General features: G+C 36.1%; 3 protein-coding genes across 7 annotated transcripts; all 3 read right to left on the reverse strand.

The window, feature by feature from the left end:
- Positions 1–880: 880 nt before the first annotated feature.
- Positions 881–42,180, reverse strand: MMP24 (matrix metallopeptidase 24). 3 transcript variants are annotated; one of them, XM_039319228.1, is made up of 10 exons: positions 41,947–42,180; positions 28,975–29,123; positions 26,342–26,458; positions 17,073–17,377; positions 9,940–10,101; positions 7,374–7,588; positions 5,452–5,590; positions 3,279–3,545; positions 1,895–2,064; positions 881–1,241 (listed from the first exon to the last, which is right to left on the reverse strand). In XM_039319228.1, the coding sequence occupies exons 1-10, from the start codon at positions 42,100–42,102 to the stop codon at positions 1,125–1,127; spliced, it is 1,797 nt and encodes a 598-aa protein (XP_039175162.1). In that variant the 5' UTR covers positions 42,103–42,180; the 3' UTR covers positions 881–1,124. The 3 variants fall into 3 exon arrangements, with proteins under 3 accessions (XP_039175162.1, XP_039175160.1, XP_039175159.1); XM_039319226.1 differs by having other exon boundaries at positions 881–2,064; positions 41,980–42,180; XM_039319225.1 differs by having other exon boundaries at positions 881–2,064.
- Positions 42,181–47,722: 5,542 nt separating this feature from the next.
- On the reverse strand, positions 47,723–72,124 carry LZTR1 (leucine zipper like transcription regulator 1). 2 transcript variants are annotated; one of them, XM_039319078.1, is made up of 20 exons: positions 71,777–72,124; positions 71,578–71,640; positions 69,722–69,778; positions 68,566–68,645; positions 68,094–68,202; positions 67,105–67,188; positions 66,148–66,205; positions 65,488–65,627; positions 64,340–64,541; positions 63,499–63,609; positions 62,448–62,540; positions 60,485–60,580; positions 59,509–59,692; positions 56,664–56,833; positions 55,649–55,805; positions 54,109–54,235; positions 53,443–53,592; positions 52,227–52,332; positions 50,789–50,942; positions 47,723–49,150 (listed from the first exon to the last, which is right to left on the reverse strand). In XM_039319078.1, exons 1-19 carry the CDS (start codon positions 71,941–71,943, stop codon positions 50,790–50,792), a joined length of 2,307 nt encoding a protein of 768 aa, XP_039175012.1. In that variant the 5' UTR covers positions 71,944–72,124; the 3' UTR covers positions 47,723–49,150; position 50,789. The 2 variants fall into 2 exon arrangements, with proteins under 2 accessions (XP_039175012.1, XP_039175011.1); XM_039319077.1 differs by having other exon boundaries at positions 50,862–50,942; positions 71,777–71,943.
- A 2,514-nt stretch (positions 72,125–74,638) lies between these two features.
- On the reverse strand, positions 74,639–112,087 carry IPO9 (importin 9). 2 transcript variants are annotated; one of them, XM_039319075.1, is made up of 24 exons: positions 111,743–112,087; positions 108,700–108,761; positions 106,320–106,406; positions 105,881–106,082; positions 104,377–104,465; positions 102,770–102,856; positions 100,949–101,068; positions 96,620–96,720; positions 95,571–95,629; positions 95,047–95,198; positions 89,998–90,096; positions 89,162–89,268; positions 86,914–87,053; positions 86,112–86,271; positions 85,704–85,930; positions 84,981–85,129; positions 84,077–84,205; positions 82,968–83,243; positions 82,599–82,765; positions 81,811–81,944; positions 80,574–80,693; positions 79,507–79,611; positions 78,403–78,479; positions 74,639–75,635 (listed from the first exon to the last, which is right to left on the reverse strand). In XM_039319075.1, the coding sequence occupies exons 1-24, from the start codon at positions 111,891–111,893 to the stop codon at positions 75,525–75,527; spliced, it is 3,111 nt and encodes a 1,036-aa protein (XP_039175009.1). In that variant the 5' UTR covers positions 111,894–112,087; the 3' UTR covers positions 74,639–75,524. The 2 variants fall into 2 exon arrangements, with proteins under 2 accessions (XP_039175009.1, XP_039175010.1); XM_039319076.1 differs by having other exon boundaries at positions 83,139–83,243; positions 111,743–111,893.
- Between the last annotated feature and the right edge of the window lie 4,844 nt (positions 112,088–116,931).

Consider the following 116,931-nt stretch of genomic DNA (forward strand, 5'->3'; position numbering starts at 1 on the left):
GTTCCATGGAGAGAAGTTTTTCCGCAGACCGAGGGGGGGGGGCGTGGTTTTGTGTGTTGCCTGCATCCCACAGATGGGGCTTTGCTTGTTTGTGTGGACCGGTTGCTGGCATTCCACAGCCTGGTACCGGTCCAGGGCCCAGGGATTGGGGACCTCTGCTCTAGGCAAATGCTGTATAAAACCAAAACAAACATCTTAAATTTAAAAATTCAATCAAATCCATCTATCCATTGATTTCAGCACTTTCCTTTTCTTACTTCCCTCAAGCTGTATTTCAATCTCTGGACTTGCCACAGCCAACTTGGTGTGGAAAAACTCGGCATGGCCAACTTGCTGTGGGACAAGAGTTATATTAATATCGAAGAAATGGTGGAACAGAATCATTAAAGAAAGAATGTAAAAGCAGGGACAAAATGAAATGTGAATGACAAAAATTAAAATATTTTTTTATTATTTTAAATAATTAAATTGAATGGTTGCATTGTCCTGCAGCGAGTTGGCCTGTGGCAAGTTAACCCATTCCAGGCAGCAACACCTAAGAGGAGGTAGGGAAGACAGGCTTCAGATGAAGCCAAGGACACTGCCAGGCAGGGCTCTATCTAGCCCTAGTCTTTTGAAGGCCTTTACCTCCCCCTTAGTTATGTTTTGCACCCCCTATTTTCCTTCTATTTAAATATACTAATGTCAATAAACAGTGACTTAATTACACTGCCAAATTTTAAACTTACAAGCTTTAAAATACATTTCTTGATTTATGTCACTCCTTTCGTCATTGCAAACCAAACCCCCATTGCAAACTTGCCCACAAATTTTACTACTCTAATGAATATGTGATTTATTTTCTCTTATATAAATGGGTGAAAATATCATGGAACATACATTTCATCTTATAATGGTAACAATTTATTGTTGCCAACTTAAAATTGTGGTAATATGACATTTAAATATTTATTACATGACACGTTATTAAAAACAAGATCATTAAGATCTGCATTCACATCATTAGTGTTTGTCAATTCAATTTTTTAGTCTTGCAGACTAGTTGAATTCAGAAATTTCATTTCTGTTAGTTTTGGTGATCTGAAATGACATTAGAGCTGTTTAAAGTTGTGGTCTACACAAAATTACCTCTTAAGAGCTCTTTGTGTTTGTTGCTGAAGAGTGGAAACATTACCATGAATGTACAAAACATCTGACCAGCAGGTATTGGAAAAAATGGTATTCAGGTAATTGCCTGGATCCTGTAATAAATTAAAATCTTTCAGAATGACTAAGCCTCAGAATGTCCTCTTTAGAAGGTACTGAAATGTTCCTTTTGTGACCCACAGAACTGTCTCTTTTTATGAGGCAAGTGTAGAAAAAAAGACTCAATAGGTGGTTGGCTACACTGGCAAATGCTGGGTTTAAAAGAGGGCACTGAAGAAGATTGCTCAAGTGAATTGAAAAAAGGTTGAAGCAAACTTCTCTTGAGGTCTCCCAACACTCACTGAGTGGGTTGGTCAAATATGTCATACCGAGACACACGGCACTGAGGCAGTCAGAAGGAAAGCGGCTCTATAGTGCAAGGCCACCTGGGTTTAGTTGATTTTTGTTTTTGTTTTCAGTCCCAGAATTCTCTGACTCATGTCTCTTGAAGAAGTTGTTTGGCAGGCTACCCATCAAACCGCCTTCTAATGTCTGCAGCCCATCATCCTCATCTCATGAACCAAATGAGCCACTGAGCTTGTCATACCCATTCCTGGACAGGTCTTCTGTAGTATGTCACACTTTGCTGGACCTCTTTATTTTTGAACTGGAAGATTGTGTATACCAAGACAAGGATACACAGAGATAATATGCAGGGGATCACAACTGCAATTGCGTTAACGGTGCTAGGCACATCGTTTATAGTTACCATAATATCAACATCATCATGAGAGAGGCGTCGGTCTTTGCTTCGTTCAACTTCCTTCTGGTTGCAACCCATCCAGTCTTTGAGAATTGACCTAGGATACCCCGGCTCCACAGTCAGCCTCTGGTTATCAAACTTCCAGTATTCCTTACCTTTATAAAAGTAAGTATAAACTGAAAAAGAAAGCAGAAATTACTCCATTCATGCACTACTAGAATCACAGGAATCAGTCATTTAGGCCATTGTGTATAGGAATCCAAATTAAGTCTTCCCAGACAAATTGCTGTCCAGAATTGGGCACAATTTTGAAGTGGAGCCTAATTAAAAGAATAGAGTGGAATGATTACTTATGATTTGGTAATTGCATTTTTTGATGCAGCCTAAAATTGAATTTGGCATCTTTGTAAGCCAATATATTTTTGGCTCAAATTCAGTCTGAAATCAACAATAATTCCAAGATCTTTTTTGCAACTATTTTTAACAAGGCAGGTATCCCTCATCATACACATCTGCATTTGATTTTTGTTTCATAAGTGAAGAACTTTTTATTTGTCTTTTTAAGATTTGTTTTTACTTTTAGCCATTTCTCAAATCTATCAGCATAATCTTAAATTTTCCTTCTCTCCTCTAGACTATTAACTACTGCAGTCAATACTGTATCATTTGCAAATCTGATGTATTACTTCATCTCCTCAATCAAATCATAAATTTCTGAAAAATAGAGGACCCCAAACTGATTGACATTCCACTCAACATAGTTGAATGAGAAATTATTCCTGAGCAGTCTGAATGAAACCTTGAACGCAGTTCGGAATACAGTAAGTTTTCAAATCAATAATTCAATAATACAGGACAATAATTCAATAATTGTCCTGTAATCCAACCTACACTTAACTAGCTTGTTACATTAATCAGCATGTCATGGAGTATTTTATCAAATGCTTTACTGCAATCAGGATATAGAAAATCTGCATAGTAAGGGTGGAGATAAAGTAGAGAATTTTGTATATGGCAAAACTAGCCATACTTTAGAAGACAGTAAAAAGAAACAATTATTTAGATTTTCCTATACAGAGAAAATTATATTTCCTTCATTTGCATTAGAAAGAAAAATGAGAATAGGAATAAGCATCCATTTATTGTTTAAGGTCAACAAAGCTCACTGATGAAATCAATCCAGCTTAGTTGAAATACAGACTTCAGCAAATCAGATACCTAGCCAAAATTTCCAGGAACAAAATATGTATTGCCTTGTCAGCAATCTGCTTATAAGCATGCATATTTGCATTATTATGATTGCTTGGTCATAGCAATCCAAATGCTGTGCTTAGGGGAAAAAAAAAGACATTAAGTGCTATTGAACCAAATACAACATGTTTATACTCACAGCCTTCTTTGCTGACAAAAGCCCCTTGTGGAGCTTGTGGAATCCCTTTCCACACAGTGATTGGTTTGGGGTAGCCTGGATCTGTTGCTCTCTTGTCTTCATTATATCTCCAGTATTTATCTCCTTTGAAGAAGTATGTTTTGCCTACAGGTTCCCACCGTAAAGCTGTGTCAATCCCTTCCCGGGGAAGACAGCTTCCCAACTCCACTAGGCTGTGCGGATACCCTGGTTCTGCTGTCACTTCCTTAAAAACCCAGTACTTATCTCCTAGATTTGAGGAGAAAAGAACATACATAATATATAATTACTAAGAGCTAATTAAATTATTAACTATTTTTTTTATCCTAGAAGTTCAGAAAATAACATGCAACAATTTTTCACTGTTTTCACTGATTCAAAAGGGTTTTCTGATAGCTGAATCAGCCAGAGAGCCTAATCTATTGGGCAGTAGCAAATCGCAGTTGATAAACTGCCTTCCATAAAGTTGACCGTGTGGTTGCAACGTGTTGGAAATTTTTAAAGTTTTCTGGAAAATAATCCACAATTCAGAAACCTGATGCAAATATGGACTATGCTAAAGACTGTGTCCCTCAGAATGATTATCTGAAGAATAGAATTTTTTTAAAAAAAGTTACTTAGCAATAAGAACGTTTTGCCTAGGTTTTTACTTTGTATAAAAACATCTAAATATCATCAAGTTTTTTTAAATAATAAAAATATCTTGATGGGGTTTGTGTGCTCTGAAGAAAATAAGAACTATGCCAAGGTTCAATCATACTGGACAGTTTTCATCTGAGGAGATGGACAACTGTCTCTCCCATTAACAGTATGGTAAGATGTAATTTAAAGAAACCCATACTGAATCAGTCACCACCCGGTCAACAAGGACTGCCCTTCCTTCCTTCCTTCCTTCCTTCCTTCCTTCCTTCCTTCCTTCCTTCCTTCCTTCCTTTATTTATTTTTATTTTTAACCAACAAGACAAAACAAAGTAAAACATAACACACATACACACACAATATATACTCCTCCTTTTTTTTTTACAGCAATTGCATAACGGTAATCTATTATTTACATTTCCCCCCTTATTCTTCTTTAGAATATTTGTCCTTATAGCCCCATTATTTCTTATTTACATTTTTCTTCCTTCATGTTCTACTTCTTATTAAGAATAATTCATATTATTATTATACATTATTATACACATATTTTCACTTTTGACCTTTCCATATTTATTCTCCTCTATTATTTCTAGTCTCCAACCAGACATACAACTTGTTCCATGTTATATAATACTCTGTGTCTTCCTTTTCTTTTATCTCTTTTGTTAATTTGTCCATCTCAGCACAGTCCAGGATTTTTCTTATTACTTCTTCCTCTGATGTCTTTACTTCCATTAATCTATTTCTCTCTATCCCGAGAGCCCTGCTCAATTTCCACTCCAAACTAGACAACTTTCTACATATACCCATTTTACTGCAGAGCATTTTGGGAATTCAATTCCTTAATTCATGATCCATGCTTTTCTCAACACAGCAACTTGTTCTTCCAAATTTTGCAAGGCAACACACTATTTATTTTTCTATTACATTACTGTTTTTGCTTATCATACTATACAATCAATATTTTAAGAAGATGGCAGATTGACACCAAACTGACAGCAGTTTATGGAAAACTGAAGGTTCTCTGAGACATAGCTTAATAATAAAAAAACAAAGAAAACTAGTTTAATCTGAAAAAGCAAGATAAATATAAACAAAGTCCTTTGAGACTATCTTCCTTGGCAAATTGTTATCTATGAAGTCCTTACTCCAGCAACAATGGAGGAGGAAGTTGCAGTTGAAAAGACTTGAAAAGATTATATTTTCACAGATGTTTACCAAGTATTGCCTGGTTTTGAAATTTTGAAGGTAAAAGAAAATATACATATAAATGCATGCATTTCTACAATTACAAATTATATTTCACATACATGTTTTCTTATATATATATTTTAAAATTATGTTTTAGAATGACTAACCTTCTTTAATCTCTTGATTATTCAAAAATCAACAAAGATGAAAAAGTGAACAAAAATGTATTAAGGCCAAGTTTTCAATGTGTGCTAGCATCTGTTTTAATAATATTCATATTATTGTAGAACTGTTTGTATTTACATGATAAAAATATTAATACCTTTAAAGAAAACAAATTTTCCATCAGATCTTTCATAGGCAGCATCAATTTTTGCTGGGAGCCCTTTCCAGAACTGCTCAATTTGCATGGGATAACCCTCTTGTACTCGACTGTTACGAAGACGCCAAAACCAGCGGTCCTAACAAAAGAAAACAACCTCCTAGGATTATACTTCAGATTCCAGTAAGAGGAAACAAAACAGTGAAAGAGGTTTTATACTGATTTCTTTAAAAAAGCAGTGCAAGACGTTTCGTTACCTGAGGCACAGCAGCAGGATGAGATGCACAGGACTCAAAGCCAATCCAGTTATTTTGGCACGAGTGGAATTTTACTTCCAGAAAAGCAGAGTGGTACTTATGTTATGGGGTACCTGTATTATTTCTATCATCAATGCCTCTCTCCTTCCTTGGAAGTAAAAGCTTAAGACAGGCTATCTCACTCTGTCTAATAATAGAACTAGCTCTTGACTCCAGTCTTTCCCACCCCCACCCCCAAGATTACTTGATAACATTGATTTCCAGAAGAAAACCATCTCAAATCCATGTCCTTTCTTTTTCTACATTCTATGTTCATCTTTATATTCAAATCAAGTATCAAATGATGCACTAATTTGCTCTCCTTCCACTCCCATTCTTTTTACTTAAAGACATGCAGAAATTCAGAACAGAATACAAAGCAATAAAAATTTACAATATTAAGCAATATAAAAACCCATATTTAAAACAATATTTAAAAATACAAAGAAACAGCAACACATACATAAAACATTGATGTGTTCTTAAAAGATTTTTAAAAGAATGTCATAGAAACATTAAACTTGCAGCAATCCTAAATATTAGCATCTTAGGCTATCATCTCATTCAGTATAATGAATCCCTATTGGTCTAGATCTGTAATCTTTATCTAAGGATAAAGTGTGTTTCTTTCTTATGATACACAGCCAACTACTCGGCTCAACAGAACATTTTAAAGAAGCAACAATCACTTTCCTTTTCTGCAATTAAACCGATGCAGGAAAATCCATTTAGACTTTACAGCTTGCTCAGCTTAATGATACATCCTGCTTTGCTCAGCAGATTTACACATTATGATATAATTCTAGATCTAGTGTATCACTACTGTAAAATGTTTGCACTTTGGGATAGGATATAATGGTACTTGTAAAATTTTGCTTTTCCCAAATCACAGAGAAAAATGTGCAAACTTGTTTCTATTTGTGCAAGCAATTCGATGTAAGACAATTTGATATATCAATGATACTAAACTCAGCATATTATGGTCCTTTGTTTGTTAGGGTTTAACATTCTGCTTTAAAAAAAAATTTGATACAAAATTTTTCAATTAGAAATGACCAAAAAAGTGAGGAATTAATTAGAAAATAGAGTTTTTTCTGATAGATAAGAGGATTATTCTGGTTCAAATACCTTCTAACCATTTCAGAAAATTTAATATAAAGCATAGCATTATTATTTTTCACATTTGCAGAGCAAAATGTCAGCATATGCTTGCCACCTCATGCCCCAGACATATCTAAGCCCCATTTATGAAACAACTCTTCACAGTGACTACAGTTCTGGCAGGCAAAAAATTGCTACATCAAAACAAATGCCAAAAACAGAACACAGCATATTCTTGGAAGCAATGTGAAAACAATCTTTATTTTAGATTAAAAATGTTTAGATTTACCGGTAGGTCATCTAAATATTTGAGAAGGAAAGACATTGTGTCACCGGCTATATCAAAGTATCCTAGTAATTCCTCAGACAAAGAATGCAGGCAAATTCATTGCAAGTCAGTCATTATTGAATTAGATTAGTGATATCAAAATACCAAATGACTTGGTTGACAGGCAATCAATGATACACTCCTTTGTAATATATAGAGATTAATAAAAACCACACTTCTAGAACAGTTCTTCCTACCTTGAAAACAAACATTTCTCCTCGGAACAGAGCCACAGTATTGAAATTTCCGTCACATATGTTGGGTTTGCTGCCAGGAGCAGAAGGCCTGTCCCCTAGAGGAGGCCTGGGAGGCCGTGAGTGTCTGTCATGTTTTCTTTCTGAAGTTGAATGGATTCTGCGGACAGGAAGGGTTGGTAAAGGTCTGGTGGGTTCCAGCGGCTCAGCAGGTGGACCTAAGCAAAAAAGAAGGGGGAAAAACTGAAAAGCAGTTGGGAGTGTTTTCCCCACTACGTTAAACGTTGTCAGACAGCTTGAGCATGTTTTTCTAAAGATTTTATCAAAATATTTCCTTTGTCTACAACTGCAATATAATTTTCAGTGTCCTGCAGCAAATTACTTTTGGATAATATAATTACCAACAATATTGAATTTTTCTACATAAAGTGCTTTAGCTATTAGTCTATCGATGGATGTAACCCTTTTATGGTTGCCGTGGAACGTATTGCACATCACATGTGGGTAAGGCTTAGAAAAAAATAAAAAGTACCCAGGACACGTATATTCGCCTTCATTCGTGAAAAATTAAAGCCTTTTATTATTATTTTTTTTTGCAAGTGTGGAGAAGATATTTATTGGGTTATGAGTCACTCCAGTGCTCAGGGGACATGTTTATATTTCATTGCTACAACCTGGCAGTGCATTTGCACACTAGTGCAAGCTCGAAGTGCCATGGTACTGCAAGCTGTCATTCAATTATAATTTTGGAATGGACTGAGGGTACTGAGATGTGGAGATATGGCAGAGAGATGCAGGAAAGAGTGCTTTGCTTACAGCAGACAAGGGCCAATTTGTGATATATCCAGAGCATTATAGTTATTTTGTATTTTTCTTTTTTAATTGATTTCACAGGTTTGGTATTATTATGATGTAGTCATGTCTTGTAATTTATCTTCTTCCATGAAATGCTTGTAGTTTTATATATTTAAAAGTTAGAAAGCTTTAAAAAAAGCTTAAGCAGAAGGATAGCAAATGGAGGAACAGATCTGTCTCTCAACACATTGGGCTTCTAAATTGGATGCGGGATGGGTGAAGCTCTCTGGAAAATAAGCAATAGTAGCAGAAGCTATCAGACCATGACTCCAGAGCATGATCAGGGCTTCTGAAAGGTAATGTTGGGAATTCCAGCCTTTCACCCTGTACACTTCAACAATTGGCTACACAAAGGTTGTTGGATACAAAGCATGGTGATAACATGATGAAAGCTGTAGCTCTTAATCTTTTTAAAGCTTTTCTTTTTTGTTGCTCTTTTCTTTATTGCTTCAAAAGAGAAAATTGTTTTAATACTACAGAAGGGAACTCTTAGTGATTACATGAAAATAGGGAGGAGAGAAAAAAATCAAGAAACGGAAATGCAGTCTTGTGAAAGAAACCCTGTGGGGAATGGCACTAAAAGTCCATTCCTTGGCATGAGTGTTGTTGACATATGCAGCCTAAACATTTTTTTGTGATAAAGTTGGCACAGCTATGAGATAAGGACAAAGGGTGCCAAGCTTGCCACATGTAATGTTACATGTGCTAGTCAATAAATGTTTGTGACATTTCAGTAGCTGCATTTTACTTATGGTTTATACTCAATAGTTGTCCTTGCTATAGTGGTGAAAGAGCATGCTACCAACAACAGCTTGTTTTGACTTGAGAAAATGTAATTTCCTTACAACTGATGCATTCATAGAGGCAGCCTTCATTTGCAGCCAGCTCAATAGTTGAGTAATTGTTGCATATTTCTTATTGAAATAACCTCTGCTTATATCAAAATAGAATACACTTAAAGACACCATTTGAAATTCAACAATGAACGTGAAGTCTGAAATGCCTGAGCAGTTTTCTGAAGACATGTCTTTATTTCAGTGGTGGGATATTTCAGGGGTACATGATATCTTAGCAGGCAAGCAAGAAAACTACATTTTCTTCTGAAGGGGCTAAAATCAATTTAAGAAGTAAAATGGATGTCTTAGGCCTTAGCCCATCAAATATTGGTAATAAAAAATGAAGCTATTTTAAATAATAATTTTCCCACAGTAAACTTCATGAAACAAATTTGAGAAATGCTCCAACTCTTCAGAATCACAATTCTGGTTTATAATTTAATTTGTCAAGGTTCTGACTGATGATCCCAACGAGGTAAGCACAGCTGAGACATTCCAATCTCTAACATACAACTTTATTGAGCACACCATATCGGCACTGATGCATAGAAAACCACTCTGGCTAAATTGGCACCAGAACCATAAATTAAAAGTATAGAAACTCCCATTTCCCCTGACAGTGCAAGTCACATTCCCCAATTAAATATCAGACAATTGTTATGAGAGAAATCTTTCATTACTTCATAAATAATCTGAATGACCTTGATTCTCAGACTTCACAGCTCACCTGCAAATGCACATTCCATTCATTCCCCCTCCCCCCTGGATCTGTAGGCAAGCCAAGAAACAGAAATGGCTGAAGTATCATGAGGTTTCTTTAAAGCTTGACATAATTATTAAAACCCATTTGAAATTATGGGATATTAAATTTTTCTTACCATAGATCTTCTGAATTCCTTGAAGGTCATCTTGGGGTAACTTAAAGTTGTGTGTCTCCATGTACTGATAAAAAGGAGCCATAATAGCACTAGGGTCATTGGAATGCTCAAGGCCTAATGCATGACCCAATTCATGTACTGCAACCAGAAAAAGATCATTTCCTATAGAAGCAAAGTATGTAGCTATTAGCTTCTGTATTAATAGGACAAGAGTTCCAATCACAAGCTTCACAAATTTTTATTATCTCAGCATTATAGTGGTATAGCTGTTATGGCTTTACAAAGAAACTCAGACTACATCTGAATATAATTGCAATATCTATTGTGTCTTTTGTATACTGTTTCTGCTTGTATAATAGAATTAACAATTTTTGTGTATTTAATTGACTCAATATCATCTCAATAGTCCTGGCAACAATATCAAAAACAGTATCAGCTACACAAATCAGTTCAGGTTCATAGACAATTTTCTAATATTGTACTCAGTACATGTTTTGAGATTATGACTTCAATCATTCTTAGCAAGCATACCACAAAGCAATGTTATTCATTAAAGATAATTTGATTCTTGTTAACAAGATTTTGCAAAGGCTGCTGATTGTATGTGACCAAGCTATCACAGACACTACTTGTATCACACTGCAAAATCTACAGTAAATCTGAGGGAAAAGAATTTCAGAGGTCAAAGTAGCCTCTGTTTATCATTTATCAAGACACAGAGCATAAATAGGCAGTTTTAGGCAATGTACGGTCCAAAAAGACAAAATATGAAATCTAAGTTTACAATATTATGCCCCAAATCAAGACAGAATTTGGAAAAATATACTTAGTATCACTTAAAATAAAGAGGACATCCTACAATACTGGAAGAGAGCCCCAAGTCATTTTTTTATTTTAATTTTAGGCATTCTTATTTTGTATCTCAAGTCATTACATTCTATAGAGCTAGAGGTCTTCAAGATGCTCATATATCTACATTATATCCAGTGTAAAAAACATACTCTATTGCAAATGAACTCTAGCAGATTAACTGTATCTTTACAGTTTGCAGAAGGATTTTCTTAAATGGAAGAACTTATCTAGATATTTTAGAAAATAATTTTCATTAACAAATTTAAGAATAATAAAATACGAATTTTTAAAAATTAAGTGAGCACTAAACACACAAAAACACCAACAACCTCTATATACTCTATTACATTATTATTCTTAATTTTATTATGTGTTCCAAAATAAAAACAGTGGAACGTAGCACTTTTTTGTTTCTTGTCATCTTTAAAAAAAAATGAGAATCATGTTTCAATTAATATATCAATATAATTGTCCTTCAGATGTTTTTTGCATACAAGTATTTCTGTGTAAAAGTATATGTGCCATTGTTACCAAACGTCTTATGTAATTTGTGTATCACCGTTCCATTGCTGTATTATTAATTTTACCTCTTGAAATGTAAGAAATTATCTTGAGAACCTAAATGGCAAGGCTGCACATATTTATTTACTTATTTTTATTCATTAGATTTATGTGCTGTCCATCTCATCTACAGGCTACTATTGTCCAGTATTGATGTTGCAACTGGAGAAATGTTAAAATATGAATATTATTTATGGAATGCCTGTGTAATTTATTTATAATTTGTATAATGATTGGATCTATGGCTGCCATTTGGAAAATTTCTGCCATGGTTCCTTAAGATGCACACAACCTAAGGAAGAAGAATATCTTTTTACTAACTTTGGTGGCACTGCTGCCTGCACCACAGCCTCCTGTCCATTCTTCTCAGGTGCTGCTTCTCCTCAACTCTATCCAGCTAACTGCAGGGACAGCTAGGGCGTTAGGTTTTATAGTGACAGGCAGACAAAACACAACAGGAAATACCATTTGACAAAAAAGGGGGGGGGGAATTCTGCATATATTTTGCTAATTCAAAACTTGTATCTGGGAATGTTTTAGCATATGATAAATCAATAGGTGAGATCAAACTGTTAAAATTTAAAAATGAAGAAAAAAAAATAACAGGCTATACAATCAATCCCCTGGTATGAATAGGAATAATACCAAAACTATAATGATATAAAATCAATATAAACCATTCTAATCTGCCTATAACCTTTTTTTGTTATTTAGCTATATTAACTTTTGCTATCATAATAAATATATAGTTAGCTATAAATTCTTCGTATAATGTATTTCAGGTGTATATGTTAAAAACAGGAGTTAGATGATCGTAGTCTAGGTGCAGCATATTGAAATACCACAAATATGAAGGAAACATGAGACGGGATTTATTTAGAATAAATGATAAACAACTACTTACTTAATAGGATAATAAACATTTACCTGTATAACACATGCATGTTTTTAACGTGCACATGCAATTAACTTATGCACTAGAAAAGGAAAATATTAAGTGTAAATAAAAAAGCTAAAAGATAAATGCTCAAATGGGGTGTTCAAAAGAAGCAATGCTAATATACCTGTTTTTATTTCAAAGCAACCTATAAATCTACACTTGCTTAGATTTAGGAATGCAGAACCACTGAAGTATATATAAGCATAAACTCCTAGTTCAATATAGTTCAGGAAAAGGGGCATCTAGCCACCCCTGGCAGTCATTTACAATGTTGGCAGTCCCTGACAGCCATTTAATTTACTGAATTTTTAATAGGCTTCTTCACATCATTAACTCAACGCATAGGAAATGTAATGGACCAAACGGATCCATTTTTCTGTGTCCCTAGACCTAACAAAATAGTCCTTTGCCTCTATAGCAGGGCTTTCAAATGTAACTTTCCAAATGCTATCCATCAGAAAATTCTGCCTAGCTCCTGCTCAATGAAATAATGTTTTGGATAGATCCACAAAGATTCCACAAACAATAAAAATATTCATCTGGATAGAAACACGTAAAAGCATCTGATTTTGTAAGAGTCTTTCTGCGGTCTCAATTGTCTAATGAACTAATGAATTGTATAATCTCCCAGTATGATTGCAGGGCATTTTGAAATCCAATATTACATATCAATGAAGAAATCTAAAGCATCTTGACTGATCTATTCTTTTCCCTTGCAAAATGTCTACACCAAATAAGAGTCTGTATATTAAAGATCAAAGCAGAGATCAAAGCACCTGTATATCAATGATCAAAGCACACAACAAAATTTTCAAAGAAAAGGGCACCCACCCGTTTACATTATTAATTTAAAAAAAAGAACTCTGAAAGGACTTGCTCTGCAAAGTTATTTAGGGCAGAAAGTTGTTTGTGTACTTGACATATAGATTCAGGCAGCACTTTACATGTAGTCCAGAGTTAATGACAGTAATTGGGATCAAAATTTCCACTGTATGCAATGCAGTTATAAAATGTGGCACGACCATATTACTTAGCAACAGCAATTCCAGCACCTCCCTTTGCCAGTGTTAAGTGAGGATCATGGGTGATTAAGCAAACTCCAGGCAGTTTGCAAGCAGGATGGCAGGCAGGTAAGGAGTGACAGCTGGCTCAAGTGCAGCAGGGCCAGGGGTGGCTATTGCCAGGTGGGGGAGGGTGCAGAAGTGGCCAGCTAGGAGCAGCATCAGTGTGGTGGGGGCGGGGGTGAGTGTTTCCAGCAAGGGAGAGTGCAAGCAACTAACTGGAGTGATTTATGGCCTTTCCTGCCAACCTCCCTATTGACAATCATGTGACTGCAGGATGCTGGAACTAGGGTAACAGTCAATTGCCAAGCACCAGATCAGGTGACTGGGGAGGGGATTCTGTGATGGTCTTTTTCAACGCTGTCATAATTTCAAATGGTTGCTGAATGAATGCAAATCTTTGTATTTTGTTATCTTCTCCAGTTCTTTCTCTTCTGGTCTGCTGTCTCTAGGTATTGCCGCATCCACTATCCCGACTTTTTTTGTCTTTCTTATTGACAGTTGTTAAGTCTGGGGTATTATGTGGCAGGTGCCTGTCTATTTGAATTCTCGTTTTCTATTACTTTGTCTCTTTTGTGGTCTCACCAGTTCTTGCTTGCAGGCAAATGGTATTTCTTGCAGATCTCCCAATATATCATCGTTGCTACTTTGTCCTGCTGTTGTTTGTAGCCAATCTGCATGATCTTCTTGTAGCAGCTAACCAGGCGGTCTACTGTTTCTTCAGCTTCTTTGCAGAGGTGGCAATTGCTGTCGGTTTCTGTCTTTTTGATTCTGGCTTTGTGTCTTTCTTAAGTCTTGGTCTTGTGCAGCCAACATTGGCTCATCTGTTTCTTTCTTCAACTTTTCTGCCCTTAGCCATTGCTACGTCTTATTATCTGCTTTGCCTGCTATTTTTTTAATGTGCTGACCATGTCAAACCTTGTCTTGCCATGTCTGTTTTCTGTTCTTCATTTGATCTTTCTTGTGAGCCAGTTTGTTCTTTCCAGTACTCAGTAAGCTTCAGTGCATCTTCTTCACTGTCCTTCAGTTATTATTTCAATATCTTTTTTCTTCATCATCCATCTAATGTACTTGCAACATTCCATGCCCACCCATTATTATTATTCTATACTTTCTTCATCTATAAAAGAGCAAGACAACCTCAATATACAAAATAAAAGTTAACACGCAAAAAGGAAAATATGTAAAATGAAACCAGAAATACAAATATGGTTCTTAGAAATTAAGAAACTAAGAGACTTATTAAAATAATTTTTAAATCCCAGAAACAATCAAGAATCTATTTTGCTCTAGCACTCTCAGCACAGCTGAACATTGTAAGTCCAATTATTTTTCACCAATGCTATGTAACAGTCTCAGAGGGTGGCTGACTTCATACTGTGGTATTATAGAAATGAATCTTATACTAGGGATATAAAGGATCTGTATTTCCAAAATAATCAGCGCAATTAGAGAACACTTTACACAAAAGCATTGTTAAAAAAATTAGCTATATTTATAGCCCAGCATTTCTGGAAAGGCAGAACTATAGGTACTGCTTCTCCAAATTAGATTTGGTGGAGGAGGTTGATATCGAACTTTCAGATCCAAATGGACACTATTTTCCTTGTTGATCATACCATGCATAATGGACATGTGGGATTAGCTTTCTTGGAACATCTACCACTAAGTATTTTTTTTTCCTTAGTGACTTCTGAATCATGAACATTTGTAGAGATTGCATATGCTTACTCTCCAAGGGATGGGGAAGACTCTAATACTACTTCCCAGAGAAAATCCCAATAAAATGACAAGCAAGTAAGGTATGTATTCCTGTACAGAATAACCAGTGGATCACATAGCAGACATACAGATCATTATAAGTACCTTGGTATCCACAGGAAACACAATGAGGAGGCAAGGAAGTCAGCAACATCCAATTACCACCAAAGGATAAGACAGAACAGCCAGCTCAATTGGAAGAACAAGATCCATGCCATCAACATGTATGCTCTGCCATTCATCAGCTAATCTGCTGGTATAGTGAGCTGGCCAAAAAAGGACATGAAAGCTGCTGATGTGAAAACCTGGAAACTCCTCACAATGTACGGAGATTTCCACCCAAGTCCAAAACCCAGAGACTGTACACTGGGCAGAAGGAGGACAGCTGGGGTCTGGTGAGTGTCAAAGCCACTGTCATGAATGAACCCCAGGGTATCCATCAATAAGATGGCACCCAAAGATGAGCTGCTGAGAGAATGTCTGAGGAAGCAGCAGATGTGGGGAAAAGGTTAAGCAGAGGAAGTGCCTTGGCAAGACAAGATCCTGCTAGGAATGTACCACTGACACATAGCCGAAGTGGCAGACATTGGGAAATTCTACTAGTGGTTGGAAAGGGCTAGACTAAAAGACAGCACTGGGGCACTGATCATAGCAGCACAAGAACAGGCACTAAGCAGCAGATCCATAGAAGAGGGATCTACCACACAAGATAGAACCCACAGTCAAACTATGCAAAGAGGCCTCAGAGACAGTCCAACAAATAGTGGCAGGGTGAAAGATACAGGCAGGAACACTATACACCGAACAGCACAACAATCAAATAGATGGCATTGTGTACAAGAACATTTGTACAGAATGTGGGCTACACCCTCCTAAGTCTAACTTGGAGATCCTACAGGAGGTTGAGGAAAATAAGAGGGCTAAGATCCAGTGCAATTTCCAGATCTAGACAAGCAGACAAGTACTGGCCAATCAACCAGATATTGTGTTAGTTGACAAAGACCAGAAGACAGCAGTGGTGATAGATATAGCTGTGCCAAATGACAGCAACATCGGGAAGAAGGAGCATGAGAAGTACAAGGGCCTGGAGGAGAAATGGAGAGGATGTGGAAAGGAAAAGCCAAAGTGGTCCCAGTAATGGTAGGAACACTCAGTATTGTGACTCCTAAGCTGGGAGAGTGGCTCAAGAATAGCTAAAGATCCTGCACAGAACCTTCACGCTCCCGGGCCTCGGGAAGAGGACCCGAGATTAAGGAAGACACAGACCACCCATATTGATGGGAAGGATTTTTTATAATTGAATTTGAAACATATAATATTCTTTTTAAAAAATAAGAGGACCCACTCATTAGTCTATTGAATTAAAATTGCAGTTCTTGACTCCACTGACTAAATAATAAACATGTTTTCAGTAATGAATTTAGTATCACATAGTTTTGCCTCTGAAATTTAAAAAACAATTAAAGCATCTTACGTGGTTAAGTGTTTAATGATTACAAGTAATATATTTCAATGGACAATTATTTTACCAATTCTCCTAAATAAATAATTGTTCTGAATGATCATGAACAGACAGAGAGTGGTCATTTAGTATCATCACAACCTACGTTTGTCAGTTTATGTCAGTTGGAGTTACATGTTCACTTTGCTCTTGTTTCTAGAGGATAAAACCATGCTTTTGTACATTTTTAGCAATCTATGAATATAGCACTTTGCCTGAAAGACTGAATGCTATATAATTATTTGTTATATTTCTTTCCAACTGCAATCGAATAAGACTCTTTCTGGTTTTATTCATCAGCATTCCCAACATTTGGATTGTGTTCATCGGAAATCCCATTATAATAAGAGTGAGGGTATTTCTTTCCTTGTGAAAGTCTGAAACCTCATCAAGAATATCTTCTAAAATTCATCTTCTACTGTATAGCATTATACTGTTAATATACACAGCCTCTTACCATCATGATTAGAACTTCCCAGTGTCCAGGGCTCATCCGAGTCAAAATGAGTATCACCTCCTATTCCTGGTCCAGGAAAATAAGCATGAGCTAGAAATCCACCCTCCCCATCAAAAGGAGAGCTATCACCATGGAAACCAGAAGCAAAAAATATCATGATATCTGCCTCTTTTCTGTCACTTTTTATTTCATGGTAAGGAACTTCTTCAAAGGTAAGTGGAGTCACTCTCTGCCAAACATCAAATGCTTGTCGGATGGCTTTCCTTGTATCAAGTTCTCCAACCTTGGGGGTGTAGTTGTGTACACTGTATGAAGGAGAAGAAGAACGTATTTAAAACTTATAAAAGGATTGCTTTTTTACATGAGAAATTTTCATTCAAGTTTTGGATTAGTACAATTGCAACAATAAATTAGTACAATTGCAACAATAAATTAATATTGTTTGAAAGTATTTCAGTTATGAAGTTATGAATTAACAGTTTTTATATTGTTTCTTACCAAATATTTTTATTTAAAAACAATATGAAATATGGTACTGAATTTCTATTCAGTAACTTTAAGATATGTGGACTTCAAATCCCTTGCTGGCTGGGGAATTCTGGGAGTTAACCTCCATACATCTTAAAGTTGCTAGGTTTGAAAAACACTGGATTAAACCAGTACGGTTGAAGGGTGCCTAAGGATTCAAGTCTAAAATTTTGGAACATACAAGGCTGCTCAACAAAATTACTACAACACTCAATCTTCCACATATTTACTATAGAATCTGGAAGTAATATTAGATTCCTTGTATGGATAAACATAACTGATTCAGGCCCTTAACTAGTCCATTCTTATCAGGCGGGGGGAGAGAATAAATGGCACTTATACAAGGAGTCACAGAAAAGTAGAAATGTGTAAAAGGTTTTAATTCAAACCATTTCAAATTCATAAATGTGATATTGAAGACAAAATATTATATTATAAACATATATTACAGAACTGTTTTGTCAACTTTTATCTAGTAATTATTCGGCTGTGATCTATCCATACTTAATTGTATCAAAAAGATACATCTGAAATTCTGAGAATAATATGGAAATGGAGAAGGCTATTATATTATTTGTTATCATTAGATAATCATATTCATACTGGAGTATCTATAACATCTTCTACATCAGGGCTTTTCAACCTTTTCACCCATTGTACCACTTTTAGGATAGGGCAATATCCAAGTAACACCAGTTGCCTAGCAAGGTGTCAAAAACTTGATGACCAAAAAAAAAAAAAAAAAAGGGAAAAATTGATAAAGTACAGGTAGTCCTCGACTTACAATAGTTCGCTTAATGACTGTTCGAAGTTACAATAGCACTGAAAAAAGTGCCCCCAAGCCACAATCGAGCAAGACACCTGCCTGCCCGCCCGGCGGTGCTCTTCCTCCTGTCTGAAGTTTTCATTGTTGTGAGCATTTCTGTTGAGGACTGGAGCGGAGGTGGGGTGGGGGGGGGTGTTTGGTTTTTATTCCTCCTGTCTGCTGGGTGGTTGCACCAGGTTTTGGTCACTTCACATGACCCTGGGACACTGTGACTGTCATAAATATGAATCAGTTGCCAAGCATCTGAATGTAAATCACAAGACCCTGGAGACGCTGCAAAATTCCAGCTGATCGGCGCTTCTTCTGGACTCAGCAGAAGCGCCAGGATCATTGCCGAGCTCCAGCTGGAGCCTGGCACTGATCCTGGTGCTTCCACTGAGCCCTGACAGCTCCGAAGAAGCACTGATCCTGGTGCTTCCGCAGAGGCCTGACAGCCTTGCAGCTCCAGCCATCTCTCACTCAGGTTTGTGCAGTGCTGCCACCAGTTCAGTTCATTCCCCTCCCCCACTACCACTTTTTTAGGATGGTCGGGTACCACCTGCCAGGTGCCAATGTACCACAGGTGGTATCCATACCACTGGTTGAAAAGCCCTGTTCTAGATAACCAAGTACAAGGCATAGATATTTTAGAATCCCAGTACTTTAATTGTAAATTTAAGTTATTCAGCAACTGGCCAACAAATCTTTCTTATAGATCTAAATATTCACAACACACCAGAGATATTGGGGTTAAAGGGAAATAAAATTATGCATATTGATTACATGCAAGGACATTCCAGGGAGGAATTGGCAACTCTGTATGGAGTTACCATACAGAGGTCTTCAAAGGGTTTTAACATCATTAAGAACAGTTCTGCTTGATCAGAAACCTATACAGCAGACTAACATTCAGTTTCCATATGGCTAACTACAGTTCTTAACAACAATACCTCCTCATTCATGTTTCCAAGTAATAGTGAGTATGCATTGAGAAGTATGCTGCTTTTGACATACTTGCATACTGTACATACATACATACCCTTACTACTATACTTCCTTTTGGAGTGTTATGTAGAAAACATAAAAAAAAAAGAAATACAATAGTAAACCAAAGAAATCAAACTAACCTGATCCATCCCTTCACTGTCTTACTAAAGCCTTTAACTGTCTTTGAAATTAGAATTCCAAAATAGCTATTGTCCTACATTTTTCAACATGGATTGTTATCAGCGGTGGAACCAATGACTGAAAAGAAGGAGGCTCTGGTAGGGGGAGTTAAGAGATATTCCAGCCTGGACTCCATAAAGGGAGGGAGCATATGCAATCAAATACTTAGGACTATCTCAGGCTTTCCCAAGGGAAGGCAGACAGTCTGATGAGATTCTTGTAAATAATAAAGAAATCTCTTGACCTAAACCTCGGAGCTATCCTGGTTGCTTGTGTCTGGCATTTATCTTATAATGCTGAAGGAGATGCACATCCCAATGAATATACTATGAGTTTTATCACTGGAATGTGTATTCCCAGGAGGGTCAGAGTAAAAACAATTTTTTGAATAAGAAAATGACAAATATCCTCCAGTATTCTTTCCAAAAAACTAAACAGACATTTACGACCAGGACAATGACAATATGATACTGGAAGGGGAATCTTCCAGCTGTCTGTTGATTCACTGAAAATAACTGAATAAAGGCAAAAAGCAAAGGCAACACAGAGAGAAGAAAATTTGCCCAACTAAATATTATATTCAAGAGAAGAGCAAATAGCTGTATCTAAATATTGTAAGCATTGCAAGGAAATTGAGGATAACAATGGAATGGAAAGACCAAGAGATTTAGTTTATGCACCGGAGACAAATTCCTTGTATGTCCAATCAGACTTGGCCAATAAAGAATTCTATTTCCTATTTACTAAGAAAATTACAGAAAAACCTTTATGCAACAATAGGCACAATATAAGATAAATAGGGCTAAAAGAAAGAAGAGATAGTGTAAATATAAAGAATAATTGTATTAAAAAAATCCCTAAATCAAAAAAAAGTATGACCATTGAGCTAGAGCAGGGGTGTCAAACTGCCGGCCCGCAGGTCAGTTTCATCATACTGAAGCCGCATCCACCCCATTGCCAGCAATGGCAAAACCGGCCCGATACATTGCGTGACATCACATGACATCGCGATTTGACATGTCTGAGCTAGAGAGTGATAGTCAGGAAAATGAAGTTAAATGGGCCCTTAAAAACATCACTAACAACAAAGCTGCAGAAATTGATGTAGCAAAGTAGCAAAGCTGTTTAAAATCTTACAAGATGATACAGTTAAAGTATTTCATGGTTTGTAAGCAAATACTGTACAGAAAATACAGCAGTACCAAAGAACTGAAAGACATCCATTTTTATTCCAATATTTAAAAAAAAAACTGTCAAAGGAAGCTCAAACTGCTTAACTACCATGGTATGGCTCTCTCCCTTGCCTGTAAGGAAAGGATAGAGATTTTGAAACTGATATTTCAACAAGAACTGCCAGATGTATAAGCCTAATTTAAAAGAGGCAGGAGCACCCAAGACCATATTGCTAACATCTGATGAAAAACAGAAAAGGAAAGAAGATCTTAAAAGATGCTAATTTTTGCTTTATTGATTATATGAAGGGGATAATTATAGATAGTCCTAAAACATATGGATGTACCAAGCCATCCCATTGATCTATTGAATAATTTGCATGATAATCAGGAAGCAACAGTTAGAATAGAATATGAGGCAAGTAAATTATTCACAATGGGGAAGGAATGGTACAGTTTTATAGTGTCATCTTGTTTAATTAAGTTATATGCACAACATATGCTGGACTAGAAGTAATGGAATTTAGCATTAATATTGCAAGGAGAAATAACAGCCTCAAATATACTGATGTCACTTTGCTAGTAGACATGAGGAAGGCTTAAGAAATCTCTTGGTGAAGGTGAAAGAAGACAGTGCAAAAGCCTAAATTATGTCACTAATCAATGTCAATTCAATGCAAGTAGAAAAAGGAAGGTGAGGAGGAAAACTATTAGCAGTAGTTAAAACTGTAACAAATTTTATCTTCCTAGGCTCAACATTTTACAGGGATGGTGAAAGAAGCAATACACCTGCTACTTGGGAGAAGGCTACAATAAGCCTAGACAAAATATTCAAATGAAAATAGAACCCAATGACAACCAAAGTATATGTTATCAAACCTATGTTTTTCTTAATTATTAAAATGACAGTGAAAGCTGAATTGTCAGAAAAGTTGATAAATCAAAAGGATGCCTTTGAAATGTACTGCTAGAGAATATCTTGGACCAACAAGATATTGTTGGATCTACAACAAAAGGTTCAGTTACAGCAGATGTAACCACAGATCCTTCAGTGGAAGACCTAACTATGAAGCTATAACTTAAATATTTTGGACACTTAATGTAAAGACTGGAGAAACCCGATATTTTAAAACAATCGGAAAAGAGGCTGACAAAAGACAAAGTGGCTAGGTACTGATAACACTGATACTGATAAAAGGTCCAAAAAAGATCAATTAATAACAAACAAACATGGTGAGATTATGTCCATTGAGTTATGAACTGAACAACAGTACTCTGTACTGTTTTTCTAAACACTTTTAAAACTGCCTAAATTGTCAACTTTAACTATGCAGAAAGAAAAATTTCACCTTGTATTTTCTAAATATCCAACCAGTCCTAAATTTGAACATTAATAGGATGGACAGCTTTCACTCCTGGAATTGAGAGCAAATCACTGGTCTCTCCCCCCCTCTTCCCCTTAGTGGACGCTGCTTGACTACATCTGAATCTTTATTGCAGGCAAGAGTGATGCCACCCTCACAATAACTAATTGTGCACTGCGGTGCAAAGATGTTTGGGATTTCTATATATTTTCTCAAGGGTTTAACTCAATACTTTTCTCCCTCTCTTCTCCTGAATGAACAGCGGTGGTGAGGCCCCTCGAAGGCAAGTGGTTATAATATGTTTATGTAATGGCTCTCTCTTGCCTAGACTGGTGTTTGTCAACCTCAGCAATTTTAAGATGTGTGAAGTTCAAATCCCAGAATTCCCCAGCCAGAATACTGAGGTTGAGGAACATTGATTTAGATCGGGGTGGGCAACTATGGCCTCTTACAACCTGTGGACTTCAACTCCCAGAATTCCTGAGCCAACCATGCTGGTTCAGGAATTCTGGGAGTTGAAGTCCATAGGTCATAAAGCAGTGGTTCTCAACCTTTTTAATGCCGCGATCCCCAACCGGTCGTAAGTCGAGGACTACTCAACCGGTCGTAAGTCGAGGACTACTCAACTGGTGCAGCACCGTTTGCAGAATGGGACTTTTGCTGGGCTCAGCAGGGCAGAGACAGCCTGGACAATTCCTATTGGCTTTTGAAAGCCAATAGAATTAGACTCTGGGAAAAAAATGGCGGACTGCGTTGTTTGGCGACCCCCGTGAAATGGTCGTTCGACCCCAAATGGGGTCCTGACCCACAGGTTGAGAACCACTGTCATAAAGGGACCATAGTTGCTCACCCCTGATTTAGATGACAGTCGTGTAACATTTTGCCTGAAGAAGACTTGGTACTGTAATTAGTTCTATCTTGCAAATCTGGAATAAATTAAGAGAAAATAGCTATCTTTGAGTTATATTTAGAAAGAATAACATGTCAGACTCTAAATCAAAGACAGCAAAATAAAAGATTAAAGAACTTTAAAAAGAAAAGGAAGAGTCACATTGTGACAAAATCAGTTGATCAAACCTGATCTTCAAGCTTTTACTAATTATGACAACAGCACATATGATGATATATTACAAAAGTAATAGATGACTGAATATACATCTAGCTTACTCACTTTTATTTCTAACATCAAACAGCTTTAAAAAAAACCTTATATTAAGTAAGCTATAAAGATCTGTATCATTATTCCCTATATAAGTATATTCTACCTTTTATGCAACTTGCAAAATCTCACAAAACCCATGTTGAAAACCATTGTGAAGAAAATTTATTTTTCTTTGATTTAAAATATTTTCAAGACTACTATTCTCAAAGAGCCGAGGTGGCGCAGCAGTTAGAGTGCAGTACTGCAGGCCACTTTAGCTGACTGTGTTCAGCAGGTCCACGGTTCAAATCTCACCGGCTCAACGTTGACTCAGCCTTCCATCCTTCCGAGGTAGGTAAAATGAGGACCCAGATTGTTGGGGGCTTATATACATTGCTTACTGGTGTACACCGCTTAGAGAGTGCTTGCACTTAAAGCGGTATATAAGTCTCATAAAATAAATAAAAATAAAATAAAATCAACTTAACATAGGAATCACGCAAATTCAATTAAAATGTATAATCAGCTAATTTAAATACAGCAAGCTAGTTAACTAAATGAATAACAACATAGAATCTTTGACCAAAAAAAGCAAAAAGATCAATGCATTCTGTAACAGCTTTTACCTTGTAGATAAAATAAAATGTAGATAAAATAAAACAATTTTGAACCAACAGAACCAGTTAAAAGTTGCTCAGAAGAGAACCCTTAAAATTCTCTTCCCCCCCCCTCACACACACACACACATATTGATCATCAAGATTTTAAAAAAACACAGGGACATATGTCACTACAGTCTTTCAAATACTTAGAACTACATCATGTAGAATTTTAAAGGTCAACAGTTTCTCCTAATCTGTTAAATATAGTATAATGGGTGATCCATCCTCCTCCCAAATAAGTGGTCAAAACATGGTCTGATTCAGGTGTTAAAGAAAAGATTTTTTTCTAATTGTATTTCTGTCTTTTATTCTTTACATCTTCATTTCTAATCCTAATAAGTTTTTAAAATTTAAAATATCTAATCTGACTTTTAACAATTAACCTTAATTCTTTTAAGAGTCAGTTTCATCTAGTGCAGTGTTTCTCAACCTTGACCATTTTAAGGCATGTGGACTTCAACTCCCAGAATTCCACAGCCAGCAATGCTGGCTGTGGAATTCTGGGAGTTGAAGTCCACATGCCTTAAAATGGTCAAGGTTGAGAAACACTGATCTAGTGGTTATAGAATCCATCTAGAAAGAAGGAAACCGAGTTCCTTAGGTATGAAAGTTGACTGGATGACTTTGGGCCAGCAACTCTCTCTTAGTCCAACCCAACTCATAGGATTGTTATTGAGGAAAAAATAGGAGAAAGAAGGAGTATTAGGTATGTTTGCTATCTTGATTATTTAGGAAAATAATAAAGGTGGGAAACAAACAAACAAATTCAAGTATTGAGCCATCCTGGGTTCAAAAATGCCACATTTAAATTTTAGTTTTCTACTGTTTTGAGATAAAACACTATCAATATAGTTGATTTGCATTTGGAATAGTTGTATTGTACTCAATACATACATTTTTAAGCTAAAAAAATGAATACATTTTATTCAACACACTTTGATCAAGATCAGGAAAGAGAAAAAGATGCAATCATTCAGTGGCAACTGGGAAATTAGTTGGGTAGTTGCCTGTCTCAAATTATAATTATATGAGAGAAGGAACAATTATTTGCATTGAATTCACATGGTCTAAATAAACATTCAGGGCATAAATTCAACCATCATAGTATTTAACTGATATTTTCGCTCTCCCTCGTACAGCAAGCAAGCATCTTGACTAATTACTCCAAAAGCCATGAAACAGACATAACAAAATAGGCAAATGAAATGTGATCTACATGAATATACATTATTTTATACTCTTTTTTCTTAATATTTAATTAATATTTAATATATTGATTTTAATTGTAATCCTAAAAAAGATTCCAAGAAACACTACTAACTCCTATGTAGAAGAATATCCAAAACTTGCTTTTAATGAAAGCTAAATATAAAAAGCTAAAGCTTTTTATGGATGGAAACTAATCAAGGAGAGAAGCAACCTAGAACTAAGGAGAAACTTCCTGACAGAACAAATAACCAGTGGAATAACCTGTCTCCAGAAGCGGTGAATGCTCCAACACTGGAAGTTTTTAAGAAGAGACTGGACAGCTATTTGTCTGAAATGGTATAGGGCAGTGGTGGCGAACCTATGGCACGGGTGCCAGAGGCAGCACTCAGAGCGCTCTCTGTGGGTATGCACACTGTTGCCCCAGTCCTAGGCCTTCAGCTGGGTTTTATAAAACCTTTTCGCTTTAGGCCTCTGCCGTTGTGTGCAAAAAAAAAAAAAAAGAGTTCAATCAATCAGTCAATTTCAACATCTCGTGGGGAAAAAAAGATCTTGCAAAGTTGGAATTGATTGATTGAACTTTTTAGTCCCACTTAGTCTGCTGTTACCACCACAGCCATGCCCACCCAATGGGCCACACCCACCCAGCACCCGACGATGCGTAAGTGGGTTTGGGTTGCATATATACCATATATAACACAAATAATACTATAGTTCAGTGGTGGCGAACCTATGGCACAGTCCCACCCAGTCTGCCGTTACCACTGCAGCCACGCCCACCCAATGGGCCACACCCAGCCAGTGGGCCACACCCATCCGGCACCCGACGATGCATAAGTGGGTTTTGGATTGCAGTTTGGGCACTCGGTCTCTAAAAGGTTCGCCATCACTGGTATAGGGTTTCCTGCCTGAGCAGGGGGTTGGACTAGATGACTTCCAACATCATCATCATCATCATCATCATCATTATTATTATTATTTTAAAAATGCACTGAAAAGACTATGTCACTGAACTGAAGTTTTACATCCATAAACAAGTTCACATACTATAAAAAAATTATACTCAAAAATGTTTAAGTTTCCAGATGTATTGGGACTATACCACCTAGAATTCCCTGTTAAGTTTCCTCTTGAGCAAGGAATATGAATCAGTGCCAAGGCTGGTGGCATTGCATAATATTTAAAGTATAAACTCCACTAAATTGTTAACATGTTGGGTTATACCTGTAGGTAATATGCTTCTGCCTCCATTTTTGTCCAGTAAGTGCATATCGCTTAATCCTTCGTCTATGGCTTAGATGGGGATGATCAGGAACACCACAGCGAGGTTTTTTCATCCACCTAGAAAGTAAAAAGATTCCTGATGAGTCAGGAATATATGGTACAAAAATAGGGCTTTGAGCCATTTCAGCCTCTTTTGTTGATGTATCTAGCAGAGTTGAAAATAGATTGCCAATCAATTTGGACAAGCTTGATGGCCTATCTGTTGGTCAAGGTAGACTAAAGTTCTGGCCAGTCTAGTGAAAGTGTACCAAAAGAGATTAAAAAGGCAATTTTGACATAGGTTAGAGAAGTAAGTTTGAACTTTGGAGCTAGTTAGTTTAGAGCAGACTACAAGGTATCAGCTATGTCAAAATTTCTTCCTCCAGAAAGAAGGTGAAAAATTCCATCTCTGGAACTTCAACCATGTATGGGAGTAGAGAGCTCTGTTTCACTGTATATAATTACAGGCAGTTCAGTAAAACCATTCAGTTACAATAGCATTGAAAAAGTGACTTATGACCATTCTTCACACTTATGACTATTGCAGCATCCCCATGGTCAAGTGATCAAAATTTAGATACTTGGCAACTGACTCATATTTGTGACAGATGCTATATCCCAGGGTCACCTTCTGCAACCTTCTGATAAGCAAAGTCAATGGGGAAGCCAGATTCACTGAACAACTGTGTTGCTAACTTAACAACTGCAGTTATTCACCTAACAACTATGGCAAGAAAGGTCATAAAATGGGGCAAAACTAACTTAACAAATTTTTCACTTAGCAACAGAAATTTTGGATTCAATTGCAGTTGTAAGTCAAGGACTATCTGTATTACATTTTATAATGTTAGAATACTTTCAGATGGATTAGTAACCAGTCCATAATGAGTTATTTTGCTCCATAATGGATTTTCAGTGGATGAAACTATGGAGAAAACAGAAAGGCTGCAATAGAAGGTAATGGAATCTGAGTCCCCTAAAAATTTTTAGATTGTGTGACTGCACAGTAAAAGCATTATCTGATATTGTCAAGGATGAAACTTTGGCAGCTATGTGGCTCTGCATTTCAACTTGCCTTTAGAGTAAGGGGGAAGGTGTTGCTTTCAAGTGGGTTAGATGGAGAAACGAAACGTCTACGATTCTGCTGAACACCATGAGGGCCTGAAACCTTTTCAAGGACACCATAACAGGTATGGATTTGAAGCAGACGGTTCCTATAACAAAGTCAACTTGTTTATATGGACTATGTAAGACGTTGGAGGTTTGGCTGGGAAAATTATTAAGTTTATGATTTGATGTTGGAACCTCAGAGTTAAGTTTTGCTTCGACATTACCATGCAGTGTATTCAATAAACAGTAAGACTTTCGGAAACGGAATAAACCTGGAGTTTTATAAGGATTCTTGAGCTGGATGTTGACAGATATATTCATTGTGCTGAGACCATCAATTCATTAAGGAATCACAAAATTACTTCTGTACTATATACTGGAAGCTGGAAATGAAAAAAAGATACTTGTGGGATTTATGCAAACCAGGTTCCACGCAGATAGTACTTCTGTGTACAGAAAATCCTTGCTTAATGACCATTTGTTTCATGACTCCCAGAGTTATGATGGTGCTTTTGACAGTCACAACGTCCCTGCAGTCAGGTGATCTCAATTCAGACATTCAGCAACTGTCATGCATTTACAAGAGTTGCAGCATCCTGCAGTCATATGATCACTATTTGTGACCTTCCCAGCTGGCTTCAGATAAGCAAGTCAATGGAGGAAGCCAGCAGGAGGTTGCATGTTGTATATGACATCTTACTTAACCACCACAACTAGGATTGTCAGAACTGCTGCTGCTAAACTGGGCTGTTGTGTGATGTTTTGCTTAATGACTGCTTCACTTAGTGATGAAGTTGCTGGTCCCAATTAAGATCATTAATCAAGGACTACTTTTATATAGAATGACTATAGTATAAGGCCATAATACCTGCACACATATACAATAACATTTAAAACCTAGCGCCATTACATACAGCAGCGGTTCTCAACCTATGGGTCGCGACCCCATTTGGGGTCAAACGACCATTTTATGGGGGTCGCCGAGCAACGCGATCTGCCATTTTTCCCCCTCAGGGGCGCCATCGCGCATGCGCGCCGCGCATGGGGCGCCGCCACATATGCGCAGCGCGTCCGTGTGACCGGGGGTCGCCATATAAAAAGGTTGAGAACCGCTGACATACAGTGTATATTTCTATCCCCATTTTATCTGAGGACCTATGCAGTATCTGCTAAACCAATTGTAAAATCAACAGAAATCCCTGGATGAATTCTTTGGGATGTGAAGTTAATTACATCTGCCTATGCTGAGAATTCTGGGAATTGAAGCCCACTCATCTTAAAACTGCCAAGATTGAGAATGTTGATCTAAGTGATGGAAGAGATATGGTTGGCAATCTGACTCAGTTTTCAGATCATATTCATTCTTAGAGTATAAGCATATGCCAAGCAAATTTATCAGGCTCACATTTTAAAGTTTCATGAGGCTATAGATAATGGTCTGGGCAAGAACATTAATTTCAAGTATCTGCAAAAATCATTCTTACTCAATAGTGGTCTGATCCAACACTCCTGTTACAGGGATGCCGTAAAACTGCTGCATAGTGGTGACTGCGGACTGCATAACTTTTCCTGAGAGCAGAGCAGACATTCTTGTATCAGATGGAAGCAGATAACCATAGCTTTTTAACCAACTCTGAAAATAAGACAAAGGAAACCCATATTTTAAAAAATAGCACAACATAACAGTACACACACGCACACACACATAATTGGCTTGTGTCATGTTTAGTTGAAACATGAATTCACAATTGTTGATGTATTCACCTTTCTTCCTTTTTTAAATATATGAGGATAACTATAGGACAAGAATAATTGCAAAAGGCGATGTTGTCCTACCAACTTTACAGGCATTGTTAAATTTCTGGTTGTGTATGCAAATTCAGGTATTTTATCTGTACACAATTCTCATTTTAGTTGCTAGAATATTTTATGCATAAAAATATGATTGACTACAGATTTAGTTTGTCCAACATTTTTCCAAATATAAAGTCTCCCAAGAGAGCATTTCACATACTGTGGCTTCTATACTGTGGTTTGGCTGAGAAACATCAGCACTAAGAAGGCATACTAGATCAAACCAAAGGTATGATATGACCAAAGATGTGACAAAAGGGGAAACAATAGATTGAAATATGAATATTTAAGATTGTTTAAGACTATATTCAAGAACCAGTTTGATGTAGTGGAGTGTTTCTCAACCTTGGCAACTTTAAGATGGATGGATTTCAACTCCCAGAATTGCTGACTGAGGAATTCTGGATATTAAAGTTCAGACAACTTACTGTTCTTAAGGCTGAGAAACACTGATATAAGTGATTAATAGTGCTCAGTTGGAAATCTGTTGACTGTGAATTCTAGTCCTGTCTAGAACTTCTGTTTAAGCATGAAAACGAGATGGGTGATTCTCAGCTTAGGAATAAGGCAATGGCAAACTACTTTTGCAAAGGTTGCTAAGGAATGATGTTGTTTTTTTTTTAAAAAAAGAAAGCTTGAAGATGAGTGAGTGGCACTTAATCTTTCCCTGTCCTGTGCCATATCTCCCTACATATGTCTTCCAAATTGCCCTCTCTCTCAGAAAGCCCAGGTCTCAACAAGTGCCTGGAAAAATGAAGGTAGGATAACAATCTATGTAGGGCAGTGTTTCTCAACCTTGACAATTTTAAGGCATGTGGACTTCAACTCCCAGAATTCCACAGCCAGCATTGCTGGCTGTGGAATTCTGGGAGTTGAAGTCCACATGCCTTAAAATTGTCAAGGTTGAGAAACACTGATGTAGGGAGATAAGTGTAATTTTCCCACTAATGCACTTAAATTCTCTTAAATTCTTCCCATGTGTATTTTATAATACCCCTCCTATTTTATAATATGAAGTCACATTCAACACTGGTAATAGTACAGAAGAAATGACAACTATAATCCAGCGTTGCAATGTGAAACATTCTTTTCAAGATTCCAGGGATGGAAGAAGCCCATTCTAATCCTCCCAAATTTCTATTACTTCCTTTGCATCAACCATGCCAATAGCATGCCTTGACCATTGCTCATACCTATTTCTCACTGGGCAGTTTCTGAAACCTTTGCACCAATCCAATTTTTTTCCATTCCCTCCCCCAGCAATACTATTTTATATTTCTGAAAACCTTGGGGATTTCTCAAGCTTTGTAATACCGTCTACTTATACAGCTTTGTAATACCGTCTACTTATACCGTCTACTTTGGCTGCATCAAATCTGGTGTCAGAACTTAGCAATTTTAATGATATCATTACCTAGGTTTTCCATAAAAAGCATCACTAGCATAAAATATACAGTAGTTGCAAATCCTTGTATTGTATTGGTTGCAGATCTATCAAGCATTGGGAAAGACCACAACTTAAATAAATTCAATCTATTTCTCGGTAAAATAGCGTAGAATAAGAGGTTGATAGAACATTAAGGTATTTTATCAATGACCTGCTTATATACTTCCTTACCTCTTAGTAGCAAGCAGATGCACTCGTACTATAGGAAGAGAAAATCTGTCCTGACTAATCACACGTCAAGGTAAGGGATATTGCACTATTTTTATTTAGATTTGAAAATAACATTTTAAGCTACACCATAACTCCATGTGATAATACACTGGTACACACTCCAAATGATCCTTACTAGAATGTATAACAAAAAATGCAAAGTAACCCTCATAGACCTAACCAAATTAGGTGATGCGTAGGTAACTTCAAAAATAAATCTTTGGTATAATGGATACAGATCTGCATGTAAACTCCAAATAGCCACCAGACAACAGCAAAAGAGATGCAAAAACCCCAAACTCTAGTCATTTTTGCAACCCAGAGCTTTCAGCAATACTGAAGGACTGTCTTGCTTCATCTTGTGGCTTCTTTGGCCTCAATTTGGGCCACAAGAATAAAAAACAAGAACTGACTAGGGAGATCACAATAGTCATGGTTTTATCAAGAATATCTGGTATTTGGCTATTGTCTCTAACATCCGTGCTTTGATATATCTGCTAAGAAGAAAATATTTACTTATGATGAAATTACAGAGGTGAAAGCAAAAGAAGTCCTTTCAAACATAAAAAAAATTCTTAGCTGCAGCTGGGGAAAAGATACAAATTCTAACGTCTCTAGCTTTGTCCATCAAATTTGACTGGTCTTCAATAAATAATATGAATTCCCTAAATAACTGACAACAATCAAACAATTGCTCATTAACAAGCACAACTGAAGATTTTATATTCTTAATGGACCTGGAATAAAGACTAAGTAATACAATTTTAAGCAAAGTATTTCAATCATTCCTTAAGTAATAAATTCAAGATTATCTAAGGTTACAAGGGAGAAATGTTGAAGGTACAGTACAGTTTTATGAAAAGGTATCTACTTCCTTTTGGATTTTCTGATTTTTTTTGTCACTGAATATTAACAGAAATTCATGTGTCTTAAAGAATGAATAAATAACATCACACATTGCTGCTTGATTAATTTAGTTCATGAACAAAGGCATCATGGATACCAGTTCCTCCTATACTTTCTGGGATAGTTGCATATCTTCCTATAGAGAAGCTAGAACTCTTTAAACCTAGAACTCTTTAACTCATAAGCACCATTAATCACATATCAAACTGAAATCTTTTGCCAGTATTGTAACAATGCCACTACATTACATTAACAAAATGTATTTCTGCTTAAGCTTGAATGGGGAGATATACCAGTGTGAGGGATCATCTAGCACAGTGTTTCTCAACCTTGACAATTTTAAGGCATGTGGACTTCAACTCCCAGAATTCCACAGCCAGCAATGCTGGCTGTGGAATTCTGGGAGTTGAAGTCCACATGCCTTAAAATTGTCAAGGTTGAGAAACACTGAATTCTAGCAGGAGACCATCCAGAGCCTGAAGAGTTCTGTGAGGGCTAGGAAAATATGCCATTTGCATCTAGTTCTTCCAGGCTGGGTCCAGTTTTTGAGCAGAGAGCAAAGATAAAAAAAGAGGTAGGAAAGTACCCGGTATAGAAACCACAGGAGACCAGTATATTTAACACAAGAATCAGCAAGTTCATTGCCATTGAGAATGGCCTTTTATTCTAATATCTGCAGCAGCAGAGGGAAGAATGGCATAAGTAAAATGGAAACAAATCAGCATTCTGAATCAAAGAACCAGAGGATGTGAGAAACCCATGGTTTTGGCAAAGATGGCCACAGTGATATAGTTTCAAAACAATAACAGCTATCTGTATAAATATTAATAGAGGAACTAGAGGTTAAAAGACAAACTTAAGTCACAGCATGTAAGTCACCAACTTGAGCAGAAACAAAGGGAAGCAAAGAATTTAACACATTCAAAAGGAGTACATACCCATGTATCCATGCCCACATATCCAGTACCCTGTTTCCCAGGGGGAGTGTGGCAAGAAGTATAAAATTAAAAATCAGCACTTGCAGTGGGGTTTTACTGAACATCAGGGTGAGGAAGAAATTCATAAGCAATAAAAAAAAACAATCATGAGTGGAAAAACTTTCAGCAGGAGATCAGTACAGGTAATCCTCGATTTATGACCACAGTTGAGTCCAAAATTTCTATAGCTAAGCAAGACAGTTATTAAGTGAGTTTGCCACAGTTTATGACTTTACTTGCCACAGTTAAGTAAATCACTGCAGTTATTAAATTAATAACACTTAACACTTAACAATTAATTGTTAAGCCAGGTTCACTTAACAATTAATTGTTAAGTGAATCTGGTTTAAAAATTAATTGTTAAGTGAATCTGGCTTCTGACTTTGCTTGTCAGAAGGTCACAAAAGGTGAACACCTGACCCTGAGACAGTGCAACCATCATAAATACATATCAGTTGCCAAATGTCCGAATTTTGATTATATGACCAGTCGTAAGTATGAAAAAAGATTGTAAATAACTTTTTTCAGTGCTGTTATAACTTCGTAGAGCCACTAAATGAATTGTTGTCAGTCGAGGATGTAACTGGAAGGTGGGATTATGGGAGGAAGAATGGGAGAGTTTAGGAATGCTATTTCCAATTTGCTCAGCTGTTTGGGGAGTCAAGGACAAATGGAGGTGATCATGGGGAAGCATATATGATTAGGCAGATCCCATAAGAAGATCAGAGAATTTGTCCATGAAGAGGGTCGCAGCTTGAACAGGACAAAGATGGGGTGGAAAGCCAGCAGCAATTAGATCTAACTTGTAAATATAGTACATCACTGGGTGAAGATAGTCACCATGAGGATGAACAAAGACACCAGAGATTATATCACATGCTTGTGGCTAAGCACAGTAAAGAATAAGGAATAATTGGGGAGTCCAAGGGCAGGGACAGAAGCAATGCCTACTTCAAATGACAAAATACTTGGTCATGTCCTCAATCCAAAGCAAAGAGGCATCTGTTCAAAGAATAGACTGGAAGAGTTGAACTTCAAAAGCAAGGTCTAAAATCCAGGGACATCAAAATCCAACCAAGCCAAGAAAAGAACATATATACTGGGGATAAAAAACAAAAAAGGGAAGGAAAGCCAGGATAGAGATTAGAGCAAGATCTGAATCAGGGTGTTCCTCTGGGACTGTAAATACAAGCCTTTTTGGTGCAAAAAACACCAATGCTCCAGGCTTACAAAGCAAATCCATTCCCAATAAAACAAAGCAAACCCTTTTCCAATAAATTAACAGAGAAATCAGTACCCCAAAAAAACGCTTGTTCCTTAGACAAAGTCTGATTACAATAGTCACAAATAGACATTGCACTTTATGACTGAATTGCTTAACAATGGAAATTCCAGTCCAAATTATTGTCGTTAAGCGAGGACTACCTGTAAAGGAGGCCAACCAATAAAGAAAAATATTTATTCAGCAACAATTGTTGGATCTGTCCTATAGAGACAAAAGCTCGCAACAGGATAGTTATGGATGAGACAAAGTATCCATTTCCCCTTGGTTTAATGTATGCTTTTCCTTATAAGGTTAAAGTTTATATTTTTCATATATACAAAGACATTCTGTCCTCTACAAGGTCCTTTAAACTGCTGACTGGTTACTTCCCCATCATAAACTATCCTCTCATGAATATTACTTTAGTTTCCTTATTTCTCCATTAGAAATAATGGAGAAGGACCTTTATTTGTCCCTACAAAGGATAATAAAAACATATTATTCTAAGATAAGCATTTTAATTTGCTTGTAGTAAATGCAATATCAAGGTCTTATTACAGCCTTTGGAAAAGATTGGAGTAGAGGCAAGGATACTAAGTATCTAAAAGCAATTATTCTAATTTATTAATACTGAACTTTGGTATCAAGTATTAGTCTATTATAATGATCATGTATGTATGTGTGTGTATGTATGTATGTATGTATGTATGTATGTATGTATATGTATGTATTTAAAATACTTCTATGGCTGTCATCTTAAAACCAGAACTCTAGGAGGTACAAAAAAGAGTTTAATTCATTCTATTTAAATGATTACTATAAAGAAAATAAACATTATAGTCCGAGCTTTTTTCCTAAGATGCAGCTATAGAAGAATTGTAAACTTGTATACAAAATAGAGCCAGTTTGGTGTTATTTGTTAAGGTACCAAGCTAGAAACTGGGAGACTGGGAGTTCTAGCCAGTTCTAGGCACAAAGCCCGGTGGGTGACCTTGGTCCAGTCTTTCTCTCGCCCTAGGAAGAAGGCATCAGCAATCCACTTTCAAAAAATCTAGTCAAGGAAATTGCAAGGACTATCCCAGGCAGTCACTAGAGTCAGCAAGACTCTAAAAAATATTCCAATACTTTAAAAAAATATCCCAAAATTGTAAAACTATAGAAAAATGCAAAGAAATCACATCACTGTAATTATTTATAAATATGCTTTCCGTTTTTCATCATTAAAATAGGAACTGCCTTCATTTATTTATTTATTTGAATAAATACTTTAGAATAATTATGAAGTAGAGTGGAAATCAAGTTAAAATCTTGATCAAAGTTAGAAATAAGATAGCAAATCTTATGCATGAACTAAAAATTCATACATAGATCATAATATTTATATTGTTTTATTAGATATTGTAAGAATAACAATAAGTAATATCAGTGCTTTTTTTCTTTAAAAAAAAAAAAAAAGGTGCCAGAACTCACACATGTCATACAACCGCCTTGCCTACCCTACAAGGTTCCATCCAAAAAAGGTGCCGGAATTCCGTTCTGGGCGTTCTATGAGAAAAAAAGCCCTGGGTAATATCTTAGCTTGTGTGCCTAAAGGAGCTCAGCGTTTACTTTTGAACAACAGTAACTCTCCCCAACTCAAGTAGATTGCAAATGGTTTTTGAAACAAAAGCAAATTTGTAAATCTATTTGTGTCATGAGTTTGATATTTAAAGGTCAAAAATTTAAAATCCTCACAAGACTATGAATAGACCTTAAATAGTTCTCTAAAAACTAAGGAGTGACAATTATAGGGTATAAACAGCAATTCTGATGTCTAAAGCAAGGTCCTTCGCATTCATCATTCTAGTCATCTAAAGGTTTTCCATAAACTGTACTACCATAATTACCATTTATACAGCACATGATCAAAAGAATAAAGGTGTTGTATCTAAGAGAGGGGAAATCCAGATGCAGAGATTTCCTACAGTATGTCATAGTCAGGTATGGATTAAAACCAAAATATACAAATTATCATAAGCAATTCCCAAGTTAAAGCTTATCTTTTTCAACCTGTAATATACTGTATAAATACTTTCCCCAACTTCTTTTTCTGCAAGCACTAGTCATCAGCAGAACTGGTCAGCAGATTGAACAGGACATACTCTACTGGTTTGCAACCATTTCAGTTTTATAGCTATTAAAATAATTAAACTATAATGTAAACTCTGGGCACCGTGCATTTCCGACTATATGCCTCAATGACTAAAAAGCCAGTCCTAATACTTGCTGCATCAGCAGACAAGTCTCTTTGGAATATACTGACTGCCGTGCCAGCATAATACCACAAAATAGGATATTCGGCTAGCATTGCAGACAGATATGTCACTGAAAATAATTATCTAATGTACAAAAATATATCCTCACCAAAAATTATATTAGTTCAAATTCCCAGTTGCTGTGTGGGAAGGATTATGATGTTTCTGTTGGACAGAACCAACTATATAGGTGTTTTTGACATCGACGGCTTCATAGATACTGTAGTGAAAAATTAATGCTTTTCAATGTAACAATTGTGTGCAGCATCTAGAAATGTAAAATGCATTGCTCCATTACAATAAATGTTTACAGATCTGTATTATGGCCGAAAGCAAAAATAAAAGTTTTCTACAATAACAAGCTACATGCATATAACATTTGTTTTGTGCCTTTTACATTCTGTCTTTTAAAATATGTATACATATAAAATAAGTTTTAGTCAGATTATCAATAGAAAAATTAGCAGATCTTACTCAAAATAGTAAAAAATAATTGCCCATTTCAACTAGCCAATTACTTCTCTAGGATTACATCTCCTGGTATATTACTTTAGAAGGAAATATTGATTATAATATAAAAATGCTTCTAGGACATTTCAAAGGTTGTCTGCCAATTGGTGAATCTGGTTGCATGCTATTTAATTTTAATGTGGACAAACAATTTCAATGCATATTCTTTGATCTGTTGCTTCAATCTACAAGAAGTACACTACTTAACAAATGAATACAAAAACAGCACCAAAGGACAATTGCTAGGGCTCTACAGTACTTCAGATTCAATCTTCAGAAAGTGTTTTAGAGCTTGAGGGAGTGAAAATGCAGCCCCTGTTTACAACACCTTAAGACCACTATGGAATCCCAGGAAATGACCTGACAACTTTCAAGTGTCACAGTCAAGAATTATGTTTATGTCCCCAATTCCAAAGTACCTTTTGGATACTGAATCTGAAGAATTGCTAAAAGTATTTCATGAAACTATTACTACAGACAAATGTAGTAATATTATCAAACTATAATAAAGATGGAGGCAATCACATCAGCTTAAAGTGCCTTGGTAAATAAAAATGCCTTGATCAAGTGTGAAAAGACTTGCAGAGTTGGTCCTAGTTGAACTTCCTGTGAGAAAGTGTTCCAAAGTCGGCTATCCTCTAGAAAATGTGTTTTGGTGTATTTGAATATAACATTTTCCTGAAGGTACTTATGGAGCTTAGGGAAAGAAAAGATGCCAACTTACAAGGATTCTACCCTGTCCAGTTTAAAGTTGTAGAAAGAATACATTCACGAATGAAGGTGAATGTATGTGTCCCAAGATAATGTTCAGGATCCAATCTGTGTTGGTCACCAGAGGTTTAGACTTCTGAGCTTTTGGACTTGTGCTGGAGCACTTCAGAAGTTCCCTGAGGAGGGCTCCAGTAAGTTGTCCGAAAGCTTGGACAACTAAACCTCTGGTCATGATAATCGACTCAGATTGGATCCTGCAGAATACACTCAAATTAGTGATAGTCTCAGGTTCTTTTTAGTGAAGGCAACTACTTATTGGACCAGGTCACAGGTAGCTAGCTGTTATTACATCAAACTATTATTGACTAATTTAAGGACTTGGTTTACTCCTAATTCTTTGTTTTCAGATTAGCAAGATGTGTGAACTCAACCACATTATGTGAATGGATCAATTATAGCTTGTTCAACAAGCCTTAATTTTAAAAATTCTAGTTTAGCATTATATATGAATTCAACTAAAGTTTCAACTAAATGATTCTTCTAACAATAGTCAACCCCTTCTTTCCATTCACCAATTCTTCTCACAATCCCATTTATAAAGCTCTTCTGAGTAATGTTCCCTAGGCCAGGGGTCCCCAACCCCCGGTCCATGGAGTGGTATTGGGCCGCGGCATGCCAGCAACCAGGCCGCACAAACAAGCAAAGTCTGGGATGCAGGTAGCACACAAAACCACAATCCCTCCGGTCCACAGAAAAAATATCTCTCTACATAACTGGTCCCTGGTGCCCAAAAGGTTGGGGACCTCTGCCCTATCCAATGTATTCACTTCTCATTTCTATTGGTTCTATTGTTGATGCTTTTCTTAAAAGGCTATGACATGGTATCTCTCTAAAACAATAGAGACGAGACTACACCTGAATGTTGAGTAGATTTAGCAGAGTAAATGGCAGAGATGAGTAGTAGAGAAAGGTTCTACAAACTAGGATTCAGTAATCCAGAGCTAATCCATCCAAATATTGCCATCTTTAAATTGTGTTCCAGAGAAAATTTCCACAATATACTATCAAATTAAGTTGGTAAATTACCTAGGTCTTGCATTAAAGGAAGACCAGCTGCAAATGGTCTTCTTTTAATGCAAGACCTAGATAATTTACCAATTTAATTAGCAAATGTTTAAAATGTTTTTCGATGTGTAACAGCATCACTCAAATGTGTGCTGCCAGCTACCTGAAAAGAATTCTTAGACTATAACCACTATAGCTTTCAGTAAAAATATAGCATTTATTTTATGTATTTTTTCGTTCTCTGCATCAAATATCCAGACCATTTAGATTTATTTTTGTATGTATGAGGTTAAATGTGTGAACATAGTTAGCTGTCACTCAAAACTATTACTGGAAAAGCAATATCTGTGCTTGTAGAATCATTTATTTCCATCCAGAAAAATGTATTTATACAAGTCTCCAGATTAAGAACGTTCTGCTTAAAAGAAGACCCATAGTTAGGAATGGAGCTTATTGTAGCAAAATTCAAGCTAAAAACCTAGTGATTCAAGTTAAACGCAAAATAGTTCAAATTCATTTTACAATACTACTTACACGGTATCATACAAAAATACTATTTCTACATACAAATCTGATTTAAACACAAATCTTGGAAACAGAACTCATTCTTAAACTAGGAACTACCTGTACTTAGGTTATTTATGCTTAATATACTCCATTTATATCAAAAAGCCCAAAATATGACTTCTTCAAGATTTAGACTTCAAGAAGCATATTGAAGGCATATCTAAACCATCAATGATAGCATTTACCTCCTCCCCTCACATATATAAAGCATCATTACAAAATCATTTTTGTAATCAGTATATATCAGCACTTTCCCCCCTAAATCAAGTACAGGTAGTCCTTGACTTACAACAATTCACTTACTGACCGTACAAAGTTACAACAGCACTGAAAAAAGTGACTTATGACTGTTTTTCACACTTACGACCGTTGCATCCTCATGGTCACATAATCAAAATTCAGATGCTTGGCAACTGGTTCATAATTATGACGGTTGCTGTGTCCTGGAGTCATGCGATCAGCTTTTGCAACCTTCTGACAAGCAAAGTCAATGGGGAAGCCAGATTCACTTAACAACTGTGTTACTAACTTAACAACTGCAATGATTCACTTAACAGTTGTGGCAAGAAAGGTCGTAAAATGGGTCAAAACTCACTTAACAAATGTCTCACTTAGCAACAAAATTTTGGGCTCAGTTACTGTATAGCTACACTATTTGTTTCTTATTCTAACAGAAGAATGTCTTTTTATTTAATATAAAAGATGTGATCGAAATAATTACTTGGCATTTCTACAAAAAGTTACCTTTTCTGAGCAGCAGATCTTTTCTTCTGCCAAATATTTATTTCAAACTGTTTTAGGAAGTTTCTTTAGTTTCAAAATTGAACATCATATTGCAAGACTTTTTGGGCATAGCATCAGCTTCCATTGGAAGATTCAGTCGTACAAATGCACTTGTGCATTAAGAATTACATATAGGTTAGATGGCCCAGCCACCACTCCTCTGTAACTTGTTATATTTCCTTAGTTTATTAAGAGAGCCAAGGGAAATAGTAGTTAAGGCACCAGGCTAGAAAGCAGGAGACCTTGAGTTCAAGACCCACCTTAGCCATGAAAGCCAGATGGGTGACTTTGAGCCAGTCACTGTCTCTCAGCCCAACCAACCAAGGGTTGTTGTTGTTGTGGGAAAAACAAGAGGAAGAAGGTGTGTTGGATATCTCACCACCTTGAGTTATTTGTAAAAAATAATGGCAGGATACAAATAAAATCAGGAAATGGACTTTATTTTTTCCTATTATTTATGGGATCCATTATAAATGTATACCGTCTTAAAATTAGCATATTCAAGAATGTCGAGAATAGAAATAAAATTGCACCCTTCTTCATACTGTCCAAAATATTAAAAATGTGTGCTATCAATGTATACTTCCAAGTGATACAAATGGTGTTTAGTAACTAACTCTTCCTTTATTTTTTAATAGCCAGGTTGATATTGTGGTAAAGGTGCTGCACTAGAAATCAGAAAACTCTGACTCTAGTCTCATCTTCTGCATAAAAGCCGAATTTTGCTCTCTCTTAGCACAACCCACCTCGGAGGATTATTGTTGAGGAGAAAACAGGAGGGGGAAGGAGCATTATGCATGTTTGCCACCTTGAGTAACTTATAAACTAATAAAGGCAGTCTAACAATCTAATAAATAAGTTACATTACTCCTACTGCATATCTTCAATAGCAGCATTTTCATCATGGTTTTTGTTTGTCTGAGCTGATACCACTGGAAGCAGTCTCGCACAATGCCATCAAAGCTTGCAGAAAACCTCAGAAATATCAGTACACACTAAGATCAGCATATCACCAATAATGATAAAAAAACAATCTATCTGAAGACATAGCTAGATTTCCTTTTTGTGTTTTGTGTTTTTTCTACTGCTAATCACAAAGCAATACTAACTCTTTCAATAATATGTAGATACAGTGATACTGTATATTGGCAGGTCAATCCATAGAAAACTGGAAGCGTACCCTTAAGGCTATATAGGAAATGTTTTCAGTCTAGCAGAACTACTACCCCTCCCCAACTCACCAAGAATGGCCCATTTGTCTGGTTCATATGTCTACGATTCGCTTTTACTTTCCCTGAATCCCTGAGCTTCAATTATCTGAGCTTTCCCTTGACCTGCAATATCATCATCACTTGTTTCCTACTGGGAGAAAGTCATTCAGCCCTCCACTGTTTTGCATCACTGCCTCTGTGTAAAGTCCTCCAACCCATTCAGGACGGTGGTACCCAACCAAATATTCCCTGTCCTTGTTTCTCCCCGCTTTCCCCCTTTCCTCCTTATAACAGAGAGAAATAGGAAGACAGCCCCAGCTATAGCCACCACCACCAAAACACTGGGGCACTACGATCTGCCCCCCCATCCCATTTAGGTAAGGACAGAGCCACGCTGGCAGAGAAAGGGGGAACATCTTCACCAACCCCTCCCTGATAACCAGACAGAAGGCTAATTGGTATGGATGGCTCCATCGCCCATCTCTAGGGATGACTCAACCTGCCTTCTCTTCAGCCCAGCTTGGTGAGCATCTTGCGCGGGGCAGGCTGCGACCACTTGGGGTGGGGAGGCGACGCCCGGCTGCGCTCCCCCCACCGCAATGGAAAGCCTCTCCGGGCGGCCCCCGGCTCCTTTTATTTCTCCCTCACAGCACCCACCATAGCTGGCAGCTCGCTGCTCCCCGTCCCTACCGGACCGACGCTAGTGTCTCCACAAGCGCAGAGCAGGGCGCTGAGAAAGGGCAGCAGGCGACGGTACCCCCAGGCTGGGGCTCCGCAGCATCCTCGCTGCCTCCGCTCCATAGCGGGGCCCATCCCTGCACCTGCTCAGGCAGGGAGAGCAGGGCCTGGCCGACCGCGCATGCGCCTCGGCCAGAGAGGTGGGATAAGGATGCGATGCAACTCAACCCCGCTCAGTTCTTTGAGGTAATAACAAAAAGTCTTTAAGGGGCGGGAGGAGTTGGGTGGCAAAAGAGAGGAAGCTTATGCCAGCTGGAGGTGTAAAAGAAACTACGGAAAAAGGCTGAATGGGCGCTCGTAGATCTGAGCAACAACTGCAAAAAGAACCCGTTGATTTTGAGTAGATGAAAAGTTAGCTTGGATATGCGGATTGCGATGGCCAGGAAACCGTTTAGAAGTTGTTGAAAGTACGGGCGGCAATACGCAGTTTTTGAATTAATGAAATTGAAACAATCTTGTGCTTCAATCTGCAATGAGGCGAGTTCTACAGGCAAACTCAAACATCAGCTCAGTCCTGTGCAGATATCCTCAACACAAGGGTGCTGTATGCTGTTTGGCTTCCTATCAAGCCCACCTGCTTGGGGCTTCATCCTCAAAATTCATGATCAATAGTTTCAGTACTTTGAAATTGTTAAGAAATTTGTCTCCCAAATGGTCCTAATTATGATAATCATTATGATAGTAGAACCATTGAAATAAGTTTAATCATAAAGATTTGCCCTTTCGGTTCTAGGAAATGAGAAGCTAAAATTAAGTCAAAACATTACCTTAGTCCTTTAAAATGCCATGGTATAGCCCATAGCCAATAGTGAAGATGTTTGCTTTTTTATTATGCATACAGTAAGTAGAAGCCCTTAAGCAACCTTGGCTAACTCTGAAAAAGCTTTGTCTTTGTTCTTGGAAGGGAGAACTTCATTTTGTGTTGTTGCCACAACTGTCTTCAACTTTCCCCCTCATAGAGTATCAAAGGGAATACTGTGGCTTGCATAATTCTATCTAGAGATACATTTGAATAATCTTTTCCATTACTACCATAAAGAATGCCGGTTTGTAGCATATTACTTGACTACTGATTCTTTTACTGTTGAGAGGCAATCCTAAAGGCAGAAACTATCAACCACTTTCAATATCTTAACTGTCAATTCCAAGGCGGTTCCAAGGTTTTACTGTCCTGTTGTCATTATGGTAGTTTGGTCTTCTTTATATCTAACATTAATCCCATTTGTTCACTGAGCTCCACTTTCCTTACTAGAACTTTCATTTCCATTTTCAGCTATCAGTAGTTCATCAGCATAGTGCAGGTTACTGATGTTCCTTCCTCCAGGATTAGAAACATGCTATTTTTGTAAATACCTTCCTCAATATATATCCAGCATATTGACTGAATAAATAAGAAGAGAGTATTTAGTCCTGTGTAGATGTGATAGGTATTCATAACTTAGTTATTCAAGAATAAAATGTTGAATTTAAATGCAGATATTCCTAACACAGATATTATGCTTTAACTTAACCTACAAAGGCTGACACCATATTATTGCACCCTAAATACTGTATATATATAACAGTATAAGCTTTTATGGAATAAAATCCACTTCATCTGTTACTTAATAATTGAAAAATAAAAAACAACTAATAATGTATCATATGATTGTTTTTAACAGTTAAAATGTAAGGGAATAATTTTATCACGGATATATCAAATGCCTGTGATAGCACCTTAAATGTTATAATGATTTTTAAGGAGACTCCATAAAGTAAATTCATAAGCATTTTTATAAATAATACAAAATATTTTTTCATAAATTATTACCCCATACACACACACACACACACACATAGGGAGAGGGAGAGGGAGGGAGGGAGGGAGGGAGAGAGAGAGGGAGAGACAGAGAGGGAGAGAGAGAGAGAGAGAGAGAGAGAGAGAGAGAGAGAGAGAGAGAACGACTGCACATAAAAGGACCCCAGTCAATTTTTTAAAAGAATAACATATTGGGAGTATAATTGATGTGCAAAATTATGGGCCAACATTTTTCTATAAGATTTTATTTAATTTTGGACATGAAAAATGTCATAATATCTCTAAACAAATAAAGTAATATTCCAGGAGATGTATTTGAAGCTGCACCAGTTGCTATTTACATACTGTGTTCCCCGAAAATAAGAGCAGGCCTTTTTTTTTTGGACCAAAAGACCCATTAGGTCTTATTTTCAGGGGATGTCTTATTTTGCAGCCACCCGCCCACTGACTCCCACCATCTGCTTGCCCGTGGCCACAATGGCTTACAGGGCTTCCCAGGGCAGATGCACTTTTTGCCCAGACAGATAAATGTTGCAGACTGGAAGCTTCATCTGCTTGCAAATGGGGCCCTTTGAAATGGATTGCTCCGTTTCAAAGTGCCCCATTTGCAAGCAGACGAAGCTTCCAGTCTCCATCATTTCTCCGTCCTGGCGAAAAGTGTTTGAGCACCTATGGGGCACTTGGAAATGGAGCAATTTGCTTCATTCCCAAGCGCCCCATAGGTGCCCAAACACTTTTCACCGAGAGGGAGACTGGAAGTTTCGTCTGCTTGCAAATGGGGTACTTTGAAACGGAGCTAATCACTCCATTTAAAAGCACCCCATTTGCAAGCAGTTGAAGCTTCTAGTTTCCCTCTCGGTGAAAAGTGTGTGGTGGAGCCAGAGGCACGGGGGGGGGGGGCAGGTGATCTGAACATGCTGTATGGCTGCCTGGCTTGTGGGAGGCTTGTGCAAAGGCAGCAGCAGGTGGAGGCAGAGGCACAGGGAGGAGGCAGGCGATCCTGACGTAACGCCCACTCCATCCTGTCTCTCTGCTTGCCCATGGCCGTACCAGGATTGCCTTCCTCCCCGCCATGCCTATGCCTCTACCTGCTGCCGGTGCCACCGCAGAAGCCTCCCATGAGTCTCCTGTGAGCCAGACTGCTATGCAGCATGGCTGGATCACCTGCCTCTCCTCCACCTCTGCCTCTGCGCTCGGACTTACCTGCACTGCGCCCAAGGGCTGGCGGGCTGTGGCTGCTGCCGAACACCATCAGCCTGTGTGCTCACTGCCTCTTGTGCTGGCTATGCCCATCCCCCCAGGCTTCTTTTGGGGGTAGGGCTTATATTAGGGGTGGCTCTTATTTTGGGGAAAACCCGGTAGGTCTTTAGAATGTTTTGCTGAAATTTGTATTTAGAAAAAAGATGAATGTGCTTGCTTGAATGTTGATAGATATTGGGTGTAATTTTAGATTTTTTTTAATACTTAAATTTTATTTTAAAACTACTGTAAAACAACCTGCATGTTTAAGGTAATACTGTTTACTTCTAATACATTTTAATGCCATCTTATCAGGCTGTTACCTTGCAAATATTTCTTCTTAATATGTTACTTCTGAGAGATATTAGTACTTATGTGACTGAGATTGCAACATGTTGTCATGAAGAAAATTATATTTGGTCACAGTCAACGGAGTCCGTGTTAATGCAAATCCTGGGAAAATGAAATTCCAAGAATGCCAGATTTCCAAATAGATAGTATCTGTAGTCTTCAATGGACAAAGCTCCAGCTATCTTCCTTTTTAGAACATTAATTATAGCATGGGAATTCCTATTCTTCCTCAATCAATAAGCCACATATTGTACTAAATTGCTTATAGTCAAAAATGATGATTTCCATATTTTGTAAAGTAAATTTTATGGATTGCCTTACAAAAGCACTTACAATTACTCTTGTAAGAAGAGTACGAAGAAAGGCCATCTCTGCAATTCATCCATGCAGTTCTGTGTGCCCATGAAAAGTAACTTGTGAAGGATTCAGAAATTTGCTGCAGCAGTATGAGAGATGGTACAGAAAGCTGAAGGGATGAACAGCAAAGATTGTGTTTTTGCGTCTCCCTCCACTAGAAAGTTGGCTAGTATTAATCCAACCAGTTTCTAAAATAAAGGCATGTGTTTGTGTTTTGAAAAAAACATAAAATTACAAAACAAATTACAGATGTAATTTTACTTAAGGAAATTACAGTTTGGGTACTTAAGGAAAAAAAACGTATTTTTTTTTCTGACAAACTTAAACAGAAGGAAATTCCATTTAGGTCCAGTAAATTGGAAAGAGTGATTTTTATTTTTAAACTGCATAGATTCCAATTGAAAGCAAGAGACTGGAAAAATGTAAAGATTTGGAGAGAATGCAAATGGAAGCGACAATGACAGATGAGACTGCCACAGCAGATACAAGACATTGAGGAGGATTCCACATTGGGCACTAAGGTATTGACTTTTCTATAATTCTAGCCTATGAATTATAAATTGATTTGTGCCTGGAGAACTGTTTTTGACTTTTATATAAAAATGAAAAAAATGAACTTGTGATTTATGCTTTGATAGACAGGATAAATTATAGAAAAAAACAATATCATGATGTAACTTTAGAGAACGAGGTTAAAATATAATTGTGCTTATAATTGCTGTGAAGAATATCAGAAGTCTCGTTTGTATCTTTTTTCTTTTCTAAATTTCCTTAACCTTTTTCTTGTACTTTTCCCTTTTTCTTTTCTTCCTTATTTTATAAATTAGTTTGCATTAGTTTTTATCTTCTTTTTTAAAAGTTTTAATAAAAATTATATATATAGTGTAACAGTGCTACTTTTGACAATATCCACCCATCCCATCAATTCAAATAAAGTAGGCGTGCTCAAAGTCTCTTAATTGTTACCATCTTGCAAGAAATAGAAAATATGTCTTTTCTGTCACAGCCCCTGCCCTATAGAACACTTTTCCCTTTGAAAGCCTCCCCTTTTAACTTCCCAGAAAGCACTCAAGGGCTGGCTTTTCCTTCAAGCATTGGAATAGGGTGAAGTCAAAGTTAGATATTATCAGGGCTTTTTTTCTCATAGAACGCCCAGAACAGAGTTCCGACAACTTTTTTGGATGGAACCTTGTAGGGTAGGCAAGGCGGGTTATATGATATGTATGAGTTCTGGCACCCCCTCCCCCCCTTTTTTTTTTTTTTTTTTTTAGAAAAAAAGCACTGGATATTATTGTGAGCTGCATTGGGACGTTTGATTGTGGTGCCAATTTCTTCTGTTCTTAGATTTGTGTTTTGTTTCTACTATTTAAATACATTATGCTTTGGTTGCGAGCCACCCAAAGTTTGGTTTTAAGACAGTAGGCATATATTTTAATTAACTAATTAAAAGTACATAATTTTAAACATTAACTAATTTTAAAATAATGTACTTTTAATTAGTTAATTAAAATATATGCCTACCGTTTTAGTTAATGTTTAAAATTAGTTGAAAGTATCACTGAGGCCAACTGAGATTCAGGACAAGTGTAGACATGTGACTGAATAAGCAGAATGCTAGTAGTTAAAATACCAATACTGACATTTCCTAGTTATTAAGATTATGAAGAAACTGTTATTAATTCATATAATTTCTTTTACCTCATCACCCACCATCAGTTGTAAAATCAATATAGGATTTATTTTATTAGTTCTGAGACATTTGTTCTTGGATAAATGTAGATAAATATTATTTTCTTAATGAAGAATGGCAGAAAATATACATGCTCTTTCACACATATATCCATAATTAGATGTATAAAGAACATAATATTTAACAGAACAGAAGAAAATTATAATAGCTGCTGAATAGCCATTAAGAATCATACCAAATAATCAGTCTTAAGACAAACGTAAGTAGAATATCCACATTTTCACAGCAAGTATTTATTTTTGAGAAAGGGTAAAGAAGATAAATTGTTTCAGCTACAGCAACTTACTGAGCTTATATTAAAAAAAAAGTGGACGTCTCTTAGTAGCCCCTGCAGAGCCAGTGATAATGGATGCTGAGAACTGTAGTTCACCAACATCTGGCGTTTTTCATTGGCTATCCAAGTGCTTCTCAAGCACTTTTTCCAAGGCTGTTGCAACTTTGAACCATTCATTAAACAAAGAGACATAAGTCAAGGACTGCCTGTAGTTGTTGAGCTTCTGGTATACTAAAACAAAACAGAAACAGGTTTTTTTTTTCCCCATAAAATATGCCCTTTTAGAAAACTGAAGTTGTTTTATTCAGGAAGGTTTAATAAACAAATCTATAGAAGTAGAATAAACAGATCTATAGAAGTACTTAGAGAAAAAAAAACAACTTGGCAATTCAGATAATTTTTCTGAAAATATTAAGTGCTATGAACATACTGACTAGTTTCCCCTATCAGGTTATATCATAAAATAATTCGTTTGGTGTTGGCATAGTTGCACGAAATGTATTCATTTGACAGTTGATATATGAATCCATCTTTTAAAACACACTCTAGTAAGCTGATAAGGAGTTTTCCACAATAATGATGATGATAATGATTTATTAAACTTGTATGCTATCCAACTCAATGTCTATGTGAATATTTCAAATTACATGTAGAACAAGAAAATTTGAAATGTGTAGTTAATTTTAAAAGACCTTTTTAAGATTCCATGTCTATATTTTCACCCAGTGTAACTTTATAAATTTACTACAATTTATTTATTTTGTTTACCCAACTTCCAAAGGACTCTGGGAAGCTCATAATATAACAACAAATAAAAGTACAATAAACTTTTTAGGAAATACATAAAGAGGCAAGGGCTGCAAAGGGGGTGGCAGTTCAGTGTTCTAAAGAAATTCTTTGATGACATCTTAAAATAATATAGCTTGGATGTAGATTGTCAAAAGAAGTCATTATATGCTAAAGAAAGAGGAATATTTTTGTTGTTTCACTGCATAACTTGTTTTTTGAAAGAACAGTATTCCTTTGCTTTTTATACCTTAAGCATCCCAATATGTCTGCATGTGTAATATTTTTTTGTTCCATTCAGTTGTGTCCAATTTTTAGAGACTGCATTTTCAATTTAGCAAAATTGTTCTGACAAGAATCTAAAGTGTATTATTGATATTAAATATCTTTATAGATAGGAAGAGTGTAATCTCTTAGAAGAAAATATGCAAGATGCAGAATAAACAAAATCTTAAATATCTGCTCCAAGCTCAGCACACTGTTTGTCTGATATGTGATTTGCTAATGATTCTATGATGTCAAGTAGAAGAGGTTGACTGAGAGACCGAAGATTTGGCAGCTTGGATACCTTCAACAGATGAGATAAAGGGGAAATGGTTAGTTATTATCATGAATCCAGTAATATGTTTTGTACAAACTAATATTTTATTTTTTCAACTGAGCATAATGAACCTAATCTTAATACAGAAAACTAATGTAATGGAACATGTTTTTCCTTCCATGAAACAAGCAAGTTTAGCAATAATGAGAAGACACAGTTAATATTTAAGATTTTCTATTGCTTTGTTCTAGCTTTCATTCCGGCAAGATGTAGCTTTTGAAAATTAGTGATGAGATTCTTGAAAAAAATCAATAAAGACGTTTAAATAATGGATTTTAACAGATGAAATCTTAAAATATTAACATGTTTATAGTGCTTAAAAATTTAAATAATTAAAAATATAGCTAAATACAATAAATCCAATCTCCAAAGCCAATTTCTATTTTTAAAAGGGAAATATAGTTTGGATTTAGTAAGAAAATTCTTGATGACTTCCCAAATATCAGTCAATCTGTGTATTATTACAGAATATTTCTACAAGTATAGCCTTGTAGAACTGCATTGTAACCAACCTGAAAAAAAAGTAATAATAAACATGGCTTCCAATTGATCCTATTGTAATTAAATGCTGTATCTTTCTCTAGCCCTAATAGACTTGTGCTATGGATTTTGAATTATTTTCCCTCTGATCATATAACTTGTCTATGCTATATCACAACCATTACATTTCAAGGTCAAATTTTATACAATGCATATCTGGACAAAGATAGGAAGAGCTGCTATTAATGAAACATAGGAGCTCTTTCTATCTTTGTCCAGCTAGGCAAAGTATAAAAATTGACCTTGAAATGTAATGATTATGATATTGCATAGATGAGTTATGCTACTGTAAGAGTTGCTATTATTGAAACATAAAGGGGTGCAGTGGTGCAACGGCTTAAAGACATGAATTTGTAAGCCAGAGATGGTCAGCATTCCAGCGGTTCAAGCCCACAGGACCACCTGGTGGAGTGAGCTCCCATCATTTGCTTCTAGCTTCTGCCAACCTAACAGTTTGAAAGCATGTAAAAATTCAAGAAGATAAAAAGGTACCACTTTGGTGGGAAAAACTAGTGATGTTTCATGCAGAAGCTGGTGCCAGACCTGCCTAGATGCGAGGTGAGATCGGCAGAAGCCAGATGACCTGACATCTCCCCCAAACATTGCAAGCCAGCATGTACTGTGGATAGCACACATGCACAAACAAAATGAACTACGGTAGCAGTCTTAGGCTACCAAAACTACTCTGTGGTTAAAAAGCACTGTAGGCTTCCTTGGCTATGTACACCACACACTAAAAATAAAAAAAGAAACATATAACTAAACTCTTCTGTAGAATTAATTTCACACTTGTAAACAATGTAAATGTAATATATAATTTAATTATAATACGGTCTTAATTGTAGGACACGTATTCGTCTTATAAAGAATTAAATATAAATATTATACACATGCACACGCTTATATGTATCAATATATTACAAGACCAATACTAACAGAAGAACGAAGAACAGGAAACATTTAAAGGGAGACATTGGGTAAGGAACACTGAAGATTAATCAAGGCAGATTAAAAATGCATAGCAAACAATCCAAAGGGAGCAACAAGAATGAAAATGAGGACTACCTTAAGCTGTTTTCAACCATGGCAGTGAAAGAGGACAGCAGATGCCCAGAACCCCAGAAAACATCCAACCAACCTTGGTGAACTGGTGAACAATGATATATAGGCAATGTCTCTTCATGTCCAGTGCCTGGGTCCTGTCAGCTGCCTCTAAAATCTGAAGAAAAAAAAATACAAATTTCTTGCATCAAAATGACTCTATAAGCTAAGGCTTGGGTCTGTGAAGGAAGGAAAACAGAGCTTTACCAGTGTTATTTTTTGCTGAGAAAAAATTAGCCACTTGTGGAATTGTGCCATGTGACCCAGCAACAGAGCAGCCTGTGCTCCTTCCTACTCGACCTTCTGAGCTCTAGAGATCTTCAAAAAGTATGTGAGCGATCAGTGACAGAGTGGGGAGGCATGTGTGGAACCCAATGGGTTGGCAAAGCAGGCCCAGTGCCTGTGGGGACCCAGCAGGGCAGAATGGGGGAGAGAAAAAAGTGGTAGGGTGGCATGCTGCAGCATCTCTGTAGACAGTGGTAAGAGCGAATGAGTGCAGGAGTGACACCGTGGAAATAACTTCGGGACTGAGTCATAAGTATCTTTTAGGTGGTCTGTTGTAACTTTGAACGGTTGCTAACTGACCAGTCATAAATCAAGGACTACCTATATTTCCAACGTGCCATATGCCTATAGATATTCTCCAAACCATATTTTGCTTTCAAACCAAATCTCTTTACAGTCTTACTAAATACACATATAACAAACTCTACAGAAGTTTAGCATCCTTGAGCTTCATAAAATCATAGAACCAGATACATTTTGAATGGCAGGGTCTAGTTTAATGACTTATCAGCTTTACAGTGTTGGGGAAGTATATGATGGCTCTGGTCTCCCAGGGATTCTTCAGAGCATGGGGCCATTCAGATACTAAGATTTGTCCTATATAATCTGAAATCATCTGCTGATTTGCCAATTGGCCATTTTCCATGATTTGAGATGATTCATATGAATGAAAGGGGACTGCACTATTATAACCCACACAATGTATAATTTACCTACCATTCTTGCATAAAACCAGTAAAGAACAAAAGGAATTGGTAATTCACTACAATTAAATATTTAGAAATATTTAATGAATGAACCACATTTTTCCTAATTAGGAAATATGGATATTCTTTATCATCGTTTTAAGATATATTAAATATTTGTATATTACAATTTTTTGTAATATATTTTTTGTAATCAATAATTTCAAAAAAGGAATGCACTGAACTCTATATTGATCATGGAGATAGGTAGACCATAGAGAGAGATAAATCTAGAAACCAATCAGACCATACAGTCCTATCTTGCAAACTCTGCAGTACTTATTTTTGGAACTTTCAACTGATTATTCCCTAGAAAAAATATATTGAGATAATTACAATTAGTTCCAAATTGATTCATTAGTAGAAATTACCTGAAGCACATTTTCCACAGTGACATTCATTTCCAGATTCTGCTTGCAATATGCTTGAAGACGATTATTATAGAACCCATAATAATAAGGGGCAGCAAAGAGGTAGCTAAAAAAACAGTTAAAGAGAATTCGTGTTTCATATTATAAGGATACAAGCACCATAAACCGAAGCAGAATAGCAATAAGGACAAACAAAGATTTGACCTCTGCTTATATTCTCTCTAGTGTGTTATTGTTCTAATTGCAGCTGGATAATTGAAAATTATCTTTGGCTCTGGGCCATGCACACATGCATATTGCTGCCATTTCAGCTATATTATATGTGCAGCAGCTGTTTCCCGATTCTCCATGAAGTCAAGTGTACAGAAAGGAGATGGTGTAAGCAAAATAAAAACCCAGAATTGATGTGTTGGTAGAAGATTATTTCTTATGATGAGCCACCAACAATCTATTTCCTTGCCTGAGGAATTATAATCTGAATAGTGGAAAATTAGTGGACTGGTTCTAGATCTGACTGTGATGCTTCTTCTATTTTCAGTAGGAATCAGAATCTGCTGGAAGTGGATTTTCAGGAGACAAAGAGCTTTCCAACGGGAAGAACAATGAAAATATGGAGGCTCCATTTCCTTCCTGCAACTATTGAGTGTTTTAAAGCAGGGGTCCCTAACCCCTGGTCTGTGGACTGGTACTGGGCTGCGGCATGCCAGCAACCGGTCCACACAAACAAGCGAACCCCATCCGTGGAATGCAGGCAGCACACAAAACCAGTCTGTGGAAAAAAACCTTTTTCCACAGAACCAGTCCCTGGTGCCCAAAAGGCCGATGACTTCTGTTTTAAAGCTGTCAAGTCTTAGTAGACTAGGGACAAGTTGACAGGAAAAAAGATCCTGTTATTAACTTTGGAGTTAACATTCATAAAACAGGATCTCTATAGTAAGTATTTATTTGTACTCTTCTATTCTATCCTACAAGATTCACAGAATCCCTATTCAGGATATTTATTACCAAAGATTATAAATTAACCTGTATATAATGCTGCATCCAGAGTTGTACAAAATGAGCGGTACCTGTAATTACTGTGGGTTTTGTCCTGGCACCACTCATTTTGGTTTGTAGTCCCTGGCATATGGAAAGAGTATGCCCTCAGCTAGAAAACACTGAGAATCTCTGTTGTAATACCTAACATGAGTAGCATATTAAACCAGATAAAGGATACAGGGAATCTTCAGGAGGCATATTCACTTCACCATAATAAATATATCGTAGCATAGATTCAAATGCTTGTTTGCTTGGCACCATCTCACCAATTGAAATATTAACTTGGCCATCTTCTGGCATAAAAGAACGAAACATGGCTTCAAAGTAACTGGGGAAAAAAGGAAGAAACAGATTGTGTCACTGGTTGGTTGTTCAACAAATAAAATAAAGAGAAGAGAATGAAATACTGGAGCATTTTTAAATGTTGCTTTAAAAATTTTGTTTCTCAAATGCAACCAATTTACAGTGTTTTTAAACTTACAAGGGTTTTATACAATATTATTCATACACCCCATGCAGATGGGAAGTTCAGAAACATGAATGAATGAATAGATGGATGAATAAATAATAAATTTAAATAAATAAAATTATTCAACATTTCTTATCAAACATTTCTATTTTTCACTGTATTTTTAATGTATGGTACAGGAGGGCAGCCTGATATATATATATCAATAAAAGTTCTGCATTCAAAATATTGAAGTCTCCTTCTGTTCAGAATAGCTGGGAATCATGCAAGCTTCAGCCTAATTTTTATCTTACAATAAAAAGAAGTCAAAATAAGAAATTATATTTTAACATCTGTATAATTTTATATAATGGATTATTAAAATGTAAAACATACCTAGAGCGAGCTGCAAGAATAGCTTTATGAGCTGGTCTTGGATGACCATCTAATAGTAGAATGATATCACAGAATTCTAGACCAGCACCTTCCAAATAGGCTTTCATATCCTGAATCAATGACGTTCCTGCACAGGAACATAAAAGATTTGCCCAAGACGTTAAAAATTATTGACTTAATTATATCAGAACAGCTAGAAATGACTTGCAATTATGTACGGTATCCACCTTTTCAGTGCAATATAATGCCATAGGAAGATCAATAGGAGTTTTATAATATTTGATAATCTAAGGTACCAAATTCCCCAAGTCAAGTTACTAACTATAGACATGTTCACATAGTTTTCTTGGGAACAATGTAGAACTGATTTGCAATTGCCTTCTACCAGGAAGATTTTTTTTCAATGTCTGTTTCCCTGAATCGTTTTTTTAAAGCCAAAGTAAGCTACAAGCTATTGTACTTTTTCTAAATTCTGAGACAACAAATTGACTAGCTAAGGAAAATAGTTAACAGATACGAATTACTGCACAGTAGAGTTACAAAGCTGATATACCTGGGGGAAGTTTGAAAATTTTTAATTGGCAAAATATTAATTACTTCTCATAGTGATAAGCTTTTTTTCATCCCAAGCAAACTGATCATAATCAGCAGATATACTTGGAAAATATAATTGGAGATATGAAAAACACATTTTCATTTTTTCCTCCTATAGAATGACCGCAGGATTGTCATTATCACCCTGCAAAATGCTGTGGCTTTAAATTGAAAGAGAACACCATATCAGTTTTAGCAATAAGAGGCAGTTAGACAAGCTATGTACCTGTAGGTGCTACTACAGGTATTCCTTAACTTATTACCATTTTAAAGGACAGTTTGAAGTTTCGATGGCACTGAAAAAAGTGAGTTATGTCTTCAAATTTATGGTCCTATAGTCCCATGATTGCAATTCAGGCACTTAGCGAGCAACTCACATTTACAACAGTTGCAGTCATCTTAACCCTTCCCAACCGGCTTCCAGCAAGCAAAGTCAATGGGGGAAGTCAAATTCACTTAACAACTGCATGATTCACTTATCAGCCACATGATTTGCTAAACAACTGCGGTAACGTAAAATCAGGTCTGGTCACATGATGACTCACTTAATGACTGCATCACTTAGAGACCAAAATTGTGATGTCAATTATGGTCATAAGTCAAGGACTACCTATAGTATATAATGAATGTTGTTTAGCTTAGACTTTAGAACAGCTGTACTGTAATTCAGTTCATTTATCTGAGACAATAATGGGAGGTTAAAAATGAAGACATTTTTCTCCAAACATTATCCTTTATTGGTTAGGTCATCATAAGATCTAGAATCATCCATCTTTTTTCCCCACCTATAAAATTATGTAGAATCTTACTTATGATTTCAAATTCATTTTATTTCAAAACTGAACATTTATGGATTTTAATTCTATCTTGTACTCCAGACTTCTATAATTTATACACAGACTGTAGCGTGAAAACAATAGTTCATTTTAGATGGAAGGTACATTACCAATATCAAGAGGCTGATCAGAATGTGTTCGAAATGGAGGTTGCTGTTTTCTTCGTACTATCTCTACTATCAAAGATGAAGAAAGGTGTTCAAATTCTTTCATCATTATTACCTGATTAAAGTGTGATTCTTTTACCACAAAATTCAGACAGTGTTCCTAAAAAAAAAAAAAAGCATACATGTGCATATGAGTACATATACATAGCCCTACATTGTAAGAAAATCATGTTTGGAACATTTTTTCTACAATTTCAAACAATTGTAGAAAAATTCTACAATATAATAGAATAAAAATTCTACAATATAGTAAAGTATAAATGATTGGTTTTGCAAGCATTACAGTTAACGCTGCAATGTTTATAGAAGCTAATTCTGAAAGATTCAAATTCAGAAATTACACATCTCTTTTCCTTTGATTCTTGCCAATGTTCTTTAACAGAGTCTCTCTAAATAGGGAAAATATTGGCTTGCATACCTTCTCCTTTAGTTGCAACACCTACTTTTCTATTTTATTTAACCAATAGGATCAGGTCCATTTACTTTTTATTTTCCAATAGAGCTAAAATCTCCCTTAAATAATTCAAGTTTGCATAGTTTACAGATACATGAACAATGGAAAAAAGCTGAAACACAGGCAAGAATGGGTGGTTTCATTCAAGAAAAGTACTTGAAAATTGATTGCCTGGTACCAAAATTTTCAAGTTAGTTTAAAATGAAACAGTTTTACATATGAAAATTCATTAATTCTACACGCACACGTGCATGTGCATACGCGCGTGCACACACCCACACACCTTGGAAGTGTTTGCCATTGCCTCGCGTGCATGTGCACACGTGCACACACACACACACACCTTGGAAGTGGTTTGCCATTGCCTACTTCCTAACACTAACAGTCAGTGACTGACCCATGGTCATGCTACTGGCTTTGTGCCCAAGGCAGAACTAGAACTCACAACCTCCTGACTTCTAGCCAGTGCTTTCACCACAGGCTGTAATTTTCCAAAAAACCTACCTTCAGCTGATCCAGCTGAAGTTTGTTTGCATTTTCACATACAACAAGTACATTCTGCAGATCTACTGAAGCCTCAATGTATTGGACACAGAGTTGTTCCAGTCGGGATAGTTTGAAGTTAAGTGCCAACTTGTACACATCCATGATGAGCAGAACATCTTGCACATGCCCTATGCAACAATGACAAAAAAATAAATTCATTGCACATATTGCAAAGAATGTGACAGGTGAGAAAGCAGGCAGGAAAGAAAATTATTTGATTCCCAATGTTAATATTGCAATAATGAGGCTCTAAAGCAGACATGTCAAACACAAGGGCCGGGGGCTGGATGTGGCCCGTGAAGTGGTTTCATGTGGCCCACGAAGCCATCCTGGAAACAGTGAGGTAACAGCCCCCGCTGCCTTGGCCCTGGCCCAGGCCGTCCAGGAGCCAATGTACAATTTTGTGGTGGCCATCTATGCTGAAACGCATTCAGTCTTAGCTCCACAAGGCCATCTGGAAACAGCGAGAAACCAGCCCCTGCCGCGTTAGCACCGCCCCCTGGGTGCATGCTGGAATGAAGAAATGGACCATGCCTTGGCACTTGCCCCGGTCCCACCCCCTTCTGCCAGAGACCCTCAGATCTGTCCCACTTGTACCCAGGCCCCCACAGGCACCCTTGACGCGAACGATGTAGAGCTGGCCATGCCCACCCAGTAGGCTGTACCCACCCTGGCCACACCCACCCAGCCCCCCGAGGGCAATTGCAATGCTGATGTGGTCCTCAATGAAATTGAGTTTGACACCCCTGCTCTAAAGGCCTATATTAAAATGCTGTTAAAGCATGCATGTTCCTTTATGTTAAGAAATACAATACAGAGCAACAAAATACAAAAAGATGAAAACATTGCGGTGGAAGACAAGAGATATCTGTATCATCCTGACTGCAGTGGAACCTGCCTATTACAATTCTAAGTTGTGGCAGTCATTAATACTCACCTAATTGCCTCACTTAATGACCACAATTGCTGCATTCCCTGTTGTGGTCATTAAATGACAGTACAGGTCATTAGTATAGCACAGGGTATCTCATCGGATGGTGGAGGCCCTGGGAGGCCAGGGTCTGCACTGCAGCATTTTTTGGTGCTCTCTCTAAACTCTTCTTGGATTTTTGGCTCCCTCTTGTCTCTGGGGGCTGGCTGAAAGATCTGCCTGCCAAAGGATTTCAGCTCCTCTCTGGCATTGGAAAGGATCTCCTTCAGTTCTGCTCCTGCACCCCACCAAAGGAGTTCAGCTTTTCTCGATGGGCAGCTTTTTCAGCCAACCCCCAGAGGGACGTCAGCAGAGAAGATTGCAGATGACAAACACATGGAGTTTGTTTTAAGTCCAAACAGGTTGCCAAGGATCCTGATTGTGATCGTGTCACTGTGGTGATAAGGGTGCAACGTTTTGCAACATCTGGAAATGCTTTGTGGGTCATAAAGCATCCTTTCTGAGGCTGTTGTAATTCTGGACCACCATTAAACAAATGGTCAAACACTATCTTTATTCTGATCAGTAGTAGTTCTCTAGATTCCTGGTCACAATAAAGATCTTGCAAGATGAATCTTTAAGCTGGACAGCTACTAGCTTAATCTAGAAACACTGGCCTATAAAGCACATGTTCTGGTACTGCATATAGCAGTGGTGGCAAACCTATGGCACGCGTGCCAGAGGCGGCACTCAGAGCCCTCTATGTGGGCACATGTGCCGTTGCCCCAGCCTCACCTACCCCCACAACCCCCTCACCAGCAGCCCCCCTGGAGGAGAGTCACCCCTGAGCATGGCCCACACGAAGCATCACAGCCAAGGACATGGCAGCCAGGCAGCGTAGACAAGACTCTGCCCTCATGCCCCATCCCACACAGTTGATGCTACGGGGTGCAGCCAGAGGGCGTGACCATGGCGCTGCTGGGCCGCTTGGGCGATCTGCGGTGGGCCCTGGAGGCAGTGAGTGGCTCTGCGGGCAGGTGGAGTGGGTGATGGGGTGGGGGGCGGAGCAGGGGGTGGAGTGGGGGGTGGAGCAGGGGCAGGGCCACTTTTGGGGCACTCGGTCTCTAAAAGGTCCACCATCACTGGCATATAGGCTTTTAAAAATTATTGCTTAAAAATCTGATCACAAAATTCTGCTCTGTAAGTAGGCTACTTGCTTGGGGAACACAAACAGGGAGGGATAATAAGAAGTGATAAAATAACTACTTTGCTCAAGCCTTTACCTAAATGCTTTTCCTGTTCAAGAGTATAATATAGGAAAGCACTTGGCTTATTATCTCCTGGACAGACATTGTGCTCCCCCTTTCTTTCCTTTTTCTTCTTCTTATTCCTTGGTATTCCATCTCCCTTTAAGCTCAAAGGCACAAATTCTCAACACATCTCAGCTGAGAATTCATAGTCTCAATATTCAGTCTGCTGCTGGAGGTTCTTAAATATTTTTTAAGATTTGCTTTAAGAACTTTGAGAATTTAAGGTTCTTAAATATTTCCTACAAATATTTCTTGTAATGTTAGGAAAAGGCACCTTTCAATCGGCAGCTATTACCCCCGATTGCTGAGGATTTCTAATGCACATTTTGCTCAAAGTTTCACAAATCATGTTGGGAACACGTCAGAAGCACAGCCATATTCTGATCTTTTCTGTGACAGACAGGCATAAGTGTATTAAAATTTGCTGCAGATGGCGATCACATGAAATTTGTATATGGTTTAGATATCCTAAGCCTCTGTCATTAGTCACGTTAGTTTTTTTTCTTTCTTAGAAAGACGAATTCCAGAAAGAGACAGAGAAAATGTGCACTACTTTTCTTAGGAAGCAATTCTACTATTCTACCTTTGCGTGGGTATTTGATTTTGTCTGTGTAAAGGAACTGCATGAGCACTTCAAAGGGCTGAGCTTCCGCTTCCCGGATTGTCACTTCCAGCAGCGGCTGCAGGCGACCCATCTTTACATTGTTGCCTGCCATTTCCTTTTGGGGCATCTCTTGTCCTTCCTCATTAACCTCTTGCTTAGATTTCTAATAAAGAGAAGGAAAAGTTAGGGTTAAGGTTATCTAAAAGTTAGGCTTATCTAAACTTTACAAAAATAAATAAACAAAAGTCAAGCCAAATAATGCTGCAAAATGAAGCAGTTACACGGTTGTTTATATAGTCCTGCATGTAGATAAGTACTAAATAAATTTGCCATTATTTTTGCTTTACCTGGTTATTAAAATTAAGGTATATTCTAATACAAATGGCAAGCTAAATCTAATAACAGTATACTGTATATTTTAAGATTTACCCAAATGTTACATCCTGCTGTAGGTACTGAAAAAAGAAATCACCCATCGCTTCTAGATTACTTTTTAATTGAATGCCATTGGATTAATCATATAACAGGTTCGACTAGTTAACATGAAAGCATCTATTTGTAGCTCTTTCTCTAATGCCTAAATAATATTAGTGACTTGTAACCCTCCTATCCATTTGTTTCAAGTTAAGTATGGATCAAAATATACTGTGAATGGAGTTAATGACAAAACATAATCCTTAAACTTTAGCTAAACCATGACAACTTTCTCTAGTTAATTCCAGTAGTAATATCCTTGGTTGTATGCTTGTTACAGTAATATATTGCTATAAACAAATCACAAACAAATGGCCTGATGGATTTATTCTTGGAGAGGAAAGCCGATTGCTGCAAACAAACATATTTATTCTAACTTATTTTTATGGTTAAATATTCAACAATTTACATGTTGGCCTAATTTACCCCAGAAGATAAATTGGAAAATGGGGATCCAATAAGTATTTGTAATAAATCATACCTGTTTCAGCCTTTCTTTTGCCTGTGTAATTTTCTTCCTGAGCCATTTACAGCGAGCTGTGACAATAGCTGTATGCCCTCGGACCCTCTCTTCTTTCTGTCAGTAATAAGGAGACAGCATGGAAAAAGAATATCAGGATTTTACTGATCAATGAACCCTAAAAAATTCTATATATTGGAAATTTAGCCAGTTTTTGAGTAAAAAAACATTGTTTATTTTTATTGAAAAAGACTAGTTACAATTATTAATTCACTATGAATGATCATTTGGGCAGTCACTCATATAGGTTCTGTATCTGCACAAGATGTATTTTAGGAAGCTTCTACAACTGTGAAAAAAATCTGAAAGAGTATCCTCCCTATTTTCAAGAGGACTAATTCTATTCAGTTCTCATCTAATACAGCAGCAATAAAATTGAAGCAAATTAGAGAAATGATGAATAAAAACCTGCAATGCAGTAGCCTGTGTGAACATAAAACCACTTGAACTCTAAACATATAGAGAAACAATTTGTTTTTCTTTATGTTCTCTGATAATTATGGATAGGGGCTGAAAGAAAAATTCACTTTTCCAGTGGATGAACAGATATTACAAAGCCAAGGAAATGAGTACTATATAGGCTGAGATATAGCAAACCAATAAGACAGTTCATCTATGGTATGTATATACCATATATTCCGGCGTATAAGACGACTTTTGAGAGCGATGAAACAGCCTCTGAACTCGGGGGTCGTCTTATACGCCGAGTCATAACGTTTATTTATTTATTTATTATTTCCGGCGTATAAGATGACGTTCTAGGCATGCGACTCGGTGTCGATCATCTTATCCGCCGGAAATGACGTCATTTCCGGCGTATAAGATGATCGACACCGAGTCGCATGCCTAGAAAGTCATCTTATACGCCGGAAATGACGTCATTTCCGGCGTATAAGATGATTGACGCCGAGTCGCATGCCTAGAAAGTCGTCTTATATGCGACTCGGCGTCGATCGTCTTGCGACCCGGCGTCGAACTCGGGGGTCGTCTTATACGCCGGGTCGCCTAATAAGCCGGCATATACGGTATAAGGAGTAACTATTTCATTGACATTCTTCTGGAATCAAGATTGATAATAACTATATTGGCAATGGAGAAGTATCTGTTCTTAAGGTTCTGAAAACCGCTATCTTTAGCTGTTGTTCATGTCTCAAAAGCAGAGATGACAATAAAACACATTTTTCACTTTCTCAGCTTTCTTTTAAGCATTAGAAGAAATTCCCTAATACAGGGATCCCCAACACCTGGGCCATGCAAACAGCGGGCCAGCACGCATGTGCGCACGCAGCTAAACTTGCACAAGCATCGGGCCAACGTGTGTACACATGCACCTAGCTCAACTTGCGTAAGTTGAGCTGTATGCGCACGCATATGCCACCAGCCTGCCATTCACGCATGTTGAGCTGTGCACACATGTGCACCGGCCTGCTCTTCCTCCCAGCTGGGCTGCCAAGCCACAAAGGTTGGGGATCACAGGAGCTGTGAAGAAATAGAACAGACTGTTTTAGTTGTGAACTCAAGTTCACTACATGCATTTTAGCAGAAGTTAGAAGTCTGTCTGTTTGGTATACCATTGTAACATTTTGCATGATAAATCTTACACTGATCAAGAACTTGCAGGTGATCTCTAAGATTAAATATCAACACTGACTTTATGTTTCTATATCACACTGGAATTTATACCACCAATTCGTTCTTGCTCTCCAATGTTATTACACACTTGCATAGACTAAGTACAGTGCAACTTTTCTTTATCAAAACAATAGGGAAATCAAACACAGCATCTTTTCAAGCCCCTTATCAGCAGTTAATACAACCATATTGACAAATACAGACGAAGTACATAGAATATAGATAATGGATCATGTAGACATATATTTACTGTGGAGAAAACTTTTCAGCCATGTTATTAGAATTCACTTACCTCCCCAAGTACAAATTCTAGATCACTGAACTGCCTGTTTTCCCATAGTCTTCCATAGTCATCATGTAAAGTACATTTTGGATAACAAGAAAACTGAAATCAAGAGTTATTGCTGTGTTACTATTTGAAATGGGAAGTTTTATTGCTACGAACCATAGTATGGCATGAACAGATTACATAAGTGTTATTAACTTTTTATGTCATTGAACCAATATAATGCTTCCTTATTTAGAAGATTTAACTCCATTTGCTCTACAGCATTTTCATAAGAATGAAAAACTTTAACCTAATTAATTTATGCATACAGGAAATGTTATGCAGAATACAGAAAATGGGCAATAAATAGTATAAGAAAGAAACTAATGGTATGAGATAAGATAAAGGAAAGGAAATAGTAGCATAGGTGGTTTCTTGAAACACAACCATAAGGAGACAACTCTACATGAAAAAGTTATATACATGAAATATTAGAAATTTACAGCACAAACTGTTCAGAAGACCCAGGAATAAAATTAGAGAGCTTGCAATGTCAGAAACTACTCAATTTTACACAAAAAGAAAAATGGTCTGAAAAGTGGTGGGAGAACACAAGTTCATATATGAAATCACATCAGCTGGATTCTAAATTTCTGTGAATGAAAATAACTCTGCTAGATCTTGATGCTTCCTTAGTGTAATAACTTTACACTTTAACTTGTTTCTGGGAAAAGTTAACATTGCTCTCAACCTGTGCATCAGATCTCAACTAGCTAAAGACAGAATGAAACATTTCCATTATATTCCATAAAAAAGAATTTGTAATATTTATATATCTCCCTACAACTCAATATAAGATATAGCAGTCTCTTCCTGACCAAAGGGTAATGCTCCAAAACAGAATTCTATGAAGACAATATGAATAGTGCTGACGTTATTTGATTTATTATTATTATTCCTATGAGGCAAATACTAAACACAAAAAAATATTTTAAAAGTTGTTCACTGTCAAAATTCAAAGTAATAAGCCTTATCTTCTTATATTAATTGATGACCAATGCTTTCAATATATTACCTGAAATCTATACATTTCTCCACTTCTGATGTTATTGTCCACTGTCCCGCCAAAGATATACATGGCATCACAGATAACAGCTGCAGCATGGAAGAGTCTTCCAGTTGGTAACTAGAAACAAAGAATGCAAAATATTCCCTTTACAAATATTACAGTGCACAACCTCAAACTCAATTTTCTTCACTGGTGCTCTGTAACCAATGTTTTCTGGCTGTAAAATCAGTTTTCAAGGCCTAAGATTCAACACAACTGTGTGGGAAATACAGCACATATGCTGAGCCACTATCATATATAGATATACTATGTACTGGTCAGTTCATACTTAAAAAGGAATATTATTAATAAGATCCCTTAATATCATACTAGTCATAAGAAAGAATAGATATATCCCCTATAACTTTGTTTACCACTTCACAATGCTCCACCTCTCACCAATAGACTAGCTGTGATTTAAATGCCCTTTTTATCCAGGAAAAGACCCAATAAAACACATACACACATTGCATAGCATCCATTTCCTTAATGGATCTGAGAAGCTTACAAAAGTGCAATAAAACACAAACATTAAAACAAGACATAAAAAACTAAACTAAAAATTTAACATATTCAGCATTAAAACTGTAAAATATTGAAGGGCCTGAGTGAATATTTTTATTCCCTTCCTAAGCTGTAATATAATCTTTTTTCAATTCTAGTGGTAATTTGTTCCATGTTTAATAACAGCATTTATACTATTTTTATTATTTATTTTTCCTTATAATTCTTTCTCTCATATATGAAATCTATTTGTTAAATCAGAGATTTTGCAAAGATAATTAAAGGCAATTAATTATATTCTTACCTCACTATCTGGACTTGGATGGATAACTTCCCATGTCTGAGAGTCAACATCATAACAATGAAGTTCATTAGGCAATGTATTGTCTGCAGCACCACCAAACACATATAGATGACGATCAAAAGCAACCATTGTGTGACCATATCTCCTTTGGGGAGGAGGTGGAGACCCCCGCAGTAAGTGTTCGGTAGGGATTCGTGTCCAACTGACATTTTAAAAAAGAAACAGTATTTATTAATTGAATTTTTAGAGTTTCATTTTCTAAACTAGGAATACACTAAGCTGCATCCAGGCCCAACAACTCCTCCAACAATTGTCATGCTTCACAGAAAGGAAAATTATAATAACGATTTTATAATTATTATAAAATTATAATGATTAAATATTTGAATAATAATAAACTGTATAGCTAAATCCATGTAGGTCTATTGCTTTAATATATATAACAACAGAAATACAGAAGTAATCAGTATTACTTCAAGTAAACTAAATTCTATAGTCTACTCCTGTGACCCAGTTTGATATTGCAGTTAAGCTACTGGACTGGAAACTGGGAGACTGAGTTCTAGTCCCACAGAAGCACAAAGGCAGATGGGCGACCTTGGGCCTGTCGCTCTCTCACATCCTAGGAAGAAAGCAATGGCAAGCTACTTTCAAAAACTCTTGCCAAGAAAAGTGCAGGGGATTGTCCAGGCAGTCATCAGGAGTCAAAAACAGAATTGAAGGCACACACACACACACACACCCTCAGAGCCCTCTCCTGGTTTTCATTTTCAGTAGCATTTTCTTCAATGTTTCCATTGAACTTTATTTCCCTCAAAACTGACAATTTTCTCCTGGTATACCTTATAGAAATGTATTTATTTATTAGACATATTTCTATGCTACTGCAATCAAAATGATTTTTGGCCTATTAAAAAGAAAAAAATATAATGTAAGATATAGAACAAAAATAAAAACATAATGGCATTACAAGAATAAAAAGATGTTAGAATAAAAAGATGGCAACGTCAGATAAAATCAGGGGAATGCTTTCCAAATCAATTTTCAAGAACTTTTGAATTTAAATTACAGTAAACATTTCTATAGATATATCTATGATACTCATTCATAAACTTATTTGATTTTGCTCAGTTATATTTCCTACATACATTTTTTCTTTGAATTCAAATTGAAAAAGGTTATTGGTAATCTTTGCTCCACTCTGGCCAGAAAAAACAAACATCCTCTCTTTGCAGACAGCTACAGGAAAATTACAGCATGAAGGGGGAATCTCACCAGTCTGTTTAATCTGAAAAGCAACACCACAAAATAAATTGCAAATGTCTTGTCTTGAAACCTGAAATCTCAGTATTTCTCTAGATCTAAATATTATAGAATCATTGTTACTTTGAAGACTGAAATGTATTGTGATTTGTTCATACTATCAAAAAATAAACAGGAACTAAACTTTTTAAATCCAGGTACTGAAAGCTCAACTACATGAGTTACATATCTGTGTACCCTTGCCAAAAGTAAAAATACATTTAATAAGCTTATGCCTAAAAATAAGGATTTCAATCTTAGTTATCCTAGGTTACAATCCAGCAGGAACAGTATATTTTAAATATAAAGAATTGCACACAATTAGCACTACGCAGCCAATACTTTGTTCAAATGTGTTTCGAAAATAGTGACAACTGTTGAATTAGAAATATCTATTTCCCCCTCCCCCATCCATCTCCAAATAGATTAACCTCAACTTTCACTGAGGAATTATATTTTAACTCAATATTTAACAATATTAAGATATTAATAGTCAGTTTTCTTACCTCTTCCCAACACGTTAAATCTCTATCTTGTAAATTAATAGTCCACATATCATTTAATCTGTATTGAAGGAAAATACACCTTTTAATATACTTTTAGGAATGTAACGGTAACAGCACAATCTATTTTATCTGAGGGAAAATTTCCAATCCAAGGCCCTAAGAGATATTAGAACTGAATATACATTATAAGTTCCCTAACAGCTCAAAATGACAAAAGCCAAAGTTCAGTAATCCCAAGGAAACTGTGGGATTTGGGGGCCAAAAGGAGTACAATGTGCAGCCTATAATCCCTGTCATTCATCTTCACCATAAGCAATTGTCATAGTCAGAGTTCCAAGACATAACGCCTGGATTTTGTGTCAAAGATTATTTCTCATCTTCTATCCCATACAGGGAAATTAATCCATGGAAAATCTGAAGGAGCTTTTTGAAAGAGGTTCTATTTTTTAGTGTAAGGAATTGATTCCAAATTCCTAAAATATGTTCAAACATTTAAAATTCAATTATCTATATTTTTAATAACCCTCCATGAATTTCTTTTGGATTAGGAAAGAATTATACTGTAGAGACAAGCAACTATCGGAAGTTGGGGAGACAGTAAAGAACTTATTATAGTCTTTAGAAATAGGTTTGGCTACATATTATATATTATTACTAATTAATTTTCTCGAGAAAAAAGGTTCCAGAAAATGGAAACAAATTTTTCCAATGAAGAAACATATGTTAGAACAACAAAGTTCATATAATTTATTTCATTTAAATTCCTTGATAAATTGCAAACAGATTAGGCCTTAATTATCAATTTCTGAATATCATAATAAAACAGTAAATTAAAATACTAATAAAGGCATGTAAGTAAATCTATCTTTCTCCTATCATATCAAGAGTCTTAAAAATGAATGGTTTTATAATTATTAATAAAAATAATCATAGCTTCAGACAAATAATGTATCTTACCGTGCATTTCCATCATATCCTGCAAAGATCCACAGTTTATCACTATAGACGGTTGCACCATGAGCTGATCTGGCAACTGGTAATCTAAAATAAAGACAAATTTACTAGTACCTTAACTGCTAATACAGTTACACAAGCATGATAAAAGGCTGATTATTACATACCTAAATGAATGAATGCTATCAACATGTAACTCTTTGGGGAATAGCTAAGTTTAGTACAGAACACCATATACTTTATCTGGCTACATGCCAGAATTTTTTACTGGAATACAGTAAGTTTGGACAAACCTACATAATATCTCTGATCTGGATGATATGTATTAGATTTGATGATGAACATATGTTTTACCTGTTTTACCTTACTATTCTTCTAATTTTATGTTAGCTGGCCAGAATTGCTTTGGATGGATGGAGAGATAGATGGATGGATAAATAATTTAGATCTCTAGATTTTGGTACTTGTAGTTTAATGAGAGCAGAAACAAACCAATACATTAAAAACTCCAGATCCTTCCTCAAGCTAAGCAAAGTGTAATTCAGTTACAGTTGCTTATCAAGAAAAAAAAAGCAACAGTTAATTGAATGTTTTCCTTTCTACATTACTGAAGTCAAATATAGAAGCAAGGTTTTAGGTTTACCTAAATCAAGAGCTGGCACATTTTAACAGCCTATTTTTTTTTTTTTTTTTAGTTTTAGTTTGATTTGGGATCCTGACTAAATAAAAGCAATTGTTCTTTATTTAGCATTATCTGCAAAACCAGTCACTGATTCCTGCCTTTTATTGATTTTTTTTTTGGGGGGGGAGGCAAAAGGATTGAAAGACTATTACCATATTGAGTTTAATGTTATTACTGTTTATCAACTGACAAGGCCAAAATTTTGAAATCTCTAGACACTTTGCAGCCTTCATAATTATATACAAAATTACTACTCTGGGTGCTGTTCTATACTTTTTACAGGTTTATGTAGTAATACATACACTCTTACCTTCCTTCAATCTTCCATTCAGTCCATTGGCCTGTTGCAAGTTTATATTCAAAAAGATCATTTTTGTTCTTCAGGTTGGAATTGGAATATATATCTCCAGTGTAGCCACCTACATAATAATGTTATTATAAAAGAGACAGTTTGCGTAATTTAATAAGTTATTACTTACAACAGGGCAATAAATATAGTTACATAAAGCAAACCAATTAATGCTTTTATAGTTCATAAAAACATACATGATATTCAGAACTTGTCATGTCTATATTGTGTAACTTATATTGATTTTTTATTTATTGGTATGTTTTGCATTATGTCTGATTACTGCACTGTTTTCGTACTGTCAGTTTTTAAGCTTATCTTGTTCCATATCAATTTTTTTTATCAGTGCTATATACATTTGTTAACTCCTCATGTTAATTCACCAAGATTCCAAATTAAGCATAGAACCCGATTTAGTGTTCAGATAACTCACCAAATACAAACATGCTGCTTCCATAAACTACTGCTGAATGGTGATACCTTGGTGCTGGTGGGGTTCCAGTAGTAAAAGCCCTATGCAGGACAACACACAACAGTACGTTGAAATTAAAAAAAATAGGTTTAATTAATATGGTACTTTAATGAAAAGACATGTAAATGTTGATTGTGTGTATTTTTAAGTTAATGTCTTTCATAGCAAAAGTGGCGAAAACAAAACAATTATAGATCAGCAAGGGTTTTCAGATTGCCTGCCATATAACAAAAAAGTTCTTTGGAGGTCCTAATTTACATCCTAGAACAAAGGAAATATTTTCACTTAACAACACTAATAATATTTTTGAAAGATGAAAGGCAGTCTGTATGAAGCACATATTTTTAAAATATTAAAGTTGTTGTGCTTTTTTCCAAATGACTGTAGCTCCTTTGGAAGCCACCTCCAACTGTCTACAAAAGGGCACAGGTGTAGATACTTTGCTTTGCATGTTTTCCAGCTCTACTAAAATAATTTTACTGGGCTAGGAATAAGATAGTTAAGTAGGTAGGTAGGTAGGTAGGTAGATAGGTAGAGCACTGTATTTCATATTTAAATTAGCAACATTTTTACATATTTTATGAATTTGCCAGTTATATGTAATTGCTCCTCTATATCAGGGGAGTCAAACTGCCAGCCCGAATGCATCATAGTGACACCACGCCCACCCCATTGCCGGCAATGGCAAAAAAGTTGTGATACGTCGCAACACGTCATGTGACGTTGCGAGTTTGACACCCCTGCTCTATATAATCTATGAACATCTTAAATATTTGTTCAGAAGAAATTTGGGCACTTGATAAAATTCTGTGATAGTATATTTTATCATTTTACTATTATAAAACATACAATGCTGAATATACTGTATTTAGTTACAACAAACTATAGTAAATGTATTTAAAGTTACATGCTCATTCTGTGAATTTTTTTAAAAGTTCAAAATTGTTTTTCTCTTTCTAACATGCTTTTAACTTATTTTGACTCCAAACCAGAACACAACAATAAAGTATATTGCCATCATGAAAAATAAATAATTTCTCATTTTATCAAATATTCAGAAGCTCTAATTCATTCAAATATTGGTAATATGGGACATTTATTAAAAATAGAAATGTACCTGCACCAAGAACAGTCCTTCACATCAAATCTTAACAAGTCATTCAACATAGTTTTCCTTCAAAGTAAGGAAAGCAATATATAAATGTATATTCAGAAGCCACAAAAATATTATTAAAGAATCTTCATAGATGAAAGAAATTTACTCATCTAAAATCTACCTATTATTTGGTTTCTAACCATTTTTAAATCAAATGAAAAACAGTAACCTCTTCAACAATTACATTAGGATAAATTTTACAAATAAATATAATTAATGGAAACAGAATAAATATTTATAACTTAAAACTTTGCTTGTTCATACTTGTTTTCTAAATGCCTCAAGCAAATGTCTTATTTATGCTTTTAATAATTTGTTTGAAAATGACACAATACTGACTCAGTAAAGGCTGTACATTTTTGGTAATAACACTACAATTCCCTTCTTTGAAATCTGTAATGGTAGAATGATATAAACCCCTTTTTATTAAAATTTATCTTAGTATCTTCAAATGTCATATTTTCAGGGCTAACAAAAGTTCTTTCATTTGCAAATTACATAGGAATTATTTTTACAGCAATCATAAAAGCAATCACTGTGCACTAGACAAAGTAAAGCATATTCAAAGTAGATGCAAATAATATTGCTATTGCACTGTCCCTTCCCATAGAGATGACCTCAGAAATTTTATATATGTTGGTAAATCCTTAAGCATGCATTTTCTGAAACAATGTGTATATTCTAGCTAAAGATCTATTACTCTCATGTTGAATGGAGACAATTCCAATTTAAGTGGAAACTCAGACAGATAGACTGTTCATATTCTACTAGACTGACTGACCGTCTTGGATATTCCTGTCACAATTTTTAGCCTACATATTACATCGATATATTGGATATGATCACAATTTCCAGTCAGTTGAATTATATTCACATTTTTTCCAGACCTTGAAAACTTGGTTCCTGTGCCTAAAACCTGGGCCCTGGCCATGATAGAGCCTGTCTAGTGGCTGTGTGGATGACTGGTTTATTTTTCATATTGTGCATTTTATGTATTTTATGTATTTTACTGCAAGCTGCATAGAGTCACATTAAAGTGAGATGGTTTGTCCCAGTCTTTTCTTGAGGAGAAAGATTGGGGGGAAGGTGGAAGGAAAAGCCAGGAGGCTTATAGTTGTACTCATTACTTTTGGTACTCCATGGCACTCTTCAAGGGAAGAGAGTTAGGCATTCCAAGGCGATCATCACTGTCTTTGGCCCCTTAAGTGTTTTCCTAAAGAGAAAGTCATGGAGCAGGCAAAATAGAGCTAACACATCTCAAACAGGGGAGAGAAACCTCTGCACCCAGATGTCTATGGAGATTCTCAGTCATCCAGATCTTCAAAGAAAAACAAGAAAGTCCAGTTGCCTCATGAAATCCTTTGGGATTCTGTAGCCAGAGGATCCAGAGATTCCCATCCCAGTTTTAAGTGGTTAAGTGGTTAAAAATACTCAAGTCCAGTTTGCCTTTTTATGCCCACACTCTTTTTTTTAATATGCAGTGAGAAAAGAAAGTGCTCTGCCTAGCAATATTTTCATGACAGGCAATATTTAAGAGGAACCTCCATCACTGTAAACATTCCAGTTTCCTTTGCTTCTTTCTTTTCGTTCTCATGGTAAGAATTGCAAAATGGACATTATTCCTAAATAATCCTTCTTACTCCCATCACAATCTCTGCATCCTCATCTTTAGAAAGCCTTGTCTGGGAAAAACTATGTGTGCTCTTATTAAAGCGAGCCATGTTAGGGAGCGGGGAAGCGCAAAAGGAGCCAGCATTTGTTTTGCGTGGGGGGAGAGGATGGGCTACAACCAAAGGGAGGAACGTAGGGAGACTCACCCGTTATCCCCACCAAAGACGTAGATGGCATCTCGATAAGCGACCACGGTGTGCTTGCTACGGCTGGAAAGAAAAGAGAAGACAATCTTGGTTTACATCCCTTCCCTAAACCGCCCTCCGGTCCGGCATTTCGTCGGTGGCTCCTACACGCTGTTCCCACACCAAGCCGAGCCCTCCGCAGATCCCAGAGACGCCTCACCGAGCCCCGACGAACTCATCGCAGGGCGGGAGGCGGCGCCACCGGTGCACCGTCTCGAAAGGCCCGAAGTTCAAAGTCAGGTATTCTACGCTGTCGGAGCAGCTATGATCAAAATCTACGCTGGGCGCCACCTTGGACCGCCCGCCAGAGTTGGCCGCAGCCGCCATGGCCCGGCTTTTGCTGCCGAGGACATCGATCAAGACTGAACGTCGACTACAATTCCCGACATCCCACGGCCCCGCCGAGACCGTTTCTTATTCGGAAATCCGACTACAATTCCCGGCATGCCATATGCTTCCTGGAGTAGCATTTTCAAGGGTGATCATTTCATTTTATAGCTTGTATTCGTACTATACTCTGTTCTGGTCGTTGAGTCGCATATACTCTTTCGAAGTACGTGTTTCAATTATGCTGTAACCTGGCAACGGCAGCCAAACGTTCAAGACAAAAAAAAAAAAAAGCTTGTGAACTATAAATTAAAATTGTGATTCAGGCAGCCTAGGATGAACGTATAAAGTAATGATCAGTCATTTCAATATTAATTAAGACAGCATTTTGTTAAACAGGAGGGGGAAAACTATAAACCATTAGAAACAATTCAGTTTCTCAACTTTTCTAAAAGATGTCAAAGACCATGTTGAAAAGACATCAAACTTAATAGTTAAGCAACTATTGTTTGCCTTTTCAATTAAAGGACAATTTGAAAAGAAATTGAAGGGAATGATCATAAGTAAGATAATTAATTTATCTATTAGTTTTGACTGATCAGTCTTCCTTTGCATTTTTTTTTACGAGTGCCTACTACTTTTCACTACTAAATATGGTGAATGTATTCAGCATGGACATGCACGTAAGTGTATTATGACCTCCAAGGTCCCTTTCAACTTTATTATCATTTGTGTAACTTTCTTCAAGAAAACAAGGAGATGGGATTTGCTAGAACCTTTGACAGTTCTCAAAAATTGTACATTCAAGAATTTCATATTTTATATCAATAAGGTATATATGCCCAATGACATTTCTTCCCAGGAATGTTTTTCATCTAATAGTAATAAAGTAAAACTGTGAATAAAATAGGGCAGAAAATGATAAAAACCAAGTTGACACTAGACGTTGCAATCAATATTGTGCCATTTGCTTATATACTTATATTTTTCTATATAGGTCTGTAAGTTAGTCTTGATCCTTTCTGATAGCTATCAATTCATCTTATTTTAAGTATACATTCTGTAGATACTTTTATTTTATATAAAGACTTTATACATAGCTATCTTTAAAAGTCTATTTATGTATGAAACAATCTATGGGACAAAAATTGCAGATTTCTCAACTCAGAAGCACTATAGAACTCAGAAGGAATAAATGTATTCACCCACAAATCGTTTTAATATGACAACGCAATTAGCAGCATAGGAAACTTGTGACAAGGCATCAAGTTACAAAGTACATGTAAAAGACAACCAAATACTCAAAAAGCTGGGGAGTTTCACTTTACTGGGTATGTAGAAATAGAAGCTGGACTAGTTAAATAGTTGTTTCTTGATCACCTGAATCAATGATGTAGTCTTATGAATGGAGCAGCCATTTTTTCTCATTATTTAAACACATAAAATGTATGGGTATGATCTTTGCATATAGAATAAAGGGCAATGTTTGTACATTTATAGTATCTAAAATTACTTTTGATGTTATGAAATATTTGCTCTGTGTATATGAAATCAAGAATTTTCCTTAAACAATATAGTTTATTAATTATAAAAAAGGGGAAGCTGCTTGCATTTTCTTGATTAAAGTTTGATGTAGTTATTCAAGTATCCAGTATATATTCTAGCAATAATAATGAGGTAGTCTTATGTCCATTTTAGTAAATAAAGGTAATTTAACTTAATAAATAAAAGAATTTGTTATATTAGTAAGGTAAATGATAAATATGAAACTTGTTCTGCTATCCTTAAGTAATGATTTTAATGTCATAATAAAGATATACTTTTATGTATTTCAGATCTAAGATGAAGTGTTATTTTTACTATTCTTTTATTTAAAATAGGTGTTATTTATGATATACTTTTGAAATCTTGAAAGTTAGGGAATAACAGGGCAGACAATTTTAAATGGAAAAGATTTTATAATACTTGGATTTTTGCATTACAAATTCCCAAGTTGTCCACTTTGAGAGGAAAAAAGCTTAAGGTACCTATTTTATCTATTTGACCAAATATTTTGCTGAGAGAATAGAAAAAAAAATTAATAAGTTATGTCATAGTTTTTTGGAAATGTCCTATAAAAAATAGTATCAGCACATCAAATTATTACTTATCTAAAATAAAATATTCCAAATTCAGTTTCAAGTTAAAAGGGATTTCTAAATTATCATTATAACTAACATTTCCAATCAAGCTAAAAGGGTTCTAATTCAAGTGATAATGGACAAGAATTCTCCTTCAATGTCCACATAAAAATAAATTAGCAATTTAATTATATTAAACATTCTAAAGCAGAAATCATTAAAGAAACTTTCTTAGGGCTAAATTTATGGTATGCTAAAATTTAGCTTCCATTAGATTTACTTCATTCATACGAAGGAAATACTTAGATACTTTCATACATATTATCTTTCTCAAGGAAGTCAGGGATATACTATCTGTAACTCTGTGCAAGTCCTGGCTTTTTGATGAGCCAGAAATACTCATGTAATTAGCATTTCACAGAAATAAATTTCTTATAGTATTACACTTCAAGCAGTTTGAAATCAACATAGATTAATTAATGTTACACGTTAACCAGAATTCCAAATTTATACAGAAATACAGCATTCTAAGTGGATACTATTTTCTTTTCTGAATTTTAAAAAGACAATACCAATTTATGTTTGAATACTTTTATTTCATTTCCCATAAAAGGGAGAAAAAGGCAAAAAGGTGTTGGGAGATGCATTGGTGTACTGACTTTTAGAGTACCCAGCAATATTAATTTACTACCCTATAAAAAATATTTGTACTAATTTGTGAACTATGGTTTAGCCAGTTGTATAATCCTGTGTGAACAAAGCAAACAGTATTGGAGAAATGAATTCATGAAGTAAATAAACAAGTTAAAAACAATCGGTTTCATATAAAAAAGTTTGGTTTCTAACAAAAGTCATCAGTAACCACAGGAACTGAGTTTTAATGTAGCAATTCTGCTCAATATGGGTGCATGATAGTTTTATTACAGAATTATGAAATGTTAGAACCCCAAGGGTTTTCTATAAATGGAAACAATTTAACATTTTTATTTATCAGGTTTTAATTCAAAGTATTGGACTGGAAGCAGATTCCATTTCATTCCAAATGTCTATATAAAAAATGTCATCTGGTTAGATCAAGATAATATACCCTGCGTAACAAAAGTGTGAAGCGGGACAAACTTCCAAGTTTCTAGATAAACAAGCTAGTGATAACAGCTCTTTCCTCATTTCATTAAACTGTGCTGTAAAACTGTCAGTGAAGTGCCTTTTCAGTGGAGGAAAACCTTTTAGAGCCAAACTGGAAAGTTTATCAGAAGAATAGTGTTCCCATTGTGCGAATTCAATATGCAAAACTCTGTGCATATTTGCCTTTTGTCGCCTTCTAAATCACAAGCAGTATTTCCAAATAAAGATTAATCATATTTGTAATATTTTGTGAATATAGGAAGTATTCCCTGTTTAGGTCAAAAATGTGAACTAAACCAGAAAATGTTGCCTATATTTTATCAAGATACTCTGGATTTATATGCCAATGGTCTGAAGAACTCTTCTTTCATTTTCATTGAGATGGTCTGAGAACATTGCATAGCAAGGCTGCTGGGCAAACTGGCATAAAAATTCTGTAAGATAAGCCTAGGAGAAAGAGAAATACATTGTTAATACCTGAATAGAAGAGAAATATATGGTTAATAATTAATTGAAAAAAATCATCATTAATCCAGGGTAATGGAGTTGTAGTTTTTATTAAAGTTGTCAAGGATTTGTGAAATAACTTACAAAGCAGAATCAAAATATGGGTTTAACATTTGTTCAAGAATGACTACAGAATTTTTGCAACAAACTTTTTTTTAGTTTGGGATTAAGGCTAATTGATTAATTGACTAATCTCAATCACCTGCAGTCAATGGCAGCATATCTGCTTATTCAATACAGGTAGTCCTTTACTTTCGACCACAATTAAGTCCAAAATTTATGTTGCTAAGTGATACATTTGTTAAGTGAGTTTCGTTCCATTTTACAACTTTTCTTACCACAGTTAAGTGAATCACTGCAGTTGTTAAATTAGAAACCCAGTTGTTAAGTGAATCTGGTTTCCCCATTGACTTTGCCTGTCAGAAGGTCACAAAAGTTGATCACATGACCCTGAGACACTGCAAACATGATAAATATGAGTCAGCTGCCAAGCATCTGAATTTTGATCATGTGACCATGAGGATGCTGCAACAGTCTTTAGTGTGAAAAATAGTTATACATCATTTTTCCAGTGCTGTTGTAACTTTGAACAGTCACTAAATGAACTATTGTAAATTGAAGGCTACCTGTAATGCAAAGCATATTTATTCTGAATTGCATTAGAAACTCAGTTCAAACTGTGCCCAGGATTATAGCTTTAATTTCAGTTATGTGTGTATGAAAACTATGAATGATGTCAAGAGATCAATCTCATCAGCTTTGGAATAATGTTAACTGTTAATTTATTTCCTGTTATAATTCAAAGAAAGATTACATTTCAGAAGAACACTTATTTCTGATTAATTTATATAGGGAATGGAAAATTCTTTTCCATAGTATTTGTTCTTGGAGGCAAGTCATGAATAACATTTTCTAACATGTTCAGGTGGTTTTTTCCTGGATTCTCTTTCCAAATCATTTACCAGAACATTGGTATGATGTTCTATTTGGTTTCCCCCCTCCCCCGAAATGTAAAAATATTTTCAATGTTCTGTGTTTTTAATCTCTCTATTACTTTATTACATGTATTTTCTTCTTCAATACAGATAGTGTTCATTTAACTTATGACAGACACCCTAAAAGGTATTTATGACCCAGTTCCAAAGTTCTGACAGCCACACGCATACTCTGGTCATTTGATTGCATTATGAGTGCCTGACAACCAGCTCATCTTTATGGCCATGTGCGTCCCAGAGTCACATGACTGCATTTTTTTGGTGTCTTTTTGCCAGTTTCCAGCAAAAATGGCCCATTGGATGAAATAGATTTGTTTAACGATCATGGCATTCACTTAATGATCATCACAAAAAAGTCATAAAATTGAATGATCTGCTTAACAATTGCCATGATTTCCAAGTGTAATTCCAGATTTAATTATGGTCATAATTATGGTTGTTAAGCTGAGAACTACCTATATGCTATTTAAATATTTTATTCATTTCTTAAAATTCAGCACAATAGAATAAACTAACTTCTATTTGGAAACTTTTGATTCGAATAAATGTAAACTTTTTTATCTGCAATAGGTCCAATATTAAGATTTTTTTGTATCCCACCTTTATTATGTTTACAAATACCTCAAGGTGGCGAATATATCCGATAAACTTCCCTCCTCCTATTTTCCCCACAACAACAATCTTGTGAAGTGAATTGGGCTGAGAGAAAGTGATTGGCCTAAAGCCACCCAGCTAGCTTTTATGGTTAATGTGGGACTTGAACTTACAGTCTTCCGCTTTCTAGCCTGGAGCCTTAGCCACTAGACCAAAATGGATGTGAAATTATCAATACATTTGCCAGAATTAATAAGCAAACAATGGAATGAAAGAGAATACAGAGAAGGGAAATATAGAAGATTTTCTGAGGTTTCCCATGCCTAAGATGGGGAGAGATTCTCTATATAACTTCTCAATCCTAAAGAAGTCAAAGAAGCTCAACTGAATTATCCTCAAGGTTATTTAAATTCTTTTCTAACTAAAGTCTATTTCTCATTAACTGCAAAGTTAAACATTTACATATGATTTTTTATTATATAATATATGGATGCATCTTTTTATTTTGCTAATGAGCCTCTTGAAACTAGGCTATTTGATTCTTGTTTAACTCCCTTATCTAAGAATAACAGATAACACTCAAGGGTCTTACAGTACCCGATTTTAAGCAATTCTGAGTCCTAAAGTGCAGACTCACTGCATTCAGAATAACACTTTTTCTTGGCTTAGTCACCACAACCATCAGAAAAGGCTCTCCAATTGCTTTCTGGTACAAGATTTAAACTGCTTTACTTTTAAAGAATAATTGAGCACTGCGTTCTGTCCTTTTACTGTATATACTGTGAACTATTTTTGGATTCATTAATGATTCCGCTCCTTATCATGGTCTTTGGATTCATTAATGATACCGCTCCTTATCATGGTGTTGCTTTAAAAAATCCATTTGTGATACCACTTTAAAAACAGATATGATAAATACTATATAATAATATTATTCTAGCCCATGTCATGTGACATGACGTATCGCGACTCTTTTTGCATTGCCAGCAATGGGGCGGGCGTGGCTTTGGTTTGATGAAACTGGCCCATGGACCGGCAGTTTGACACCCCTGTTCTAGGCAGTGAAATTTCAAAGTACAAATGAATACACAATGAAGCTGGATTGCAAGTTACACCACCTGTAAATCTATCTGATACAGAGGATCCTTCAATGCATCTGGATCATCTTCATCATCATCTTCATAATAATCTTCATCTGTCAAACAAATACGTTTCAAAGTAAATTTGATGCACATTTAAAGAACTGAAGACTTAAACTTCTTATACTTTCTTTGCACTACAATAAATTGCTGTTTTCTTTTTAGAGATTGAATAAATCAGTAAGTAATGAAACAGACCAGAATAATAATTATATTTCCAAACTATACAATGAATGTATTTGAATTCTGTTTTTTCTATTTATTTAACCATCTATTATTTATCAGTAACAATATATATAAAAGTGGCATATACATGATCACCATGTCTATGGCATCATAGCAAAAGTTTTATTTCCATTCCTAAAACAGTACAACAGGAAAAACAGACAAGGAGCACACGCATTTTTGCAAACTCTTTTCTCCAATTCAATTTTCAATCTACTTCTAAAGTTTATTTCTCAGAAACAGTAGATAAAATAAGAAACAAACATGATTCAGTGCTTTTGCTTTTAATACAAAAGAATGAATTCCTACATACAGGACTCAAACATCATGTTTAACAACAATCCTAGCCAAACTTTCTGTTTAACATGCTAAATAGAAATCTTTTTTGCAAACAGAACCACCGAGTCATGAAAGTATTCATTTGTCCAGATATAGGTCAAACACTTCACTTACTATTTATCTTTTGAACATATGCAATTTATTTATTTCAAAAAATATATGTGTAGGCATCATGGGTGAGTTGCTCAATTTGTGTGTTTCTTGGAACTGATCTAGAAATGGAACGTGTCTATTTATCCATACTGAAATTATTTTATTGAAATATGGAACAAACAAATCCTAACACAGTGTTTCTCAACCTTGACAATTTTAAGGCATGTGGACTTCAACTCTCAGAATTCCACAGCCAGCATTGCTGGCTGTGAAATTCTGGGAGTTGAAGTCCACATGCCTTAAAATTGTCAAGGTTGAGAAACAATGTCCTAACAGTTTAGTCATATACATTATTGTTGCTTTGATTTCAAAATATTTTTAATAAGCTTTTTTTGCTTTTCACAAACTTAAAAGTGCTTCACTTACCATATTTATTGGTGGCAAGAATATCTGACAATAGCTGGCCTGTTAACCCTTCATTCTCTTCCTCCTCCTCATCTTCTTGATCTTCCCACATATCATTGGACTCCTCTGTTAATTGAAATAATTAATTAACTAGCAGAACAGATTTATTTAATTTTAAGTAATATTGTCTGGGAAACAAATGTTAAGATTTTTGTCCCCAAGTAAATTTTATTTAAACATTGTAATAATCTATTAATCCCACTGAAAATTGATTCCTTTACTATAAACATTTGTGGTCATTAAATCAGTAAATTAACATAGAACATAAGGGAAACTTTTTAAAAAGAGACTGTAAAAAGAAAAGAGTTCACATTATGAACACATGAATACTAATCTGAATGTCCAATACAGTAATTTCTTTTTGCAACCTTGTTCACATCCTGTTGGTACTCATGCAATGTTGTGAACATTGTTCGCAATATGCACTACAGCAGTGGTTCTCAACCTTTTCAATCCCATGACCCCCAACCGGTCGTAAGTCGAGGACTACTCAGCCGGTCGTAAATCGAGGACTACTCAACTGGTGCAGCACCGTTTGCAGAATGGGACTTTTGGCAGGCTCAGCAGGGCAGACAACCTGGACAATTCCTATTGGCTTTTGAAAGCCAATAGAATTAGACTCTATTCAAGAGAGTCTATTCTATTGGCTTTTGAAAGCCAATAGAATAAAAGGGAGTAGCACAGCTAAGGAAAAGGGGGGAAAAAATGGCGGACTGAGTTGTTTGGCGACCCCCATGAAATGGTCGTTCAACCCCAAATGGGGTCCTGACCCACAGGTTGAGAACCACTGTACTATAGCAACATGTCACTTATTTATATATTTTATTAAATTTATATTCTAGCTTTTTCTTCTATAACCACCATAACCAGCTCTTTTTCTCCTGTAATCACCATAACTCATAACCACTAGTCTTGAAAGTTATCAGCACAACAATACAACAGACATGGCTGAGTAGCATTTGGACCTAATTAATTCCAAACTCATATTCCATGCAAGTTGGATCAGAAGATACCTAACAACATAGTACCTTGGCTCCATTCTGCAGCAGTCTGTCGAGAAGCATTTGCTTCTATTGCATTTGAAAGCTCATTTATTATCAGCTTTAAGATTTTAACTAACAAAGGAATGTTGGTCCAGCGCTCAGGATCTAAAAGATACCAAAAATTTAAAAGAAATTAAGAACTCTCAGAAAAGCACAATGCAAAAAGTATTCTCATAATCGGTTAATGAAGCGCTCCATGTTTCATTAGCCTCCACAGTTACGTTTTTGAAATACATATTTTATAAAAAGATAACAGTAGTTTAAATTCTCTTGGCTTATGGACACACAAGCATGTATGTGTGTGCGCACACACAAACACACACATATAAATACAGCAGGACTGTAAGTAGTCCTCATTTAGTGACCACAAATGGGGCCGGCAAATGTTAGATGAAGTGGTCGCAAAGAGAAACTTCTCACAAACTTATTCAGCTTTCCTTTGGTTTACAGATTGCAAAGTTTATAAATGCAAGGATAGTCATGCAGTTAATTTTTTATACTTGGATAACTGCAAATGGTTGCCATATGAGATAGTTGATAAATAAGGATTATCTGTTTATGCAGATTCTTTCTACACTCATAGTTATATCTGTTATTAAAAGTTAATATTTATTGTGTCTGAACAAACATTGTCAATATCACTCTTTAACCATTTGTCTCTTAAGTCAATCTTTTTCAGGCTATATCTTTCAGGATATAGCAGGACATAATTTTTAAAAAAAATAATAATACATATTTTGTATAAGATATTCAGTACACAATAGTTTAATTGGTCCAGAAAAATAGTCAGTCACACACATGGTAAAATATTTTTTTTTTCCGGTCAAAAAGTTACACTGCTTTTCATGAAATTTGGACATATGCTCTGAACCTATTTCTAAGTATTCAGAATTATTTTTATAAAATTAAAAATCTCATTATTAGCTTTTATAAATATTTGTTTATATTTAAAATGTTTGTTTATAAAATTTTGTTTATCGGAAAGTGCAGTTGGTATGCAAATTTTAAAGATTGAATGGAATAATGAACAGAAGATCTCAATTTTCACTGAAAACTGTCTTCTTATCTATATCCAAAATTCCAACAGATGAATTTATCATGAAAAAAATTAATTTTTGGTACCAGTTACAAAGTGGACCTGATGCTAATTGTTTAATAAAGGTAACATAAGATTAAAATTACTTTTAAGGATACATCCTGTTGATTCAATACAAATACTCACTTTTGATTGCTTTTGATCGTGTACGTATGCCTTCTTCCATATTAAATATTTCTTCCCCTTTTACCCTGATATCCTGGAGGCGCTTGTCATCTGTATTGATACCATACTGGAGTAACTTACATAGAGCTACAGAACTGAAATTTTTAAAAATAATATATTTCATTCTTAGAACCATCCTACCTACAAGACATATATGTAAAAGCATAAGAGAAGACTTGCCACATTTTAATTTTATTTGGATGTATAACCAAATATTTAATAGGACTTATGTCATGAAAGCCTATATAATTATTTTAATAATCACATGATAATTTATTTTACTGCATTTTACTGCATTTAAGCAAGACTTTGTCTATATGACCGTATGTGTGTTGTTCTCTGGGTATCTTTCGGCTTTTCTCTCAAATATGCTTTTCCATAAGTCCAAGTGTTTCTTCCTTTCCACTCAATTTGAAATCCCTACTACCAAGTTTACTAGCCAACACAGGACAACACTTCTACTTTCTTTTCGAATGCTTATCAAAATCCAGCCCTCTACAACTGTTGATAGGTATATTCCCACTCCTTTATGTAAGAGATGTTTGTGTTCTAAACAAGATACAAATCCTTGTACAGTATATAAAGGACTGTATGTTACATATAAGGTCAATTTGCCTTAAACAGTTCATTATAATAAAAGTAAGATAAAATGCATTGCTTTTTACACTTACTTCTTACATTCTTTAAAAAACAATTATATACTTGCTCCAATCTATAGAAATATACACTGCAATGACAGAAAACCTTACCTGACTTTCCCTTCATACTGTCCATAGAACAAATGTTGTCGACTCATCCACTCTGACATTACAAATTCCAAAGCAGGCTTGCCTGTTGGTCCAGGTAAACTACAAAGAAATTCTAGTAGTGGTTCCAGCTGAGAATGAACTAGATGAGCAAATACCATGATCAAAGACTGCAAAAGGAATTAAAAGTAGATAATTATAAATTCAATTTATTTTCTTATTTTTGGATAATTTCTAAGAAATAATCTCATGAATAAAATATCTAAATCATATCAATTTTCTATATATAGCATGTGCATACAATTATTCTGATAATTATCATTAAATAAATATTCCAATAATTAAGTTTCATCTACTTTACAACATCCTTACCTGCATTACAGTGAGTGTTTCTGCTTGCTGCATTTTACTAAGAATTGCTCTGAGAATCTGATCCAGATTTTCTCCCAATTCGCTCCCAACTTTGGAAATTAATGTAGAAACTAGCCTGCCTACGAAGGCAGCTGTGAATTCTGAGGTGCGTGGATCCAGAAGTTGACTTACCACCTGCATCACATACCATAGTCCATTGTGGCCTTGCTCATCATGCCACTGTGCAATTTGTTCCAGAGCAACTGAGATGTATGCACGTAAACACTCGCCACCATTCTGAATAAACAATAATAATAAAGCACATATTTCATTCTAGAAAGAATTCAGATGTTATAACAAAACATCTTCTTACCCCAAAGGATGAAATAGTAACTGGTGATCAAAGGAAAAAAAATAAAGCCAGAATTGATGTTTTCCAGAATGCTTGTTGCATTTAAACAAACACATTTTATCAACCTTTTTTTTTTGCTTGAACAAGAATTATTTTTCCTCGTTGAAAGAGTAGTGAAAGTAATCTTGTTCACAGTATATCAACTATCTGAAATTAAATGGCCTGTCTACAAACAGCATTTCTCAGCCATATATCAACCTTTAATTTTCTCCTTTTTTATATCTAGTCAGGCAGATACTGTAGCAAACCAATTACCAAAAAAGAAAGAGCAAAACAGGTAAAATTTGGTAACATTCTTAAGTGTTGTAAGAATGAAAAATAATGAAAACTACATCAAGACATGATAGTGCACTCTATAATTTACATATTTGCATCCAACATCAAGATTCAAGTACAATAGGCTGGGGCTTGTGCTGTGCTGTTTCAATGTTCATTGCCTTTTTTGTCAGTCCCATTGTATAGATGCCTATGCTAATTTTTTTATATTTTTTTTGCTATTAGCAAAATTTAGAGAAAACTAAATTTCAGTTGTGGAAGTTTGCTTCGTGACTAAATAATATAATAATAAAAATTAAAAGGCCATTTAAATTTCATTAATGGAATCAATTGCCATTTGCAGTCAATTAATCCTTGCATGTTATTCAGTATGAATCCGGTTGGTCTAAATACAAAAGCTTTATATAAATGACTGAACAGGCAGCCACCCACAAAACATTACCTGCATGGTAGCATTGTCATCTGTGTGCAGGCTACACTGAGCCACAGCAGGAAAAGCTTGAAAGATTAAGAGATCCGAAAGGGGTGGTTTAGTATTTCTTACAACAGTTGTTAATATATCTATTGAAGTCTGAAAAAGAAAATAAATCAGAGGTGGGAACTAAGGAACTGGTGGGGGGAAGAGATGATATGGTACAATAGTACAATTAGTTTGTTTAACAGTAATTTAAACTAATGTGCAAGTTTTCTAAAACTTAGAAGCAACTTGTTCAAGATGACACTTCTACCACCCTCCTACTATTTGGTTGGTAAGAAGATTCATATTGTTTTTAGCTTTTCTCTGAATGTCTTGCTCACTTGCCTCAATACTAAGTCTCTATTTTTATTTTGGGAGCTGCCCAGAGTTCTTATAAAACAGGTGGCTATATAAATATTTTAAGTAACTGAATATTTTTTTTCTGCTTTCCACGTCTACAGCTAAAATCTGGAAATTTCATTAAACTGAATAACTTCTTTAATCTTCTGTACTTTTGTTCCTTTACTTTGACTTGTCATATTTCTTTTATTTAAATTAATATATTAAGTTTCCAAGCAATTACTTAAAACTATGTTAGCCTGTAAACTGCTAATTGTAACTATGGAATGCCGAATTATTACTTGATCATCTTTTTTGCCATTAATTTAAGCATTATACTATATTATATTAATTGCTTTAATTAGAATTTCATTTTTAGACTTCTGGAATATATAAGCCTGTTTAATACTTATAACATTTGGCCTTGTGGAGGATCTCAGCTTTAATGTATTTTTCATTAAGAATTTAGGAACAAATATTTCTTTTTTTAAATCAGTAATCAGGCTATATGAATGTTTTTATATTTTGAGAAAAATGTCTGTTTACTTACTGCACAAAGCCCTGCTGGAATTTTATCAACAGGAGCTTGCATGATACTGACAAGAGTTGGAATTAATCTCATCTGCATTGCATCCTGACAGGCTTCTATTTGTGCTAGTTCCTTAAAAATATCCTGGGCAAGAGAAGCAACAACTGGATCTAAATAAAGAAATAATCTCAATTACTAAGAAGAAATAGCTCAGTAAAATCATCATGTTATACTAAGAAAAAGTAGTCTCTAGCATCATCCTATCTACTAACAAGTATTCTAGCCAACACACAACTCATATGCGTTCTTAGAATATTACACTGCTGGGTGGTTTCAGCCAACTGTTTTGTTCAAATGGTATTCAGAAAAAATGCAAAGATAAAAAATAGAGGGCATCCTGGGCATCAAGAAATGAGCAGCTTATCAGTTTTCCTTCTAATAAATGGGTGTTCTGAAACTGGCTCTGCTCACCATTTGAGCAGTTTTCTGAGTGCTAAAATGCTACCTGTCACAATACGAAACAAGCATAATGAAAAGCAGCTATTTTCTATAAATCAACTTCATGTTTCTGATAAGCTTTTTTTAAACCAAGACAGATATCCTTATGACCTTCTAATAAAATACTAAAAAAAAAACCAAACACCTGTCTAATCCAATTTCTTTCTTTAAAAATATTTGAAATCAGCAGTGTTCTTCAAATATAATCATCTGTAATCATAATCAAGAGCATGTCTGAGCACATACCATTACTATATTTCAGAAATATTGCAATGGTGAAGGGACAAATCTTGTTCTCCACACTTGCTGTAAAAGCTGGATCTACTGTGCAGACAATGCAAAGAGTTTCCATCACAAGATTGAGAACCTCTGAACTAAACTGAGCTGCCAAATGGATTAATCCATCAAGGATACTAGGAAGAAAAGGCTGTAGGACATGGGTGCTTTCAGAAATCTTCAGTTGGTCACAGTAGCTAGGAAAAAATATTTTAAGAAGAAAAATTATAACATTATAAGTGTCAATAAGACTGTAACACAGCACATTTCTCACAATAATACATTCAATGTCTCCACCATTCTAAGTATTATACATTCTAAAAATTAAATTATGGTATTATGCTACTGATCAACTAATACAGGTCTTGAGCTACATACCCCCATATAGCTCTTACTGCAGAAATTCGTACAGAAGGAGGTTGTGTTTCATGAAGGCCACTGACTGTTGCTTGTAGAAATTGCTGGATGAGCTCTGGAGACATTGCAACTGTGAATCGACTGGCTGCCCAAAGAGCACGACCAAGAAGGAAAGGCGAAACTATAAGGAAAAAACCATAATGTTATTGTCATTGTAGTCCTCTCTCAAACTATCATTCGATAACAGGCCCTATATAAATATATTAGTGAGACAGTTTACATACTTGGAGACAGTAAAAAAGAAGTTATCTTTTTACTCATAAACATGGTAGGTATTGTAGCCTAGTGGTATGAAGTGTGCAAATCTGATTTACGTTGTAATACAGCTTACTTCTTTAATTCTCCAAGTGCAGCTTGAAGCACATTAATGAATGTACCTGATCATTTTTATTCTATGGATATAACAGAAAGAATGCCATTGTGTTACCAAGAATGTGTTTGTATTCCTTACTTTTTGATTGTTGACAAAGGGAAGACATTTGTAATGATCCCAGGGCTTTGAATGAATTAAAACAAGCTTCTATTTGCAGACCAGAGTTGAAATGACTTCCTTTTCTGCTTTGAAATTTTTGTTGAATAATTGTAAATCTGATTTTATGTTTGGAAGAATGTTTCTGAATTAATCTTATCATGTTTATAAATAAAAGTACTCACACCTACTAAATGCCAAATATTTTGTCCATAACCACAAGCATTCTCATACATTACTTTGAAAAGATTTTTGAATTTCTCTTTTTTATTATTTTTAGGCAACCATAAGTACCTGACAGGTTGAGATCCGCAAGAAGAACATTGGTTAGAAATCCATGCATATCAAAATGTATCCTTCCATTTTTTACACAGTCTGTTATAAGCGACTTGACGGAGCCTAGAGCCAGCATGCAAGCTTCATGTATCTTCCACCTGCAAGGAATAAATAACTTAAATTTTCTAATATTAAATTTTCTAACTTGATAATTAAAAAAGCAGAAGGAAACTAAGAAAACAGTAGTTGGGTTACCATATATAACACAAATAATACTATAGTTCAGTGGTGGCGAACCTATGACACAGGTGCCAAAGGCGGCACTCAGAGCCCTCTCTGTGGGCACACACACAGTCGCCCCAGTCTTAGGCCTTCAGCTGGGTTTTATAAAATCTTTTCGCTTTAGGCCTCCGCTGCCGTGTGCAAAAAAAAAAAAAAAGAGTTCAATCAATCAGTCAATTTCAACATCTCGTGGGGAAAAAAAGATCTTGCAAAGTTGGAATTGATTGATTGAACTTTTTAGTCCCACCTAGTCTGCCGTTACCACCACAGCCATGCCCACTCAATGGGCCACACCCACCCGGCACCCAAGGATGCATAAGTGGGTTTGGGTTGCAGTTTAGGCACTCGGTCTCTAAAAGGTTTACCATCACTGCTATAGTTGTGAAACTTAATTTCCAAATATGAGCTATTATATAGCTCATTATATTATTTAACAAGTCAGATGGATATTTGAGATATGGTTTGTTAGAGATGTAGTTTAGTAAGGGTAACTTAACTCTGCATTATAACAGGTAATTTGTATATTGGATTAGTATAAATACTATTTTCATATGAATTGGTTTTACTATTTATCTTTGTGAATGAGTGGTAATCTTCTCTAGTAGCACCTTTAATTAAATTAACAAGGAATAAAAATATAAGCAGTGTCATACTGAATTGGATCCCTGGCTCATCTAGTCATATTGACCAGCCAACTGCATAAAGAAGACACTAGTTATCCAGCAGAAGGCAATCAAACTGCTATCAAGACTAATATCCTTTGACCCCATAACTTCCCTGAATTAGTCCAATTCTTTTCTGAAACCAGCCAAGTTGGTAGCCACTATCAAATGTTTAAGATTTAAAGGTATTTTGGCTTATCTGATCAATATTGGAATACAGCTAGAATATTTATGTATAGAAATTTGAAACAAAAATATTTATTGAAAGTAACATTTAAATAAACTAATGTATAATATTCTTTGGAGTTATTCTTAATGGCACTGAACCAGGGAAACACCATTTATTATCTGTGACAATAGGACAAGTACTGACCTTGGTCAAACTTTACATGTTCTATATCTTATATACTGTATATACATACAGTATCATATCCTGTGATTATTTTAGGAACAGTAAATATAACAGATATGCCATAGATTTGGTGGCTTCTACCATATGGTGTGGAACATTATGATGATCATAAAGGTTCATTTCCATTTTCATCTTAAAACCCATTTTTCTGTTCTGATATGCATGCTTTCAAACCTAGCACGTGACTAAGAGAACTAAGGGAGAGGGTAGACAATTGAGAATATAAATCTTTAACTAAATGAGATCTATCAGCATAGATTTATGTTTCTGTTACTCCTGCAGAGCGAATCAGTAAGTGGCTATCACAACAGCCACCGCTTATAGAATTCACTATTTTGTAGGAAAAACAAAGCAAAAAAAAAAAAAAAAATCTTGATTTCATAGAAACTGACAGCATTTAGCCATTATCAAAACAGGTTGCAAACTGGAAGTTAATCAATGACCAACCTTATTTATAATTTCATTTTTGCTGACTGTTATGTAACAAAACCCGTATAATTATTTTGTTAAACAAATATCAGAACTGAGTATTATGGAATCTTGTATCACCAACATTATCACTATCCTCCAGCAGCATTTATACAATCTCCTATCACCAATGCCCTTCTTCTATTGAAGAAAAGTTAGCTTCTGAGGAATATGAAAAATGATAATAAATCAGGTGATTTTTACTTTCCTGTAATTTAAGCAAATAGTGCCTAGAAAACTAGCATTTATTCTGCCTTACAAACAAATACTGTAGCTTATTTATTAATGTCTCAGAATCACTTATAATGGTCAACAAGATGGCAGCTACTCTAATTCTAGATTTTTCATTTCTAACTTGATTATAAGGTGCATATAGTACCAGTTTGTTTTCATTATGGATTAAATATTCTGATACTGTCAGCTGCAGAAACTGTTTTCTTACCAATGTTCAGCACCAGTGTTTTTGGCTTGCTCTGCTTCCTGCAAGTGTCTTGTAGCTGCAGCAGCCAAAGCTGTTGCACTTTCATTCTGGAAATCAGCTGCCACCGCCTATACAGAAGTATGACAATAGCTCACATTTTCTAGAAAAGGTAAAGGGAACCTTCATATCACTATTCTTTGTTGATAATAAAGTTAGCAGTTATAGTGAATAGCTTCAAAACAATCTAGTCAAGAAAAGATACTAACAAAATTGTCCTTTTTCTAGCATTTTGAAATATTTTAGATATTCACATGAAATACAGTGATGCCAAGAATGGGAATAGAATGGAGCTCAACATATCAAACAGCAGAAGAGTTTGAAAGCAATCTAATACTATTCCTGTGTATCTTATTTTCAAAACAACGAGGAACAAATTCTAAATAAATATAGTTCTATTATTAAGCAGGCTTTCTGTCTTTCATAACATGTATGTCTTTTAAACTATCAATTAATTGCTTCATTCTACTGTACTTTCAATTTAAAACCTGAGAGCAGAGTAGCTCTTATAAAACAGCATACAAGTTACACATTCTCAGGCAGCAAGCATTAAAAGTCAAGTATGTACATAGTGGCATACAATATATTACTTATTAAAAACATCTCCCATTTGCCACTATTGTGTAGATCAAAAAAAACCTCTATAGTTCTCCACTTATTACTGGTTTCAACTTCTATCAGCACAGTCCATCACTGTCATTCGTCAAGGACAGTGAAACATATTTCAACATCTGAAGAACCATACATTCCCCATAAATTCTTGTTTTATATTTTTCAAAACATTGTAAATTCTCTCTTACCAGCAGCAAATCCTGTGCAGCAATTCTAACTGTATAGGAAAATGTATCATCATCTTCATCCTCAACAAATTGTTGCGGATTAGCAGTCCAGACTTTTATCTGAAAAGCAATCATAGCAGTTCAATAATTTATAGAAATATCTTTGCTTATTCAAGACTACACATAATTAAACTACCACATATAGGTAGTCCTCAGTTAATGACCATTTTTTGTAATCATTCAAAGTTACAGCAGTGCTGAATCAATGGTAGTTACATGGGGTTCCTGAAGTTACACTTATTGCAATGCCTTGTGGTCATGAAATCAAAATATGGGCACTTCACAGCTCACCCCCATGGCTTTGATCAGGGTATGTCTCTGCTTGACAACCAGGTGGGATTCGGTTAATGATGGCAACAGAGACTGCCAGGATTGCTGTTGCTAAGGAACATAGTTACATGATGCTGCAATGCTTAATGATGGAAATTCAAGTCCCATTTACAATTGTTAACCAAGGAGTACTTAATAATAATAGTAAAGTTGGAAGGGACCTTGGAGGTCATCTAGTCCAACCCCCTGCTCGGGCAGGAAACCCTACACCATTTCGGACAAATGACTGTCCAGTCTATTCTTAAAAACTTCCAGTGTTGGAGCATTTACTGCTTCTGGAGGCAAGCTGTTCCACTGATTAATTGTTCTAACTGTCAGGAAGTTTCTCCTTAGTTCTAGGTTGCTTCTCTCCTTGATTAGTTTCCACCCGTTGCTTCTTGTCCTGCCTTCAGGTGCCTTGGAGAATAGCTTAATTCCCTCTTCTTTATGGCAGCACCTGAGATATTGGAACACTGCTATCATGTCCCCCCTTGTCCTTCTCTTCGTTAAACTAGACATACCCAATTCTAGCAACCGTTCCTTATATGTTTTAGCCTCCAGTCCCCTAATCATCTTTGTTGCTCTTCTCTGTACTCTTTTTAGAGTCTCAACATCTTTTTTACATCGTGGTGACCAAAACTGGATGCAGTATTCCAAGTGTGGCCTTACCAAGGCATTGAAGAGTGGTATTAATACTTAACGTGATCTTGATTCTATCCCTCTGTTAATGCAGCCTAGCACTGTGTTGGCCTTTTTGGCAGCTGCAGCACACTGCTGGCTCGTATTTAAGTGATTGTCTACTAGGACTCCGAGGTCCCTCTCACAGTTACTACTATTGAGCATGGTGCCACCTATGCTGTACTTGTGCATTTGGTTTTTCTTGCCTAATATACTAATATATACTAATATATTTTCTTGCCTTATACTAGAAGGATCCAGTTTTATCCCTTAATCATATGAATGAAAAAATATTTTATAAACTACAACAAATATGAAGTACTACCTTTCAGAAAAGATGCATGATGAAAGAATATAGTCTATCAATCTTTTCCTAGCCTACCAAATGGATACAACTTCCACACTTCCTAATCAGCATGAATGGTGGGTTTGGTACCATTTAATTCTGAAGATTATAATTGTAACAGAGCCCAAGAAATTCAGTTGAAAAAGGAAGCTATAACAAAATAGTGGCACTAACTTTAAGACAATAATTACATGTTAAAAATCTCTAATACTTTGGGCTTATTCACACAGCTGCTTTGCCATGATTTCCTCCACTCCTGGAGTTCTTGATATGCAACTGATGTACTCCACTGGATAGCCATGTAAGGACAAGGATGGACAATTTTCCCTGGCTGAAACATTAATCTCACCCAATGTCATACTCTATGGGAAAAGCTGCTACCAACTGTTAGACAAAATGTGTGTCAGAACAATGTTTGTACCTTCCAGGCACTAATTTAATTTAAAACTGATTTTTGGTCATAGATTATATAATTTGATATCCTTGTAACAACACCAAATGGAGTCCAGAGTTATAACATAAAACTACAATAGTGATAGTTTTATGAAACATTTTTGTAAGTATTCCACGTGATTATTTGTTATTATTTGTTGTTCCTCCAATTTATAAATTATCTGGTTTATTCCATTCTGGAATACCAAACTGAAAAAAATGAAACAGTGATTTTAGGTTTTCACAACTAGATTGACTTTGTAGTTATAGAAATGGCTTGACATCATTTAGAAATGTAAAGCAAAAGGTTACAATTGTAACTTTTTTGCAGTGAAAAAAGTCAGAAATCATACTTTTTTCCTCTTTCCTTTCTCCACTTCTTTTTTTTTTTATTTTCTTAGCTTTGTTTCTATTTGTATTTTATCTTACTTTAGATTTTAATAAAATCTCCTGGGAAAAAAGAGAGAAACACCGATAACATTTGGACCATCCTCTCACTCCAGGATGAATTCACACTGCTTAGAATCAACTACCTATTGCTCTTGGAGAGGGTGTCAGAAGGGAACGGATTTGGTAGATAGATGGATGTACTCACAGCCCCAGGGAACCTATTCATTTCAAAACCTACAGGCTCAAACTCCTCCCAGAACAACCAAGCTATACCATGCCTCAATCATCTCAGCAAAGCATGCACAGTGGATCCAAAAATATAATAACAACAACAACAACAACAACAGAGTTGGAAGGGACCTTGGAGGTCATCTAGTCCAACCCCAAGCAGGAAACTCTATACCATTTCAGACAAATGGTTGTCCAGTCTCTTCTTAAAAACTTCCAGTGTTGGAGCATTTACCGCTTCTGGAGGCAGATTGTTCCACTGATTAATTGTTTTAACTGTCAGGAAGTTTCTCCTTAGTTCTAGGTTGCTTCTCTCCTTGATTAGTTTCCATCTGTTGCTTCTCGTCCTGCCTTCAGGTGCCTTGGAGAATAGCTTGACTCCCTCTTCTTTGTGACAGCCCCTGAGATATCAGAACACTGCTATCGTGTCCCCCCCTCATCCTTCTCTAGACATACCCAATTCCAGTAACTGTTCCTTACATGTTTTAGCCCCTAGTCCCCTAATCATCTTTGTTGCTCTTCTCTGTACTCTTTCTAGAGTCTCAACATCTTTTTTACATCGCGGTGACCAAAACTGGATGCAGTATTCCAAGTGTGGCCTTTCCAAAGCATTGTAAAGTGGTATTAACACTTCACGTGATCTTGATTCTATCCCTCTGTTAATGCAGCCTAGCACTGTGTTGGCTTTTTTGGCAGCTGCAGCACACTGCTGGCTCATATTTAAGTGATTGTCCACTAGGACTCCGAGATCCCTCTCACAGTTACTACTATTCAGTAAGGTACCATCTATACTGTATCTGTGGACTTGGTTTTTCTTGCCTAAATGTACTTTTTTCACCATTGAATTTTATTTTGTTAGAGAGTGCCCTGTTTGTTTGTTTGTTTATTTATTTATTTATGAGACTTATATACCGCTTTAAGTGCAAGCACTCTCTAAGCAGTGTACACCAGTGAGCAATGTATGTATGTATGTATGTATGTATGTGTATATATATATATATATATATATATATATATATATATATATATATATATATTATATATATATATTTACATTGCCCCCAACAATCTGGGTCCTCATTTTACCTACCCCGGAAGGATGGAAGGCTGAGTCAACCTTGAGCCGGTGAGATTTGAACCGCTGACCTGCTGAACACAGTCAGCTAAAGTGGCTTGCAGTACTGCACCCTAACTGCTGCGCCACCTCGGCTATGTTCAAGTCTGTCCAGGTCCTCCTGTATCTTAAGCCTGTCTTCTGGAGTGTGTTGGCTATTCCTGCCAGCTTGGTGTCGTCTGCAAAGTTGATGAGTTCCCCATCTATCCCCTCATCCGAATAATTGATGAAGATGTTGAAGAGCACTGGGCCCAGAACAGAGCCCTGGGGCACTCCACTATACACTTCCCTCCATGTAGATGCAGTTCCATTGAGGACCATACGCTGAGTACAGAGGACCACATGCTGAGTACGGAGGACCACACGCTGAGTACCATTACGTGCCTTAAATAATGTTCACAACAGCCTAGCTAGCAGATGATCCAGTGACTCTTCCTTTCCTACAGATGGCAGCATTTATGGAACTGTTTCACAAGACTGTGAGATTAATTGTCCTGTTAGACAAGATCTAGTCATGAAAAGGTCTATGTCAGTGATCAGAGGAACTAATTTGAAATACTTTTGGGTTTATTCTTTTCAGTACAAACAATCATCTTTAAAATATTCAATCCTGAAAGGATCAATATTTCCAAATTGAAATGCTGTTATTGTCTCAAAAATATTCTAATATTGCAATGATACTAAGTCAATGAAAGAAGACACTGCACAAACAAGGTCTTAAACTACAGCAAAATGGCCATGGAGACATAGTGCCAAGTGATAGAAGAGATTCCATAACAGTTTATCCTAGTCAATTAAAACCAAGCAGGTCACTGACTTTGACTGTGTCCTCTAAAATCTCCTCCTTCATGGACTCTAGTCTAGACTGTTTGCTTGGGAGCTTTTGTGTTTTGTTTTTTTCACACCAGAACACTGCAAGTCAATTTTTTTGCTATCTTAGTTGCAGATTAGCTGCAAGCTAGTAACAAGATGTAGGCAGTGTCTTAAGACTATGACTTCTAAAAACAGTGGAGCATCTTCATATCATGGTAAACAGAATGTGTGGCTGAGATATTTATCTAGTAATAAACCTGTTTAGGCAAATATTTTGGATCTATTATTCATTTAAGCTTCTACAGAGAATAAATCATATTTTGCCATATGCTACACCTGTCTAATTCAGACTATTAAACAACAGGTTAAATCACTGATACTAAGTTTTTTGACACAATAACCTGAAAAAAAGGAAGAGATGCTTTAATGACTAGCAGAGGGATACTGTGCTCACGCAAGATCTGGGATACATCAGTTTATGTGTATACACTCATACTTTCTTGCCAATATTAAAATATGAAATGAGGTTTGAAAAACATTTAAATTGAGTAGAAAGCAGAGGTCCCTGCAGAAGGTGATAAAGGCCAACTTCAAGCCCAAGATGAATGAGATTGCTTGCCCTTGTATTTCAGCAATATCTGAAAAGTAATAAACTTCTCACCCATTTTTCTACAATATAAAGCATGGAAAATGTGCTTACCTGTTCTTCTGTTATCTGCATATAGAGAATGATGTAATATATCAATTCAGGCAATGCTTTCTTCACTGTGCTTTTAAACTTGTGGTTTTCTAATAAAGCATGAACAAACTCGAATATGCTGAAAACTAGGTTTTCAAAGCCCAAAACTTCACCTAAATTTTAAAAATTATATGAGCAATATTAAAGATCTTTCAACTTATTACTTCAGTATCTGACAATTATATTTTACATAATTCAAATTTGATATACTATTGCCAATAGCTTAACTTTAATATTTTATTGCTGTTTTACTCACATTTAAAATATAAAAAATATCCAAATATATATGTAAGAAGAAAAATTATTAAAGCAATCTAAATTTATTATATCAGAGACCATTTGACATTCAAAATATCTATAGCCAATTTATTCTCTGTATGACAAAACTCAAAGCATCACTGATTAAAGTCTGATGTTTTTTCTTTACAGGGAGTATATTTTAAAATATTCATTTTCATTACATCTCTAATAAAGAGTTTTCCTACCATCAGAATCCACTGGATCTTCCACTTCTTCTGTATAATTTACTTCTGTTCTAACATAGGTAATTGAGGAAATTAAGGAAAATAAATATAGCTACCATACAATTAGATTGCAATGCAATTATTTCATCTGTTATGAAAGAGAACCAGATAATGAACAATTCAAAGACTTTCATTTATTAAAAAAGGTTTAATAAAAAATAATATCAACTGAACTAATAGGAAATTGCCATCTCCTAAGTATTTATTTTTTATCAGCAAATCATTCTGAAACACCCTTACATTATAAATAAAATGAGACTATCAACATTAGAAAATGTGCAAAATATTGTATGTACAAACCATTATTAAAAAGATCTCAATATATCAATAGTGCAATAGTGTCTAAGAGTAGTAATATCAGCCTAATCATATTTTACTTTCCAGCAAAAATATACCATGTATTCATTTAAGCTATCAAAAAATATCAGCCTTCAGCTTCAACCCAACTCTCTCAACCTTCTCCTTGATTACATCTTTCAGTCCCATCAGTTACAGCAGAAGAGGTATGTTTCAGGTTCTTTCCATTATGAAATATCACCTGATGAGACCCAGGCTATGAAATTTGGTATCTATCAACTTTTATAGATATTATCAACTACTAGTATCTATCAACATGGAAGGCTAACAGCAGCCTTCCATGAAAAGCAGTATTCACTAAGTCACAAGGGATTTTCAAATTGAAATGCTGTTATTGTCTCAAAAATATTCTGAGAAGAGCCCTGGGGCACCCCACTACACACTTCCCTCCGTATAGATGCAGTTCCATTGTGGACCACATGCTGAGTATGGCTGGTCAGCCAGCTATGATACATTTGGTACAGAAGAGACAATTTGAAAGCCTGTGGGAAAATATCTTAAACAGATCTTTTGAATTCTTGGTTATAATTTCTAAATTATATTGCTTAAATATTTTTTTTGTAAATCAGTATCTATCAACTTTTCTCCCCTCCCCCTTCTAATTTCTTTTTAAAGAAATCCATGCTTATTGCAAACCAAAGCAAAAAGGATATAAGGCTGCACTTTCTGTAAGTGTATTCCAAACAATAGGAAGAATCTGTTGCATAGAGGAAATCATGTGTCTTGGGTAGTTTTTTACTAAAGCTGTCACTGCCTGGAGGAAGAAAAACAGTGTGTTAGAATTAATAACATGCTTCCATATATAATATTACCATTTTTCTTTAAGCACCACTCTACCACTATATTCATTTCTTCTTCTCCAGAAAATCCTCTGCCATATAGTAGCCATTGGATGTATGCAAAACTAAGCACACTTCAGGAATGGTCACAGCAACTTGTTTTGAATTTGAAAACCAATCAAGAGTGTTACAAATTAACCAACTTCTGTTAAATAAATGAATGTAGATACACATATTCATAGGCATGCTATATTACAAGTAGTAAGTGACCACACTGGGGTGAAGGCAAATGATGAATACCCTAAGTTACTTATTTACATCAGATATCAGGATGCAAGTGCATAAGGTCAGGATTTGCATCATGATGTTACCATGTACTTGTCATTCTGATCTAATATAGTTTGCTCTGGATGCTCTGAGCACAATTAAGTTGTTAGGTTTATTAATTCTTGAGAACCTTACTGAAAAGAGTCTCCGTAAAAGCTCTAACAATTTTATGCATTAACAATTCTTAATATACAAGGGGACTTTTAGAATATAGAGTCATCATACATCATAGGTGTATACTAGAGGCCACCCAACCAGAGGAAATAGATGAACTTTTTGCTAGTCAGCTAACTAAGGTATGTAGGAAGCACATCACCATAGTAATGGGGGACTTTAATTACCCTGACATCAACTGGGAGACAAACTCTGCACCAAGTGGAAGATCAAACAGATTCCTGACAAACCTAGCAGAAAACTTTGTCTCCCAAAAAGTAGAGAAGAGAACTAGGGGATTAGCCATTTTGGATCTAATTCTCACTAACAGAGATGAAATGATAGAAGGTGTTGAAGTCACAGGAACCTTGGGAGGTAGTGATCATGCAATATTGGAATTATGGAAGCACAAGCATAGAACATAGTCAAACTAGAGTCTTGGACTTCAAGAGAGCTAATTTCAATAAACTTAGAGAGGGCTTGGGAAGGATTCCATGGATAAGAATCCTCCAGGGGAAAACAATGCAAGAAGCTTGAGGAAATTTTGAAAAGCAAGATAATAGAAGCCCATTCTAGCTCAATACCAACAAAGAGGAAAAATAACAGCTCTCAAAAGAAACCAGCATGGCTGCATAAAGAACGCTCTGACAAACTGAAAGATAAAAAGAACAAGAATAGAAAGTGGAAAGAGGGGCACATAACTAAATCAGAATATCAACAAATAGCCCGAGCCTGCAAAGATGAAGTGAAGAAACCCAAGGCTCAAAATGAACTAAGGCTTGCGACCAAAGTCAAAAATAACAAAAAAAACTTCTTTCAACATGTAAAAAACAAGAAAAAAGTGAAGGAAACGATTGGTCCATTAGTGGGTGAAAGTGGTAAGAAGGTGACTAGCGATAGGGAGAAAGTAGAACCATTTAATTCATTTTTTGCATCTGTCTTTACACAAAGGGAAAAAACAGACCAACTTATCAAAAATTGTGCCATAAAAACAGTATAAAAACACAAGTTAAGATAGGCAAGAAAATGGTAAGTGAGCACCTGTCCAACCTAGCCAAGTTCAAATCACCAGGACCAGATGGATTACACCCCAAGGTTCTCAAGGAACTGGCAGATGTGATCTCAGAACCACTGAACTATATTTTTCAAAGATCTTGGAGCACTGGGGAACTACCAGAGGACTGGAAAAGAGCTGATGTAGTTCCCATCTTCAAAACAGGAAAAAAAAATGGATCCAGGAAATTACAGACCTATCAGCCTGACCTCAATACCTGGGAAGATTCTGGAAAAGATAATCAAACAACGAATCAGCAAACACCTAGAGGCAAACAAAGTCATTACTAAAAGCCAACATGGTTTGTCAAAAACAGATCATGTCAGACAAATCTTATTGCATTCTTTGACCAAGTGACAAAATTAGTGGATCAGAGGAATGCTGTGGATATAATTTACTTGGACTTCAGTAAGGCATTTGATAAAGTAGATCACAACCTACTACTCGATAAGATAGAAAAATGTGGGTTAGACAGCATCACCACCAAATGGATTCGTAGCTGACTGACCGTCCGTATTCAGCGTGTGGTCCTCAATGGAACTGCATCTACATGGAGGGAAGTGTGTGGTGGGGTGCCCCAGGGCTCTGTTCTAGGCCCAGTGCTCTTCAACATCTTCATCAATGATTTGGACGAGGGGATAGATGGGGAACTCATCAAATTTGTGGATGACACCAAGCTGGCAGGAATAGCCAACACTCCAGAAGACAGGCTTAAGATACAGGAGGACCTGGACAGACTTGAACAATGGGCGCTATCTAACAAAATGAAATTCAGTGGTGAAAAAAGTAAGGTTTTACATTTAGGCAAGATATACAGGTATAGTATAGGGGGTACCTTGCTCAATAATAGTAACTGTGAGAGGGATCTCGGAGTCCTAGTAGACAATTACTTAAATATGAGCCAGCAGTGTGCTGCAGCTGCCAAAAAAGCAAACACAGTGCTGGGCTGCATTAACAAAGGGATAGAATCAAGATCACGTGAAGTATTAATACCACTTTACAATGCCTTGGTAAGGCCACACTTGGAATACTGCATCCAGTTTTGATCACCACGATGTAAAAAAGATGCTGAGACTCTAGAAAGAGTACAGAGAAGAGCAACAAAGATGATTAGGCTAAAACATATAAGGGACGGTTGCTGGAATTGGGTATGTCTAGTTTAACGAAGAGAAGGACGAGGGGGGACATGAGAGCAGTGTTCCAATATCTCAGGGCATGCCACAAAGAAGAGGAAGTCAAGCTATTCTCCAAAGTACCTGAAGGCAGGACGAGGAGCACGGATGGAAACTGATCAAGGAGAGAAGCAACTTAGAACCAAGGAGAAACTTCCTGACAGTTAGAACAATTAACCAGTGGAACAACCTGCCTCCAGAAGCAGTGAATGCTCCAACACTGGAAGTTTTTAAGAAGAGATTGGACAGCCATTTGTCTGAAATGGTGTAGGGTTCCTGCCTGAGCAGGGGGTTGGACTCAATGACCTCCAAGGTCCCTTCCAACTTTTTTATTACTATTATTATTATTATTATTATTATTTAGATTGACATGATCTGTTCTTATGCTTTTATGTTTATTGTACAATAAATAGACTAGACCAGCCTGAGCACAGTATTGGACAAGAGCATGGCTGGCTGAGGAATTCTGGGAGTTGAAGTCCACAAGTCTTAAAGTGGCCAAGGTTGGGGACCCCTGGTCTAAACCAGGGCTTTTCAACTGGTGGTACGCATACCACTAGTGGTATGTTGGCACCTGGCAAGCGGTACACATATGACAGGTTGAACAGCACTGTAAAAAAAATGTAAAAAAAAAGTGTAAAAGTGGATGAGGTGAAGCGGCAGCAGTGCCGCACAGGCTTGTGGGAAAGTCAACTGGAACTGCATGTTGCCTGGGTCCTACTGAGAGCCCAGGATCAAAGCACGCAGCTCGGTGGCCTTAGAGGTGGCAGGCAGCCTCACAGTCTTCAGGCAGAGATTCAGCTGGAGCTGTGAGAGGCATTGCCTGGGTCCTGCTGAAGGGGAGAGTGGAGAGAATATTAAAGGGGTGAGGGAAGAGAGGATATAAAAGAGGGTGAGGGAAGAGAGGATATAAAAGGGGGTGAGGGAAGAGAGGATATAAAAGGGGGTGAGAAGAGGATATAAAAGGGGGTGAGAGAAGAGAGGATATTAAAGGGGGTGAGAGAAGAAAGGATATTAAAGGGGGTGAGGACTACCTGTACTTTATCACTTTTTTCCGTGGAGGTTTTTTTTTGGGGGGGGGGGTCAAGTTTTTGACACTTTGCTAGGTGACTGGTGATACTTGAATACTGCCATATTCTAAAAGTGGTACAATTGGTGAAAAGGTTGAAAAGACCTGGCCTAGACTATGTGCTCAGATTTATTTAATTCATTTGCCAGTAATATTATTTCATGATAAGATATTCATGTTTCATCCCAAAAGAAATATTTTCATGCTACGAAAAGGTTTCCTCTGATTTTTCTTATAGTGAATTCTTTTTGTTTCAAATTAATGGTATCTCTGTATTATTAATTCCTATTATACTTTGTTCATATTATATTATATAAAACCCAATGTTACTGTTACATCTCAAATTACACTGACAAGAATATGCAAAATCCTCATTTATGTTGCTCATGGCAACCTCAAACTCATATACAATCAAATATTGTACTTGCCTTTAAAACCTCCATTTTAAGTCCACTATCTGATGTAGGGCCATCGGGCATTTGCAAGGCCTGAACAAAGGCTTCAGTAAACTGCTGCACCACAGGGAAAATCAGAACTTTGGCTGCTCCCTTTCAAAAAAAAAAAAGTATAATTAGTTCAAAAATGAAAAAAAGGGAAGATTCAATATTTATTAATTCCATTTTTATACCTCTACTATAGGAAACTCTAATTGGATATAATTATTATGATCTTCAAAGTCACACATAATCCCATAAGTTTCCCTTACTTGACATTCAAGTATCTTACATAAACTCAAAGCCTCCAACTAATAACTATTAGGGACTAAACAAGATTTTGAAAAGTCGCTCTGTGAAATCAGAATTATGCTGATAAAATATTAAGAAACCAGGAGAAATGGTTCTCACAAAGGCCTTACATCTACATAAAATGGATGCTCTCATTATTCAACAAATGCTACTAAACAAAAATAATTCCCAGAGCACAAAAATCTTATCAGTCCAAAGAAAAACATACATGTTTAAAATAAATAAAGAACACTGACTCAAATAGCTTTTAATGAAACCTTTACTGAAGTTGTTTTTTTAGAAGAAACTGAGTACCTGAAATCTCTAGATAATAAGATGAGATTGTAGATATCCGAGGGACCTCTTGTCTCTAATTGTATCTGCCCTTGGTCTGTAATTCCAGCAGAGGGGGTATCCTCTATGTCCCCTCTATTAAACATGTAATCTTATGGGACAGATAAAGTGTGTCTTTTCTGTTGTGGTCCCCCTCTGGAACAGTATCCCCCAGAGATAAGGACTACACCCTCTCTCCTAAAGTTCCAGAAAGCTTTGAAAATCTGAGTTTGGTTCCAAGCCTGGAGCTGGTGTATTATGGTTTGTTTAGGGCCCATTTTTGTTGTCTACAATATTATTTCAATCTGGGTTATCTCTTGGCTTCGTGTTTTAATTTTTGTGTTTTTTTCTAGCTTTGTACTCTATCCAGATTCCACCAGAATCAGGTGGCTAATGAATTAAATAAATACAAGAATTTCAAATAGAGTTCAGATCACTTAAACCACGCCAAAATACCTGGCAACTGTATTCAAGTAAATCTGGCAATAGTAATTCCAGACCTTTAATCTCATGCTTACATTAGTGTAATGATTTGTTTTGAATTTTATATTGTTGTGTTTTATGTTGTTTTACATTGTGCATCAGTTTATACATTTGTAAACAGTTTAATAAATAGGTTTCAGAATGAAAACCCAGCATATAGTTGCCTATCTTAGAAATTACAACTGAGAAGTTTGTTTTATATGTATATTTAGTTATGTCCCACTTTTATTATTGTTATATTTTATATATTTTATATTTTATTATTTGTATAAATTAACTTGAGGCAGTGAACACGCAATACTCCCTCCTCCTATTTTCCCCACAACAGCAATCCTGTGAGATGAGCTGGGCTGAAAAAGAGTGACTGCCCAATGATTGGCTTTCATATCTAAGGTGGGACTACAGTAGAACTCACAGTCTCCTGACTTGTAACCTGGTTCCTTAACCACTAGACTAAACTTAATGGTAAATAAAAGAAATAACACTTAACAACAATAAAAACTGCTAGTACCTAAGCTTAAGCTTTCTTTGGTTGAATGTTTCAGAAATAAGTTTTACCAAAGCTGATTTATACAACACAGAGGAATCTTAGTGACTTAGTGATTAAGATATAAATGTTTTTTAATCATAACACTTACCGGCACTCTTGATCATGTTACCAGTTTTTATGGTATCACAATGTTACATATAAGGAAATTAATAATTTACCTTTTCCAACTCTTCCATATTGCAAATCATCTGTGCACAAGTGGTGAAGATTTCTACAGCACGTGATCTTGTACGAATACCATACACCTAAGAATAAAAAAGTAACAAGTGAAAAAAAAAGTGAAAAAGCCTGGGTGATCATAGGAATTGTGTTCCCAATATTTGTTACTTAAAATTCCCTTTTACAACCATGTAATCCCTTAAATATCTATCAGAATGTTTTCTAACAAAAACAGTTTGCTTTAAAAAATTTCTGTTCAGAACCTAAATAATTTCATTAGAAGATAATTATTTAAATATCTTTTTATTTTCATAAAGATGACCAAATGATATAACACCCTCAGCTGAAAAGATTTGATTTATTAAGTTAATCAGAGATGTTACATTATTTCAGAAGAATTGTTATCCTGATTTTACGAAAAAGAAAACATTTATGGCTTTCTGTGGCAAATTAGTCTTATGCATCATACAACATATATCGTATATATGTTATCCTATAACTTAAGATCTTCTTCTATCATTCTAGGATGACAGAAAATACATTTTATTGCAGCTTTTGGTTCCTGCAGCTTTTTTCCCCACACAAAAGAAAGGGATCTACTAAATGATTTATGCCAAAGGCAGGTGGATTCTACTGTGAGCTTTAAATTTCTGAGAGATTTTCTCTCAAAGCCCTAATTAGAATATCCATGAAAATTCCTCATGTGAATGAGTATTCAAGAAAATCCTCCTAACCCTAATCAGTAGAGTCTCCATGGATAGTGATGCTCTCCAATCACCATTTATACATGGAGAAGAAGAAAGTGAAATACAAGCAGTCCTCAACTTACAACAGTTCATTTAGTGACCATTCAAATGACCATTTTTCACATTTATGACCACTAAAGCATCTCTATGGTCACGTGATCAAAATTCAGATGCTTGGCAACTGACTCCTATTTATGATGGTTGCAGTGTTCCAGGGTCATGTGATCCCCTTTTGCGACCTTCTGACAAGCAAAGTCAATGGGGGAGTCAGGGTCACCTAACATCTGTATTACCAACATAACAACTGCAGTGATTCACTTAACAAACAGGGCAAGAAAGATCATAACATGGGGCAAAATTCAATAAATGTCTTGTTTAGCAACAGAAATTTTGAATTTAATTGTGGTCACAAGTTGAGGACTACCTGTATCCCAAGCATATTTACCCAAGATCAAGAGTAGCTGAACTCACTGGATTTGATCATAGTCTATGCGCATATAGACTTCCTATTGCTTGGACCTTAGCACAAAGGCCTCTATCAACCTATTTCCTTGTTGGAAACAGAAGGAAAACTTGTTTCAATAATCCTTGTATTTCTTCTTTTTTACAGTATAAGTTGGATTAAACTGTATCATCCTCAGAACAGTATCAACAAATGTTTGTTGGAATGGTTAGTGAAGTCTGGTCAATAATGTGTACCCACAGCCCTTTTCCTTCCATGCTTACTGGAGATATTCTCTTTTTGGATCTGAAGAGGACAAGAACTCTCAAAGGACGTATCACTAAAAGTACAGTAAATTAGACGTGTTAATATTTTATGTTATTCCTATGACATAGAAGAAAACAATTTTCATCCATACCTCAGCCATTGTAAAAATCTTGTACATCTCTGGAAGAATAACTGGAGCAACAAGGGGCATCTGTGTGTCTGTTACCTCTCGAGTGAACTCTACAAGATATTATACATATACATATAACATAGCTAAATTATGGTTTCCTGGACATATTTTCAAGAAATGCACCCTATTTCTATGCTGTTTATCCATTTTAATAGTACATTTATGCCCAAATGGGCAGGCAAAGAAAAGAATAAAACTTTTCTTTGTAATTACTTGTAATCTAGCTCTTCTAAATAACAAATTTACTGTATTTCTAGGCTCCATTATTTGAAATTATAGATGGGGACTTGAATGGTTCAAATCTATCTTCATACATGTATGCAATTTTTACACAATGAAAATCATATGGCCAAGCTACAGAGTTCTAACTGAACTGATTTATTATCTGCCTCATGAGAACCAGACATATATCCATAATTTAATATTATGTATTGAATCTGTTACACAAAGGAATGTTGAAACTATTCTCTTATAGTCATCCGCTTCCTGGTTAACGTAAAATAGATTTACACAGATTATTATATTTGATATGAACATTCTCAGGTCTAAGAACTGCAGTCTATGAACCATTATCATCAGTAGTTATCATTCATCCTGGATTCTTAGATACAATTTTTAACACGTATAACTTCAATTAATATAATCTGAGGCATTGTTTAAAAAAATCATTTTTTGAACAGATATATCATGGGTTAGCAATCTCTAACATACAAGCCTCATACAGCCCATTAACACATTGATAAAATCTACTTAAATTTCAAAGACAGATGGTTTTGTTTTTTTATTTCTTCCTTCCTAAATGAAGGAAAAGTAGGAAGCTTTTCATTCCCACCTAACCTCTACAACTTGCTCCAAATCACTATTTTTAAGACTTTAAGGATGGGAATATGATCAGGAAACCTCTGAAAGTAAATTGCTTCCATCCCCATCCTTAACACACAAACATATATACACACACATATTGCATTCCATATCACTTCCAACCTTTTAAATCCGAAAAGAAAAGAAAATGAAATACAGTATTTTGACCAAATTGTGTTGTAATCATTTGAATGTTTTCCATCCCTGAGATAAAAATGACACAATGTGATCCAACAGAGGCAGAGTTTTCTAGAGTTCTAGTGCCATTTTCCTTTCGTTTCAATGTCAATACTTATAGAAATAAAGATCATGTCACACTGGATATCCAATGCCAGATGAATTAGTGACTGTCTATTAAGGAAAATAATATTTCCTAATGATTTAATGGAATGACATATTTTGTTGATTATTATACCCCAATACTGCACAACTTTCATAAAAGGCTAGAGAGTCAAAACTCCTTGTTTATATTAAAAACTCTGTACTGTGTACTTTTACTACAACTACATCAAAATAGGAAGTATTTTCTATCTTAAAAATCAAAGCAAAAAGCCAAGCCAAGGTAGTAGAATTATCCAGTTAATAGCATAAAAGACACAAATACCTGTAAGCACCCGCATAGCTCCATGCACTGCATTTAGATCCCCACTGACCAGCATTTCCATCAAGAGATTAAAAAGTTCAGGCCAAGCTTCAGGCCAGTCCCAATGTGCTATTGCTGAAACTGCATAAGCAACGCTTGAACGAACTTTGCTAATTGATTCCCTCAACCCATTGGGGAGCAGTTCCCTAATGGCAGCTTTTGCCTGTGGAGGAAAAAAGAGATGAACTTAGAAACAATGTCTGCACAGAATAGCAATATCTACAGGTGCCATCTCATTACTAATCAAAGATTATTAAATACCTGGAAAAAGGTGTCCTAAGGAAACATTGCTCTCTGATTTTAAACGTCCTTTAAATTGCATAAAAAGGAAATACAGTTTTCTTTCTTCTTCTGCACTTGGGTATTGTATAATAGAATTTTTAAAAATAGGCATTATTACCCTTTCTGTAGTTTCAGGAGGTCTAAACTTCTCTGATTGGGAACACCAGTGAGTTTCCACGTATTGTTTCAAAATCACAGATGCTAGCTATAAATAAAAAAAAACAGAATAAAGATTCCAAGATTTATTATTTCATATGATCTTTCATTTCTTCAAAAATTCAAACAGACATGACTGGTTTTAGTTACATAGGATTGCTGCTTTTTAGGCTCTAAAGTAAATATTAGTCATTATTTAACAAATTATACCTGCCCAGGAGACTGCATTACATTATATCATGAAGCAAGATATAACTTGAAGCTGACAGAGACAAGAAACCTTTTACAAACACATAAAATGTTTTATTTAATGCTAATATAAAATTATGTTTTTAATTCTTTATTACATAGTTTAAATGAAAGAATATTCCAATCTTGAGCTCTATTGATGACAATTGTCTATTATCTCATATCTGTATTTTAATATGACTAACTTGACATTAAGATTTTTTTATTGAACGAAATGTAACCCTATTTAATTTTACTTTAACCATTTAAATGTGAACTAATGTAGTCAATCTGGTCTGCCAATTCTAATTCAAGAAAGTCTTAAGTATGACACATAACTGTGAGTTAAACCAAGCATGATAAAGGACCAAAATGGCAGGGGCCTAACAGAGGCAGAAGAGATTAAGAAGAGGTGGCAAAATTACACAGAAGAACTATACAAGAACGAGCTTAGCGTCCCTGATAACCACAATGGGATGGTCACTGACCTCGAGCCAGACATCCTAGAATGTGAAGTGAAATGGGCCTTAGGAAAGCTGAGCAACAACAAAGCTAGTGGAGGTGACAGTATTCCAGCTGAGCTATTCAAAATCTTAAAAGACGATGCACTAAAAGTGCTACACTCAATTTGCCAGCAAATTTGGAAAACTCAACAGTGGCCACAGGTTTGGAAAAGGTCAGTTTGCTATGGCAAATCTAGACAGCATACTAAAAAGCAGAGACATCACCCTGCAACAAAAGTACATATAGTCAAGGCCATAGTTTTCCCAGTTGCAATGTTTGGCTGTGAAAGTTGGACCATAAGAAAGGCTGAGCGCGAAAGAATTGAGGCCTTTGAACTATGGTGCTGGAGAAGACTCCTGCAAGTCCCCTGGACTGCAAGGCGATCAAACCGGTCAGTCCTAGAGGAGATCAACCCTGACTGCTCTTTAGAAGGCCAGATCCTGAAATTGAAACTCAAGTACTTTGGCCACCTAATGAGAAGGAAGGACTCACTGGAAAAGAGCCTAACGCTGGGAAAGATTGAGGGCAACAGAAGAATGGGACTACAGAGAATGAGGTGGCTGGATGGAGTCACTGAAACAGTAGGCGTTAGCTTAAATGGACTGCAGAAGATGGTAGAGGACAGGAAGGCCTGGAGGTCTTCCTGTCCATGGGGTCGCGATGGGTCAGACATGACTTTGCAACTAACAACAACAAAACAAAGCTTTCTGGAAACCAACTCCTGAGCAATGCCAGCATATTCTGGGCCAGACTATTTGTGGGATTGGCTATCTCTCATTGTTTCTGCTCACCCCACCAGATTTAGTAGGAAAGGCTCCAGGTCTCTTCCATCAATAGTGCCATTATGTTGGACTTAGGAGTTGTGCTTTCCTTGTGACAGCATTTGCCTTTTGAAACCTCCAGAAATCCAGATGGCCTTGTTAACTTTCCATAAAGCATTTGACCCAGGAAATTAAGTAAGCTCTATTGGCAGGACTCTTTGTATGAGTTATTTTTCTTTTATCTTTGGCATTGCCATTTAGAGGGTTAACTGTTGCTTTAATCTTAGATGCTACCCGAATCACGTGAGATGAGTGGCCATATTAATCAGATAGCTGATAGACAGACAGACAGATAGACAGCAGACAGATGTTGGGCTAGAGCAGTGGTTCTCAACGTTTGTGTGACGGCGACCCCCGTCACACAAACGTTCTGCGCATGCGCGGCGCACACGCGCGGCGGCGCCCCCATGCGTGGCGCGTATGCGTGGCGCCGCCCCCGGAGGGGAGAAAATGGCGGATCGCCGTCTTTGGCGACCCCCGAAAAATGGTCGATCGACCCCAAATGGGGTCGCGACCCATAGGTTGAGAACCGCTGGGCTAGAGCATTTATCTGTTCATTTCATACAAGCTTTATTTTTATTTTATTAAAAAAATATTTTCCAAGTTAAAACAGATTTGTACTAGTTTGGAGAGTGAAATTGCCTTGCTTGCCCAGACTGAACCTATAGTGCAAAGAAATCAACTCATTCTATCCAGTATTAGCTATTAGCATAATGCACTAATATACAGAAAATTGTTCAATATATAAATTGTTTAAATCTTTTGAACTGATTATTTGGAATGACTGACCTGACGAATAGCCAGGGCTCCTTGGGGATCTACAGTTAACTCTGCCAAATGGACACCAAATTCTGAAATGGAGAAAATAAAAATCATCACCCTAAGGACCAATAATAAAGCACCACCAACTCATGGGTCATATAATGGTGAAGGAACTATAGTATAATGACGTTATTCACAACCCACTCTTTATAATTTATGCAATTCATTCCCTACAATTTTTTCTGATTTTATGACTGTTCCCTATTGTTCATATTACTTTTTTTCACCTCAAAGACAATAAAGAAAGCTTACAGAAAACAGAACAGAAGCAATGTCCATGAATTATTTAAGGAAAATAATGCATTCCCATGTGAGGAAATATTCTTCAATGCTGAACAAATATATGAAAGAAAAAATATCTTCAATGATATAACTTCCACAGTCATTAACTAAAAAAACCTAAGCTATATAATTAATCCTTAGGATGAAACATCAGCAGTAATGAATTTTCTTACCTAGTCTTTCCCAACTGGACAATTGTATTGGACTACCTGTATTTTTAGTGTATTTTAAGGCTCTATATTTAAAGCATATGCTTTTAGAAAAAAGGAAAAAAATGGTACTTCAAGTGGTAAGTACATATATTCATTGGGAATGTAATTTTAAATATATATTTCATTTATTCGGTGTTTACCCTGACTTTCAAGAGTAGATCTTTTATCAGAGTTTTTTTAAAAAAATAATATAGTAAAATTAGTAAAATTACAACTAAAGAACAAAAGCACATAATAAATCATTCCTCCAATTTTAAAATTCTATTGCTACATTCTTATTACATGAATGCATAGAAAACAGAAAAGCCCAAATTAAAACAAATCAAAGTGGATTATTTCCTGGTTGAAAATGTTTACAATAATCTGCTGAAATTCATGTCAAAATTATATGATATCAGTAATTATCCTATAGTTTTTAGATTTCATGATAGCTAACATGTAGCCATATAGGTCCTATCATAGGAACACATTCTTGACAAACTAGTAAAGCTCTAAAATCTACAACCAAATTGCTATCCAATCGTGTTCATCTCCATTTCTTAGTTAAGGGAACCAGCATTGTTCAAAGACTCTTCAGTGGTCATGTGGCCAGCATGACTACTGTATGTAAAATCAACTATAAATATCCAAAACAAATTTTGATTTTGATCTTATTTGCTAAGTATATTACAATTTTCACAACTATGTTATCATTTTTATTCATAAAATCTCTGAAAGAATAATTCAGTTCTATAACTGCAGTTCTTTAAAAAGAATCAGAAGGTGATAATAAGGATAACTGCATGCATGAATCACCAAAGACACAAGTTTTGTTGAACAAATTATCTCAAGACTCATATTTTCAGGAATACTCATACTCAATAATGAAAAGCAAACCATATACTTAATTCTGATACATAGACTAATGTCTCCTTGTTTCCTCAAATAATTACTACTACTATGTTTAATTTATTCTATTGGTTTTAAATATACCAAGTAATAAGAATGAGTAAGGTAAAACAACACAGCACAATTTTTTTTACGTCATGGAAAATTTTGTCACTATGGTCTGCATTTATACAAGCTTTGTCAATCTTCACTTGGCTCCTTGAGCCTTGCCTGAGTAAAATTGACTTATCTGGTGTGTGCCATCTGAAAGAAATGACTAGCAGTTCCCCATTTTTGTGAGGTTAAGGGAGCACGGGATAGTACATAGTGTTTTCAATTGCAGCCAATGTGTCTGCACCTTACCCCACACAAGTAACTGTGTCCTGTTATTTTTCCAAATGGTTGTGAAAACTGAACTCTTTCAGGGAGCATTTGGAGGATGATGAATTCCATCACTGGACTCCTATAATGGATATTCCCATTTTTATTCCACTGTAAGCCAATCTGTCAGATAATGCATGTCATGCATTCTGAAAAGTTCTTTATAATTGCTGGAGCAAGTTATCAATAATGTATTTATACTTGTATTTCTAGTTTTAATATAATACAAATGTAAATTTAGTGAAAGAATACAATATATTTAACATACAACTCAAAAAAATAAATTACCTGGTTAGAAATAGCAGAACCATTTGATATAAATTAGATATACCGAAGTTTCTGTGGTTGTGCTATGCCATTACATAAAAACACCATGCTATACAATCAGAGATTGCTAATAAAAATGGAAACATGACATGTCTTTAATAATGTGTACAGTATCATGGAAGGGACACTATTGTTCCACCTGCCTTTATTATGTGTGTCCACATGTCTGCACACATATCATGCTGCAATTTTAGGAATTTTTTATGTTTCTTTAATTAGTTGCAACAGTTTAGCCTGGGAATCAGAAGTTTTTGCGACTAACAAATTTTATTAAGAGGCAAAGTTACATGAGCTAACTTTTTATATCTCATTTTATCAGATGCAAACGGGGTAGAATGTTCTAGGATATAAATTGGGATGAATTTAAGGGGAAGGAAGGCAGCTTGGTTATACAAATGCAAGTTGTACGAGAGATCTGGGGTTAGTATAAACCTTAGCTCGTTTCTTTTGTGGCTTAGTGTATCGTGCAAACCAGATCAACTTAGATTATGATTCAAGATATTATGCAGATCCAGAAAAAGGGCTAACTAAGTAACCAAGTTAAGCATATCGTATAAATATCTAAGACATTTTTTTTTTCAGTTTCTTTTCAGGGAAAAAAACTGGAATAGGAATCTGGTACCTCCAAGATTGTGGGAAAATGATTGGCTACCGGATCCTGAAATGAACCCGGAACCAAAAAAAAAAAAAAAAGGAGGCGAGTTCTCCCTCATTTTACTTTCCTTTTCAGAAATCACTCGCGCCCCGAAAGGGGATTTCTCGCTCCGCCCTCACTTGCGACAACAGCTTTTCCCCTCGCCGAAGTAAAAAGGGGTGGTCAGCTACGACTGCAAAGACTCGAGGCTCAGAAGGCCAAAGCCCACAGCAGGACCCCACGGCCTTCTGTACCACAGCCTTCTGTCCTAGAGCCCAGGCAGTACCTTCAGCTCCGGTATACTTACCCTCCGTCACCTCCAGCACCTTCACCTGCTCCTCAGCTGCAGCCCGGACGCCCTGCACCGGACAGAGGATCCCGTTCAGGGTCTCCACGAGGGCTTCTTTCAGTCCTTGAGCCACGGGTCCAGGCCCGCCGCCCGCCACCGCTCCCGACATCCCGCCGTATCCGCCAGGCTGCCCCGCGCTGGGCGGGAGGAAAGGCACGCAGGAAGCCCCGTGGAAGAGCGCGCGCGAGAGAGAGAGAAAAAAAAAAAGAGAGAGAGAGAGAGAGAGGGAGAGAGAGACAGAGAGTGGAAAGAAAAAGAGGCGGCACCGGCGGGTCGCGAGTGGTACTGCCACGTGCCAAGTGCACCCGCAACGACGCGCTCTCCGAGAGCGACGCCTGCAAAAATCAGCCGGAAAGATTCCTGAAGAGCGCCCCTTGAGGCTCTTACATGCGCGTTAAAAGGAGCTTTAAAAAAGTTTTTTATTCTGCCCCCAAAACGGCTCTCCACCAATTATTGCATGGTAATATATTAGCTATATCGCACTGCTGATCTTTCCTTTGACAATACATATAGAATGGGCATTGTCTGATGTTGCTGGCAGGCCAACCAAAATCTCGTAAAGACGTCTTGCCAGACAGGAGGCGAAATTTATGCATCTTTACTCAGAAATACAGGTAGTCCTCTACTTAAAACGGTTCATTTAGTGCAGGGCTTGTCAAACTTGGCCCTTTTATGACCTGTGGACTTCAACTCCCAAAATTCCTCAGCCAGGCATGCTGGCTGAAGAATTCTGGGAGTTGAAGTCCACAAGTCATAAAAGGGCCAAGTTTAAAGAGCCCTGATTTAGAGACTGTTCAAAGTTAGAAGGGTACTAAAAAAGTGACTTATGACCATTTTTCACAGTTACAACCATTGTAGTATCTGTGTAGTCATGTGATCAAAATTAAGACGCTTGGCAACTAGTTTTTATTTATGATGGTTGCAGTGTCCCAGTGTCATGTGAACAGCTTTTTGTGAGTTTCCGACAAGTAAAGTCAATGGGGAAGTCATTGTTGTTATTAACTTAACAACTGCAGTGATTCACTTAAGAACTGTGGCAGGAAAGGTCATAAAATGGGGTGAAACTCACTTAACAAATGCTTCACTTAGCACCATAAAGTTTGGTCTCAGTGGTGTTCATAAGTCGAGGACTACCTATAAAATACACTGATTGTAACAAAGCTGCCCTTAAGGATGTGTGCGTAAAGTGAATTGCAGACCCATTTAATCAAATTCATAGGCTGAGCAAAATTTCCTCTGGTCAGAAGTGATAATGCTGGGCCTGTTGGTTACATTGGCAGTAGGCAGAGATTTAAAAGCATTTTTATTCTGAAGACCCCTACTTAAATGTCAGCCTAACAATTATTTAAATCAATTGTCAGAAACTGAAATCTAAGAAGCTATATGGGATCCAATTACTTTGATCTTTTTCAGTAGCCCACTGAAAAATTTGTTCATTTGTTTACCTCAGAATTCCATAACATGAGGTCTTCTCCTTAGATAGATTATAACTTCCATTGTCCCAATTAACAAGTCTTACACTGATTTGATGGAACTATATTCCAACCCTGAACAGACTTGTGTTTTAAACACAGGGAAATGTCCTCCTTTGCTTACAAATTGGCCTGAAAACAAACAAACAAAAAGAAACACACAGCTTTTCAGAAAGATTGGTACCTTAATTATATGGCCCTATTCCAAAGTAGTTATATAAAGTTATATAAAATTGCAGTGTTAATTCCCAAGTTGTTTTTTAAAGGCCCAGTTCAAAGCTTTGAACATCAGCTGACTAGCGATAAAACATAGACTCTGGATTGCACATCACTACAAACCATGGTATAATTTGGTGTTGGCTTGGGTGTTATATATTCTTGCTAATATGATTTCTAAATAATGGTTATGGCTTAGAATATAGGATAAACTTAGGTATTGGTATGATAAAGAGGTGTCTGTTTCTTTTTAACCTTTAGTTATTTGGCCACCAAAATCATCATTAGTGATTCTCTTGCAGGCCAGGCCTGACAAAGTACAAAGCCAAGACATTACTATCTATGGAAATCCTCTTGATATTTTTCCAGAAAGTAAAGCATGAGTTACTAATTTGACTACTGATCAGTCCTGCTTAAATTGATGGGACTATTGTGATTCTTTTTCCTTATGCTATTTGCAGCCTGAAGAATTGCATGTGTAAAATTATTTTTCATAAGCAATGAAACTATTTCAGCGATGAATTATCTCGTACTTTTAAAAAATGTTCTTTCCAGTTTTACCTTTCCCCATCCTAATTAACAGTGAGCTATGACAGAGCGCTGATAGGATCACACTTGAGTCGAAGGCAGAAAGATGATATGTGTTGGGCTGCAGGTTGGCCTCTGCCTGTTGCCCATTTCACAAAGTAATGTGGCATATGGAAGATGGTAGGAAAATGAATGGCTCCACTTGAACATGCTGTGTGCTTGAAAAATAAAAATGGAAGAGCTACACCTTGTATTCCTTGAGCATCAGAGCATCCCAAACACTCTTAGTACTAAAAAGAAAGCTGCAGCCACATGATGACTGATACATTATAGAATAAATATTATATAACTAGATATAAACATGGCTAATAATTCTCATCAATGAATAGATTTAGTTTATTATCTAGTTGCATTTTAGGTAGCCCTCTTGATTTGTCCTGATTTTTTTTAAAATGAAAAATGAGAGCAACCATAATGGAGTGTATGATGTATGTGGTATATGGATGTTTAACATTTAACTTTTCTTACTGATTGGGAAGATGTAGTAATCCAAGGGTTTCCTGAAGGAAATAAGATTTTATAAACAAAAAAGTAAAAGTAAAAAAAAGTAATGTCCCTCTCCTTATCCTCATACACTTTCTTCCTTCCAGAAAGGTTGTTTTTCCAACTCTTTTCCATATTTCAGGAGGATATGATTAAGCACTGAAAGGATTTTATAAAAAAACTAAAATTCCATTGGGTGATACTTTCAATACTTTCAAAATTTGTTTTTATCAGCATTCTTATGGCCAATACTCAAGCAGTTCCTTCAAAATTCTGCAATATGTGTCCCCTTATACAAATACCATTTTACTACAGAGAATCAGAGAGATCTATTACTGTACTGTATTATCCTGCCTCAAGCAAGCAAGCATTTTTTGTAGCAATTGCAAAATTAATGTTTTCCTTTTGAAATAGTGTTGCTCTGGAGGAGCTTGGGAATACCAAATACTTGGCAAAATTAATAAATAAAATGTTCTAATGTTGATTGTACATTTTTATATTTATTTTCTTTATTGATGCAATAGATTTTCTTCCTTTGCCAGACCCTTTACCCCCAAGACTAAAGCAATTTTATTTCCCTAAAAAACTTAAGCTGTCTTGACATCACAGCTTAAAAATAGTATTGCTTGAGAACTGAGATATTTATAGAATTGAAGTGACTACCTTCGATTTTCAAAGTGCTGAATCTCTAAAATATTTAATAGCCACTTTCATCAATACTATCACTTCAAAGTGCATAGAATTTGTGGAAGGAGCAAATATCAAAATTAGGAATTACAATGTTTTTTTCAAAAAGATGTTTATGGGGACATGACTGAAATAGTATTCCTGTGTGGCAATAATAGTATAGGGTTTAAATCTTTTGCATTTTCTGTTGTTTATCATTTTCTTTAGCATATTCACATATTTCTTGCATTGTTGGAAAGTTCCTGCTCTCAACAATCTAGTAGCTCAGATTTCTTAAGTGGCAGTTATATGCCTGCTTTTCACCTCAGATGAATGGATCACAGCTGCTGCTTGAATAGTTTGTGTTCCAATTGGGTAGAAGCTGCTTACTTATAGGTCAGTATAAAGTATGAAGACACCAAATAATAAGAGGAAGAAGACAAGCATATTTCATGCACAGGGATGCAGAAAATATAATCCAATATAAGCAGGAGAACTTGAGCTCTAAAATGCTGCAAAAGAAGTACAAAGCCTTTAGTATAATTAGGAATGACATCTGATGAGATGTCTTTCCTTATAAAAGTGCATTCATCTTAGGTTTTAGATTTAACATTTGCCAAGATTTGATCCTATTGTATATATATTTTCTTATATGTTGTTTTTAGAGTTAAAAAATTTAAATCTTGCTTTTTCAAAAAAAAACACTTCAACTGGATTATAAATATTACTAACAAGTGCACTCATCTACTGGTAAAAATATTTTCTCCCAAATTATAGTCCAATGCTTTCAAAGGATAAACAAACTTAAATGGGATTTATTTTTATAAGTAGAAAATCATGTGAGCCCTTTGTTGTTTCAAACATCAAAGCTTTTTAGTTATGTGCAAGTATCCATTTTATCTTTGCTCCTTGGTTTACTCTTAGACATTTTTCTTTTAGTATTATTTATTCAATTTGTATATGACCCAATTTCTGATGATTCTGGGAGAGCCACAACAACATGTATAAAACAATAAAACATAGAAATGAAAGAAACAGATGGCAAAAGCAGAAACAAATGCACCCACTCCTTAAAAATAGTTACACCCTTCTTAGCCAAGTGCCTGGGTGAGGAGTCAAGTCTTCAAAGCCCTCCATAAAACACCAGTACTGTGAAAAGTCACCCACCTCTTGGGAGAGATCCTCATTCCAAAGACAGATAATGTGACAGAGAAGGCAGGCTTCCAGATCCTGATAGGTGGAATTGTTTAATACAAGGAACCTGGAGAACATCAATACTGCTGATTGACACTGCAGCCAGACAGATATTAGAAGAGATAGGTGGTCCCTCAAGTAATCAGATCATATGCCATATAGCACTTTACAGGTAACAACCAGCATCTTCAATTACACCCAGAAACAATGATGTTGCAAAGGAATATTGAAGTATGCTTATTATTGCCTGTGCTGCTGCATTCTGGACCAAGTGAAGCTTCTGGGTGGTCTTCAAGAACTGTCCCATGTAGAACACATTGTAATAATCAAACCATAGGATAATCAGGGCACAAGTGGCCATCTGAACAGCATCCTAATTTGGATACAATAAAATTAGTGCACCAGATGAAGCTGTGCAAAAACTTCCCTGGCCACAACTATAATTTATTAATTAAACAGATAGTATGAGTCCAGGAAGGTCCCCAGATTGTGTATCCAAGATTAAAGGTGGAACTTACTAAGATTTGG

Source organism: Crotalus tigris, unplaced genomic scaffold (assembly GCF_016545835.1).
Source record: "Crotalus tigris isolate CLP2741 ecotype Arizona unplaced genomic scaffold, ASM1654583v1 scf7180000022411.5474196:2289641, whole genome shotgun sequence".
NCBI classification, from domain to species: domain Eukaryota; kingdom Metazoa; phylum Chordata; class Lepidosauria; order Squamata; family Viperidae; genus Crotalus; species Crotalus tigris.

Coding starts and splice junctions, on each gene's coding strand:
- IPO9 (XM_039319075.1), bottom strand. CDS start 111,893: ATGTCGGGAGCGGTGGCGGGCGGCGGGCCTGGACCCGTGGCTCAAGGA. Junction 84,206..84,980: donor TTCCAGCAGGGCTTTGTGCA/GTAAGTAAACAG, acceptor TTTCTTTTTCAG/ACTTCAATAGATATATTAAC. Junction 82,766..82,967: donor AAACACTCACTGTAATGCAG/GTAAGGATGTTG, acceptor TTCCTTTTGCAG/TCTTTGATCATGGTATTTGC.
- LZTR1 (XM_039319077.1), bottom strand. CDS start 71,943: ATGGCGGCTGCGGCCAACTCTGGCGGGCGGTCCAAGGTGGCGCCCAGC. Junction 59,693..60,484: donor CAAAAGAAAGGCTGAAACAG/GTATGATTTATT, acceptor TCTCTTTATTAG/AAATCTAAGCAAGAGGTTAA. Junction 55,806..56,663: donor TTCAGCTGGATCAGCTGAAG/GTAGGTTTTTTG, acceptor TTTTTTTTTTAG/GAACACTGTCTGAATTTTGT.
- MMP24 (XM_039319225.1), bottom strand. CDS start 42,102: ATGGGCCCCGCTATGGAGCGGAGGCAGCGAGGATGCTGCGGAGCCCCA. Junction 17,378..26,341: donor CAGAAGCATATTACCTACAG/GTATAACCCAAC, acceptor TCCTTCATACAG/TGTACACAACTACACCCCCA. Junction 3,546..5,451: donor AAAATTTGTTTTCTTTAAAG/GTATTAATATTT, acceptor CCTCAAATCTAG/GAGATAAGTACTGGGTTTTT.